General features: G+C 35.7%; 8 protein-coding genes, 2 long non-coding RNA genes and 2 other non-coding genes across 18 annotated transcripts; 7 read left to right on the top strand and 5 right to left on the bottom strand.

Annotated features, from left to right (window-relative positions):
* Positions 1–14,834: 14,834 nt before the first annotated feature.
* LOC132628390 (uncharacterized) lies at positions 14,835–16,002 on the bottom strand. The gene is made up of 2 exons (XM_060344173.1): positions 15,778–16,002; positions 14,835–15,275 (listed from the first exon to the last, which is right to left on the bottom strand). Exons 1-2 carry the CDS (start codon positions 16,000–16,002, stop codon positions 14,835–14,837), a joined length of 666 nt encoding a protein of 221 aa, XP_060200156.1.
* A 12,580-nt stretch (positions 16,003–28,582) lies between these two features.
* Positions 28,583–28,689, top strand: LOC132629541 (small nucleolar RNA R71). The gene has a single exon (XR_009578312.1). It is a non-coding gene; the product is annotated as a small nucleolar RNA R71 (small nucleolar RNA).
* Positions 28,690–33,137: 4,448 nt separating this feature from the next.
* TRNAL-AAG (transfer RNA leucine (anticodon AAG)) lies at positions 33,138–33,218 on the top strand. Its single transcript has one exon. It is a non-coding gene; the product is annotated as a tRNA-Leu (tRNA).
* A 5,476-nt stretch (positions 33,219–38,694) lies between these two features.
* LOC132629357 (dehydration-responsive element-binding protein 1B-like) lies at positions 38,695–39,622 on the top strand. The gene has a single exon (XM_060345031.1). It carries the CDS (start codon positions 38,795–38,797, stop codon positions 39,467–39,469), a length of 675 nt encoding a protein of 224 aa, XP_060201014.1. The 5' UTR covers positions 38,695–38,794; the 3' UTR covers positions 39,470–39,622.
* Positions 39,623–45,037: 5,415 nt separating this feature from the next.
* Positions 45,038–45,795, top strand: LOC132628389 (uncharacterized). The gene is made up of 2 exons (XM_060344172.1): positions 45,038–45,427; positions 45,565–45,795. Exons 1-2 carry the CDS (start codon positions 45,038–45,040, stop codon positions 45,793–45,795), a joined length of 621 nt encoding a protein of 206 aa, XP_060200155.1.
* Positions 45,796–58,593: 12,798 nt separating this feature from the next.
* On the top strand, positions 58,594–59,932 carry LOC132628388 (uncharacterized mitochondrial protein AtMg00810-like). The gene is made up of 2 exons (XM_060344171.1): positions 58,594–58,979; positions 59,266–59,932. The coding sequence occupies exons 1-2, from the start codon at positions 58,594–58,596 to the stop codon at positions 59,930–59,932; spliced, it is 1,053 nt and encodes a 350-aa protein (XP_060200154.1).
* Positions 59,933–67,787: 7,855 nt separating this feature from the next.
* LOC132626258 (uncharacterized) lies at positions 67,788–69,619 on the top strand. The gene is made up of 2 exons (XR_009577217.1): positions 67,788–68,724; positions 68,980–69,619. It is a non-coding gene; the product is annotated as an uncharacterized LOC132626258 (long non-coding RNA).
* A 2,222-nt stretch (positions 69,620–71,841) lies between these two features.
* LOC132626257 (mitochondrial inner membrane protease ATP23) lies at positions 71,842–82,554 on the bottom strand. The gene is made up of 6 exons (XM_060341065.1): positions 82,371–82,554; positions 75,899–76,002; positions 75,512–75,633; positions 74,697–74,834; positions 74,518–74,601; positions 71,842–72,289 (listed from the first exon to the last, which is right to left on the bottom strand). The coding sequence occupies exons 2-6, from the start codon at positions 75,972–75,974 to the stop codon at positions 72,155–72,157; spliced, it is 555 nt and encodes a 184-aa protein (XP_060197048.1). The 5' UTR covers positions 75,975–76,002; positions 82,371–82,554; the 3' UTR covers positions 71,842–72,154.
* Positions 82,555–86,295: 3,741 nt separating this feature from the next.
* LOC132626256 (large ribosomal subunit protein P2-like) lies at positions 86,296–88,679 on the bottom strand. The gene is made up of 4 exons (XM_060341064.1): positions 88,527–88,679; positions 88,320–88,426; positions 86,615–86,838; positions 86,296–86,517 (listed from the first exon to the last, which is right to left on the bottom strand). Exons 2-4 carry the CDS (start codon positions 88,405–88,407, stop codon positions 86,491–86,493), a joined length of 339 nt encoding a protein of 112 aa, XP_060197047.1. The 5' UTR covers positions 88,408–88,426; positions 88,527–88,679; the 3' UTR covers positions 86,296–86,490.
* A 19,906-nt stretch (positions 88,680–108,585) lies between these two features.
* Positions 108,586–115,636, bottom strand: LOC132626255 (protein ADP-ribosyltransferase PARP3-like). 3 transcript variants are annotated; one of them, XM_060341063.1, is made up of 19 exons: positions 115,449–115,636; positions 113,672–113,955; positions 112,795–112,956; positions 112,731–112,764; positions 112,538–112,654; positions 112,401–112,458; positions 112,253–112,322; positions 111,613–111,787; positions 111,402–111,535; positions 111,082–111,319; positions 110,870–110,997; positions 110,711–110,787; positions 110,472–110,632; positions 110,180–110,389; positions 109,997–110,099; positions 109,821–109,903; positions 109,606–109,749; positions 109,334–109,519; positions 108,586–108,949 (listed from the first exon to the last, which is right to left on the bottom strand). In XM_060341063.1, exons 1-19 carry the CDS (start codon positions 115,452–115,454, stop codon positions 108,872–108,874), a joined length of 2,448 nt encoding a protein of 815 aa, XP_060197046.1. In that variant the 5' UTR covers positions 115,455–115,636; the 3' UTR covers positions 108,586–108,871. The 3 variants fall into 3 exon arrangements, with proteins under 3 accessions (XP_060197046.1, XP_060197044.1, XP_060197045.1); XM_060341061.1 differs by having other exon boundaries at positions 112,731–112,956; positions 115,449–115,635; XM_060341062.1 differs by having other exon boundaries at positions 109,334–109,516; positions 112,731–112,956; positions 115,449–115,632.
* Positions 115,637–122,611: 6,975 nt separating this feature from the next.
* Positions 122,612–127,646, top strand: LOC132626253 (uncharacterized). Of its 5 annotated transcripts, none has more exons than XR_009577213.1 (4): positions 122,612–122,844; positions 124,896–125,093; positions 125,563–126,955; positions 127,049–127,646. It is a non-coding gene; the product is annotated as an uncharacterized LOC132626253 (long non-coding RNA). The 5 variants fall into 5 exon arrangements; XR_009577214.1 differs by having other exon boundaries at positions 122,612–122,848; XR_009577215.1 differs by lacking the exon at positions 122,612–122,844 and adding an exon at positions 122,855–123,333.
* On the bottom strand, positions 126,822–129,532 carry LOC132626252 (uncharacterized). Its single transcript, XM_060341060.1, has 4 exons — positions 129,244–129,532; positions 128,247–128,458; positions 127,325–127,586; positions 126,822–127,151 (listed from the first exon to the last, which is right to left on the bottom strand). The coding sequence occupies exons 1-4, from the start codon at positions 129,412–129,414 to the stop codon at positions 126,822–126,824; spliced, it is 975 nt and encodes a 324-aa protein (XP_060197043.1). The 5' UTR covers positions 129,415–129,532.
* Positions 129,533–144,179: the final 14,647 nt, after the last annotated feature.

Here is a 144,179-nt window from a genome sequence, read left to right as displayed (position 1 = left end):
GGGGAGAATCATAGCGCAAATTATTTTCCTCGAATATAATTTGTCCGTCCCAGAATAAGAAAAATCTAATTTTTGGAACATCTTCCAATTTTTGACTAATTTAGGAGGAATACAAAATGCAAAAGCTGGATGAAACTATTGGATGAAACTTAGAATTTTTTCTCTCATTCGAAATCTGTATTAATAAGATTTGAAGTTTGAATATTGAACCAACGCATGCATGCTATTAGTGTGTCTTGCAGTGTTACGTCAAATCAAATTAAGTACGGAGTGTTGCATAACACATGAATTAACTGCGCTATATCAAACCCTGGCAGAATAGCGCAGTAAGATACTGCGTTATGTCAGAATAACGCAGTAAATTACTGTGTTATATATGTATAACGCAGTAAATTACTGCGTTATTCTGTCATAACGCAGTATTTTACTATGCTATACCGCTGCAATATGTTCTCACCTCAACTGTCATATAGAAAAACGTCATAATTCAAATCAAACTTTAAGTGTTATATAACGTAATTTGACGAATAGTTACCAACCACACAAAATTTCACACAAAATTGAGTTACTATGTCATTTTTGACCAATTTAGAGATATTAGTCGTGTTATATCGTTCACTCCAGAAAACATATTTGACGCAATGGGTAGGACATAGGAATTGGGTGAATATTTTGAATACTCAAACAACCCGAACGAGAGATACAACCAACGTTACAACAAAATGATGATAGAGGAGTGGAATTGGCGTGTTAGGGTGGCTGCAGCACTGGAGAAAAAGTTAGCGTCAGTGGGGCTTAAATGCCCCAAAAAACGTGCTATGTCAATGCCTCGTGGAACTCCACAAGAGTATAATTTTGCTCTTAACCGTTTTCGCGAAGAGAACAATCGGATGCAAATATGTTACCTTAGGGTAGAATATGGTGTACATGGTAGCACAAGATTTAGATCTAAGTGGGATTCAGACTGTGATGTCCGATGCAGATTAATATTTTTTTATATAAAGTAAGTAGGTAGGGTCATAAAGACCACTACCCCCCCCCCCCCCCCCCCCCCCCGAACTAGGAATACATGAGGCTTTGCAACTATATAAGTAGCACTTTCTTTTGTTATTAGACTACAATGTATTCAATATCGAGTAGAAACTTAGCTTGGTCTTTACTCCTTCCAAAAGAACCAAATAGCAGTGATGATGAGAGTTAAAATCATAGCAGTTTTTCGAGCGATACCAGTGATTTCAAACTAGATGAGCTAAATCCCCACCTTCTTATAGAGCGTAATGATGATTTATGCAGTGTGAAATATTCAGATCCGCGAGAATATTATTGTGGTTTACACCGAGAATGGTCACATCGACTTGCCGATCAGAAAGTCTTGTTCGTGACTTGGAAAATCTCAATGCTCCAATCCCAATAAGGTACTCGATAACCATGCCTTAAGTAGGTCCAGAAACTTGCGAGCTTGCCGTGCAAAGGATTAGAAAAGAAAACAACAGAATGCTGGCAAGACGATGTAGATTTTACATGCTAAAGTTGGCCGAAGAACAAGCATTATCAACCGGTAGAGAACTACATCTACTGAAAAAAGATGTGTCTTAAGAAACCGTCAATATTTTTCTGAGGACGATATTGACGACTTGTATTCTGATGATGATTAAGAATGTTGTGATTTTAGTTTTAAGTTTAATTTATGATGATGTTGTTATTTTGAAGAATATTAGTATGTTTAGTTTTTCATCAACTCAAGGGCATGAATTGATGAATGTATTTTAAGTTTTTTTTTTTGATGATTGTATTTTTACTACTTTTGATTTATTATTAATGAACAAGTTTAAGTATTCGTAAAGAATTTAAAGCTAATGACACCAAACCTTCAAACAAAAATGGCGTTCGAGCACTTTTTTTAACCACTAAAACGGCAATCCGAAGATTTTTTTATCCTTGATGTATTGAGCCTACCTTATTAGTCGCACAAAAATAAGTAGGGTTCTATATAAAATATTGAAGTTTCGGGGTCCCGAAACATGATTAATCTATGATCAAAGTACGTTAAAAAATATAATGAAAGAGGGGTTAACTAAAAGGGGGAAAAAAAAAATAGGGAACCTTTAGCGCAATAAATTACTGCGCTAAAAGCAGTTTTATAACTTTTTTTTGTTGGGATCATTTGGTTCAAGAACTTTTTTCTGAGGTTGTTTTGGTTCCGGACCCGCACCGAAACATCTCACATTGCCATCTCTTATTATTCTTGTGGCTATAAGAAAACATTCACATACATTTAAACAGCCGCCCCCACTTGCAAATTGCAATGATATGAGAATAAGTACTGGTGTCATCATGAGTACTATAGTTTATGTGACTATGGATAAAGGGGGAATTAGAGGCTCTATCAATGTAGACAAGACTACAACTTCAGCTGAGCCACTTGCATTTTAACTTCTTGCCTTTCTTCAGTTTCATTTGTTTTTTCTAGCATTTAAGTTATATACACTTACAACTAAGAAAGGTTTTACAATAGTAATACAATTTAATTAACTATAGCAACTTATTATTTCACTTTTTAGGTTACTCTATGATGCAAAATTATCTGTTGTTATAGGTCAATTTAATCTAATAGTAAAAAAAATTACTCCTTCCGTCCCAATAAGATTGTCATGTGTCGAATTACCAGGGTCAAACTAACTATGTTCGGTGTGAATTTGGTCATAGAGTATTTATTTTATTATTTTTTGTAAAATAAAAATTACATATTTAGAAACTATATAAAAAGTACTATAAGTCATAGTAGTTAATAATTCAAAATATTTAAAAAATATTTATACAAATTATAATCAAAGAAAATATCATTTAACTTTCCAAATAGTAGCTGTGATAATTTTTTGGTACAGAGGATTATATACTATCACTGAACAAGCTAATTTTTCTGCTTGAAGTTTGGTGGGGTGGGTCATGGGAAGAGAGGATTTTGAAGAAGTGCGTGTGGACCTTCAACAATAATTTGAAGAAAATAGTGATGTTGGCCACTTAAACCTCGTGGGGCTTTTCATTTAGGTCCTCCAAAATTAATGGGGAAAACATCACTAATTGCTTGTCCAATCCAAATTAATTATCCGACCATGCCTCCTTTCATACTATTTTCATTTCTATCCAGTCCAGTCCAAACTAATTACCTTACCCATCCTTCACCCAAACCCCTTCCTCCATGATATCATCGCAGTATATTTATATAGCATGATGGTATCATGGAGGATTAAGAGAAGGACTGAAGCAGTCTTACATGATACCATCTTAGTATATTTATATATCACGATGGTACCATGGTCCAGAGGAGTGTGTCATTGAAGGACTGAAATAGCTCTTCATGATACTATCATTGTATATGTATATAAGACGATGATATCATAGAGGTTTTTTTCAAGAAAAGTTTGTCATTTTTAATAAATGAATATGATCCCAAATACCGTCTCAGTATATCTATATACCATGATGGTATCACGAAGGACTAAGAGAAGGACTGAAGCATCTTTCATGATACCATCTCCGTATATTTATATATCATGTTAGTATCATAATTGGGAACATCTCGGATAAATACTTTTGATTTTTTCTAAGGGTACGAAAGTAATAGGGATATGGGCGGATAATTATTTTAATTTGAAGGGACATGCGTGATCTTTCCCAAAATTAATGAGCTGCTTGCTGTGTGACTGTCTCATTTTTTTATTTTTTTTTCAGAAACGAGTCCAATTATAATAGTAGTCGAAACTATTAATTGGCATTGGTCTTTTTGACTTGTTCTAGTCTGGGCCTCCATTGTTGGCACTTGCAAGTGGAGCATAATTGTTGGCATTTAACAAACTTATGTTCTTCTGACACGGGCGAATTCACTGTTCAAATTAGGGCAATTTGCAGGACTTCCTTCGCTGGGGGTAGTCTTATATTTTTAGCCCTCAAAATGGTGGTCTTTAAATTTTTTCTTTCAGACATTCTGTCTTAAGGCCCAAATTCGGTCAGATTTGTAAAAATTTCTGCCTGAGGGAGGCAGAATTTGGGGATTTTTATTTTTACTGAACCGGGGTTTGAATCCTCAACCTCGGGGTGTTAGGCGAAGGGCAAAACTTAAAGACTACCAATTTGAAGGGAAAAAAATTAAAGACCAGCCCAAATGAAGGGCAATCCGCGAAAAAAGTTCAAATTATAGTGGATGTGAATCCATAATTTTTCCGCAAAATTTGCTTTATTATGTACATATTTGCTAGAATTAATACAATATTATCCCTTAATTCCTGCGCTCCAAAAGAGTTGAATGATTCACTTCATTGAATGCTGAGTTATTTACCTAGAGTAATAGGAATTTACTCTCACTTAATACTTTTTTTTTTTTTAAATTGTGCACTCATATTTTAGAAATTCTTAATCCGTCTAACCTGTTCTGACAGGAGTACAAGAAATTGCATCCCCTTACCGTGTTGAAATTTTAGATCTATAGGCAATGTAATATAAAATTTAGCAACTTACTCTCGATTGTCTTCTATGCTTCCACCATAATTATAGTTGGTTGGTGTCAAAAATGAAAAGGGAACATGATTCTTGTAGCATGATTAAGAACAATATGATTATTCTTAGTGCGATATTAAGGAAATTAGATTCCATCATTTGATGATACAATTATTTTCCCCTCATTTTTTACCTGATTTTGATAGAAATGCTGTAATATTTTTTTTTTTATAGTCTCACTAGTTCGAACTTCCGATCCTACATCATTAAATAAAATTATCGTGAAAGTTCCCGAATTTTTGAATAGTGTAATAACTCGAACCCCATTTTGCATATTTGTGTCACACAGTGTAATTCTACATATACTATTACATTACTAGTGCTAAATTATGATGGTTAATCACAATTTTGAGTTAAGTTGGTGATTCTAAACGGGATTGAACAACCCATTGATGGGATTGTTAAGAACTTGGGGACAAAGATGAATATTTTTGATTGGGTATTGAATATCTCATTGACCATGGTTTTAACCCATGGCATTTGATCAATTTTATAATCTAATGTTATAAATCTATAAATTTTAATTAGTTATCACATGTCACATGCTAAAAAGGTCTATTAATTAATAGCTTACAAGTTTTTCCACATGATGTATTTGATTTCAATTATAGTTTGAAATGAAAGACAAAACATGATTACGAGTCTCAATCAAAATAATTCCAAGTCAAGTTGTGCATTTTGGAGAAGGAAAATACAAATGATGAAATGGATTACATGAGGCCCTGACCAGTGGCGGATTCAGAATTTTTACATAGGGTGTTCAAAAATCATTGAGCTAGCCTTTTCTATGTTGTAGAGGGTGTTCAAAATATATATATCTACATAAACTCAGAAAATTTATCCTATATATACAGTGAATTTTTTTATCAAAGATGTTCGGTGAACACCTTAGCCTACCTTTAAATCCGCCCTCGGCCCTTACGGGTTTAATTATTTTTATTATTATTATTTGGGTGGTCCCAAATGCTTATTATGCATTTATGGGACATCAATAATATATTAATATGCCAAACTGATGGGACAACATCAAAAGATATTTCGTCGACGCATATAAGGTAAAAAACTTACCTTCACCAAACCATGAAGGTAAAATATGTGTTTTTTTTATACACATATAAGAAAACGTATTGCAAACATTCAAGATATAAGTAGGCTGTAGGTGATTGCATATCTTGTTTTATGCTTACAGATAAAATCAAATATATACAAAGAGCAAGATTATTTTGGCATTTTGAGATGAGTAATAGGCTACGATACAGTTGTTCGACAATCGATAGTGGAGAGTTTTAGAGAAGTCTCAATTATTTATTTGTATAAAAACTTAAAAAGCAGGTAGTAAAGAATTTTTAGACTTTTTAGCTAATTAGCTTGCGTTCTATTAATAACAACATATCCAGTGTAATTTCATGAGTGAGATTTGAGGAGGGTGGTATGTACGCAGCCTTACCACTCTTGTGAAGGTAGAGGTTGTTTCGATAGACCCTGGATCGGCTCAAGTAAAGCATGTCCAACCAGTACGAAAAAGAATACAATAGTGAAGAAGTCATGTAGAAAATAATGGAGAAAAGAATAATAGCTACAACAAATAATACGATAACTGAAATAAAGGAAATAATAGTTAGTACTAATAAAATCAAAGACTAAGATAATATAAGGGAAAGAATACTAATACTGCTTAGGAAAGTTAGACAACACTCAACTACCTAATCTTCTAGCCTAATCCTCAACCTCCATACCCTCCCCTATTAGCTTGCATTCTATTAGTTTATATTTTTATTGATTAAATAATTATTATCCATATAATAAATGAGCATTTGTTCATATAATTAACTATATATTTTGATATGATATTCGAAAAATCGATATTTTAAAAGAATGAATACCGCGTGGAGAACCAAAAATTTTAAAAAATAATATTGAATACCATACCAAATATCAGAAAATGAAAACAAAATACAGATATTTTTATTTCTATTCATTATTTGATTACTACCCAATTATACACCCCCTAATTTTGATGAGCCCCTTTGAGAAAAAGAGTTTGACCTTGAGGAATGCTTATTCATATTACAGTATATGCAGTAATTGAAATCGTATGTAATAATTGAAAAACAATGAGGTGGGAGGGGTTCTTGCGCTCCTAATTATAAATTTCGAGTTCAATCTTTTAAAATGAAAAACTTTTGAAAAGGATTATTTTCTCCTTTAATAGACTTTACACAATACAAAAGTACATTTCATACTCCATTGCAAGTTCATATTTTACTTTTAGGGGAACTATTTTTTTTTTCCCAACTATTGCAAGGTGCACAAAGGTTTGAAGAAATTGCCCCATTTTCCCTTCAAATGGGCTGGTCTTTAATTTTTGCCCTTCAGCAATTGAACAAATGTTTAGCAGGGGATAAGTTCTTTAAGAGAAAACGTCATGCGGGACATAATTTGTGCAATATTATGATGCGAAAATTATAAACTTATGCCCCGTAAAATAGTTATTGTTACAAGGGACAAAAATTAAATTTCAGCACAAAATAGGGTCATGTCCTTGTGCTTTACTGTATTAGAAAAATCACACCAATACAACTTTTAAAAATGATAATTAAAAAGATTACAACTACTTTCTAAAAATTACATAGATACAACTTATTCAAAATTTTAACTTTTTAATTACAAAAATACAAGTTTTACATTCCTAAAATATCTATAACACTTAACTTTAGGAGTTACTACCATTAATGCATATCCACTTTTTACTTTCTTTTGCTTTCAAAATCATCCCCCCCCCCCCCCCCCCCCCCCCCCACAAAAAAAAAACTATGAAAAGGGCATGAGCGGATGTAATTTTCCAAATAAACAAAACAAAATCAACTTCACAACCCATACTCCATCTACCATTTTTAAAAGATTTTTTTTCCTTCCGTTCCTCCTCTTGATTTTATTTTATTTTATTTTCACTTGATGATTGATGCAATTTTTTTCTTGTGACTAAGAGAAATTATTTGAATTTATTAATATAAACAAAAGTACATGAAAAGATATGGTATATGGTATAAGAAAAGTACATGAAAATATACCTAAAAAAGTATAGGTTATATATATATATATAATAGTGCTATACAATAAGTACAATAATATATATATACTTGCTCAAAGAATTGTAGTATAATATATATCATATAAATAATAGTATACTTTTTTATTGATTAGAATGCTAGTTGAGTATGTTGGAGATTATTAGAAAAGTATTTAATGTGTTTTGATATATATTTAATTTCACTATCACTAATTCTTGAAACTCCTTAATTTTAGCCTTTTATTAATAGCAACATTATTGATTAATGGTATAATATCATGAGTTTTGAGATAATGTTTCCTTAATGATAGGTAAGAAAGGAGAACTTGTAGGGACAAATTAAGGAAAAAAGTATAACCTATATAAATTTATTACCATATTTATACAAAGTTGACCATATCTAAAGATTTTTCCTTTTATCATTTATAGGGTATATTTTGTAAATTCTGTAAATTAAAAAATAATTATAAGTTCCGTAAATAATTGTATATTAACTAGTATTTGTGTAAGTTTTCCTACTTTATTTTCGTTCTTAAACACCCTTCGGAACTGGGCCTTGTTCATGGGCTTCTTCGATATGCAGCCTATAGAATTGAGAAATTACACAGATGAATTTACACGTAACACAATTTTTTAAAGGAATTTTTACTGGTCATAGCTTCTTATAAGACATATTTAATGATAATAAGTATCATTTTATTTATTTATATTTAGTAACTAATTTACTTTTTTTATTTACCATCTATAACTACATCAGTAAATTACAGTTATTGATAAATATACACAGTTAAATACACCCAGTAACTGACCGTATTAGACACTACCATATTCCCATATCCCAAGTTTAACAGATACATCATTATTCAACTTGATTTCTCTCTCATTCTTCATTAATTTTCACCTTCACGATCAACATTAGCAAAAGATTCTTCCGTGATTTTTGGGGAATGTATATTTCTTTAGATTTTTTCTTGCTCTAGTAGTGTATTTTCATATTTTAGTCTTTTTCTTTCCACCAAATTCAAGTCAATTGAAGTATTAAATTGCTAGGGTTTCAAGCAATTGGAAGTTAAATGCTTATAAATTAATGGTAGACGGAACAAAATCAAACATGGTTACTCGAGGTATACATTCTACTCTTCAAAATTTTGGTTATCCTTCTTTTGATTTGGGGATTTCTCAACAACAACATGATGTTGTTGCAGGTTCGGCTGAGAGAATCATTGCTAAAAGAAGGACAAAAAATAAGCATGATCCTTCCCACATGCAAAGGCCTAAAAAATCGGTAGTCACAAAATCAACAAAGAAAATAGATATCGAAAAAGAGATGAAGAGGAAAAAAGTCGTACAACACGAAGCAGGAGAAGAGGAAGAGTTTGACCCAGCGATGAAGCAGGTATTTTTGAACTTGCGAATATTTTGATGTATGTTATGTATTAATGTATGATATGTAATGATGTATGTTATGTAATGATGTATGTTATGTATTGATGAATGTATTTGATATATGTTATGTATTGATGAAGAGGGTTTTTTTTCGTATTTTTTGAATGTATGTTATGTATTTGGAAAATTGATGAACTGAGAATCATATTTTTTTTCTGTGTATCTTATGTTATGTATTTGGAAAATTGGAAAATTGATGAACTGGGAATCATATATTTGGAAATTTGCTGAGTATTTGAAAAGGTTGATGAACTGAGAATCATGTATTTGAATTTGGAAAATTGAAGAACCGGGAATCATCTTCAATGTATGTGATGTATTTAGAAAATTGATGAATTGAGAACCACATATTATTGGAATTTTACTGTGTATCTAAAAAGGGTGATGAACTGAGAATCATATATTTTTGAATGTACACATGGTTATTTAATCATTTGTGTACGTATTTGTTGTAGTTATGTATGGTTCACTCTAATTTTCTTCATCAGTTTCATATGATATTCGTATATATATATTTGTTGTGTCTTCTTTTTAATTAACTACTTGTATTTATACAGGATGATAAATTCTTTGTCCAATATCCTCCCAGTCATGCAATACGATATACTTCTTACATGAACCCGAAAGTTAAAAAAGAATTGAAGGACAAGCTTACGGATAGACAGTTTGAACTCTTTTCCGAGACTATATTTGGGAAATACCTCGACATGCAGCATTGTGAAGTTTAACCACAGATGTTCAGGTGTTTTATGGTTAGAGAGCTGGAAAAAAAATACCCCTACTGCCTTTGTTATTGATGTTAATGGTTTCGAATTGATGTTCAAGCTTTTCGATTTTACTGGGTTGAAGTGTTCTGGGGAAGAAATTGTTGTTAACTCTAAGAAAAACAGACTGTTGGATACATATTTTGGGGGTTCCAACAAAACTGTGAAAAGGGTGAATTGCTTGAATGCTTTGAGGATCAGAATTGGGGCGTTGACGATGATGCAGACGGAGATGCTGTAAAGATTGCATTACTGTATTTTATCCATACATAGATCCTATCCGGTGAGAACAACAATGTAGTCATTCCAAGGCTCCATTTTGACTTGGTAGAGAGTGGGCGGTACATAGACTATACATGGGGAAAGGAAGCGTTTGATGGTTTGGTCAGAAGTATTCACCATAAGATGGATAAGACAAAATAGTATTATTGCCTTCGTGGTTTTCCGTTTGTTATGCAAGCATGGCTATACGAGTGCTGCTCCAATGTTTACCCAAATTTGGCAGTAAAAAATGGAGATCGTATTCCTAGAATGTTCAACTGGAAAACTATAGACGGGACTCCACACTTTAAAGATCTCATGACTGGCATGTTCAATGATGACGAGTCAGAGGTAATTTGCACTCATTATTTTTAATGCAAAATTACATGGATGTTCAAATTAAGACAATGTAGTTTTCAACATGTATTTGAATCATAATTATTGATTTTGATAAAAAACACTGAACTGTCAATCAGATTATGAGTTTTTTTTTCAAATGTATATCCATATGTATCTGAAGCATAATTATGTATTTGAACCTATGTATATGAAATTATGTATTTGAACCTATGTATATGAAATTATTTATAGGCTCAAAATACTTGAGAATAAGTGTATATCCACATGTATCTGAACATATGTCAATCAGATACATGTATATGAACCTATGTCAATCATATTACTAGTCTTTTACAAATGTATAACCACATGTATCTGAACATAATTATGTATTTTGAACCTATGTATTTTAAAATAAACATAAGTTTAAATACATGAAAAAAATTCTGAAATATTTGGTATTTTTGTATCTGACTTATTTAAGTACGATATTTTTGCAGGATCGTCTTACTTATAGGAATATTGTGCCGACCATCAGTGAGATTGAGGAACTTGGATTGCGTCCATATCTCTCCGGTAATTCTGCATCGACAGGTCAACAACAAGTGGCGGATGACTATGATGATTTTAGTTCGACACCACCACATGTGTCTGCGGCCAAGCAGCCTCAAAATAAAGGTGTATCACAATCTCCACCTCACAAGAAGCCTAGACAGATGCCAATGGTACCATCACCATTGAAGAATACCGCATCTCCAATTACACGTGTTGGTAGTCATCCGAGTGGTGGACGATTGACCAGACGTCATGGGTTGGCATCAACTGGGCATGCTTCAGCAGTGGAAAAGGAATCAACTCCAATACCCAACCCCCCGTCTGCTATTCCTGTTGACGTCCCATCCACCAGCAAATCCGAGGATATCTCTGGTCTGAGGGAGGAACTCAATGAGTTTAAGTATAAAGTAAGACTTATTATTTCTTCTTTATCATATTTTTTTTGTTTGTATTATATTAATTTTTAATAAGGTATGCAGTTTTATGTTTATATTGTTTGAAATTTTAGGTTTACGCCGAATTCAAGGATCTTCACAAAGCCATCAACAAAAACTTTTCCAAGGTTTTTTAATATATGAAAGTGAATCACACTACAAAAAAGGTATTAAAGATCCATACATGTATTGAAACTGTACTTGCATTTTCGGATTGACATAATTGGATTTTTTTTTAAATGTTTTTGGTGTGTTTTGAATGTATTTGTTTTCCATCAAAATACTTTGTTGTATATCAGAGTGTATTTTATGTATCTGTAAAACTATCCAGTGTATTTGGTTCAAGTTTCTTTTGACATATTTTGAATTTACATTCCATGTATCTGGTTGCCTTTTTCCAAATACAACACAGTTTTCACTGTGTCATGTGTTTATTGGGTATCTTGAATTACGCTTTGATGTACATGGATGTACCTTGAAAATACTTATATTTTATTGATGTATTTGCCTTATTTATTTATTTATTTATTTATTTATTTAATTTCGCTTTTTTTTTTTTTGCAAAGGGAGTTGGCATGCAACAGTTTGATGTGCCTGGTATTGGAATGGATCACCGCAACGAAAGTGGGGAAACATTAAAGGCATCTACTGAAGAACTTCAAGAAGGTGGTGATAATTCTGGAGAACAAAAAGAATCGACGGTATGCATAGATCAAATACATCTGACTATTTCATAATATATATTGTGTACCTAATGTATTCCATTTCTTGAATAGGAATACATGGTTGAGTTTCCCGACGACACCGTATCTGTCAAATCGCCAGTCGTATCAGCAAACTCTGCTGACATAGCAGAGGTCCTAGCTGATATTTCTCGCACAGGCTAGTCTTCGGGTCCCTCTCATGACAAGAGTGTTGTATTGCAGGAAGATCGTCCTATTTTCGAGACGTCGCCCAAAGTTAGTGAGAATGTGATTCCCTTATCTCAGTTTCTTTTGCCTGACGAGCTGTTTCCAAGCCAAACTCCCGAAAGAAGAATGGTTTTGCATCCATCAGTAGCCCGGAATAGGCATCCTATTAAATACCAAGTTTCCCCTTTCATGGAGGATTACGACTCTGCTTCAGGAAAGTATATATAAAAAGCATTAATGCATTTAATTTTTTGTATTGCAAAGCATTTTATATTGATCATATGTATTTTGAATATTTTCAGCTGGTTCAAAACACATCACTGTCCGCACTTTTAAGAAGAAGCATCCATTCGCGGAAGATCCTATCACTGTCCCAGTCGACACAGAGCTTTTTGATAAATACTTAGAGTGGATTCGCAAAGGACTGCTTGTCCGACATGAAAATAAGTATGTTCTGCATGTAAAATTTGTAGATACATTTACTGTTTAATGTAAATATCAATCATTTATTTTCATTTCAACTAACTGTATGTATTTTGCATAATTCTTTCGTAGAAAGAACAATGAAGACCGTTACAAAAAGAAGATGACAGCTTTGGAGAATGATGCAGATTATACTTATAATTTTGGCATCACAGTAGTAGAGAACAAAAACTGGTTCTACCAATTATCAATGAGTGGCCAGCTGTGGAATGATGAGGTTCAATAAAGATATAGATACATAAAATACAATATTCCATTTTTTTTAAGATTTATGTTTTTGATGTTTTTAATGTTTATGTGTTATGATTTTCAGCACATTGACGTGATTTTCTACTACTTGCGAAAGAAAGGAAAGTATGACAGAAGGTGCACTTTCAAATACACAACAGTTGACTGTCTCTTCATGCGAAAAGTTGATCAAACATATCTTACCTACAAAAACCCAAAAACTGGACCCAATGTAGCCAACGAAGAAGACGATATATGTCAATATGTTAAGGACTACAGATTGCATGCAAATGTCCCGTGGCATTCAATTGACAATATTTTTATACCTGTCAACATCAAAGAGGATAATCATTGGATTTTGGTCGTACTCTCATTCAATGACAGGTATTTTATGTATATATATTTTATTAGTTAAGTATTTTAAGTTTCAACTGTGTTTTAATGAATCATATATTTATGTATACTCTTTTCGAATAATCATTGTTGGCATTCAGAGTATACTTTATGTATCTTTAAAACTATCCAGTGTATTTGGTTCAAGTTTATTGAAATTTTTTGAATTTACATTCCACGTATCTGGTTGCCTTTTTTTTCAAATACAACACAGTTTTTAATGTGTCATGTGTTTCTTTTCGGTACGACAGGCGACTTTATGTGTACAACTCATACTGAGGCAGCGCAGGCCACAATGCGGTTGTTAGAAAGGAAGTACAAAAGCTTGTTGCCCTCCTGCCACATTATCTACACATAAGTGGATTCTACACTAAAAAAACTGCATAAATTGGCAGAATCACCCAGCATATACGGACATGACACAGAATGAGAACATTCAAGTGGAGTATGTAGAAAATCTGTCGCAGCAAGACACTACCAGCTTGTACGTATATTTTAATGTATTGCAATTTTTCATATACGGGGTTGATTCTAATAATTCTACTTCTTTTATACCTTTCCAGGGATTGTGGTATGTACGTAGCAGCGTTCGCTGAATATCTAAGCACTGGTGAAGGTATCCCAGCACAAATCGATGCAACAATGCTCCGCAATAGGTACGGCGCACTCCTTTGGGAATATGCTGCACGGAAGATCGATGAACATGCTATGAGCGGCATTGAGGCGCCACCAAAACCAGTTAGGCCAGCAGTGGATTATGGCAAAGCTGACAGAATTGATGTTACTTAGGATTGATGTAGGAATATTTAATTGTAATTTCAGACTATGGCTATTTTGATAGCAAATATTTTAGATTTAGTTAGTTTAAGACTATTTTATCATTTTCCTTAAGTTTTAACTGGAACATTTAAGCTTATTCTAATTTCTCAAAGTTGTGTGATTTTATTTTGGGAATTTAGATGGATGTGTATATCTGGCTATATCTTGGATGTGACAAAGTGAGGTACACTATAAATACGTACGCGTATTTAGATCTTGAAACAAGGGGGTTATATGTATTTGAAATCGCCAAACCCATAATCAACATATTTCAAATACATCTGCTACTTATTAAGATGGCAGAATCAGATACACTTTTTAAATTATATATATTTGATGTATTTTGGCATCAATAGTACATATTAAAATATAGTAACTATTTTTTTTTTAAAGAACTGATGCTGCCTTTTATATTCATTTGTGAATGAATATAAAGATAACTATTCAATACAGTTCCAAATGAAGATATCACACAAGTAGTATGTGAAACAGATTTCGTTTTTCAGTCAAAAAAAAAAAATGCAAACCAACAGTGTATCTAGTGTAACAAATCTAAACTTCTACAAACAAAAAACAACTACTTCCTTCTTGGAGCATTACTACAAGATCGTCTATTGTGTCTAGTCTGTCCACAAGTACTGCAAGCATGTCTTTTTTTTTCAAGAAGCAATTCAAATAACGGCTTATCACGCTTTTTCTTCGGCCTACCAGGAGGTCTCTTGTATCTTGGTGGAAAAACCACATCCTTTGATATGTATGTTGGAATCTTCCATTCCCGCTCGTCAGGGAGAGGATCCACGGCGGCATCATACGTCTTCACCACGGTGTGCGGTTTGAACAATTCGGAACAGTAATCATCAGCCATTAGATTTTTCTTCTTAATGACAGCCCATGCATGTGGGCATGGAATTTTGTCTATTTGAAATATCCGACAACTGGAAGTTTTGTTGTCCAAGTTAACGATGAAACGTCTTCCTGCATCATATACTGTGTACAAGTATTCGGTTGATGGTTCGACCTACAACAGATCAGTCAAATACAACTAAAACATACATCACGTACATTCAAATACACATAAGTTCATGATTGCAAAGATTAAACCATTATAGTCATAAACATGTCGCTAATTATTTTTCATAGCTGATTAATTGTATTTGATCAATCTAGTCACATACACCAAATTTGTGAAAATATTTGACACATATATCCAGATTGCATATAATTAAATACAACAAATACAATAATGTAATAGAATCAAAATACTTATTCAACTAATAAATACATGTTATCATTTTCACATAGATCTCACAGATTCCATATGATAAATATATCAAATACAACGAACATAACTGAATCTCAATCGAACATACTTAAGCAATTTGAAAAGAAACATACCGCCATACGTAAACATAGATACTCATTTATTGACAACATCTCCTGAAACTTTTTACTAAGTGTTGTGACGTGTATATACCATTTTTCCGGTTATTATAATTCCATCTTCCAAACATCTTCCTCACTTCTTCTAGAAAATCAAATATAGGAAGCTCTCCTGCTGCTACAAGGTGACTATTAATACACTCTTCTATGTTTGAAGTCGTTGTCCACCCTCGGTTAGCAGTTGCATACACTCTAGCCCACTTCTCTCTTCCATCCAATTCCAAATACTCTGCCACCCGAAAATCTGCCTTCTCAACTTTCCCCATAAGCTCATCAAAATCTTCCTGTGTGTACACTTTTGCCATTGCATAAAACATGGGACTCAACACATCATGGCTCTTCTTATACTTCTTACATACGTTACCCCAAAGATGCCATATGCATGCATAATATGGCACATTCGGATAGATTCTAGAAACAACTTTGTTTATGCCTTCATGCCTATCGGAAACAATACACATGTTCTCTCTCACACCATACGCTTCCCTGAATCGCTCAAAGAACAACGTCCAAGACCTGTCATTTTCTGAATCTATCACACCATATGCTAAAGGAAGTATATTACCTGCACATACCGCGACAATTAAAAAAAATCAGTTTTACATATTCATTCTTTAGTATAATCAAGCTGATACGTGTATTTGACTTACGTGCACCGTCTAACGTGCTTGCTGAAATGAACGTTCCGTTGTATGCTGTTTTGAGGTGGCTCCCGTCAACTGATACGCTCAAATTACACCTCTTAATGATGTAAAGCGGACGTTGTCAAATATAGTAACCCAACAAGGTTGGGGTCGAATCCCACAGGGAATATGGAGAGAAAAAAGTACTAATCGTATGCGATACTAGTCTTTAAAAGCTTTAATCCTATTCCTGATAGTTTGAAATAGTTGTTGAATAATGTAATTAAGTATTTTGACTAAAATTGTATATAATGCGAAATAGAGACTAAGGTTGTGTTCCCCAATTTGATTAGATATTATGCTTCAGGTTTCAATGTGATATACTTCTAATGGTTGTTCTATGAATATGCACTTGGTCTCTTAAGAACTTCTTAATGTTTTCCAACAGTTAAGTCGTATTTCCTCTTTATGATTCTTCCGAATGTAAAAGAGTTGCAATCGAAGAATGACAAAAAATGCCAATTTAGACTTGTTCTCATCCCTAAGTTAGTCTATTAAACGAGGGTTAACGCCTCGAGTCATTGTCATTCAATCTTACCAATACTAACTTTCTTTCCCAAGAAAAGTTAATATAATGGCTTCGGCTAATGCTTGCAATCATTACCCAACGCTAACGCACAAAGATAGAATAAATAATAACAACCATTATGCATATATCAATATTAGAAACCCATTCACATAATATCCATCATGGGATCCAGCACCTTAGCTTTAAAATTAGCTACTCATAGTTTTGTCTAACAAAGAAAGCTTACAAGTTAACATAATACACTTACAATGCAAATACAAGATGGAATGAGAGTGAAGTTGTTGCTTTAAATGCTCCAACCACTTCTAATATTAAAACCCTAGAGTTAATGCTCCCAAAGAAAATATGAATAATGAAATAAAAGCCCTAATTTAAGTATTTATAGGGACAAAAATCGCGCCAAGTTTCTGGACAAAAATGCCTTTACGCCGCATCGTTACGGACCGTAACTCAGGTTACGGTCCGTCCTTCATTTCGTCATTTGTCCACTTGTTGTTACGGCCACCATGCGACGGACCGTAACCTGTGTTACGGTCCGTCCTTCTGAAGCGTAACTTGTGACAATTACTTGGCAACTCTCTGGAATTTTGGCTGATGTTACGGTGAGATGTTACGGACCGTAACATGAGTTACAGACCGTAACACGACATCGTAACACTGATGTTTCCATGAAAACTTTCTGGAAATTTGGCTCCTGTTACGGTTCAATGTTACGGATCGTAACAGGAGTTACAGATCCAGTTACGGTCCGTAACATGAGTTACAGACCGTCATTTAGCTCAAATTTGTCCGTTTTTCAGCATTTCATCTCATTTCCGATTCTTAGTTAACCAACCCTATAAAACACAAAAATAACACAAGAAACAATGTAAAAACACTTAAAAACAAACAACACTTCTAGTTACAAAGGCATAAAATGTGCCGAAATTCACGGCACATCAACACCCCCAACTTAAGCTTTTGCTTGTCCTCATGCAACTACAATAAGATTCACTACTAACACACGACATTTTAGCAAAATAAGAATGACTACGGTGGTTTTAGCATGTGTTTCTAGCACGGACTCTTCAATCCAAGAAAAATATTAAAGCTCTTATCCATCTCCTATTTGTGACACAAGACGCACATTTCAGAAAAATTTCAACTCACTATGCAACTTCAATTAATGACACAATCATAGTACGGGGGTCTCTATGCACATGAATTTCAACTTCCGGAAAGCCAGTTACTTTGAAACCTACAATCCTTACGCCCTCACATAGACGAATGTCCCAACACACATTTTCAACATAAATGGGACAGAAGACTAAAGAGACAGCAGAACACTCACACTTACAAAGAAATTTGCATACCATGCGTGCACATACCATAGGCTTGCCTTTATTTTCCATGCCTTCAACTTTGAACAATTTGATTGTGATCACATTAGGACTTTTTGGGCTTGTAACATTGGCTTAGGGACGGGTAGGATGAATATTTGGATATCGGTGACTCACCCTCCTCGACACTTCTTTTTGACTTCATTCACCATTCTTCCTATCATTTCCGACCCTCAATCTTCAACGTGGATTTATTTAGAGCTTATATACCTATATATCTATAATTTTTTTTGTATATATATATATATATATATATATATATATATATATATATATATATATATATATATATATATCCACGCTGAATTATGCCCCTTAATATTCGCGATCACCCCCAACAGGCCTTTGACCTCATTTTCCGCATCTTTTACTTATTACCCCCAACTTAGGCTTTTAGCTTCATTTTCCACATTTTTCACTTGTCACCCCCAACTTAGGCTTTTAGCCTCATTTGCCATTCTTCAGTATTAAGAAGGGACTTGGTGTCAAATGGGTTTATTCACAGAAGGGAAAGAGGTTAGTTCACGGTTAATCGAAGAAAAAGTCTATAGGCTCAAAATGGGAGACTAGGGATCATTTTCTGTACGGGCTAGGCTCATTTAAGATAAAGAGGCTTTGGGGTTAATACAAAGAAAGCCTAAGATCACTTCACAATCAAACTCTCCTTAGAATTCACGCATGACTAACCGGGCAAGTTCTAGATTACAAACATCATATGCAAATAGAAACTAAGAACTCACAACACAATGGCATAAGGATTGTTTAAATACTCTGACTTCATTTCCGTTTGAAGATTTAGCATGCATGAACACCCTTTCTTTGCAATGTCATTAAAAGAACTATACATGTCAATATCAACAACTCATCCTTGATGTACATCACAAATTAATTTTCGGAGGGATATCATTGAACTGTAAAAACCACTTTTATCTATGCTAGAAACACGGACCACCACCACTTAAGTCATTATTACTTCACTTCTATATTAAACATCCTAAACATGCCAGGTTCAACATACACATAGCATTCTTCGGGAATAGAACACATAGCAAAGAATAGCCGAAGAAGGTCCTAACACATACTTAATAATAAAAACACTATCAACAAAAACACAAACAATAACAGTTGTCCGAAACACATGCTTACTATCACAAATATCCACCAAAAACAAAAAAAATAAAAACAATATCCAGTATACTAAAACAACAATCCCAATCAAACAATAGCAATTACCCACACCCCCAACTCAAAATCATGCATTGCCCTCAAGGCATCAATATAATGCATCGAAAGAACGGAGGGCCTCCTTAGAGCGCACTAGGCGCTCGGATCTGCAGCAGCATCACGAGGTGGAGCAGTGGTGGTGTCAGGCTGGCCAACACTGGAAGTCCCAGCCACAGTGGGTGGGGGAGAAGCATGGTGAGCTGACTCAATGGGATGGGTTGAACTAGAAGTAGTTCCTGTGGTGTCAAAACTCAGCCAGGACTCTTGGCGGATCTTCTTCAAAGTACGCCGCTCCTCCTCCTCATTCTGTGGGCGCAAATCAGCAAATGGATCAAGGCTTTGGAGAATGGGGTCGAGGTTTTCATCATCTGGCGAGGCTCTCCTGCGCTTCCCTGTGGCCAAAGAGAGGATATCTTCTTCCAACTCCTCGTCGTGCTCTTCCTCAACCGTGTCCTCGATGTCATCATCCCCTAGTAGGCTCTGAACCGGCTGGTATAGGCTCTGTACCAACTCCGTGTGTACTTTAGGAAGCTAGTCTGTCGCCACAGCCACTTCCTGGGCCTTCAATTTCTGCACATCATCCTTGACAGACCGCAACTCACTTCGAATAGCGCCCAACTCCATAGCAGGGTGTGTCCTGGTAAGCCCAGTCATTCTGTTCTCAATACCATCTATCCGAGAGTGGATCCGTAGGTGGTCATCAGCCAGCTGTTCTTTGATTGGCCGCAACGCAGCATCAATGGCTCTTTTAGTGTACAATTTCAGCTCAGTCATCAGCTGTTTAACCAGCCTATCTGTGCGATCTGCTTGCAGGACCACTGCCCCAAAATTCTCCCTATTGAACATCATTTTTCTCGCAAGCTCGGGTGGGACTCCCGGTATTGGCTGAGCCGGTGCTGGGGTCGCTCCAGTCGACGAGGTAGGACCACCCGAAATAGGTGCGGCTGGAGCTGGCATGGGCTGTGTAGCATGAGCAGCCGGTGGAGCCTCAGAATTTGTGGGCTGACCCGCAGCAGCTTCCTCAGCACCCATGATAGACAAGGGGATAACATCTGATCCCGCTGGCCCCTCCGGGACCTCAGAAGACGATGCAGATGGCATTGAACCCTGGCTCAACACATCATCCTTCCCCTTTGTGATGTCATAAATACTTCTGGCGATCACACTGTGATCGATATGGGGTAGTGGTTCTGGTTCTGCACGCAAGCATAATAGCGTAAGCAGACATGGATGAATGAGGGAAGTGGCCGGCTGAGATCTGCTGCTATCAGTCGTCCGAAGTTGATCGTATACCTCGACATAATGGAAGCTACAAGAACAGCCCTGTTCGGAGTCAAAACATTATCTGTCTGGGTAGGGCGGATGCGAAATAGAACAATCTGCCACCAAAACTTTGCCTCTGGCGTGAGGGTGTTTTTCCAAATTCGCGCGGTGGCTGTCAACTTTGGCACCATGGCCCATTCGGGATCTGCTATTCGTGCAATAACTGAAGCCACCCATTTTTGGACGGAGATTGTATCTTTCTGTTCAATTTTGTATACAAACTCCCATTCTTCCGCTGCTGTAGGCTCTATATAATCCTCCCCGAATAGTATTCTATTGATAGCCGTCGGAGAGATGTCTATCTTCTTTTTCTGCATTATTACCTCGGTCATTGCCGGTACTTGACTTGTGCGCTGCCCCTTTTTTAGTGCTTTGAATACAGCAGCCCCGTACGAAGCGTAGAATTCCCGAACAAAAATCGGGATGTAAGACCCCACAGAGTATTTCAGAAACTCTAACTTATGGAAGCGGATAGTGTCACGAATGCCTGGATAACCATCGAGACCGTCGAAACTGACGGTCCTCTCCTCGAAAATACTCCGCCTTGGGTCCTGCCCCTCATTCTTTACCAGCTCACACCCCTTGTTGTACAAATCTTCAGATCCCTCCACAGAAAACCGAAGGATCTTCTCATTCATAGCTTGCATCCGAATGTCAAGTTCTCTCCTATCCTGCTCGCGCTCTTTTTCGCGCTCCTCCGCAGTAGGCTGTCTAATGGATGGTTGAGGTTGGTGTGGTGGGGTGACAGCCTGCCTGGGTTCACTCTGGCTCGACGAACTCGACTCCTCAGCCGAGGAGGAACTTCCTGATGGTGCGTCTGGCCAGCTGGGTGCGACTGGCCTGCTAGGTACGACTGGCCGCTTTGTAGTCCTGGCTTCCTTGATTAGATCATCGTCGCGCAGCCTTGAGGTTACTTTGCTTGCAGCACGACCTTTTCCTTTTTCCGCAACCTTAGGTGAAGCCTTCTTTGCTTGCCGTGGTTTACCCATACCTGTGTAAGGTAAAGTTAGATATAATACAGTAGAAACTATTCAATTACACAGTGTATTGGTTCAAATTATGGCTTCAATTATCTCAGGCACCGTAACACAGTCGACGGACCGTCATACACGTTACGGTCCGTATCTTCAAACGTAACTTAGTTTGTTCATTTCTAACACAGGGACCGTAACACAGTCGACGGACCGTCATTCGCGTTACGGTCTGTAACATGGTACCGTAACGTAACCAAAATTTCCAGAAGGTTTTCTGAAAAATCATAGGAGTTACGGTACAAGGTTACGGACCATCGCACGTGTTACGGTCCGTAACACCTCACCGTAACATCCTTCAAATTTCCAGAAAGTTTTCATGGAAATTCTTGTTGTTACGATGTGGTGTTACAGTCCGTAACATCTCACCGTAACATCGTTCAAATTTCCAGAAAGTTTTCATGGAAATTCTCGGTGTTACGGTGTGATGTTACGGTCCGTAACACACGTTACAGCCCTTAACATTGAACGACGGGCATTAAACCAACACAAAAATTGCTTGGCCAATTATCTCATTTAAGCACGAGGCCTAGATTTTCGACTTTATGCTTCTTGGTTATGGTGTAAAACAACATTGTATCCGCTCACATACCACGGGTTACTCAGACTTCACCCGGTTTTACAAAAATTTTCATTGAGAACTTTTATCGAACAGTTTGTGGGCAAACCAATTTAGGAATTTCACGAATGAAACTTTCAATCGGAATGCCCTCCGACTCAGTGGGAAACAATGAGCTTGTGCCCACGAGTCTCTCAAACAGCACACATACCAATCCCAACCCCCAACCATTGTCAAATCCCGCACAATTTATCAATGGGAATTTAAATTCATTGAAACCCAATCAATACACAAAGTTCAACGCAAATCATACAGATCTACTCATGAAGACCATAGCAATCGCTTCAATAGTTAAAAGAAGTGAGTCAAGACATGTAATACCTGATCGTTGGCGATTAGTAGACGAAACTCGAAATGCAAATACGGGATTTTGAACGATAACAAAGCAACTAGGTTGAGAAAGATATTAAGGAGAATGGGAGATGTAGAGAGGGGAAGATTAAGAGAAGAAGAAAGGATTTAATGAGAGAAAGGGAGTTAAGAGGGAGAGGGGAAAAAAATATGAAGGAGGCGGTTCGTTTGGTTTTTTTAAAAAAAATTGTAACCGGTGGGTTATGTATTTAAACATAACCGACGGTTACGTTCCTTGTTACGGACCGTAACACGAGATACGCACCGTATCACGTGTTACGGTCAACCAAACGACCCCGTTTTATTTATTCATTAATGACCTGGCACTACAGCCGACGGACCGTAACTGGTGTTACGGTCCGTATCACCTGGCGTAACATGTTCAAAATTTCCAGTGAATGCCCAGATTTTTTATCAAAGTTACGATCTGGTGTTACGGTCCGTAACACGTACGACGGACCGTAACTCATACCGTAACACTCTTCCTCATCCTTCAATGATTTTTGATTTTTCTTTTTGCTTGTTACGCTCCATGATACGGATCGTAACATGAGTTACGGGCCGTAACCTGAAGCGTCTCGCCTTGGATCAATCAGCAGTTATTTGGCCTCTTCAGTTCTCAAAATCCTACCACATTAGCACATCAACAACATCAAAGAACACAAAGGAAATACAAAATTTAAACTACTTACAAAGCGGTAAATGTGGGTTGCCTCCCACACAACGCTTGGTTTAACGTCACAGCTCGACGTGATACCTCATTTTTGAGTTCAGGAACCGTATTTCAACCGATACCTATCAACGACCTTACCATCATCAATACACCAATGGTAATGCTTCACTCTTTGTGCATTCACCTTGAAAGTTCGAGTGCCATCCTCAGATTTCACCTCAATGACGCTTCCATTTGGGGAAACATTTACAATTTCAAAAGGACCAGACCACCGAGATTTCAACTTGCCTGGAAAGAACTTAAGGCGTGAATTGAACAAGACCAAGTCCTTTGGCTGAAAATCCCTTTTTAGGATCTTTAAGTCATGATAGTATTTCATCTTCTCCTTGTACAGTGTTGCACTTTCATAGGCATTGTACCTAAATTCATCCATCTCGCTGATTTGAAACAATCGCAGCTTTTTTGCTTCATGCCAATCCATATTTAGCTTTTTCAATGCCCAAAGGGCTTTATGCTCAAGCTCAATAGGCAATTGACATGCCTTCCCAAATACCAGCTTATACGGTGAAGTCCCAATAGGCATTTTGAACGCCGTGCGATATGCCCATAAAGCATCATCCAACTTTTTGGACCAGTCAGTGCGATTCACATTGACCGTCTTCGCCAAGATGATTTTTATCTCTCTGTTTGAGACCTCAACCTGACCACTCGTCTGAGGATGATATGGAGTGGCAACCCTGTGATGCACACCATATTTTTCAAGAAGATCGGCAAATGGTTTGTTGCAGAAATGAGAGCCACCATCACTAATAATAGCTGTAGGAGTGCCAAATCTAGTAAAGATGTTCTTTTTTAGAAAGGCATTGACTCTCCTACCATCGTTGTTAGGCAAGGCCACCGCCTCCACCCATTTGGAGACATAATCCACTGCGACAAGAATGTATTTCAGGCCGTAGGAGCTCACGAAGGGCCCCATAAAATCAATTCCCCATACATTAAAGAGCTCCACCTCAAGAACAAAATTCATCGGAGTTTCATGCCTCCTACCTATCGTGCCCTGGCGTTGGCATTTATCACAAGAGCGTGCCAACATATTTGCATCACGATAAATGGCTGGCCAGTAGTAGCCACACTCTAGCACCTTGGCTGCGGTTTGATTTCCACTGTGATGTCCACCAACCGGAGAATCATGGCACGCCTTCAAAATATCCATCACCTCAGATTCCGCCACACATCTTCGGATCATATTGTCAACATACGTCCTGAATAAGTAAGGCTCATCCCAATAAAACTGTCGGCAATCTCTCAAGAATTTCTTCTTTTGATATGCCTTCAACTCGTCAGGAACGATGCCAGTTACCAAATAATTGGCAATATTGGCATACCATGGTGCTACATCATTGGAGATGACCAAGACTTTTTCATCCGGAAAAGTGTCATCAATATCCAGCACATCAATCGGTCTCCCTGGTGCTTCAAGTCTGGAGAGATGGTCAGCTACTTGAATTTCTGACCCTTTTCGGTCTTTGACTTCAAAGTCAAATTCCTGTAGCAACAACACCCATCTTATCAACCGAGGCTTAGCATCCTTTTTAGCCATCAAGCAACGCAAGGCAGCATGGTCAGTGTGAACCACTACTTTAGCACCCAACAAATAAGCTCGGAACTTTTCAAAGGCATAAACAATAGCAAGTAGTTCCTGCTCCGTTACTGTGTAGTTCAATTGAGCTTCATTCAGTGTTTTGCTGGCGTAGTAAATTGGGTGCAGGATTTTGTTTAACTGCTGACCAAGCACAACGCCAATTGCAAGACCACTGGCGTCACACATTAATTCAAAGGGCAACGACCAATCCGGGGACACAACAATAGGTGCGGAGGTTAACTTCAGCTTTAACTCCTCGAAAGCCTTGATGCACTTCTCGTCAAAATTGAATTTGGACTCTTTTTCCAAGTCTTTGCACATTGGGTTTGCAATTTTGGAGAAGTCTTTGATAAACCTCCTATAGAATCCGGCGTGTCCCAAGAAACTCCGAACTCCTTTTACTGAAATGGGCGGAGGGAGTTGTGAAATCACATCGATTTTGGCTTGATCAACCTCAATCCCTCTTTCTGAAATCTTATGGCCAAGGACAATTCCCTCTTTTACCATAAAATGACACTTCTCCCAGTTGAGGACGAGGTTTGTCTCCTCACATCTTTGCAACACCCGATCGAGATGGTCTAAACATTCATCGAATGAATCTTCCACCACAGAGAAGTCATCTATGAATACTACGAGAAAGTTTTCAACCATGTCCGAAAATATGGACATCATGCATCGTTGGAAAGTAGCCGGGGCATTGCAAAGACCAAATGGCATCCGACTGAAAGCGAATGTCCCATAGGGACAAGTGAAAGTAGTCTTTTCTTGGTCTTCCAATGCAATGTTGATCTGGTTGTATCCTGAGTACCCATCCAAAAAACAATAATAAGACCTTCCAGCTAGCCGATCAAGCATTTGATCAATAAAAGGCATAGGGAAATGATCTTTGCAAGATGCCGTGTTCAGCTTCCGGTAATCCATACACACTCTCCAACCGGTGACAGTTCTTGTCGGAATCAACTCATTTTTTGAGTTAGGGACAACAGGGATGCCCTCTTTCTTTGGCACACATTGGACTGGACTTACCCATGGACTGTTGGCAATCGGGTAAACCACCCCAGCATCTAGCCACTTAATAATGTATTTCTTTACCACCTCTTGCATCGGTGGATTCAATCTTCGCTGATGCTCAACACTTGGTGAACTTTCCTCCTCCAACTGAATTCGGTGCTCATAAATTCTGGAGGGAATCCCCCAGATGTCTGCAATAGTCCAACCCAAAGCTCTTAAATGCTTTCTCAAGACTGTGATGAGTCTTTGAATTTGGCCCTCATTCAGAAGTGATGACACAATAACTGGAAGAGTAGCATTTGCTCCAAGAAACACATATTTAAGATGGGATGGAAATTGCTTGAGGTCCAACTTCGGTGGCTCAATGATTGATGGTTTTGCTGGAGGAGTTGTTCGCTTCTCTAAATCAAGAGACAGTTTCTTGGGCTCATAAGAGTAAGACCCCAAACCGGTGAGTGAATTCACTGTCTCAATATATCCCTCCATTTGTTCGACATCAAAATTCACCAAGACGGCCAATAATGCTTCACTCAAGCATTCTTCCTCCATTTTAAATTCCACTTCTTCATCCACCTTATCAACAGAGTTTATGACTGAAATACTTTGATAAGGACTAGGTAATTTCATGCCTTTGCTAGCATGAAAAGTCACCTCCTCATCGTTCACCCGGAACTTGATCTCGTGCTTCTCGGAATACATAAGAGCCCCTGTTGCAAGGAAAGGCCTTCCCAAAATGATAGGAATTTCCTGATCAATAGCACAATCAAGAATCACGAAATCTACCGGCAGTAGGAATTCCCCGATTTGAACCAGCACATCATCAACTACCCCCACTGGCCTTTTTATCGATCTGTCAGCCATCTGCAACCTCATGGTAGTTGGCCTTGGCATCGCTAGCCCCGATCTCTTAAAAATTTCCAGGGGCATAAGATTTATGCTCGCCCCGTTATCACACAAAGCCCTGGCGAAATCCTGCTACCCTATGGTGCATGAAATTGTGAATGCTCCAGGATCTTCCCTCTTTTGGACTGTGGTCTTAGAAAGAATAGCACTAACGCGGTGAGTGATACCCACAGTGTCGTGTTTCAATGGCTGTTTTTTTTTTCGTTAAAAGATCCTTCAAATATTTAGCAAAGCCAGGCATTTCTTGGACAGCGTCCATGAAAGGAATGTTCATCGTCAACTGCTTGAGTTGATCATAAAATCGCAAGCACTTCTCATCTTCTGTTTTTCTCACTAGCCTTTGAGGAAAAGGCGGTGAAGATTTAAACAATTGGCTCAAAGGGCGAAGAGCGCCGGAAAGTTTTGCCTTTCCCCCTTCCTGTTTTTCTCCTTGTGCCTTGAAATTTTCAAGATTCTGCTCCTCTTCAGCCACAATAGGGACTTCCTCCTCTGCTTCTTCCTCTACAATAGCATCAGGTACATCAGGCTGCGCTTCTTCTTTTCCAACAATTGGTTCCAGATCAATCACCTTTTTATTAGCACCTTGAAGTATTTTTCCACTTCTGGTGCTAATAGCAAGTACATTCTCCACAGAGTTTACTCCACTACCGTTTGGATTTGGAACTGTATCACTCGGTAGTTGTCCCCGTTGAGGAGTATGCACTTCTTGGGAAAGGTCTCTGAATTGTGCTTCAAGCTTCTGAATGGAAGCTGAATGAGATAGTTGGACCTGAGACATTCCCTTGATTGTGCTCTCTGTTCTGTCTTGATTCATTAGCATTTTCTGCATCATAATTTTCAGTTCCGCAGAATCATTAGGCGTGTTGCCAGTAGAGTTGCTAGCTGAATTATCTCTCCACTGTTGGGAATTAGATGCTTGCCCCCTAGGTGGGATGTAGGGGTTCGAGCTCTTGTTGCCATAATTATAGTTGTTGTAATTCCCTTGATTTGGATTGCCCTGATCATTTCTTCCATAATTGTTTCCTTGAAATTGTTGTTGAGGCTTTTGCCATGGGTGATTACCGGGACCTTGATAATTTTGCCTTTGATAGCCCCCTTGCGAGTTTTTGGCATAATTCGCATCTTCATATTGTGGCTGCCTCTCTAGATAAGCTTCTTCAGAGACTTGGTACATTCCGGGAGCATGAGGTGGCATCTCCTCGACAACATTCACACCTTTGGCTTCTTTCTCCATAAGCCTCTTCGATAATAAATCCAAGGTGGTTTGCAATTGAGCAAAATCATGATCTCGTTCATGATTTTCTTTGGCCACCGCGGCAGCAGAGGGACTACCATATGACAGGGTTTCACTATCACTAGAATGCCAAGCTTGGTTGTGGGTAGTAAGCTTGTCGAGCAACCTGGTAATGTTGACAAATGATTTGTCCATTAAGCATCCCCCAGCTGCAGTGTTGACAACAATTTGATTCACGGTATCTAAACCCTTGTAGAATTTCTCGGTGAGGATAGCATCCGGAAATCCATGGGTCGGAGATTGAGCTAGATAATATTTGAAACGCTCCCATGCTGCATATAGTTGTTCCCCCGGAAGTTGTTTGAACTCAAAGATCTTGTCCCTAAGCTCAGCCTTTTTGCTTGGTGGAAATCACTTTTTCAAGAATATATTGGCTAACTCATTCCAGGTATGAATGGTATTGCTGGGGAGCTTTTCATACCATTCCCTTGCTTGGCCAGCCAAGGAATATTTGAAGACTCGTAACCGCAGTGCATCAACAGGAACAACACCTTGGGATTGTTGAGAACATACATGCAGGAAATTCTTCAGGTGTCGGAGTGGACAATCCTCCGAAGAATTTCGGAAATAGCCTTCAAGTTTCAATAGCTGATAGATAGAGCTATCAATTTTGAAATTAGCATTTCCCGTTCTAGGAGGAACTACAGCAGAAGCATAATCAACTTCGTCGATGAATTCCGCAAATACATTCTCATCCTCCTCTTCTTCTGGTGCAGGATGGTTCACTTGGATTCCCCCTTGGTTTCCTTGATTGTGATTGTGTCTTCTTGCCATGTTCACTTGGTTCGCTACAACAGCAAACAAGGTGTGATGGAATAGAAATAGTTTTAAAGAAGAGTACACAACAATTAGTAATTTCTAAACCGTATTCCCCGGTAGCGGCCCCAAAATTTGATACGCTCAAATTACACCTCTTAATGATGTAAAGCGGACGTTGTCAAATATAGTAACCCAACAAGGTTGAGGTCGAATCCCACAGGGAATATGGAGAGAAAAGAGTACTAATCGTATGCGATACTAGTCTTTAAAAGCTTTAATCCTATTCCTGATAGTTTGAAATAGTTGTTGAATAATGTAATTAAGTATTTTGACTGAAATTGTATATAATGCGAAATAGAGACTAAGGTTGTGTTCCCCAATTTGATTAGATATTATGCTTCAGGTTTCAATGTGATATACTTCTAATGGTTGTTCTATGAATATGCACTTGGTCTCTTAAGAACTTCTTAATGTTTTCCAACAGTTAAGTCGTATTTCCTCTTTATGATTCTTCCGAATGTAAAAGAGTTGCAATCGAAGAATGACCAAAAATGCCAATTTAGACTTGTTCTCATCCCTAAGTTAGTCTATTAAACGAGGGTTAACGCCTCGAGTCATTGTCATTCAATCTTATCAATACTAACTTTCTTTCCCAAGAAACGTTAATATAATGGCTTCGGCTAATGCTTGCAATCATTACCCAACGCTAACGCACAAAGATAGAATAAATAATAACAACCATTATGCATATATCAATATTAGAAACCCATTCACATAATATCCATCATGGGATCCACCACCTTAGCTTTAAAATTAGCTACTCATAGTTTTGGCTAACAAAGAAAGCTTACAAGTTAACATAATACACTTACAATGCAAATACAAGATGGAATGAGAGTGAAGTTGTTGCTTTAAATGCTCCAACCACTTCTAATATTAAAACCCTAGAGTTAATGCTCCCAAAGAAAATCTGAATAATGAAATAAAAACCCTAATTTAAGTATTTATAGGGACAAAAATCGCACCAAGTTTCTGGACAAAAATGCCCTTACGCCGCATCGTTACGGACCGTAACTCAGGTTACGGTCCGTCCTTCATTTCGTCATTTGTTCACTTGTTGTTACGGCCACCATGCGACGGACCGTAACCTGTGTTACGGTCCGTCCTTCTGAAGCGTAACTTGTGACAATTACTTGGCAACTCTCTGGAATTTTGGCTGATGTTACGGTGAGATGTTACGGACCGTAACACGACATCGTAACACTGATGTTTCCATGAAAACTTTCTGGAAATTTGGCTCCTGTTACGGTTCAATGTTACGGACCGTAACATGAGTTACGGATCCAGTTACGGTCCGTAACATGAGTTACAGACCGTCATTTAGCTCAAATTTGTCTGTTTTTCAGCATTTCAAATACACCAGTACATATGATAATGAACACATGAAACAGTCTCCCAAATACATAAATACCTATAGATTTATATATACAGCAATCCATTCTATACAGTATGCCAAATACATTAACACTCGTGACAAACATAAGAGATATACAATACACTGTCTCAAATACAAAAATACATACAGAGATACCGTATGTATTTATGTATTTGGGAGGGAAAACAACAACACAGCAAAAAAACCAAGATTTGTGTATTCACAAATTGAAACAAACTATATAAATACGAAAACTGAATGTACATGTTTTCAACACACAATTCATCACTGCTCAAATACCCAACCAACATACAACACAAAAATACTACATTCAGTTTTTTTCCCGAACATATAACACATTCATTTGAAGCTCGTCACTGAAGAGGAATTCAAAGACGAAGGTACTTAGGACAGTTTGACAAATAAGAAGTAAAAAAAACTACAAAAATCAATGGCAATCTGAAATACATTTTGAGTGTTTTTATTAAAAAAAAAAACATGAACTTTTCGAATTACCATTAGAATGATCGTATTTGCTGTGTTGCTGTTTTCCCTCTGCAGTTGATTGGTTTGAATTTTTGAATTTTACGTTGCATTTGAAAAAGAAGGGTGGAGAGAAGGAGAATCGTGAAGAATATGGAAATGGAAGCTAAATTTATGGAGCAGATTATGAAAGATATTATTATGAATTATATTTTCCCATTTAAGATCAAATTAAATGCCTATTTCTAAGGGATCTGTTTTTAAAGATACAGCTTCTGAGTCTATTTATTATACCATAAATACACATAATACATATGGTTATTAACTAAAAAGGTAGATACGAAATGTAATAAATAAAATGATAGTTGCTAATGGTAAGAACCTATAATAAGGTAGTCATTCCTGTAAGTTTGCCTTTTTTAAAACTAATTTAAAAGAATTATAACTACTCTCAAAAATTCTCGTAATAAAATTTATTTCAATTTTAAATTTTAATAAATTCTATACAATGTTCCATAATCTTAGAATACCTCTGTTAAAGGCGCTAAAATAGGGGGAATTAACTCACCTGAGCATCTTAAATAAAAAATAATAACTAAAATTTTCTCACGTAACCGTGTCTATATTTATTAACTTTCCCCTAATTTTTCAAACTTCTTTTATCGTTTATGTTCATGTCCCTCCATTAAAAGTATCGTGTATATCATCTCTTGATTTCTTAAGCTTTTCCCTCATTCTCATATATGAGACCCAATTTCCTTAGTCTGTTTCGCGTATACATAATATACATTTGATATAAAAATTTGCTTATTTAGTATCTAAGGTATACTTAGAGTCAAATAATTAATCTTGATAATACTATACTGCAAGGTTGTATATACTATATCTTGCTATGACGTGTATTATACAGGTGCAGTTACTTTGAACAGTATATAAAATTGGTGATATACTGTATACCTTGTATAAAATAATTTGTTCAATAATACAGTATATTATATATTTTAAATAATATTTGAATGATTTATAATTTACATACAATATATAATGACATAGTTTATAATCTACATTCATAGTGATAATCTGATGAAGATAATAATGAAATTGATTAGGATGGGATCCAAATGAATTGGATGTTTTTAGGTAAATAGTGATGGTTATATTGATACCCTCTAAATTCATTTAGTTACAAATATAGTGATTTTTCCTCTTTTCAGTTTTTTATTGAGTGTATGAGTGTATCTTGATTGAGAGTAATGTGTAGATTTTTAATGAAATATTTTTTAATATTTTATTGGTTGTTTTTAAAAACATACGAACAACACAACACATTGCACTCACGTAGTCATATTTTCAATTTAAACCTATATTTTTTTTGCAGCAGTGTTTATACACCTGATATACAATGTTATATGATATTTATACACAACTGTAACATATCAACCTTGGATAAAGTGTATAAGAGGAGTTTTGTACTCACTTTTACACTACAACAACAACATACCCAGTTGAATCCCACAATGTGGGGTCTGGGAAGGATAAAGTGTTTGCAGACCTTACCCCCACCTTGGAAGGTAGGGAGGTTGTTTCCGAAAGACCCTCGGCTCAAAAGAAAACAAGGAAAATAAGGGAAAAGAATCAGATACGGACAAGCAAATCAAAACAATGCGAAAATGAGAAATAGCAAGAGCAACGGAGTCAGTTTTACACTATTATATAAATTTATACAAACTCATATAAAAATTGGGTTTCGTTTCCTATGAACTTCAATCCCCAAAACTCCATTCATATTGGGTAAAAATATCACCAAATAACTCAAATTTTCATCTAATAGCTTTAAATTTAATCATAACTACATCTCATGCCAAACAAATGTACATTATGGATAAGGAAAAAATCTAAAAGGATAAATTATCAGAATTTTCACCGGGCAAATCATAATTCCTTTTTTCACCTAATCAGGTTTAAAACAATGAGTTCTTTTCATTCTGACCTGTGTTTCTTAAAAACAACAGACATGCCATTTCTCATACCATCTACACCTTTAGATGAGATAACAGACAATATCTAAGAAATTTAAGGCCCAAGAATTATGCACATAATAGTTGAGATGGCCGAGTTGGTCTAAGGCGCCAGATTAAGGTTCTGGTCCGAAAGGGCGTGGGTTCAAATCCCACTCTCAACATATAATTTTTTTTCAGTAGGCAATTTTCCCTTCGTTAATATTTGATATTTTTCCTGTTTCATTTATCTGTATTCTTTTTAAAACTTCAATCAGTCCTCACAAATTTCCACTTCGTTAGTATTTAATAATTTTTCTGTTTCGTTTATCTATGTTCTTTTTAAAACTTCAATCAGTCCTCACAAATTTAAACTTTTACTTCCTGATGTTTTGTTATCCCTTTCTTTAATCATTCCCCATAATCGAAGTAATCAGTAAGCTTAAACTTTTTCCTTCAAAGTGTGAGGTCGTGTATTCAATTGTGCTCTTTGCGATACTTAATACTACTATATAAATTATAATTTAGAGATGCTGATTTATAATATGAGAGAGTTCGAGTTTGAAATTCTACGATGGTAGTCCAACACCACGACTCGTTTGGTACAAGGGATAAGTATAAATAATCTCGAGACTATCTTTGAGATGAATTTATCCCACATTTAGTTGGGATAAAATGGTGGTATAACTAACTTCGGGATTAGTTATCCTAAAATTGTAGTGTTATTTTATCTCTGTGGAAGGGTGGAATAACTAATCCTGGGATAAGCAGGAGCGGATTTACCTTATGCCGAGGGATGTCACGTGACACTGCTTCATTGAAATTTTTTACTAAATAGGTATATGTATAAACCAAAACGCATAACCAAAATAAAGTAAATAGCATAAATGACACTGCTTAAACCAAAGAGCTACGCAGCTCACTTGGTCAAGCGCATGAGTATTCAGCTAAAGGGGTGCGAGTTTGAAACTTTGTGGCCTCATTTTGCGTTTTAAATTTTCTGCTCCTCATCTACAAACAATTATATATGGAGCAGTTTGAAAATAAAGTATTTGGACAAAGGAGCTGTGCTATTTGTTTTCTTTTCTGTTTTTCCTTTCACGTATAATGAATTATTTAGTTATCGTTTAATGCGCTATATATAAAAGGTGTTACTATTTAATATTATTACTAATATGGTTATTTTTAATACATTTTAAAAAAAAATGGTCGAGAAAAGTTGTAGTAATATACATGAAATGTTTTATTTAAATTTCTTTTTCATATGATGTTTTAGTGTTTTATTTATTTGTTCTCACTATAAAATGTGACACCGCTAACGAAAAATTCTACGTACGCCACTGAGGAATGTAGACATGATTTGACAATAATCATTTTCTTGATACTTACTAGATGAAGTCTGTCATGTGTATCACGTGTGGTGGATTGTTGCAAAATATAATCATTATACATTTAGGGTGTGTTTGGTATGGAGGAAAAGATCTTCCAGAAAATATTTTTTAATTTTTTTATGTTCGGTTGGTCTAAATTTTCGAAAAATATCGTTTTTAGAAAAACAAGTTCATAAAAAATGAGAAAAATAAGTTCGCTAATGGAATTAAAGTATGAAATTCAAGTTTTATAAGTGACCTCATTTCACATTGATTTTGTGTCCCTTCACCCGTCCAACACACCTAATCTTCATGGAGTGGCTGGCCCAGGATTCAATGGTCCTCGGTGCTCACTTTAAAATCATCAAAAACACATATTGCTTTGAGTGGGATTCAAATTCCACTCCTCCATGGCTTATCCTAAAGCCTACAACCTTTTAACCAAAGCACCAAGATCTTTTATTGCTTCCCGGTGCTATTTAATATTTATACCAAAATTTTAATATTTTCTATATGTCTACATAAAGTATCTGCCGCGGTTAATGGGTGCTCGAACACTAAATATTAATACATGAATCCGCCCCTGTCTTCTTCCCCATCCCACACGTATCCCAGCACCACCTCATTTTCCTTCATAACAAACACGCCCTTAGTATGGTCCATGAATCAACATAATAGGAGAAGTTTACAGAAATAGTAAGAAAAAGAAAAAAAACAATTCTGCAACATATGGCTGGTATGGTAAATAATAATACCATTAATTGACAAGAAAACCTCATTAAGCTTAAGTATTTTATATATAAATACGCCCCTCGCGGGTTTGATTCCTCAGTCAAGAATGTGGAATATTTTTTATAATGGGTGGCGGTGAACTCGAACTCAGGGCCTATGTCTGGAGCTAATATTTTGTTGAAGTGTGTAACTATCTTATCTAAAGTTAAAGTTGTTAGAACTTTGAAAGAGCACTATCTTATCTAAAGTTAAAGTTGTTAGAACTTAGAAAGAGCACGCGTTTATTTACTTAATTATGTACCTTACACATCAACGACTAGTATAATACTCCTCATAAAACTAGTTTAACATTATATACTCCTTGTTTTTATTGTGTAAATCTTATACCGTTTCACATGTGACAATGATATAAATTCTTGTTCTATCGTTTCACATTTAACAAAATAGTGCTCTTTTTCTTCTATATAGATAGATACATCATATCCCTTTTGGTAAGATGGTTAAAGTCTTGTGTTCTCATTCTCAGTATCATTTACAAGGACAAAAAAAACATACGACAAGCATGGAGTCAGTTCGTGGTCTGTATAGGTTCTCATGTCATATAAAAGCTCAATCACCTTCACGTTAGTTCGCCTTTGTTGCCTAATAAAAGCAAAAACACGTGTGCCCTCGTTTACCACCACCTAAATATCTTTATTAAGAAAATCATTTCGTGTCCCGTATCATTAAGTGTGTGTTTTAGCTAAATTTTAATAAATAGACATAAGTTAGGAGCAAACATGAAGGATTATTAGTACACCATGTGAAAGAACAAGGATGGCTTTAAGTTTAAACACAACGATAAGAGACTATTTGAGTTTTTTCTCTATATTACGATTAAAAAAAGGGGTAATTTGTGGAGATTGAAAGCTGCAATTCGCGGAGATTTTAGCCTCCACTAGTTGCTAGAGGCTAAAACCTCCGCAAATTGCAGCTTTCAACCTCCACAAATTACCTATGTTTTTGTAGTATGAACTGCCTTTTTCGCATTACAAAAATGCATGCAATGCGAAAAATTATTGATACTAAACAGATTTTAAAAAATCATTTACACTCGCTTTACGTTAGGGATCATTTTAACTACTTGAAGCATGCACTGTTTGACCAACTAAACAAGATTCCCATCTTTTTCTACTTTAAGAAACGTGAAAAACTCTAGTAATATGAAAATAATATATATTAACAGTTTGAAACGATTATTTATGTATTTTACATATAAATATTTTATTGTCATAATCACGTACCTTGATAGGAGTAAGGTCTGCGTACACTCTACCCTCCTCAGACCCCTGGGATATCCATGGTTGTTGTTGTATTGTCATAATCACGACTTGACTAGTTTCAAAGCATGTGGTTGTTAAACAGGAAGGAATCTCTCTTGATAATGATTCCATGGAATAAAACGAAATCAAAGTTGGAACTTAGTCAGAGAATATTTAGTGAGCTTAGGCAAATAAAATGTCTGAACTGTTGGAAGGAGAAAAAACTTTCTGTTAAAAAAATATTTTATAGAAACAACTAACGGAACAGAAAAGTAAGTCAAAACTTTATAGTATAGATGGAATATTATAACTAATTTATCATATAGTAGTAACCATTGGTATTGGACGCCTAAAATAGCTGCTTTCGATTCTTCTCTGGCGTGTGTGGGAATTAAAATTACTAAAAAGAAAAAATAAAAATATATGAATTGCGCTAGTGCCAATTTTTTTTTTTTCCGTTTAGTTAATTTACATCAATGACGCCACATATTGTTCCCGAAATTTCAATAATTGAAACATATATCTTTGGATTTGCTTTCGATGTCTTCACAGATTTTTCTCTTTTTCAGTTAATGTTAAACAAGCCAATTTTAGTTTAAAATGACATAAAAAAAATATTACAAGAAATGAATCAAAAAATTTAATAAGTAGCCACAAAAAACTGCCCTCTTTTAACAACAGCAGCCTGCTATTTGGTATTTCCTTTGAAGAAGTAATTTTCAATTGCTGATGTTATTATCTATATTTTAATAATAGCAAAAAAGTTTCTAAAAAATAACCAACGTCCGAACACTAAAAATTAAGTGAGAAACCACTTAACTGATTTTTCTTCAACAAAAGCATCAACATATTGGTAACCTATTGCATCATTGGTGTAGGTTAACGTCTACTAAAGAATGTGATGTAGCGGATGGGGCTACTTCTTTCCTTAACTAGAGATTTCGGGTTCGAATTCTAAGTATGAAAAAAATTCTTGGTAGGAACGCTCTCCCAGAATAGACCCTCGACAGCATGAATCCACATTAGTCGGGCTCCAACATGGATAATGAATCTAGATATGCCGTTGTGTGTATAGTGTTTCTGTTTTCATGATAGAAAAAGTAGGGACCACATCCACATGTGAGGATGGTTGTTACATAATGTATCGTGTCTATTATATTGTATTGCATGTGTTATATACTGTATTGTATTGTTTTGTTTTGATGAATACGATAATATCATTTTTCATCGTTACTTAATGTCAATCATTTATAATCCAAAAGATAAACCTGTAAAAAGAGTAGAATTCGGTATATAGCTATCATAAAAAGGTACGATAAAGGATAAAATATGATTAATTAATTATTAACCAAAGACAATATGAGGAAAAAAAATAACGACATGATCACACCAAATCGATCGTTCCATCATAAGTTGAGACTTTTCGTCATTGCGTAACGATGGATTTAACGATATGACCAAGGGTCAGGGGCGGAGCCACCTGACCGGAGCCACCTTGGCTTGAGCGGTGTCAAGCAACACCCCTTCGCTAGAAAATTACATTGTATATATAAGTGAAATTTTGATTTTATAGGTATGTATACTAGTGTTGACCCCCCTTAACACAAGTAGAAGACTTAGCGTAGTGTTTAAGGGGTTGCAAAAAGTCTCTAAGATCACAGGTTCAAAGCTAGGTCACGACATTTTTATATTTTTTGACACCCCTTTATATGAATCCTAGCTCCGCTACTAGGTTAGGCCAAGGGGGTTCATCTGAACCATTCGGCAAAAAATTATACTGTATATACAATAATTTCTTCGTGTATTTACTTCTTCATATATATTTTTCTTGAATTCTTTGTGTGTTTACTTCTTTATATTTTTGAACCCCCTTAATAAATATCTTGACTCCTCCACGGGATACTGCACAATAATATCTAAGTAACAATCAAAACAAAGACTATATTTAAATTAAAAACACAATACAACACGATAGATAACAACCAACCAAACAAGCTGTAAGGCCACATTGGTAATTTGACGTCTGAATTGGAAATGGGCGTGATATCTACTCCATTACCATGTCCCAGGCACAGTTTCCACGTGCCTTTATTATTGCAAATAATTTTTTTCAAAAAGAATCACCCAACGTGTGGATTGAATTTAATAAAATAATCATCCTATCCTACGTGTTTAGTCACCCTACCTTCCCACGTGTTTCTTGCAACTCCTCCCCATAGTAGCCCATACCATATTTATCTCTCACCACCTTTGTTTGCATTAGCTTCATGTCATAGTACCATCACTACTATACTACTACATCATCTCTTTTCTTGAACAAAAAAAAAAAATTAAACCACTTTGGTCTCTTAGCTTCATATGGATTTTGAAGACGACCAAACTTCTTCTTCATCATCTTCCTCCGATCATGATATTCTTGATAATAAAGATAAGAATGTAAACCTTTCTTCATGTTCCATGAATAATAATGTACATTTCAAGAAGAGGGCAGGGAGGAAAAAATTCAAGGAGTCGCGACATCCGTTTTATAGAGGAGTTAGGAAGAGGAATGGAGAGAAATGGGTGTGTGAAATACGCGAGCCCAATAAAAAGTCAAGAATTTGGCTAGGTACCTTCTCCACTCCTGAAATAGCAGCTAGGGCGCACGATGTTGCTGCCCTAGCCCTTCGGGGAAGTAAAGCCCTCCTTAACTTCCCCGACTCTGCTTGGTCTCTCCCTAAAGCTAATTCTTCTTCCCCTCGCGACATCCAAATTGCAGCTTTTCAAGTTTCCAAAGAAGTAATTGTGTCCTCTCCCTTGAAACAACCTATGGCATATCTGGAGTTAGAAGAAGAAACGACTTGTTTTCAAATCCCAAAAAAAGATCAAGAGAATTCTTCAATGGAGTTTATGGATGAGGAGGCCATGTTTAATATGCCAGTGTTGATTGATAGCATGGCAGAGGGGATGCTTCTAACTCCACCAGCTATGAAAAGAGGTTTCAATTGGGATGATGTTAGGGAAGACATTGAGTTCACTCTGTGGAAAGATTGATTCTGTATGTCTGTTTGTTTTGAGACATAACAGAAGTAATTAATTAAAAGTGATTATATCTAACAGTTTAAGATTTTAGATAAGACGGTCACACAATCTCAACAACAATTGTGCATGCAAAATACGATATGTTTCATAACGAATGAGTGTCAACTGCCTGGCTATTAATTTGGCGTTTATACATACTACAATTCTTATGCTTGTTATCTGCAGCAATGTAAAACCTACTGTATTTCATCTGTAGTTCTTAATTTGAAAGAAACTACGGTAAGGTATAACTATATATAGTGTTTGATACAGGAGAATAGATAGAATATGCAGAAAGTTGCTCATTATTGAAACCCCTTTTGCAGTTTTTTTATTTATTTATAAGATTTCTCAGGTTAGATAAGATGTTGTATTCAATGAGATAAAGTACAAAGAGGAGGGATATAACCTTTCCTCTATATCAGTCTACATTATTAGAAAAGCATGAATATAAATGTCGGTTGATCAAAATATTCTTCAAATTTTGAACGACTTTTATACTATTTAAGAACTAAAATACCTTTAAAGAAGCAATTCAATATTGGATATAATTATAATATTAAATATTCTAGGACCTCAAATTTAACTAAAAGGTTGTTATTTGACTACTGTTGACACCCAATTTTGTCCCGCCTCTCCTCCGAAATACCTATTTACGCTTCTAATATTTGTGAAAAAATGAAAATAATTATTAGTTTTTATTAATACCGGCATTGCATTATCCTATCATCATCTTATTACCGTTTCTACTACCACTATTATTATCATTATTATTATTATTATTATCATTATTATTATTATTATTATTGTTATTATTATTATTATTATTCCCAATTTTTATCATTTCGGCATTTTACCGGCTTATGCACACGCATCGCATTTATCTTCGTGTAATTTAATAATAGCATTTATTTATTGTTAAATTTCAAATATATTATCGCCCGACTATTACGACGTCATTTTATTTTCAGCTAAATATTAATAAACACATACCTTTATTAGGGGGTATTTTTAGCACACTCGGTATATGATTAATTTAAAATGGGTCTCTTATGCAAATTTAGAACACATACCATTTTCGGATCAATTCATAAAATTCAGCCCAAATAATTATCCAACTAGCCCATTATTTTAACCCAATACCCAGCCCAACCTAAACACTATCCGAATTCACCCGACCCGGCCCAATTCTCGTCCAAAATAAGGGAATCACTAGGCTTCCCTTCCCATTTTCCCTCTTGGATCCGCCTCCCTTCCTCCCTTTCTCTCTTCTCTCCCTTGCTCTCTCCTTCGTCTCTCATCTCCCCCACGTTGCCTCTGCCACTCCCATTTCCCCTTGTCCCCCCACGCCTCTGCCACCTCCACTTCCCTCTGTCCCCGCTCCTCTCAAACGAAAACCCTAGTTCACCCTATAAATAATCGTTTCTAGGTTGGTTTAGGGACAAGTTTTCAGCCGCATAAAACCCTCCCTGAAAAACAGTTCTTCAGCTTTGAATACCTCTGAAAATACCAGTTTCCAATCGCACGAGTTTCACTTTAAAATATTAGTTTTGATTTTCTAAATATCGTCTCAAGCATTAAATTCTTTTCTGTTTTGCCCTTGATATTTGTTTGAATCCGAGCGCGCGCAAATTCGGATTTAGAGGTGTTCGAGGGTAAATCGAGACTCCGCACCCCCATTTCGCTACACCCGAAGAAGGTAATTCTCTAGTCTTTATTTTTCTTGCATTCTCTGTTTGCTCTGTGTTGTTTTAGTTTGTCATTCTGTGATTACAATATGTTAGTTTAGTTAAATTAGTTTGGTTGATAGATAAGTCTGTTCACATGTTTCTGTGTTAATCTGTTTGAGTTGTTAACTATGTTTATGTATGATGATTAGTTCAGGTTTAAGCTAATAAGGTTTGTTTGTGGTCGTTTACATTGTTTAGTTTCAATCTGGATGATTTAAGTTGGTTTAGGAAGTTGTAATTTGAATTTCAGACTTTATAATAATACAAGGTCTTTAGGGACAACCGACAGAAGTGACCTAACGATAATCTCTTTCATGTGATCCTTAATCTGAGATAGAGTATGTGTTAGCTTTGACGAATCTGTTTCAATATGATTAAGATGTTGTTTTAAACATCGACAGTCATCAAGATTTTCCTTCTAAAATGCTTGAGTGCTTGACAGCCTTGATGATACATATATGTTTAGTTCAAATTTGTTGAGTATAATCTAGTAACTAATCCTTGCACACTGTTAGTAGGCCTTAGTTGTTGTAGTTAATGGTTTTGTTGGTTTGATATAATGTACTATGGGCTTATTTGTTGTTTTAGCTGGGACATGTTGCTAGCCTGATAAGAGGTGTGCTATTTAAATCATGTTGTTAATAAATACTAAGCCCAATATAGTATGTGCAGCTATTTAAATCATATTATCAGTTTGGCATGCTAGTTCATAAGATTTGGTATATTTTAAATCAGATTAGTTGCACCTAGACATGTATCATGCCCAGTTTGCTAGCATATTTGATATTAACCTGCCTTCCATCATGTTTAGCTCACTGCTTGACTCAATCATCAGATTAGTATTGTGTCACTTTCCAATGTAATTTCAGCCTTGCTTTAAGATTTGCTGTCTTGTGTTTAAATAATCTCACACTCTTGGCATGGTTTGTTTTAATTTAAACTTGCCCATGACTGCTTTCAAGTTTTGGGTTTAGCTTGTTTGAATATGGTTGGATATGATTTAATCAAAGAAATATGAATCAGTAGGCTAACTATGTGGTCAGGCATAGGATGATTTGCTTATTAATCATGTGTGTTGGTTAACTCCATGAACCTAAAAAGATAAATCTGCCTGCTATATATTTGAAAAGACTAATGTTAAAGGCTTGTTTTACTACTGGACCAGTTGGCTGGTCGAAATGTGTTATATCTCTGCATAATTTGAGTTTTAAAACTGAAAGTTATCAAGTGGTAGTGGCATATGATATGCTAAACTATAATCTGATCCTTCTTTTCTTTCTCTCCCATGTTTAAGTCACTATCCTTCAGGTAGTTTAAAGGATTCGTTTCTGTTACATTACTTTGTCAAATTCATGTCTGTGCTTCCTGCTTTAGTATTCAGCCACGAGTGAATTGTTAGTTTGACAAAGATCAAATGATGCTGTCTGTTTGGTTGCTAACTACGAATAGCTGCCTACCTATGTTGTTGTGTGATGTTGTGCCAGATCTGCTGAACTTAATTTTTTAGCTATGATTTTCTGGTTGCCCATCTAATGGAACTCTAAAACATGTCTAATATGGTGAATATCAAAATTGTGTGTCTCTGCCATCACAATGGATACCTGTTGTGCTAGTTTGTTTTAATGTTACCATATTGTCAATTTGCTGAGCACTGAATCTATGTCCTACCTGGAGTCTATTAAATTCACCTATTGCAAATGTATTTTAACTAAGCCTTAATTGTGCAATAAGATTATCAAGAAATATTTATTTGAGGTCCTCCGTATATGTGTAAAGCCCAATAGGAAGTCTATAGATCCCTACACATGCCTGTTTCCTCTCATTGTGATTCTGTGCAAAGGTGGTTGGTATAAGTCGTTATGTGCTAGAGTCCTTGTGCCTCTATGTGCAGTCATTCCTTTTCTGTCCAAGTTTAAAGGGTATATGCTTATATATTGTATGTATACATGAGATATATTTAAAACATACACAATATATATAATCTAATGATCTGTTTTAAGTTTACATTATATATGTTTAGTCTTATTCGTTGATTATATACTAATCCTTTTCCTTTCGTTTTATGCATGACCATCGCATACGAGTCTGAGGGACTCGTTCTTCTCCTGCATTCTGTGTTAGGCTAAAAGCCCAACGACGTCTCCTCCGTGTCCAGTTCTGTCCGCAGCCAAGGGAATAAAAATGGAGTTCTGGGTTAAAGCCCAAATAAAAAGAAAAACAGCATCAGCAATCCTTAAAATGGGCTGAGCCCATTTAGCTTATTTCCTCTTCTATTTTATTTTTTGCGCACTTAGTTTTGTATTGCATGATTAGCTCTTTATTTATCTTCTTAATTTAGATGAACCATAGCTGAATTCGTAGGTTTAGTTTTAGTAATGGGTAGTTAAACTGATAATTAATGCCATAAGCTTCTCTCTCTTTCATTTTACGTTAAAATTATTTATAATACTTGTAGTATTTGTCTTCATTAGAATAATTGATTTTCAAAAGAGCATGACTACATTTTTGAGCTAAAAGGATTTATCCTTACTACTTTAAAATTTCAAACGTCATTAATATGCAAATATAAACTCTAGTATATTTTATAAATAACTCTTCAAGTTTGAATCAATCACACATATTTTTAGCTAAGCATATTTAATAAGAAATAATAAAAGGGATAGAGAAAACTCACATTAGCTATTTTTATATACTCCTAAAACGCAAAAAATCAATTAATATCTCATCGTTTGGGTTGTTTCAGATATTTATTAAAATATTGCACAAACTTGCATTTTTTTTTCATGCTTATATACAAATTATCATATTTTGCAAATCTCATTTTATATAGTATTATTATATATTCTCATTTAAAGCCTTAACAACCTTTCTAAATCTTATTTTAAATAGTATTTAAAGACATCTTTTATGAAAACTATTATCTTCTGTTAGTCCTGTTTTTAAACAACATTATTACATTTTCTTTCAAAACTTTTCATATTTACAAGCCATTTTCTTAAATTTTAAATATTATATTTGCGTCTTTAATCTTAATTAATTAACCTAAGTTTGGCCGGATAACCGTAAGTTAACGGATCTTAAAGGATGCCTAACCCCTTCCCTTTAGGATAATATAGAACCCTTATCTAGAATCACACTGGTTAAGCAGACCATTAACGGAGGTTTAGTTAGCTTTACCTTAGTTAATATTTAGGTGCCCTAATTCACCTTAAAATCAATTAGGTGGCGACTCCTTAAAAACAAAATAGAAATCACCAATATGTTGTACTCCTACTATAACCCGGTTAAAAAGGGGTATGACAACTACAATTGAAATTAGAATCCTAAATCTTTTTGGTGATTGGGGAATTGTCTCTAACTTTGCAATAATTCCCACGTTGATCAAAATCATAGTATTAACTGTTAGACTATTATGTAAATATTTAGTTACCATCTTTTTTTATGTAAATATATTAGAAGAATATTCTAGGCCACCATGCAAATATGTTAGAAGAATATTTAATTACCATTATGGTTAGGTGTATATTTAGTTACCTTCATTATAGCCTAGGATCTTTGTATATATACACATGTTGACAAAGATTAAGGCAAGCAGATTATTACCTTCTTACATGGTATCATACTAGGGCACGATTCTGCTCCTCTCTCTTCCTCCATCTCTGCGTCAACATCATCATATTTCTCATACAATCAGCCACCATGACTGATTCCTCCTCATCTGACTCCACCGAGTCCTTCTTCCACCCAGCTTTGGCTGTCTCCAACATCAAAAATCACATCTCCATTACTCTTGAGATGGAAAACGTCCAATATGGGACATGGGCGGAACTCTTCAAAATCCACGCCAAGTCCCACATTGGAGTCCGGGAAAGAAAAGGTGTCCAAAACAGATGCTGAAAAAGAGTTATGGTCGACTCTTGATGCCACGGTTCTTCAATGGATTTATGCTACCATCTCTACCGACCTATTGCATACTATCCTTGAACCCGACTCCACGGCCATGGAAGCTTGGAATAGGCTGCGTGACATATTCCAAGACAACAAAAATTCTCGAGCTGTCACTCTTGAGCATGAATTTTCTCACACTAATATGGAGGATTTTCCTAATACTTCCGCGTATTGCCAACGACTCAAGATTCTATCTGATCAACTCAAGAACGTCGGTGCTCCAGTCTCCAATAACCGCCTCGTCCTTCAAATGGTAGCCGGACTCACTAACACCTATTAGGGGGGGGGGGGGGGGGTAGGGGTACACTCAAGCGTCAAAGCAATCCTCTTCCTCTTTTCTATCAAGCCCGTTCCATGCTCATTCTTGAAGAAACAGGCTTCACCGAACAGCTTTCCACTGGATCCACTAATGACATGATTGCTTGGGATTCCGACGATAATCCTTCTTCTGGAAATAACCACCCAAACCGTCAGAATAACAGTGGTAAAAAACATCAAAACCGCAGCAACAATGGTGGAAAGAACAGTGGCAGAGGCGGTGGCAATAGGGGCAACAACAACCGAAACAGTGGTGGTTTCGGTGGTGGACGCGGCAGCTGGCAGCAGCACCACAACCAGTAGCAACAGTGGCAGCAGCCTTGGATGGGGAATGCATAGCAATAGCAGTGGCCCTACATGCTGTGGCCTGTGTCTCCTTGTCCGTATCCAACTACTCCACGACCACGGACCAACACTCAACAGAGGCAGGCTGGCATACTTGGTCCACGTCCACTACAAGCTTACTCTACCGACGTTCAGCCCACTTCAACCGATATCAAGGCAGCTATGCACACACTTGGGCTCACTCCTCCGGATGTAAATTGGTACATGGATACCGCAGCCACTTCTCATATGACATCCGCGCAAGGTAACCTCTCTTCTTATTTTAATTTGAGCAATAATCGTGGTATAATTGTTGGAAATGGTCATTGAATTCCAATTCGTGGTTATGGTCATACCAATTTAGCTCCCCTCACCCCACCTTTTGCCTTAAAAATGTTCTCCATGCTCCTAATCTTATCAAGAACCTAGTCTCAGTTCAAAATTTCACCATAGATAACTCTATTTCTGTTGAATTTGATCCTTTTAGTTTTTCTGTGAAGGATTACCGGACGGGGATGCGTCTAATGAGATGTGATAGTCGGGGCGAGCTTTATCCTATCACCACCACACCACCATCGCCTTTTGCAGCTTTAATTTCATCTATGTGGTATGATCGCTTAGGTCATCCGGGAGCACCTGTTTTAGACTCCCTTAGGCAAAATAAATTTATTAACTGTAATGGACCGATTATGTCTCATGTTTGTCATTCCTGCACTCTTGGAAAACAGATTAAATTGCCATTTGTTGCATCTCATTCACAAACATTTATGCCATTTGATATTATCCATAGTGATCTTTGGAAATCTCCTGTTTGAGCTCTTCGGGCCACAAATATTATGTTTTGTTATTGGATGATTACTCTAATTTTTTGTGGACATTTCCCTTATCAACTAAGTCTCAAACGTTACCCACTTTCTTAGTCTTTCGAAATTTCATTCGCACTCAATTTGAACGAGAAATAAAGAACATTCAATGTGATAATGGTAGGGAATTTGATAACGGTCCATTCTGGGAGTTTTGTAAATCTAATGGCTTGTCTTTTCGCCTCTCTTGTCCTCATACCTCATCACAAAATGGAAAGGCCAAAAGAAAAATTTGAACAATAAACAACATGGTTCGTACTTTATCACTCATGCGTTTTTACCTCCTTCTTTTTGGCATCATGCATTACAAATGGCCAACTACCTCCTCAACATTCTTCCTCATAAAGGATTAGCCTATCAATCTCCTCTCAAAGTACTCTATCACAAAGACCCATCCTATTCTCATCTTCGGGTGTTTGGTGTTATATCCCATAATTTTGTACATTCGGATAAATTGAAATAATTGTGACTAATAAGAGATAAGGCAACATTTTGATCTTATTCAATATATATGTCGTTTATGAAAAATATTGATGCGGAAATATCGAGGAAGGCTAAGGGCAAAATTGGAATTTTGGAAATTAGTTTCGTAAATTACAAAATATGAACCATAAGTAATTGGGCTAAAAAAAAAAAGAAATGGCCCAATAAGTGGCCGGCCATGGGGAAAGAAAAAGGGGCCCAAGCCCATGACAAATTAAACCCAAGCCAAATAAAAGGAAGGGGCCACAAGTCTGCAACACACTAGAACATTCAAGAAAACAAAACAAAGTGAGAGCAAGAGCAAGGGGAATTCGGCCAACATAGAGAAAGAGAGAAAAAATTTAAGCCTTTCAACTTTGATCCAAAAATTATAATTTTCTAGTATTCTTACTAAGTTCAAGACCCTCTTCAACGTGGTATAATTATTTGAGCGAGAAAACTACTTTAGTGGCAAGTGAAAAATTGAAGAAAAGGTAAAAATTCTATCCTCTTTTATGTTATGAAGGGTTTATATATATGTTGTAGTGAGTATAGTTGAATGAAAATCATGGAAATGTCGTGTGTTGTGTGTGGGCCGTGTGGGTGTGTTGTGTGTGTGTGGCCGTGTGGTTCATATTGGTGAAGGAAGATGAATTAAATTTATTTAGTATGTTAATTGTGTTGTTGTGGACTTTGTGATGTAAATGGAAGACTAATGGTTCAAGTTGGCATGGAAATTGGTTGTAGGTTGTTGTAGGAAATTATGTGATTTTAATATGGTTTTTATGTAATTATGGAAGTGGAGTTGCTAAAGTGTGAATTGTTGTTGTTGTTGATGAATTTGAAAGAAGAAAATGCGTCGTCGTAGTTTCGTTGCATTTGTAGAAGCTTCGGGTGGAATATGGTGTTAGTGGGATTGTTTGAATATTTCACAAATTGTTTAAAGCGTTCTTGAATTGTGTTTGAATGATCTTGGATTAGTAATGAATATGTGAGCGTTGATATTGGCTTGAAAATACGTAGTTGAATTGAATGTGATAAGCTACGTAGAGATAGAAGGTTACTAATATTAGAATGCGCTTTAAATTGATTCTTGATGTTATTGGTATGGTTGTTGGTATTGTTGGTATGGTTGTTGATGAATTTGGCCGAGTTAAATTCTCGGGGATGTTGAATTTACAGGGGAGATGCTGCCGAAATTTCTGTAGACAAGTACTAGTTAGAATTGAATTTCTAAGTACTTGTAGCTATTGTTTGGTAATTGATAACGTTATTGTAGATATTGGAGAGCCCGAGACTTGAGTCGGGATTTGGTTAGTGCGCGATCGAGGTATGTAAAGCCTACCTTTCCTTCTTTTGGCATGATCCTTTTGAAATGAACAAAAGTGTATATGTATGCTTATAAAGAAAATCCTACTCTTAGAGCCACTAGGATGGCTAACATCTTTGACTTCCATAAGCTATTTCATATGGCTTGATACATATTTGTGATATTCGAAGACTCTAGTGGTTATGTTTCTGAATGTTGTTCGAAAGAAAAATCGAGAGGACTAAATCTTTGATGAATATTTTGGTACATAAATATGGTCCAAAAGTCTCCATTTGATTTGATCCATAATGTTATTCGAAAGTTTCCTAATATGAATATTTGATCCATAATGATGTTCGAAAGTTTTCTAATATGAGTGATACTAGAATTTCCAAGTATGGCTTATGAAATATTTTTAGAAGGTTCTGTACTTCAAAAGCTCGTAACTTTCTTATACTAATTCCGATTGACCCGAATCTTATTTTTGAGCCTTCAGATGTCGGTAAATATGTTTATCCATCGAGTTTTGAAATTTATTTATGTACTTATATGCATATGGTTTCCTCACTACTCCGCTCGTGCATACTACTATGATATCGTTCGCCAGATCCCGGGCCGGTTTTGTGATCGTGCGCACTATGTTATATTCGGCAGTATGATGTGTTACGGTTCCCGAGACCTCGCCATAGGGCCGGGTACCGCATATATATGGCGTTATGATGTGATATGGCATATGATATGTTCTGATGTTGTGATATGTTATGATGATACGATATGTTCGGGGATTGTACGGAGATTTGAAACCTTCTGGAGTATGATGTGTTGTGGCGCCAGCGTCGGAGTGGCGATCACGTTCCTGAGCCCTATGCATGATTTTTATTTGCATTATTTATATTTTCAGCACAGGTTTTGATATACTAATTCTATATCCATTTTTTGTACTCCTCACTTCAATTATGATTCGGATTACTGTGCTTCATGCTTTACATACTCAGTACATATTTCGTACTGACCCCCCTTTCTTCGGGGGCTGCGTTTCATGCCCGCAGGTACAGACGTTCGTTCTGGTGACCCGCCAGTGTAGGACACTTATTCTGCTATTTGGAGTACGCCTTTGATCCGGAGCTCATATTTTGGTACATATCTTTTGTCATACACATTTTTGTATATATGACTATTTGAGGGTACGGCGGGGCCCTGTCCCGTCATATGTTTCTGTTATGGTTTGTAGAGGCCTGTAGACATATATGTGGGTCATGGGTCATGTTTGTTCGATGATGTTTGTGATTTGTGCCTTAAGCGGTCCCGCTTGCTATTACGGCCAAAACGGCCCACATGTTTGTATATGTATGTATATTCGGGCGATGTGTATTCCGCCAGCCTGCCGGCTTTTGGTATGATATTTCTGTCACAGGTGACCGCTTAAGATGACGTCTGTTTCTTAGTATCCGTATAAATAACGTATGTTAAATTTGAATAAGTCTTTGATATGTCGATCTGGTAAGCAAGTCTGTATGGGTGTCCAGTTAGGGCACTAGTCACGGCCCACGGGGCTGGGTCGTGACAAAAGTGGTATCAGAGTGGTTTTTCCTCGGAATGTCTACAGGCCGTGTCTAGTAGAGTCTTGTTTATCGGTGTGTTGTGCACCACATCTATAAACAGGAGGCTACAGGACATTTTGGGTGTTACCTTTCTTTGGATCTTAGATTGTGCGATAGAGCCATGCTATTAGGATGATTTCTTTCTAACCGATTGTTATGTTTACAGTGATGCCTCCGAAGAAGGCGACGGCTTCCCAGAAGGGCAACGTAGTGGCAGGAGAGACCAGCCAGATACAGAGGGTCACTCGGGCTCGTGCTCAGATTATGCCCGATATTGCACCCCAGTCAGAAGGTTCTGCTACACCTCCACTAGAGGAGCCTGGAGCTGCTCCACCATTAGCCCCAGAGGCTCCAGTGCCCGAGCCTCTAGCTCTTCAGCCAGGGGCGGAGGATAGAGCGATGAGGGACGCTGTGCAGTTATTGACGACATTAGTCGCAGGACAGGCTCGCAGACGTGGGCTAGGGGGTGATGATGGTGACAGACGTGACAGTTTGAGGGTCCGTGATTTATTGAACTGTAATCCCCCCGAGTTCTATGGATCTAAGCCCGAAGAGGACCCCCAGGATTTCATTCGACAGATGCAGCGCACACTGAGACTGGTCAGGGCTTCTGAGATTGAGTCTGTCGAGCTGGCCTCACATAGATTGCGGGACGTAGCGATTAATTGGTACGAGTCTTGGGAGTTGTCCAGAGGCGAGGATGCTCCCCCAGCCGTGTGGGATGAGTTTACAGCAGCTTTTCTCAACAACTTTTTGCCCCCAGAGTTGCAGCGGGCGAGAGTTGACAGATTTCTACAACTAACGCAGAGAGCAGGAGTGTCCGAGAGTACAGCTTGGAGTTTGATTCTCTGGCCAGATATGAACCTACCATAGTAGATGATATGGCTGACTGGATGCATCGGTACGTGATAGGGCTGGATCATTATTTGGTGGATAGCTGTATGACGATAGCGTCACAGATTGGGATGGACATTGCCCGGTTACAGGCCTACGCGCAGGGTATGGAGGACCGGCACAGAGGGCGCCAGGCTGATAGAGATCGTGACAGGAGGCAGCCCAAGAGGGCTAGATCAGCCAGTTATTCAGAGGAGTCTTGAGGTGGGCAGCCTCAGCAGCAGTATAGCAGGTATCCCCCTCAGTCAGGCCGGAGTACACGTCCACAGTCTACAGGCAGACGATTTGACGGTGCAGGGCACTCAGGAGCGGGCCAGAGCTCTAGGGCTTCAGGTTCGCAGGTGAGCCGAGGTTCCAGTCAGGCGAGGCCACCTATGCCTCGGTGTTCTTATTGTGGGAGGTCTCATCCAGGAGAGTGCTACCGAGCTACAGGAGCCTGTTTTTCTTGTGGCCGCCAGGGCCATGTTATGAGAGATTGTCCGTTGGCGGGTGGTTTTGGTGGTGCAGCTCAGCCGACGGGATCAGCTGTTGGTTCGTCTTCCACTCCTTCAGCTATGCGCCCTGCGGGGCGGGGTATGCCAGCACCAGCGGGCTGCGGTAGAGGCCGTGGCGGGGTTTCTGATTCTAGCGGTCCCTCGAACTGCATATATGCATTGGCTAGCCGACAGGATCAGGAGGCGTCGCCAAATGTAGTCACAGGTACATTATTGGTCTTTTCGCGAGCTGTATATGCATTGATCGATCCAGGTTCTACTTTATCATATATTTCTCCCCTCGTTGCTAGTAAAATTGGGATAACACCTGAACCTATAGAGCTGTTTGTGGTAGCTACACCGGTCGGGGATTTTATTATAGCGAGGCAGGTATATAAGGATTGTTCTGTGATTATATGTGGTCGTTGCACTAAGGCCGATTTGGTAGAATTAGATATGGTGGAATTCGATGTTATCATGGGTATGAATTGGTTAGCCTCCTGTTATGCTAATGTTGACTGCCAGAAAAGTGTAGTTCGTTTCCAGTTTCCGGGGGAACCAGTTATAGAATGGGCAGGAAATACAGCATCGGCGAGAGGTAAGTTTATTTCATACCTCAAGGCCAGGAATATGATTCAGAAAGGGTATATTTATCATTTGGTCCGTGTGCATGATACTAAAGCAGAAACACCTACTCTCCAGTCAGTTCCGGTTGTTAATGAATTTCCAGATGTGTTTCCAGATGAGCTTCCAGGTCTCCCACCTGAACGGAAGATAGAATTTACGATAGATGTGTTGCCAGATACTCAGCCTATATCTATTCCTCCTTACAGAATGGCACCTGCAGAATTGAAAGAATTGAAGGAGCAGCTGAAATACTTATTAGAAAAAGGCTTCATCAGACCCAGTACGTCACCCTGGGGAGCATCGGTATTGTTTGTAAGAAAGAAAGATGGGTCGCTGCGGATGTGCATTGATTACAGACAGCTGAATAAGGTGACTATAAAGAATAAATATCCCCTCCCCCGGATTGATGATTTATTTGACCAATTGTAGGGTGCTAAATATTTTTCAAAGATAGATTTACGCTCGGGTTATTATCAGGTGCGGGTACGAGAGGCAGATATTCCAAAGACTGCCTTCAGGACCCGATACGGGCATTATGAGTTCAGGGTGATGTCTTTTGGGCTAACTAATGCTCCAACAGTGTTTATGGATTTGATGAATCGGGTATTCAGGCCGTTTCTAGACATGTTCGTGATTGTATTTATTGATGACATTCTGGTTTATTCACGATCAGCAGAGGAGCATTCAGATCATCTGAGGACAGTACTTGGCACACTTCGGCAACAGAAATTATATGCTAAGTTCTCCAAGTGTGAATTCTGGTTAACCTCAGTGGCATTCTTGGGGCATATCGTCGGAGCAGATGGTATTCGGGTCGATACACAGAAGATCGAGGCTGTACAGAATTGGCCTAGGCCTACGACACCGACTGAGATACGCAGTTTTCTGGGATTGGCCGGATATTACAAGAGATTTGTGGAGAATTTTGCTTCTATTGCAGCACCATTGACGAAACTAACTCAGAAGGCAGCAAAATTTCAGTGGACCGATGCTTGTGAACGCAGCTTCCAGTTGCTGAAGGAAAAATTGATTACAGCTCCAGTTCTAACTCTTCCAGAGGGGTCAGATGGGTATGTTATCTATTGTGATGCTTCCGGTATTGGGATAGGTTGTGTACTAATGCAACATGGTCGAGTTATAGCCTATGCTTCCCGGCAGCTCAGACCGCACGAGAGAAATTATCCTACTCATGATTTGGAACTAGCCGCGGTAATTCATGCTTTGAAGATATAGCGACATTACTTATATGGGGTTCATGTTGATATCTATACAGACCACAAAAGCCTTCAGTATATTTTTAAGCAAAAAGAACTGAATTTGCGGCAGAGAAGATGGCTCGAATTATTGAAAGACTATGACGTCGACATTTTGTATCATCCTGTAAAAGCCAATGTTGTAGCAGGTGCACTTAGCCGCAAGTCTATGGGCAGTTTGACCGACGTGCAGCCAGAAAGAAAAGAGTTAGTTCGTGAGATTCATCAGCTAGCCAGTCTTGGAGTCCGTTTGGCCGACTCTGGAAATGTTGGGGTTTCTGTTCAAGAAGTTGCAGAATCATCTATTATGGAAGAAGCAAAACGACGTCAGTTCGAGGATCCTATTCTGGTACAGTACAAAGATGCGGCCCTTGGTAAGGGAGAGACTCCATTCGAGATTTCACCTGACGGAGTATTATTATATAGAGGCAGGTTATGTGTACCTAACGTTGCAGGGCTGCGGCGGCAGATTATGGGAGAGGCACATTATGCTCGGTATTCTGTTCATCCTGGATCCACAAAAATGTACCATGACCTCAGATGTTTATATTGGTGGGATGGTATGAAAAGAGACATTGCAGAGTTCGTTGCTCAGTGTCCAAATTGCCAACAGGTTAAAATCGAGCATCAGAAGCCCGGTGGATTGTTACAGGAAATGGAAATTCCAGCTTGGAAATGGGAAATAATTAATATGGATTTCATTACAGGTTTGTCGCGCACTTCTCGGAATTATGATTCTATGTGGGTTATTGTTGATAGGCTGAGAGGATTATGCCCGGTTGTACATTAGAGAGATAGTAAGACTTCACAGAGTTTCTATATCTATTATAACCAACAGGGGTGCCCAGTTTACGGCTAACTTCTGGAGGTCGTTTCAGGATGGGTTAGGGACTCAGGTGAGTCTTAGTACATCATTCCATCCTCAGTCCGACGGGCAGGCCGAGCGTACTATTCAGACGCTGGAAGATATGCTACGGGCCTGTGTTATTGATTTCAAAGGTAGTTGGGATGATCATTTGCCGCTTATTGAATTTCCTTATAATAATAGTTATCATTCCAGCATTCAGATGGCGCCGTATGAAGCCCTACATGGTAGAAAATGCAGGTCTCCAATTGGTTGGTTCGATGTGGGTGAAACTAAATTGATTGTTCCAGATATGATCCAGCAAGCAGTCGATAAGGTGAAACTCATCCGAGAACGGTTATTAGCAGCCCAGAGTCGACAGAAATCATATGCAGATAAACGACGTCGACCTTTAGAGTTCCAGATTGGAGACTGGGTATTTCTAAAAGTGTCACCTATGAAAGGTGTAATGAGATTCGGCAAAAAAGGGAATCTCAGTCCGTGATATATTGGGCCTTATCAGATTATTCGAAAGATAGGCAAGGTCGCCTACGAGTTAGACTTACCATCTGATCTGGAAGCAGTGCATCCGGTATTTCATGTATCAATGCTCTGTAAGTGTATTGGTGATCCTTCTAGAATATTTCCTATAGAGGATATCCAGGTAACAGAGGAACTGTCCTATGAAGAACAGCCTGTAGCTATTTTGGATCGCCAGGTGAGGAGATTGCGCACCAAAGATGTGCCTTCTGTTAAGGTCTTGTGGCGAAACAATAACCGAGAAGAAATGACCTGGGAAGCGAAGGACGAGATGAAGAAGAAGTACCCTCACTTGTTTCCTATGCCCACAGGTAATCTAAATTCCTTAAACTGGTTATATTGATCGGTGAATAAATTATATGTGCTGTCCATAAAAAGAAACTCCCCCGAAATGCTTGCAAGACGCTATAAGGCTAGTTTAACATTAGAGGACGAATGTTCTAAAGGGGGGGAGGATGTTATATCCCGTAATTTTGCACATTGGGATAAATTGAAATAATTGTGACTAATAAGAGATAAGGCAACATTTTGATGTTATTCAATATATATGTCGTTTATGAAAAATATTGATGCCGAAATATCGAGGAAGGCTAAGGGCAAAATTGGAATTTTGGAAATTAGTTTCGTGAATTACAAAATATGAACCATAAGTAATTGGGCTAAAAAAAATGGCCCAATAAGTGGCCGGCCATGGGGAAATAAAAAGGGGCCCAAGCCCATGACAAATTAAACCCAAGCCAAATAAAAGGAAGGGGCCACAAGTCTTCAACACACTAGAACATTCAAGAAAACAAAACAAAGTGAGAGCAAGAGCAAGGGGAATTCGGCCAACATAGAGAAAGAGAGAAAAAAATTTAAGCCTTTCAACTTTGATCAAAAAATTATAATTTTCTAGTATTCTTACTAAGTTCAAGACCCTCTTCAACGTGGTATAATTATTTGAGCGAGAAAACTACTCTAGTGGCAAGTGAAAAATTGAAGAAAAGGTAAACATTCTATCCTCTTTTATGTTATGAAGGGTTTATATATATGTTGTAGTGAGTATAGTTGAATGAAAATCATGAAAATGTTGTGTGTTGTGTGTGGGCCGTGTGGGTGTGTTGTGTGTGTGTGGCCGTGTGGTTCATATTGGTGAAGGAAGATGAATTAAATTTATTTAGTATGTTAATTGTGTTGTTGTGGCCTTTGTGATGTAAATGGAAGACTAATGGTTCAAGTTGGCATGGAAATTGGTTGGAGGTTGTTGTAGGAAATTATGTGATTTTAATATGGTTTTTATGTAATTATGGAAGTGGAGTTGCTAAAGTGTGAATTGTTGTTGTTGTTGATGAATTTGAAAGAAGAAAATGCGTCGTCGTAGTTTCGTTGCATTTGTAGAAGCTTCGGGTGGAATATGGTGTTAGTGAGATTGTTTGAATATTGCACAAATTGTTTAAAGCGTTCTTGAATTGTGTTTGAATGATCTTGGATTAGTAATGAATATGTGAGCGTTGATATTGGCTTGAAAATACGTAGTTGAATTGAATGTGATAAGCTACGTAGAGATAGAAGGTTACTAATATTAGAATGCGCTTTAAATTGATTCTTGATGTTATTGGTATGGTTGTTGGTATTGTTGGTATGGTTGTTGATGAATTTGGCCGAGTTAAATTCTCCGGGATGTTGAATTTACAGGGGAGATGCTGCCGAAATTTCTGTAGACAAGTATTAGTTAGAATTGAATTTCTAAGTACTTGTAGCTAATGTTTGGTAATTGATAACGTTATTGTAGATATTGGAGAGCCCGAGACTTGAGTCGGGATTTGGTTAGTGAGCGATCGAGGTATGTAAAGCCTACCTTTCCTTCTTTTGGCATGATCCTTTTGAAATGAACAAAAGTGTATATGTATGCTTATAAAGAAAATCTTACTCTTAGAGCCACTAGGATGGATAACATCTTTGACTTCCATAAGCTATTTCATATGGCTTGATACATATTTGTGATATTCGAAGACTCTAGTGGTTATGTTTCCGAATGTTGTTCGAAAGAAAAATCGAGAGGACTAAATCTTTGATGAATATTTTGGTACGTAAATATGGTCCAAAAGTCTCCATTTGATTTGATCCATAATGTTATTCGAAAGTTTCCTAATATGAATATTTGATCCATAATGATGTTCGAAATTTTTCTAATATGAGTGATACTTGAATTTCCAAGTATGGCTTATGAAATATTTTTAGAAGGTTCTGTACTTCAAAAGCTCGTAACTTTCTTATACTAATTCCGATTGACCCGAATCTTATTTTTGAGCCTTCAGATGTCGGTAAATATGTTTATCCATCGAGTTTTGAAATTTATTTATGTAGTTATATGCATATGGTTTCCTCACTACTCCGCTCGTGCATACTACTATGATATCGTTCGCCGAATCCCGGGCCAGTTTTGTGATCGTGCGCACTATGTTATATTCGGCAGTATGATGTGTTACGGTTCCCGAGACCTCGCCATAGGCCGGGTACCGCATATATATGGCGTTATGATGTGATATGGCATATGATATGTTCTGATGTTGTGATATGTTATGATGATACGATATGTTCGGGGATTGTACGGAGATTTGAAACCTTCTGGAGTATGATGTGTTGTGGCGCCAGCGTCGGAGTGGCGATCACGTTCCTGAGCCCTATGCATGATTTTTATTTGCATTATTTATATTTTCAGCACAGGTTTTGATATACTAATTCTATATCCATTTTCTGTACTCCTCACTTCAATTATGATTCGGATTACTGTGCTTCATGCTTTACATACTCAGTACATATTTCGTACTGACCCCCATTTCTTCGGGGGCTGCGTTTCATGCCCGCAGGTACAGACGTTCGTTCTGGTGACCCGCCAGTGTAGGACACTTATTCTGCTATTTGGAGTACTCCTTTGATCCGGAGCTCATATTTTGGTACATATCTTTTGTCATACACATTTTTGTATATATGACTATTTGAGGGTACGGCGGGGCCCTGTCCCGTCATATGTTTCTGTTATGGTTTGTAGAGGCCTGTAGACATATATGTGGGTCATGGGTCATGTTTGTTCGATTATGTTTGTGATTTGTGCCTTAAGCGGTCCCGCTTGCTATTACGGCCAAAACGGCCCACATGTTTGTATATGTATGTATATTCGGGCGATGTGTATTCCGCCAGCCTGCCGGCTTTTGGTATGATATTTCTGTTACAAGTGACCGCTTAAGATGACGTCTGTTTCTCAGTATCCGTATAAATAACGTATGTTAAATTTGAATAAGTCTTTGATATGTCGATCTGGTAAGCAAGTCTGTATGGGTGTCCGGTTAGGGCACTAGTCACGGCCCACGGGGCTGGGTCGTGACATTTGGTTTCCTATGTTACCCCCTATTCCCATCTAATACCATTAACAAGCTTCAAGCCCATTCCACCCCATGTGTGTTCTTAGGCTATCCATCCCATCATCGTGATTACAAATTTTATGATTTATCATCCAAGAAAATCATAAGTCGTCATGTCGTGCTCGATGAAACCCAATTTCCTTTTGCTAAGCTACATACTCCCTTAGATCGTCACCATTATGATTTTCTGGATGATGGACCCTCTCCTTATGTAATTCACCATTTAGCCTCGCAAAACAATCCACCTTCCAGCGACCATACTCCGCTGCCCACTGGTCCTAGCAGCCCACCACCCACGGCCACATCTGCCTCACCCTCAGCTACTACCGCCAGCCCCACTGTCCAGCCCCATCCGCCACAGTCCACTGTCCTCTTCCAGTCCAAAAACCGATCACTAAGAGTCAACATGGTATTGTCAAGCCTAACCCAAAATACAGCTTCATTAGTCATGCGTCCGAATCTCCCATTTCTCGTAACCCCGTGTCTGCCTTACGTGACCCGAATTGGAAAATGGCTATGGAAGATGAATATAAGACTCTTATTAAAAATAAGATGTGGGAGTTAGTGCCTCGCCCACCTAATGTGCATGTTATTCGGTATATGTGGATTTTTAGACATAAAGAACACTCTGACGGTTCCTTTGAGAGGCATCAAGCCCGACTTGTAGGTGATGGCAAAACTCAACAAGTTGGCGTGGATTGTGGTGATACTTTTAGCCCAGTGATGAAACCGGCGACCATCCGCACTGTTCTCAGTCTAGCTCTCTCTAATGCTTGGCCTATTCACCAACTTGATGTGAAAAATGCATTCTTACATGATGAACTCGAGGAAACTATCTACATGCATCAACCCGTGGATTTCCGAGACCCTACACATCCTGACCAGTGGCGAACCTTGTAAGAGCCCCGGGGGTTCATCCGAACCCCCTTCGGCGAAATATTGCACTGTATATACAAGGTGAAAAATATTTTTTATGTATATATAGTAGACGTTGAACCCCCTTAGCTTCTTCATTTATGGCTTCTTTATATTTTTGAACCCTCTTGGCTTAAATCCTGGCTCCGCCACTGATCCTGACTATGTCTGCTTACTAAAGAAGTCCTTATATGGCCTCAAGCAAGCTTCCCGGGCCTGGTACAAATGATTTGCTGACTATGTTTCTAGTATTGGTTTCACCCACAGCAAGTCTGATCATTCTCTGTTCATCCACCGAAAAGGTATTGATATGGCGTATCTTCTTTTGTATGTGGATGATATCATCTTAACCACCTCTTCTGATGATCTTCGCCAGTCTATCATGACACTTCTCAACTCTGAATTTGCTATGAAGGATTTGGGACCACTCAGTTATTTCTTGGGAATAGAAATTACTCGTTATGCAGGTGGTTTGTTTTTATCTCAAAAGAAGTACGTCGAAGAGATCATAGAACGAGCTAGCATGTCGTCTTGTAGGCCAAGTGCCATGCCAGTTGACACCAAACCGAAGTTAAGTGCCACCTCTACCTCACCATTTAAGGATCCTTCACTTTATCGCAGCCTGGCAGGTGCACTGCAATATCTCACGTTCACGAGACCAGACATTTCGTATGCTGTGCAACAGATTTTTCTATTCATGCATAACCCGATGGAGGTCCACATGAATGCTCTCAAACGTATTGTGTGCTATATTAAGGGCACCCTTGATCATGGCTTTCATCTTTATCCATCTAAACCCACCACTTTCATTTCGTATACGGATGCAGATTGGGGTGGTTGTCCGGATACCAGGCGTTCGACTTCTGGTTATTGTGTCTTTCTTGGTGATAATCTCATTTCTTGGTCCGCCAAGCGGCAGGCCACCATGTCTTGATCTAGTGCGGAGGCCGAATATCGAGGGGTAGCCAATGTTGTTGCTGAGTCTTGTTGGCTACGCAATCTGCTTCTAGAACTTCATTGTCCAATACGAAAGGCTACGTTGGTGTACTGTGATAATGTTAGTGCCATATATCTATCTGGTAATCCTGTTCAACATCAATGCACTAAGCATATCGAGATGGATATTCACTTCGTCCATGAACAAGTTGCTCGTGGTCATGTACGTGTCCTACATGTCCCATCGCGCTATCAGATTGCGGACATATTTACTAAAGGTCTTCCCTTGGTTCTATTTGAAGATTTTCGCGACAGCCTAAGCGTCTGCAAACCTCCCGCTTGGACTGCGTGGGTGCGTTAGAATATTATGTAAATATTTAGTTACCATATTTATTGATGTAAATGTATTAGAAGAATATTCTAGGCCACCATGTAAATATATTAGAAGAATATTTAGTTACCATTATGGTTAGGTGTATATTTAGTTACCTTCATTATAGCTTAGGATCTTTGTATATATACACATGTTGACAAAGATTAAGGCAAGCATATTATTACCTTCTTACATTAACTTAAGTTGATTTCTAAAAGGACTCCTACTTACTCATTAAGTATCATGTAACTTTTCAACCAAAATAATTATTTCTTTGAATTTTAAGAAATTAACTAAGACAAAAGTTGTTCCCTAGCTATATTCACAATATCTTTAAATCATATATTTTGCATTAACTGTTAAGACTATTTGTGCGAGGCACATATAATAGAGACTAGTATGTTGCAATATACGAATAAGCGCTTATCCCTTAAAAATAGGCATAGCTAACAAAAAAAATATTTTATCATATCTTATTCTAATACATGCAGTTGTAAAAGGAGCCATCTTGGCTGGATGCAGCAAGTTTATTTGCCAGATGATCTGCTACTTGATTAACTTCCCTGAAGGCAGTGTGTAATATTATTAATTACCATTAGCTTGTAATAGATTATTGAAATCTGTCTCGGAATATGCTAATCATTAATAGATATACTATATTTAACACACCCCCACAGTCGAAGTGGGAGGTTTATGAACGTGAAGACTGTCCCGAAATTCTTCAAATAAAACCCGCGGGAGACCTTTTGTAAAGATATCCGCAATCTGATAACGGGAAGGTACATGAAGAACACGGACCTGCCCACGGGCAACCTTCTCTCTGACAAAATGAATATCCATTTCAATATGTTTCGTACGTTGATGTTGAACTGGATTTTCGGATAAATAAATAGCACTTACATTGTCACAATAAACAAGAGTAGCCGTTTTAATCGGACAATGCAACTCTAAGAGAAGGTTTCGAATCCAACATGATTCGGAGACAACATTCGCCACCCCACGATACTCGGCTTCGGCACTTGACCGAGACAAAGTGGGTTGTCGTTTAGACGACCAAGAAATCAGATTGTCACCCAAAAATACACAATAACCAGATGTAGACCGTCTAGTGTCAGGGCACCCACCCCAATCTGCATCAGTATACGAGACAAGAGTAGAAAAAGAAGACGGGTATAAATGAAGCCTGTGATCCAAAGTACCCTTAACATACCGAATGACACGTTTAACAGCAGACATATGATCAACTCTCGGATCATGCATATGTAGGCAAACCTGTTGTACGGCATAAGAGATATCCGGTCGTGTAAAAGTGAGATATTGTAGGGCCCCTGCAAGACTCCGATAAAGGGAAGGATCATCAAAAGTAGTACTAGATGTAGCACTGACCTTTGATTTAGTGTCAACCGGAGTAAGGGATGGTTTACAAGAAGACATCCCTGCACGCTCAATTATTGCTTCGGCATACTGGCGCTGTGAGGGAAACATACCACCCTTATGTCGAGTCACAGCAATACCCAAAAAATAATTTAGAGGACCAAGATCCTTCATAGCAAACTCAGAACTAAGAAGATACATGATTGAACATCGGAGAGCATCAGAAGAAGCAGTGAGGATAATACCATCAACATATAATAATATGTAAGCCATTTCAGACCCTTTGCTGAAAATGAACAAAGAGTTGTCACACCTGCTATTTGTGAACCCAATAGATAGAACAAAATCAGCAAACCGCTTATACCAAGCCCGGGGCGCCTGCTTTAGTCCATACAATGACTTACGCAGGAGACATACATAATCAAGATGAACACGATCCCTGTAACCCAGAGGTTGGTGCATGTAAACTGTTTCTTGAAGCTCACCATGTAGGAAGGCATTTTTAACATCCAGCTGATGGATCGGCCATGCCTTCGAAAGAGAAAGACTAAGAACCGTGCGGATTGTAGCAGGCTTCACCACCGGACTAAAAGTCTCGCCACAATCAATGCCAACATGCTGGGTTTTACCATCACCTACAAGACGGGCTTTATGCCTCTCAAAAACACCATTAGATTTGACCTTATGAGTAAAAATCCACATAGACCGAATCACATTAACATCCGGGGGACGGGGCACCAACTCCCACGTCTTATTTTTAATAAGAGCATTATATTCATCATCCATGGCCATTTTCCAATTCGGGTCACGAAGAGCCGCTATCGGATTTCGAGGCAAAGGTGACCTCTCAACCGTAGTGTGCATAGAATATTTTGTGTTAGGTTTGAAAATTCCATTTTGGCTACGGGTCACTACCTTTGGCTGATGGAGTTGAGCATTTTGTGGAGTTGGAGTTGAGATATCGGCTTGTGTTTGGGCTGGGAAATTTTGAGAGCAAGGAGGAGGACTTGGGCCCAAAGGAGAGGGAATGGGCCTTGCTGGCGAGTTGGGTGAAGAAGGAGACAAGTACTGGGCCGGTTGTGAGGGAGAAGAAGTTGGGCCAGTTTGTTGCATATGATGAATCACGTAAGGTGATAAATCATTATCAAGGAAGTCATAAGTGTGGGATTGCGGGGAATGTAATTTTGCAAAAGGGAAATTATTTTCATCAAAAATGACATGGCGACAAATAATAATTTTATGTGAGGACATATCATAACACTTGTAGCCACGATGGTTGGTTGGATACCCCAAAAAAACACAAGGGGTATATCGAGGTTGCAACTTATTAATAGTTGTTGATGGAAATAAAGGATAACACAAACAACCAAAAACCCGAAGATGAGAATAAGACGGAACCCTTTTGTAAAGAATTTCAAGAGGAGACTTGTTTCCCAATAGTTTACTTGGAAGGACATTAAGAAGATAAGTTGCCATTTGGAGAGAATGATGCCAAAAGGAGGGTGGAAGAGAGGCATGAGCGAGAAGAGTACGAGAGATATTATTTATAGTCCGAATTTTACGTTCGGCTTTCCCATTTTGAGAGGAAGTATGTGGACAAGAAAGGCGAAAAGACATGCCATGAGTCTTACAAAAATCCCAAAAAGGACCATTATCAAACTCTCTTCCATTATCACATTGTACATTTTTGATATGACGTTCAAATTGAGTGGAAATATGGGCTTTAAAGATTAAGAAAATATCATAAACATCAGATTTTCGTGCCAAAGGAAAATTCCATAAATACTTAGAATAATCATCCAAAAATAAAACGTAATATCTATGTCCGGAAGAACTCAAAACAGGAGAGGACCAAAGATCACTATGTAAAATATCAAACGGCATAGTCGTACTCGAAGAAGAAGAAACAAATGGTAACTTAATATGTTTTCCAAGTACACAAGACCCACAAATACTAGAACTAGAAATTTTAGAACAATCAATGTTTTTATTTTTTCTAAGCACATCTAAGACAGGAGTTCCCGGATGACCCAAACGATCATGCCAGAGCTTAGGAGAGATGGCTGCAAAAGTAGATGAGGAAGGTTGATTGTTGATAGAAGAAATGGGATAAAGGTCGCCTCGACTATCACATCTCATTATTGGCATCCCCGTCCGATAATCCTTCACAAAAAACCCAAAAGGATTAAACTCAACTGACACAGAATTATCAGTGGTAAACTTTCTAACATAAATGAAATTTTTAATCAATTTAGGTGCATGAAGAACATTCTGAAGGGAAAGGGATTGACTCGGGGAAGATAATTTAGTGTGACCATAGCCAAGAATCGGAATAGTATGACCATTACCAACCACAATTTTATTATTAGGATGATTGCCCAAATTAAAATAAGACGAAAGAGTACCTGTAGAGGAGGTCATGTGAGATGTAGCCCCGGTGTCCATGTACCATGACGGATCGGGTTGGTGAAGAGACATAGTGTGCATTGATGTCTCGATATCCGTAGAAGCATACGACATGGGCTGCCCAAAATTAGGTGATGCGTGTTGTTGAACATAGGCTTGCTGAGGTCTTGGGCCCAAGATACTGGGTTGGCGCTGCTGAGGAACCGGAGGTCTGGCCCAACCTTGAGTTGGGAATGGGCAAGGTGGAATGGGCCAACCTTGACCATACCAACCCCAAGGATAAGGTTGATGCTGTTGCTGTTGCGGGAATGACGAGCTCCCACCTTGGCCACCGGAGTTCTGTCCCCTGCCACCACCTTTGCCGCTGCCGGAGGAGCGTCCGCCACCACCGGAATTGTTGTTCTTCCGGCCACTGTTGTTGCGGCGACCACCAGAGTGCTGCACACCTTGCTTCCCCTTAAAACGACCCGATTTTTCAGAAGTAATCGGACCGTCATCATTTGAAGTGACCACCATAGCTGATTCGGTGGCTGCTTCCTTAGACATCCTGGCCTCTTCAAGAACAAGCATAGACCGATCTTTATAGAAAGGAGGAAGAGGATTGCTTTGCCGGATTACCGTACCCACACCACGGTATGGTTTTGTAAGATCACCTACCAATTGTAAAACCAGACGATTGTCCGACACCGGTGCGCCAACGTTCTTCAATTGATCCGCAAGGGACTTGAGATGTTGACAATAAGCAGAGACATTAGGAAAATGCTCCATAGAGACAGTGGTGAAATCTTGTTCAAGGGCAACGGCACGGGAATGTTGATTATCTTGGAATATATCACGCAATCTATCCCAAGCTTCCATAGCCGTTGAATCGGGCTCGATAATGGTGTGCAATAGGTCGTTAGAAATGGTAGAATAAATCCACGAAAGAACCGTGGCATCCAAGGTTGACCATAGTTCCTTTTCTGCATCAGTAGAAGGAATCGTCCTCTGACTGGCTTTCGGAGGAATGATATGATTAAGAACCTTGTGAGATCGTGCGTGAATCTTGAAAAGTTCTGCCCACGTAGAGTATTGAACGTTTTCCATTTCAAGCATAATGGGAACGTGGTTTTTGATATTTGAGACGGCAAGAGCCGAGTGAAAAGAGGACTTGTTGTCCGACATTTAGAATGGCTGAAAAAGGAGAAGACAGAAGAGATAGACGATGGTGGGCAAGGAAAGTCGAGCTAGGGCGAGCGGAAGACAGAGAAAAAAATCTCTAAGCAACTGATACCATAATAGATTATTGAAATCTGTCTCGGAATATGCTAATCATTAATAGATATACTATATTTAACAGCTTGTAATGGTTGGCCTTCTCTATAAGCGCATCTGATTGACAAAAAGAGAATTAAATTTTCGTCATATCAATACGTTTTATTAGGTCGACAAAAAGAGAATTAAGTTTTAATCATGTCAATACGTTTTATTTTAGGCCGACAAAGTAGAGTTAAATTTTAGTCATGTCAATACATTTTATTTTAGGCTTAAGAGTCTTCTAGTCCTATACTCCTATTAAGAATTATATGACAGTAGAAAATATAGATGATGTCTGGTCGTTTTATTTTGAATGGAGTAACATGAATATTAAACATTCATGAGATTGTGGCGTTGTAATAGTTACAGTATTATAGTTACAAGGTGAAGTTGTAGACATATTTCAAGAACTTTCTAATTAAAAACGAAGTTGTTCCCAAAAGAATATACACAAACCTTATCCAAACACAATTCTCTCCAAAAATTATGCTTTCCTCCACCATGGTATGTGTATTGTATATTTGAAGCGATTAGCTTATTATATGGTTCGCGAATTAATGTTGGTAGGTAATTAGGTGAACGGCAAGGCTTTTACTCTTTCCATTCACTTTTACTTGTCCACAATGGACTTTACACGTCCCTTAAGAAATAATAAATGAAGTGCATATTTAATAATAACACCCATATTAATAGCGTATATAGTTTCAATGGACTTGAGAAATGATTAGGGGAATGAGTAATTAATGTTAAGGGTAAAACAGGAAAAATAAAATTGTCTTTCCCTTGTATGCGAAAGTAGATAAGTAAAAGTAACGATTTATTTTTAGTATAGCAGACAAGTAAAAGTGAACGGTAGGAGTATTTTAATGATAATTTGATCCAGCCCAAAGGTCTAACTTGGCCTTTTCCTTTGTCTTGGCCAGGACACGTGATTTTTGATATTATAAAAATATATATATAAGAAATAAAAAAGAGAGAACAAAATGTGTGTTAGTTGGTAATTTAGTATCCACAAATCTCACTAGTCGATATTTTATTTTTCAATCGAAACACGTGTACTTGAGGCCTAGTACTGTAACTGATCAGAGACTCTGTAGAATATATATATATATATATATATATATATATATATATATATATATTATGATTTGTCATGAAAGTATCATTAGTTCACATTCTTGAGATCGAAAAGTGCCTGTAACAAATCAACGTATGTTTCATGACAAAATAATAGCTTTATTATTATATTAAAAATATCAAGTGGAACACATGAAATGTCTGTTACGTACGGAAAAATATGAAGTTTAAGGAATCTTGAACTAGGTTCTTTTTTAAAGAACGTGCTAATAGAAGGATTCAACAAGCAAGTGTAGCACTTTTAAAGAGATTCGATACTAGTACAATAAAAAAATCTTGGCCCATGAGTAGTATTACTTTGACTTGTCTCCTTTGATAAAATAACATGACGACATCATCATATTACTTTACTATTCTTCTTTCCTATATAAGAAGTGGGAGTGTGCTGCTGAAGCACATACACACCACTTTGTTAGTTGACATCCCTGCTTAACAGGGCATTGTGGGTATCCAGGAATATTGGGTGTGAACATTTTAATGAAATAGTGGGCTCACTTCAATTTGCCATTTTACACGTCTATTTGCATGTTTGAACTTTGAAATCCATCATTCATATGAGCCCTGCGGAAAATTCAACCCTATCTTTCTACAAGCAGCATCAGGATAGCAACCTGTTATTGGCCAAATAAGCTAATCCATGCCTGAGATATTTGTAAATTCTTTTTTCTATTTGTGGTACACTATTTTAAAATTTCACACAGGTTACTTAATTTCTCTAGACCAATTAGGATAGTGTTCTGGATATTTTAAATAACATATTGATAAAGTAATTGTATCCAAATTGAGTACAATCATTAAAATAGTTGAAAATATAAATTGAGTAAAAATGTGTTGTCCAATGTAAAAAACAACTCAAATTTGCATATCTAATATTTTGAGGGACAAGCAAATCACTTTTAGTATCAATAGATACAAAAAAATGAATTGCTAGCTAGATTAACAAATCTGAAATTTGCTTTAATAATTTTTGTATACATAATTATAAATAACATGCTCCGGTTTGCAAAGTGGATCCCATTTGACAATTGCACATTCTTGTTTGTCTCCATGCTCCGCTAATTGCGGCTTATAACGTTCTTTCTCTAATCAACTCCCCTGTCTAAACTTGGTAAGTTGTTTCTTGCGTAACGAAGTGTTCGGTATTCCCTTTGAAACTTCGATTAATCTAGACTTGCGTCACATATGGCGTATTAAACGAGAAAGCGCTTCCTACTTCTATTTGTTTCTATTCACTATGTATTTCTGTGGCATTTATAACATGGTACAAGATACTTATATCCATTGTATTTTGAAATTTAAGGTTCTTTCTCACCAACCTGCGCGATGAAAAATATTACCTCAAATGATTCTAAATGGTTAATATAGTAGTTCAAGATATTCCCTGCGCAGTTTCTCATTTCATTATTGTCTGAGTTTTAATTCAACTAGAGCCTACGAAGAATCAAATGCACTGACTTTTGTCGTGCATACTTGCTAGGTTATAGTTATCATAGCAATTGAGAAAACCCAAAGAAGATGTTTTACATGTGAAATGACATGCTTCCATAAACAACCAATAAGATTATTAAGATCTGGGCATTGTTTATATAGATTGTTCTATTTTGTTAAATTTGAATTTTGAGTAGATTTTACAAAAGTGAAATAAAGAGGTCTCCATAAAGTTTATGTTAGGACTTTCTGTGGGGATGTATCTCTTCTCATATCATCGCGACTTTCACATTGATAGCATTATGTGTTCCTTTCACTTTGAACAAATTTATATGATTTTCATTTGGTGAATCTTCTCTTTTTCCTTGTAATGATTGAATTTACATTTCCCTTTCTGCCAATGCAATTGTTCGCAATGTCTTTTATACAATGGAAAACAAGCTTCTTATGGGTTTTATCACATCTCAGGCATTATAGAACTTGGGAGCCAAATAAGATTAAATAGAAGAATTCTCAAGTACGCCACAAACTGGAAGAACTGATTGTTGGATCCAAAATTGTAAGTGTAATAGCTATTCTGATTGTTGGATCCAAAATTGTAAGTATAATAGCTATTCTTACTGGTAAAAGAAAGAGTGAGAAACTTGGTATCATTTGGTTCAGCTAGAGATAGTTGGTCTGGATAATTCAAGCATAGCTGCTACAAGGGTTGCTCTTGCTTGGAATGCTTCAGTTTGGTAAATGGTTAACATGAAAATTTGGGACCAATACTAGAGGTATAATTTATGATGGTCGCTAAATGTTATTCGTTATAGATTTACAATACACACATAGACAATCGGTCAATAGCTGATAACAATATTCTTAATTGCATTAATTGTTTGTCATCAAAAAGAATATTTTTAGTTGTTGAACTTCCTTTTCAGTCTAACTTTGTTTTCGGTTTTGCTCATAATTTCTATTGTTGTTTAATACATGTAGCCCATTGCTAGACTTTTAATTTCCCTACATTTCCTGGTTCTTTTAAGTAGTTGTTTGCATGTTATGGAGATTTTCAAAGCTGAAGAGAGGAGATTGAGTTTTTCAACTTTCCATGCAAGTTTAGAGTTAGTCTTTAGCTGGAATTCATCCCCCAGGCAGTGCGGTAATGGTTACAACCCAGGCGAGTAGCTGTGGTCGCGAAACAAGTTGCAGCTTTTATAAAAGAATTTTTATCAGAGCCAGCCGTGGGAGTGCTCGAGTTACGGAGTTAGATTGTCCTGGTGTCTGTCCTGTGGCCAATATCAAAGCGATCAAAAGAATAAAGATCATTTCTATTCCAAGGTGGGGAGTTTGATTTTCCCCATCGACCTATTGATGGGCAAGCAAAATTTCTGGATTGCAATCATTGTAAGAAAAATACATTTCCTTAAGCTTTGAATTGGTTGACTAGGTCACCAGAATATGTTATTTTAGACATTTTCTTGCCAGATGATGAAGTGGCTGTAACATGGACAAGGCAAACACGTGTCTCCAAGTAGTTGGGCATATAATGGCCACAAATCGATTTAGTAGTATTGATTCTTATGGAGGTAGAATATTGTTCTTTGGATTGCAGTGATGTTGACATAATTTAGTCCTGATATATTCTGTAACAATTCAGTCGTTTATTCACACTTGGTTCCCTAGGCACTCATATGCCCCCCATCTTTTCCAACATCTTAGAAGACGAAGTTAAGAGGCATATCAAAAGTTACTTAGGTGTGAGACAACTCTTATGCTTGGGACAACTATACAGTGCAGAAGTTTATATCAGGACACCAACAGACATTTAAAATGTGACTTATATAATTTGCTTTAGTCTTACCAAGTTTTATTATACATCCAAGAACTCCAAACGCGTGCAGATTTTCGTGTTTGGCCCCCTGCACACCATGGGTAACTACGACTAGTAACTCAAATAAAACCTGAAAAAGTTACAGTCTAAAAATTTCCTTACAAAAATTCGTTCGCTTAACGAGTACAACAACAACATACCCAGTGAAATTTCACAATGCAGGGTCTGAGGAGGGTAAAATGCACACAAATCTTACCTCTAACTTGGAAGATAAAAGGCTGTTTCCGAAAGACCCTCGGCTCAAGAGAAAGCTTAACAAAAAAGGTTAGATAAGGACAATGTCGGATAACAAGTAAAACTCTTTGAGTATATGTTCAACCACTTTTTCTATACACAATTAAACCGCTCTTCGTAGGACATTACAAGGAATTAAGGAGGTTTTAAAGGGTTTTTGGTCTAGTAGTAACAACGCAACATGTAATATGATATCAAAAAAGAAAGATTAAAAATGTGATTTGCAGATTCCCCTTCTCCAAATAGCACGCCTATACGATTTTCTTTGTGCTGCTTCTTAGTTTCTAATTTAACTAAAGTAAAGCGATTTGCATATTCTCCTTAGTTTCTACGTCTAACAAAAGATATTAGGAAATCAAAAGCGTTAAGCTGATTTCTTATAAAATAGGTGATAATAAGAAAAGAGTTGTTCTGAAAACTAGCCATCATCTGTTTGTAGACTGTCCATGGATTACTGAAATTAGAACCGAGATGGCTGCTATGGGGAGCAATGGTATATCAAACATGGAGAGCCAGAAACAGTAAGATTTTCAGAGGAAAAACAACAAAAAGATCAGTGATAAATACACGGATTAAAGAGGAAATTGTATAGAGAATAGAGTTGTTAAATACATCAAAGAAGGCATACAGGAGTAGAACGTTCATATATAGGCTTACTATGATTTAGATTGGATTTTCAATTTTGCACAGATTGTAACTAGTTTGTTTTTTCTGCGGGAGGCTCATTCTGCACAACACCCTTCCTGGAAGGTGGTTGCGGAGCGAAGAAAGTGGGCTTTGCCCCAGCTACCGCTATCCTTGGGAAACCAAAAGAGCTACCGAAGGAAAGGGATGCAGTCTCTCCCTTGGCCTTTGGAGAGGAGAGGGCAGAGAAGAAAACGTCCTTCGCGCAAGTTTTTTTGCTTCCTGCGTCCTTACTAGTCAAAAAGTGGCTCTCGGACCAAGAAGGCATTCTGGTAGGAAGGTCGACCACTACATAAGTCGCCATAAAGGATTTGTGCTCTTTAGGTGTACTGATTTTGTTTGTTAATGATACTGTTTACATGATTACCAACATCAAAAGAATTAATTCATTGGATGGTCATCAGCAAGACTGTATATCAACCAAGCCTTGTGTGTTGGTATCATATAATCTTTTTCGGGTCTTCAAATTGGGATTGTCATAGGGTCATCACCCCGCTCAAGGACAACTCAATTATACGATAACAAAGTAGTGACCAGCAGGAAAAATTAATTGTATGTTATCTCACAAGTTGGTGGACCCAAATCTTACACTTTTAGGTTCACAAACATTACGTCTACTATGTTATGAGACAAAAAGAAACACCACACAACTAATATCAAGCTGACCAGCAAGAACCGGCAATGCCAACATCCCAACTGATTTGGTTAATCACATATGTCAGGACAATAAGGCATCTTTTCCAGAATCGAAAGGTAAATGGCAAGGCATTATATTCAGTAATATCACGATGATATACGTAGAAGCATCGGGCAACAATGTACTGTTTCCAGGCAAACGCATACCAACACGAGTTACATGTCAGCCAGACCAGTTCACCAGCAATCATCACCATGCAATATCTTTCTATCTTAACCCACAATGTTAAGCTGATGATGGAAGATGCTAAATTAAATCAAATTTGACAAAAAGATTCTTCTTCCAGTATCTAAAATTTCCACTAGACAATCCAGATAAAACAGAATAATCGTATGTTCTGATGATAAATAAGTAAAGGATGTAAATAACTTGGATAATACATGTTGATTGACAGAAGAATAATGGATATTGCAAAACAAGAAATAAAAAACCACTTATTATGAAAAATTCCTAGAATAGGAGAAAAACCCTGTAAATTTTACAAAATCTGATACAGTATAAGAATATTTTACTTGATACGTCATAATTGGCGAAGACTAAGTGCTTTTATGGCCGTTACATCACGAGGCAGTCAATAAGCCTCAAAAAATGCTATGATGTCTGATAAATATGCACCTCCGTTTATGGTATCAACCGAAATTAAAATAACACAGCAAAATCTTCAGGTGATAATCCAGTTATCACCATATCCGGGTCTCCCGGTTATCATTATGTTTCAAGGGGCTCTGTCAAAGGGCTTAGTATCATTGTAACAAACATCCCAGACAGCTTCCATGGCATCTTTACTGGCCGACTCTGAACAATATGGGTTACCCGCCATTGATTTCATAACTCTTCGCCTCACACACTCCTTCATAGGGCCAAGTACAGAAGGGAAAAAGTCAGAAACTAATCAACCATTAAACTAACTTCTTGTCATACATGCACAGAAGGATCTATATAAAGTGGTATACAGAGTCCATGCCCTGAAGGATCAATATGAAGTGATATATGGAGGCAAACCTAACAATGCCTCTTCCCAATTCGTTTTTTCTTCCAATGAAGCTCGTTAATAGCTTCAGAGTTCAGAAAACTGTTCGTTTACCTTTTCGTCACATACAATGACCTTAAGGTTAGGGCTGGCAAAATGGTTTAAAAAAGCAAGTAACCATCCAATCTGACTCATTAGACATGAGTGGGATACCTGACTTTTTAAAAGTGGATCAAAAAAATGGATATTCAGATGGATAATATGGACCCATTTGTCTGCTTGTTATTTTTCATGAGGTCTTACTTTCTGGGAGTCTAAGCTTATTTTACCTTTTAGCTTGTGTTCTCACCTAACTATTCCTGAAAGGCTGAAACCATGGATAATATGAACATCCATATTATCCGTTGGTTAACCCTTTTTTATTTGTGTTAAGTATGGGTGGGTCGGATATTTTATCCTTTTTGTTTAACTCTTTTTCCACCCGCCCATATCCGACCCGCCCGTTTGCCCCCTCCTAGGTGGTACATGGATGGTCAAAGGCTGAGGTAGATGGGTGCTATCTCCTGTGTCGTGAATCTTTCCTAAAGGTGAATCCCATACAAGTATTGTAGCCTCTGTTACTTTTGTAAAAAGGTCCTGCAAAAATTGGTTTTAGGTTTGGTTTTCGCCTTTTCGGGAAATTTGTGTGTTTAGGAAATCCAACTTTTGGATAACTATCAATATAGCCTTCAAACAAGGAAGATGCTTTTATATGATTAAAATTTATGAGAAATTGACTAGAACCTTTTTTCCACCGTACTAATTATATTTAGGAACCGCCAAGTGAAAAAAAAAAAAAACAGCTCTAGTCATATCAAACAAAAATATTAGTTAGGAAAAGGAGGAGAAGGGCAAGGGGGAGTCTGATTGTAAAGCACCTATGTTGCTCGGACACCCCAAAAATGTTGCCGCACCCGTGTCGGATTATCCAACAATGCAGTACTTTTGGAGAATTCACATGCACCCGTCGATGTTTCTAAAGAGTCCGAGCAACATAGTAAAGTACAATCCCCAAAAAAGAAATAAAAATTGAAGGATGGAGATGCCATGTAAGTCGAAACTCTAGAGGGGGGGCGGGGGGGCAGAATTTGTAAAAGTGCACTCAATGATGTGTTAGCTTCAGCAATTAAAGACAACGAAAGTAACTTTGAGGCATATGTATAAAAAGAATGACAAGTTGGATTACTGAGAAAAGAACTTAGAACTTGCAGTAAAAGGAGTTGTCAAGAAGTAACCATGATGTTAAAAATAAGCCCAGACACACGAACTATTATGAGAGATTACTGTTACACACGTCTGGTGTAGACAAAATGTTAACAATGCCGTTAGTACCATAGCGGCAACTTTAAAAAGGAGATAAACTATAAATTAGTTCGAAGAGTTAGTGTCTTTCAATTCTATTGGTGGAAATCAATGGCTGTACTAATTAAGGCCTGTATCCCTTTGTCTATAGCTGTCCATCCATATTAGGATAGGTAACCCAGAATTAGGTACAAGTACTACAGGATCACGTTCGAGAACAAATAACAGCAGCCAATGTTGCCCACAAGCAGGGCATTTGACTTTTTCGTTTCATCAATCTTAAGCAAGAAACTGCGTCTATTCAAACTTCAGACCACCGGAATGTTTTCATGAACATGGAGCTTCAATTAAATAATCAAAAATTTAAGATTGACAATTTAAGTTATACACATTTCTTATAAGTCCTAAATTTAACAGGACAATAAGAAAGACCAAACTACTTTTTATCAAGCTTATGCCCCAAAGTGAAGAAGACAAGTTCAAAGCTGCTACATATTCACTTGAGCACACTAAACAATTCAACAAGGGGCAGGGGGTTTCTAATGGCCTAGCAGATGCAACTCCTGGTTCAAACTCTCAAGCCTTTTTTTTTTTTTTTTTGCCTCCAGGATAATTGTTCCCACATGTTTATATAATCAGCTGAACTGGTGCCTTTTTATGTTATTTCCTTCTATGAACTACTAAATAGTAAATGTGTTGTCTGTGATGTACACAACTGCAGCTAGTTAAGGAAGGAAAGGAGAACACGAAGGATCAATAAAACTCACTTGCTCATGGCCTCGTATCTTAAGATAACCTCTCAGTAATTCCCGTTTGTAATGGCAATCACCACTAAGATGGCCAGCTCTAATCTGTAAAAACAGTTGTAAAGAATTCACGTTCAATAGGCGCGAAGACAATCAAAAATACGAGAATTAGCATAAAAGCGAGACTTGAGAGAACTAACTTCACTACAAGCATGATGAGCACAATTAGCCCAGTCCAAATTTGCAGCACGGCAGTCATCATATGCATGAATTAACTCATGTATGACAACTTGATTCACCTCATCTTGAATGTTCATATAATTACTGCACACAATTATCTTAATAGCCAAAAAGAAACAAGGTCAGTAAATACTTGAGGATGTAAGACAACCAACACAATGAAGATAATCCCACGTACATAAACACTTGCAAAAAACAGAGAGAAAGAAGGAAAGGCAACAAAACTATTAGGAGGGAAAAATATTAGTGCTGAAAATGGCATTCAAGAGTGCAATGTTAACTATTCTTGACATAAAAAAGGGTGACAATTTTTTTTTTTTCTTTTTCAGAAAAGGAAAATAAAAAGATTAAGCAACAAAGCACATCAAAAAGCTAGCATTACTTTACTGGGTGATCAAACTATTCGCACTCTGCATGGGCACATGCAGCTCACAAGCTGCGGGGCGTACCCTCTAAGTTTGGACAAACTATATATATAGTTTAAATATTTTAAATATTATCACAAAGGAGAAGTTAGCGTAGAGGTGTCTGCACCCACTAACTTCAATCCTGAATTCATCCTTGACACTATCTACTTAAAAAGGTGTCTGTCCTCCACTGACCCGCAGGGTTTAAATTTAATTTGCCATCTTCAAGACACAAATTTAGCATAACTGCGTTTATAACACTACACGAAATGTTCTTCAAATCCACAATTGGCAGAAACTTAAATTTGACCACCTGAACCTCTAAAAGGTTTCGAACAGTCAAGGAATAAGAAATTATGGTTGATTACCCCATGTCCGCGAACATAGCCGCCGCTGACCTTCTTGTCACAATGGATAGCTTTTATGAAATTATCACCAATTCGACAACCAGATTTCTCCAAATGCTCCTTTAGGAACTTCACCATCGGAGCTGCAATAAAAATGCATATAAATTAAGTAAATCCATTCTATTCTATTTAAGTCCATTTATTTCAATACCAAATGAATTTATCTTATAAAGCTTTTGTTTTTATAACAATGCAGTCTGGATCAGCTTGCGGTATCTGTTTCTTCTCATAAGTTGTCATAGTCTATCTTTTGAGGTAAATTTAAACTAGTAGAGTGTAAAACCAAAAGTATGAGTTAAAATTGGAAAAACCATTAGAGAAAGAGATATGGAGATGTGAAGAACATACTTCTAAGACTTCTTCGGATCATGTCTTGGCATTCCTCCACCGTACTTCCGCCATTGACGGTGGATGACTCTGCCATTTGGTTGGTCGCTTTTGCTGGCTAATCTCTGCACAAGAGACGGTAACAAGTTCACGGGTCAACTGAGAGTGTTTTGGTGAATGGCTCAATGAATTGAGAGCCAGAGTAACATCTATTTATAATGAGAAGTATACATGCATAGGTAAGTATATGTCCTAACACGTAAGTGTATCCCTATGATGAAAAGTTAAGCAACATACATGAGATAAGAATGTTATCCACTCTAGGGCTTACTTTTTTATGGACCTCTATTTGATAGGCCTTTTTCATGTTGACTTCATTTGAGCATTTTCAAGTCTAGTTTGGGTTTCACTCTCACATTGTTCTCCAAGTAGTGCTAGCAAATGCGCATTTTTTGCTATGGATAAATTATGGGTTAATTGACTTATCCAGGGCTTCTTGAATATTGTTATTGTTAGGAGATTTCCTAGCCTCAACATCTGTCAAATCTTCATCCTTGCTTTGTTTATTATTCTTTTTAGTTGTAGTGTTCATATAGATTTATTATCCTTTTTAGTTGTAGTTTTCATATAGATCTCACACAACACATATTTGTCCGACTACAGTACATCATTTAAGGGGAAAACCCAAATGCAAAACTCACTTCTCTTTTTTACCATCAAGAAATAATACAAAGTAATAATCATAGATAGAGGAAAAGCCAAAAAAGGTAGAACACTAAAACACTTAAAAACTGAAATTTTTCAACTATGTACTCCTTCAAATTATAGAAAAGAAAATTTGAAACAAGAACCAAAGCAAATCTTCGAAACATTCTTGGTATATTTGCTCCAAAAGGATTCTTCATCAGTTTTGTGTTACAAATTCCAAAGAATCAGGTTTGCAATTACAGAGATGAGAAGATAGAACAAGCAGAGAAAATACTTGAAACTTTCTGTGAGGTAACAACAACAACCCAGTGAAATCCCACCACGTGGGGTCTGGGGAGGGTAGAGTGTACGCAGACCTTACTCCTACCAAGGTAGGACGGCTGTTTCCGAAAGACCCTCGGCTCAATAAAAAACATAAAAAGAGGTCAGATAATGCTAAGAGATTCAAAGTGATATGGAAATGAGATTCTGTGAGGTTGTGTATCCAAAATGAAGAGAGGAAAATTAATCTGTACAATTTTTTATTTTTTTTCTGATTTTTTGATAAAGGTAACATCTTGTATTCATGTCCAAAAGTAGCACCTGGAAGTGCTGAAGGGGTACTTACAAGCTCATAAAAAGAGCCATGGTGAAGCTGTCAAAAGCTAGTCTAAAACTAGTCTGCTATATCTAAAATCTATCAAATCCCCTATATCCCCCAATTAATTCTATTTGCACCAAAAATATAAGACACTAAGATAATTCATCCTAATTTTATTTATGGAGTTGCTTTTGTCTTCAGAAAGTCTTAAATTTCTCTCCTTCCAAGCTATCCGCCAAATGTAAGAAGGGATTAGCTGCCACCAGTTCTCTTCTCCATTTCTGTTGCCAATCCCTTGCCAACTGTTGAGTAGTTCAAAAGTAGTTTTAGGCATGACCCAACTAACACCAAGAATACAAAAGAACATGTACCACAGATTTGCAGTTGTCTTGCAATGAATGAAAAGGTGGTCGTTTGTTTCCGCATCTAATCCACAAAGTAGATATCTTGAGCAAATCTGAAAACCTCTTCTTTCTAGCCTTTCATGTGTTAGGCATGCTTTCCTAACCACTAACCAAGCAAAGCAAGAGACCTTTAGGGGGGTCTTGATTTTCCAAATGCGTTCCCAAGGCCACACCACCGTGATGGAGGTTCTATGATTATAATTTCAGTAGGCAGACTTGACATTGAAAAACCCCTTAATATTCAACATCCATTGGGGTTTGTCTGGTATATCTGGAGTGATCTTGAAGGTTCCAAAGTTTGTAAAAGCTCGGCTACTTCTATCAATCTCCCAATCGTTTAGTGCTCTCCTGAAAGCAGATTCCATCCTTGATGGTCCCATACCTCGTTGATCTTGGTTAAAATTAATCTGTACAATTAAAGCGAGAAGGGTCAAAACCATCCTCTAAATTTGGGCTTTCACTCAAAATAGTCCTCTCACTTTGAGGTGGTGCACCAATAGTCCTCTAACTTACCGAAAGTGGTGCACTATTAGTACTAAGTAAACAAAATAAAAACATTGATCTGCTCCTGTACATTAGTCTATCCTTCTCTGCTCTCTGTTAGGCATAACCAAGAACTGATACCACCAGATCATTAAAGGCTAAGAGCTCTAAAGAAGAATGGATGGACAAAATAGTAGATGCACATTTCTGCTAAGCTGTACATCCATTAAGGGTTCCATCATGTTGCTCCAGCAAGAAACGTTTCTACGGTTCATCATTCCGGCAACAGATAACGCCGCTAACCGGCTCTTCCCTTAAACTTTTACGAGCCACTTTTGTAAAGCTCTTGCTGATAAACACTTCATCAACTTCAAGTACATAAGTGCATCAGCTCTTACAAATGGATTTGGGTTCTAAGTTAACTATTGAGTGATTCCCAAAATTAGTCCTCCTTTCGTGGTGCTTTGCCATTTAGATGAAGAAACATAAAGTCAGCATAATTTAACAATTTGGACGAGTTGCCAACTGAAAAGTTTCTCCTCATCCCCTTTTAAATTTGTTGCTTTCCTTTTCATCATCCTCATTTGCTGGTGTTTGATTCTTAAAGAGTATCTAGATGTATCTGAGATGATTATTAGAACGATGTAGGAGATAAAACAATAATGGGATCTCTCTTATGGGTTGATCCAAAGTTAGAACACAAACTTAGGGCAAGAATGAAACACCATGAGGGTTGCAAGGACAGATTTGTGCCTCGCGCAATGGTGATCTCCACTAGGATGGATTTATCATATTGTTCCACACGAAAGTGGCTGAAAACTCTAACTTGCCTTTCACCGTACAAGCACTAAAGCAGCACCTACATTTCTCATAACTTTCAATGCTCAAAGGAGTATCGCTGTGTCCTTGAAGGAAAATAGCAAAGCTTATAGAGGTATCTCTTGTTCCTTTTTTTCTCCATTTCAGTTTTCTCGCAAAAGTGGCAAAGAATAAACATTACGTTCGAAAATACAACAACAACAACAACAACAACCCAGTGAAATCCCACATCGTGGGGTCTGGGGAGGGTAGAGTGTACGCAGACCTTACTCCTACCAAGGTAGGACGGCTGTTTCCAAAAGACCCTCGGCTCAATAAAAGCATAAAAAGAAGTCAGATAAGGTTAAGAGAATCAAAGCGATATGAAATGAAATAATGCAAGCGACACAGATAACACATGATAATCAAAACACAGGAAATAACAGATAATAGCAGAAATCTGAGCAGAAGAAATTATATTGCGATAATGCGACTACTAATAAGAACGGAAAACGAGACTATCTACTAGCCTTCTACCCTAATTTGGGTCCTCCAAACCCTCCTATCTAAGGTCATGTCCTCGGTAAGCTGTAGTTGCGCCATGTCGTGTCTAATTACCTCTCCCCAATACTTCTTCGGTCTACCCCTACCTCGTCTGAAACCATCCATGGCCAACCTCTCACACCTCCGCACTGGGGCATCTGTGTCTCTCCTCTTCACATGCCCAAACCATCTCAATCTCGCTTCTCGCATCTTATCTTCCACCGAGGCCACCCCCACCTTATCCCGAATATGCTCATTCCTAATCTTGTCACTCGTGGTGTGGCCACACATCCATCTTAATATTCTCATCTTGGCAACTTTCATCTTTTGAACGTGAGAGATCTTAACCGGCCAACACTCTGCCCCATACAACATAGTCGGTCTAACCACCACTTTGTAGAACTTGCCCTTAAGTTTTGGTGGCACCTTCTTGTCACATAGCACTCCGGAAGCAAGCCTCCATTTCATCCACCCTGCCCTAATACGATGTGTGACATCATCGTCAATCTCCCCGCAGCTTTGCAGAATAGACCCAAGGTACTTGAAACTACTTTTCTTCTGGATGGCCTGGGTACCAAGTCTCACTTCCAAGCCAGCCTCCTGAGGTGTTTCACTGAACTTACACTCCAAGTACTCTGTCTTGGTCCTACTCAGCTTAAACCCTTTAGACTCCAGAGTATGTCTCCAACTCTCTAGCTTAGCGTTAACTCCGCTACGAGTCTCATCGATCAGGACTATGTCGTCCGCGAACAACATACACCATGGCACCTCACCTTGAATTTGTCGTGTCAATTCATCCATCACCAAAGCAAATAAAAACGGACTAAGAGTTGATCCTTGATGCAACCCCATCACAACTGGAAAGTGCTCTGAGTCTCCTCCTACTGTCCTTACCCTGGTTTTGGCTCCCTCATATATGTCCTTGATCACCCTAATGTACGCCACAGGTACACTTTTAGCCTCCAAGCATTTCCATAGGATCTGTCTTGGAACTTTGTCATAAGCCTTTTCTAGGTCGATGAATACCATGTGTAAGTCCTTCTTCCTCTCCCTATACTGCTCCACCAACCTTCTCACAAGATGGATGGCTTCTGTAGTTGAGCGTCCCGACATGAATCCGAACTGGTTCTCTGAATTACGTTCGAAAATAAATACATAAAAATAAGAAAAATGAATTTATGTATTTGTTGCTACACGATTTTACGAGACTATGACAATGACCATGAATGTGCTACCAACTTCACCAATTACAATTTGCCTCCATTAAACTTGAAGCTAGCTTCTTAGCCAATCTTATACTCTTCCTCTCAAGTATCAAACCCCGTGCATAAAAACTTCCTTTGAGCTCAAACTAATCTTGCGGGACGAATTTGAAAACTGATGCCCTTTTACTGAAAGGTTATCTAAAACTGCTTGCTTGATTTAGAAGAAGAAACACATGCTGGTATAATTAGTTTTTTGGGCAAGTACAGGAAGGGAGATTGTAAAAGATACCTGAAGCATTTCTTTTCTATACGAGTTGGAGTATTCCATTAGTTACAGGCAGAATCAGTTCTCTAAAAGAGTAAAACTAAAAGTGCACCAATTTTGGAAAGATAAAGGACTATTAATGCTCTACCTCAGAACAAGGACTACCTTGAGCTTAAAACCCAAATTTAGAGGAGGATTTTGGCCCTTTTCTCCAATTAGCAATACCCCTACTCCTATTTATAGCTGTATCTAATTCAGACTGCCAATCTAACCACTAAAGATATTGTAATAACAAACATAATAAACTAACTATAACTAACTAATGGACTAACAGCTAACTATAGTTAATTTAACTTAAGGTACAGCTGTACATTTCACCATGTTCTCTACATTATGGCACTGGCTTTCAGAAGGAAAAGAGAAGTTTATGGGTGTGTTCGGTATAGAGGAAAATGTTTTCCAATTTTCTCGTGTTCGGTCAAAATTTCTGGAAAACATTTTCTCTAGGAAAACAAGTTATCTTAAAAATGAGGAAAATGACTTCCCTAATCAAAGTAAGGAAAACAAATTCCACACTGGCATTTTACATCGATTGTCTCCTCCCCACCCTCGAACGCACCTCATCTTCACCCCCACCCCACCTACCGCCACCCCCCATAGTATTTGTCTAGATTATATACAAATGCTTTTATAGTATGAATCTTCATTGCTGTTGTATGAACATATCATTTCGCACAAACAAAAAATGATTCCGAAAAAAAAAAAATAGGATTTCAGGAAGATAATAATTATATTGCCGGTCTATCTCGTGAATGTCTTACCCTTTTCTATTGAACCGTAACTGATAAATCTTCCTTTTTTCCAGAGGTTTCACTACAGCTCTTCGATACTATAAGGCCCGTTTGGCCATAAAAAAAAATATTTACTTTTTTTCCGGAATAACTTTCACTTAATTTGAAAATCAGTATTTGGCCATGAAAATTGCAAATTCAACTTGAAGTTAAATTTGAAAACAGGCTAATTTTCCCTTTTTCACTTTTGAAGTTGCATTTCAATACATTCAAGCATAAACATAATTCCAAAATATTCTCTGCAAACAACGAATCTTTCAACTCCATAAATTCCAAATAATGTGAAAAACATTTGGAATCTATGGCCAATGGCCTACTAAATAATATAAGTTCTGTTTTTATACCGAAAAAAAACAGTAACTGCAATCCAATTGTGGAAATAATCATACCAAACAAAAAAGAGAACCCACATGTTAAAATCCAAAAATAGCCTCTCTTTTATCAAAAACAGTGGATAATGGGCCAAAAAATCCAAAATTTTAGTGCAAAATTTAGAGTCAGAGACGACTCAGAAAGCAAAGATATGTGCTTTCTACCAACGTTAGCTTCTCTTAAGACTTTCATCAAACAGGAAGCCTTCAACAAATGTATGTCAACATGTAATGGCTAGCAAATGAGACAAAACCGACCACAATAAATAGAACTTGAAAATTTACCTCTTCTACGAGCTGTCACTTAAGAGTGCCAAGCTTTCTGGGTAAGAGAGAGAGTCAACTCACTGGAAAATTTGCGTTGCTTTGATCGCTGAACAAGGCTACAAGCTTGAGGGGTTTTTTTGCCTGCAAGTTAAGGGACTAGCAACGGGTTAGTGTAAAAGTTAACCCCATTTTTTTGGCCCATCATTTTTAGTGGCTAATATGGATACTAAGGCTCGTTTGATACTATGGATAAGCAAAAATAATTCTGCAGTAAAAATCTAGTGTCGTCTTATTCTATATTTGATTGAAATAAAATCTCGAGATAACTAATTCCGGGATTAGTTATCCCAGCATTATAGTGTTATTTTATCCCACATTGAGGGTGGAATAACAATTTCGATATAACTTGTTTTCTAACCAAACGAGCCTTAATAGGGTTCATTTGGTTTGAAGACTTTAAGTTATGCTGGGATTAAGTTATATTGGATCATATTTATTAACTATTTGGTTTGTTGTATTAAGAATAACATATATTGTATAATATCTAAGAAAAAATTGTTCCTTTTAAAAATATCAAACAACTTATTTAGTAGAAAAAAGGTTTAAAGGACTTCAGGAATATTTATTTTTATTATTTTCATTGTTTTACCCATGGATAACATATCTCCCTACTATTATTCACCATTTGGAAGAGATTTCTAACCTTGGTATAACTTATTTCAGGACAAAACAGTACTCATTAATTACTAACTTGATTCATTTTGAAAAAGAAAAAAAAAATCCAAATTAATTGGGTGTTTCTTGTTCTTATTTTACCAGACAGTGTTAAAAACCTTACTATGAGCCTAATAGCCTGTTTGGCCAAGCTTTTAAAATTTGCTTATTTTAAAAAGTACTTTTCAAAAAAGCATTTTTAGCGAAAAGCAGTTTGTGTTTGGCCAAGCTTTTAAAAAGTGCTTCTATTTGTATTTTTCTCAAAAGTACTTTTCAAAAATGTGTTTTCGGGCAAAAGCTGTTTTTTTTAGCTTCTGAAAAACTGTTTCTGCTACTCCCCAAAAGCACTTATTTTCTCCCAAAAGCTTGGCCAAACACCTCATTTTTTTTCAAATAAGCACTTATTGAAAAAATAAGTACTTTGGGGGGGAAAATAAGCTTGGCCAAACAGGCTATAATAAAGGAAAAATAACATTTTGTCTATTTCGAGAAAATATGTACTCGAAATGGCCTTTTTATACATTATTATACACTGTTTATAATGTAAAAACTTTACAAAAAAAAAAAAAAATAGGAGTAAGCTTGTGACACGATCACTAAAAAAAAAATCCCTTTGTAGCCAATCATTTATTAAAAAAAATTCGATCCTGGCTCAGGATGAACGCTGGTGGCATTAGTTGGAAATTTTGTGAAAGATTCCTATGAAAAGTTTCATTAACGCGGAATTCGTGAAAAAGTTCTTTCGTTGTTGTGGAATAAGAAGCCTTCGTATCTTAATGCACGTATTTAATTTATTCGGAGCTATTAGAGCGGGATCCACTTTTTGGGGAATATGAGTCGAAGTTTTTATACATTATTATACACTGTTTATACAAGGTTTATACATTATCTATAGTTAGTGTATAATGTTATATATCATGTGGTAAAACTGTTGCAAAAAAAAAAAAGGGGGCTATGTGGATGTAATTTTAAAATATGACTACGTAGATGTAATACTTTAAGAGCTCCAAAACATAGGAAGAATATCACAAGTGAATTGCAACAAAACCTGGCATCATTGAACCTTTAAATGCTTCGGCAAATGTTACGACATATTGAACTTTATGGACATGTAATAGTCAATCTAATACTTGGGAAATATATGTAACACTTGAAAAGTAAATTCCTATATAAAATAGTTTATAGACTTTAGGAGTCTCTCCCATACAAACTCTATATTTTTTGATATCTCAACATTCAATTTGCAACCGGAATTGATGTGTTAATAAACCATGATGAATGAGTTAGTAGAGTAATATGAGAACAGGTGAGTACCATAAAGAAACTACTTAAGCAGGTGAACTAATCATAATATTACAGCAGGAAAAAAGATACTCCACAGGCAAACGAGTTTGAGCACAACTCTACTATAGATCGACGCCAAAGGATTGCTTGACTTAGGTATGGACAATTTTCAAGTCAAGCGATCTAACCAAGAAGTCAACACCTACCTGACTATCCAAAACTCACTCCTAATTGCAATCGTTTTCTCAAACTTCACCGGCGAATGAATTCGTCTCTTAGAAAATTTGTCGAACAGGTTGTGTGCATCACACGTTCTATGTAACAACAATAAAATAATTGAATTGCCCTCCCGAAAGTGGGAATTATAGTTCAATGAATCATACTGTTAATTGGGTGTTTCTTTTTCTTATTTTAATTGATTAATGAAAGAAGAAGGGGAATTTAATTGAACTGTATTATTGGCTCATTGCATTCGAACTCGTAAATAGTACTCCTAGTAATTATGCTATTTGGGGTTGTAGCCTCTTAGTCATCGAGCTGTCCTAGCATGGTCTTTTTCTTCAAGTCTACTGATCCTTTTTTGTCCTGCTTTGAATGAGTTGTAAAACCAAAGTAATTATTTTAGTGGTGGAAAGTTTATTGATAAAAAAAAATAATGCAGTATATTCAGGTTCATGTGCGATTTCACTATCGAAATGTGGTTTCATGATAATTGGTAGAACGTCTAGTTAATGCAGTCTGATTTCATTCAATTACCTTCTATGTTTAATTATAGGAAAAATTACGCGATGTGACAAATATTTAGATTGTATTTACGATACATACTTATAATTTCAAAAAATAACGAATCGTACTTCCATTTTGGGTTTTTTAGGAAATACACATACATGCGCGTAACAATATGCGTTGATACAATACAATTCTTTCGCGTGATTATAACTGATACAGTTGTATACCTGCTAGATCCAGCTCTTTCATTGATACAGTTGATACAGCTCTTCCACCTAATACAATAACTATAGCTATGTCTCGTAAATACCCAAAGTGTAAGCTGCATTTCGTAGTGACGCTCTAAACTATAGCAATCTATGAATTTTTCTCATTATTATATAGTTTCATGACTTTCATCCATTCAAGCTCCTTTTTCCATTTTCAGTTTATTACTTCTGTTCATGATTCTGTAATCAAATACTATATCATAAGGGTTATCCATCTTCCAGTTACTGTGACCATCTTCATCTTCCCCTGCATACTAAGGTGTTGCTCAAAAAGTCATCTTCATAATTAAACTACTTGGCTTGCAATGACTACCAAAAATTTCACCTTGGTCACTCCAAGTGGTGGCTCTACTTGTGGTCTTTGATAAAATCATCCGTCCTACTCTTTTCATCACGCCTGATCATCGACGAATAACAAGGGCTATGAGTATAAAGTTTGGTTTTCAATATTTTCCACTAGATCGGAAGTAAATACATACTATATTTGCTAAGTAGCAGTAATACTCCCCTCTTGTATATGATGTGCTGATGCGCATAGTATATATCAAACAAGTAAAAATTGACCCACCTTAAGTACCTATAAGGAAGAAGTGTACTTGCAGGAAGAGACCGAGTGGAAAGGGAGTAAATGTGCCAGAGAAATCAAATAAAAGTTCTTCAATGCACAAAACACATGTGCCCTACCAATGTTCATTAACATGCTAAATCAAACTTATTGGAGCGTGAAGATCACCACAAAACCCAACTACCGATTCAACTATACACCATGGACACACGTCGTCCAACATATATCCTGTTGCATTTGCAGTCGTATAAACCAATGGCTATACCCAGTTTCTATATGCCCTTATAATGGAATGTAAACACCACGACTAGATTGTCGAGATCAGCCACTAGCACACCTCACTCTCGAAAATGATAACAAGTTGAAATCAAAAATGACAAGCTGAAAATTAAAATCAACATCATTATAAATTTCCAATATCTGCCTCAAACAAGTTTCCCAAAAGCAAAATTAAGGTTCTTCAACTAGATGACTAATAACAAAACCCATTACTAGACAAGAAACTTCCTAAAATAAGCTCAAGGGAGAAACAGAGAAGGAATGCTGCATCATACGGAAAGAACTACATCGTATTCTTCTAATCAAATAGACTGAAGCCCATATCCTGCAAAAGAAATGCCAGAAAACAACGTTAACGGATGCAAAGGACATTAAAGAAGATATAGTCAATTAAAGGTATAGCTAGAAGTTGGGAGACATACATCATCCGACTCCTCTTTCGCCTCCTCTTTCGCCTCTTCCTTCTTCTCCTCAGCAGGGGCTGCAGCAGCAGCTCCACCACCAGGGGCAGCAACTGCAACAGCACCACCACCAGAAGGTACTGAAGCCAATTTTTCTCTGCCAGCAGCAATCAGCTCAGTGATATCTTTGCCCTCAACTTGAGACAAGAGCAATTGAATTCTGTCATCATCAGCATCAGCACCAACTGCAGAGCACGTGAACCACAAATGTGAGTGTGAAACAAACAACCAGCCACAAGAAACACGTGCATGAGCATATAATAGTTATTAATAGTGAGATTACATAATTAGTTGTAGAAGCAGCTGAATTACAAATTATCTGCTTAAGACACCTCCAAGAATTAACGCGCTGTAAAACAATTATTGTGCATTCCCTTGTACAAGAAACTAAGATTAAACACTATTCCAACCCCATGTATACTTATGAGATGTACACTATAATACTATAATCTCATTATTGTGAGGGTTATTAGCAGTCAAAACACTATTCACTTCTCACCAAATTTAACAAGAAAGGAGAAAAATCAAAAACAATACAGGGATTAGCAAAACAATTTCTCATAAATAAACGTAGTCTACCTCATAGATTAACAGCCTAGAAAACATGGAGCAAATGTCAACTTCATAAACTCCATAGCACCAGCCACACCCCAAGAGTAGGAATATTGTCATTATTATTTGAAAAGTTGTATCATTTTTTAACTACATTTTAAAATATTCTCAACTACCAAAATATATTGTGAATCTAACTTATTCTGCAATTCTTAACAAGGTTAGTTTTATTTCAAGAAGATTAAGAAACTAATATCACTGACTATTAGATGTATCAGGATTTGTACTTGTAAAACCCCTCCCCCTTTCTTTTGAGATGGAGGGCATACTTCTTCCATTAAGCTTCAAATTTTATCGGCCCCACTATGTTACTTCATTAACCATGTTAGATGATTGTAGGCACCTAAATATATAAAACAAACAGCATACACATATACTTTCCAAGGACCCAGTGGCTAAAAAGAACAACTAGTTCATATTCCAAATGTCAAATCTGTTCATTCTCAGTATACATATGGACATTTATTCATTTAAGAAAAAATTTATATGCTAAACCCCATGCCCCAACCCCCCGACCCATGTGTCACACAGTGGCTTTCAACAGTTTGCTGCCTCAAACATACAACAAAGACGAGAAACCAATTTTTGTGGGTTCCGCTATATCGATCATCAATACATATTCCTTTTTAGTTTGTCCCAAAAAGAATGTCACTTCTCTATAATTAAAAACAACTTAAACATCAAAATTCCTCATTTTCCCTAACTGATTTATAGCCAGACAAAAGTCTTAAGTTTTGTTTTAGACCGCAAATTCCAAAAGTCCTTTTTACTTTCTTAAACTTGGTGTCAAGTCAAACAGTGACACATAAATTGGAACGGATGAAGTAATACTCAATAATCTGTCGTTTTAGTGCTCTTTTCTCCCTTTATAACATGCCCTGAAATAGTATATACTAGCAATTTATGTCCCCTGTCACACTTCACTACATTTGTTATTGAATTAATGTCCCGAGGGAACGAAGTAATTAAAAAAAAAAAAAAAAAAGTTGGACACTAGAAATAATGAAAATGTTGTACAGTATCCAATGAAATCGAAGTAGTGTAAAGTATTTACCACATCCAAGGATGTTCTTCAAGTCTTTAGCTGAAGGTGATGTGTTGCCACCCAAAACAGCCAACAAGTAAGCTGCAATTACCTTCATTTCTTCTTAATAATAATATCTAACACAACCAAAACATAAATCTTAGATACAAAAATTCGAATAACCTAAAACAAAATTGAAACACGTAAAAGAATGTTGGAATAGTTAGGGTTTCATACGAGAGAGCCTTGTTTAATGGTTGATTTGGGACTGCTGCTTCTTGGGTATCATGTAATGGTGAATGAATGCGTATTTATATATACTTAGGGTTTTTGGGAGGTGATTGTAGATATTAGATCCGAACCCGTAATGTTGTGTAACTTTACATTAATACCCTTGCCTTTTCTTCTGAATTCTATATTGACCTCTTCTTTTTTTCTTTTGGTTTTGTTTCCTCTTTTCCTTTTCTTATTAAACGATTAAAATTTTTGGGAAATTTTCAACAATATACAGTATTTTTTAAAATATTTATGCATAACCCATCATACAGTATTATACAACAATATATCTATTATACATATGGTATAACTTTACATTTCTAGCCCTTGCTTTTTCTTCTGATATCAAGATTTGACCTCTTCTTTTCTTTCTTTCTTTTGTTTTTTTTTTCCTCACTGTATCTAGTTTATCATAAATAATTTCTTCAAAACGATTAAAATTTTGGGAAAATTTCAAAAAATATACAGTTTTTTGAAAATATTAACGTCATGTAGCCCAATATACAATATTATACAGCATTATACCGAGGGGAAAGCATTATAAATATGGTGTAACTTTACATTGCTAGCCCTTGCTTTTTCTTCTGATTTCTAGATTGACCTCTTGATTTTTTATTTTATTTTTGGTTTGTTAACAATTTTTTCTTCTTTTCTTTTTCTCATTAAACAATTAAAATTTTGGGAAATTTTTAAAAATATACAATTTTTTGAAAATATTTACACCACGTAAATATAATATTATACTACATTACATCTGAGGGGAAAGCATTATACATAATGTTTCAATCTTGTATAACGTGTATAATAGTGTATCAAAGGTGTTTATATATAAATATGAGCTAAATCGGGTGTTTATACCTAAAATATGGACACTAAGTGGCGTAAATATTTTGTTATTTTCTTTTTTCCTCTTTTCTTTAAGTGCCTAAAAAGTTTAGCCGTAAATGGGAGCCAATTAATACCAGATTTTTTTTATCAACAGTATCAAGGTTTATTTTTTAGATTTATCGTGTTTCGACTTTTCGGCATAGTCACTAACTCTTTTTTTTAAAAAAAATGCAGATAGATGAGCTTCTTTATTATGATATCACAAATTGGACCTTATTATATTTCAATTAACTATATGTTTTGAAAAAGGTACGACTATTTACATCTTATTTGGATGGGCTTATGACTTATAAGTCAAAAGTATAAGTTAGGAGTTCTAACTTATGACTTTTGATTTGTTTTTATTATTTTTGACTTAAAAATAAATGTTCAAAACAACATTTTACTTTACACAATATTACAAAAAGTCATTTTAGCTTAAAAGCACCTAAAATAAGCCAATCCAAATGCGCTCTTACTCCTTTGGGCACAAAATGAATATGTATTATGTTTATTTCAGCGGTGGAAAGTGTTAAATTTATTTTTGAACTTTGCAAAACTAATTTAAATTTCTTTTTCGTTAATGATTAGGGTATCGTGAAGAAAAGGGCTAGACGAATTAAATTTATCTTTATTAACTAATGACATAAGCTTTTCAACACCTTGACTTTTTATAAGGAAAAAAAATTAACTTTCCTTTGGACTATGCAAAATGATCCAAGTTTCCTTCAACAAATTAAGTCACTATTTTCAGCAGTGGCACCATTTTGTTCATTCAAAAGCTTCAACTGTCAAGTCCCTACACCAATCTCAAATAAGGTGAATTTTTTAAAAATCCGTCAAAACTCTATCAATCAACTCCATAATCGAACCTTTTTAGATTACCTATAGTGATGTTAGAGCTCCATATCATCCTAATGTTAAAGTAAACTTAGGAACACCAAGGTGAAATTATAGTAGTTGAGGGTTGTTATCTTCTGAAAATGTAAAATAGTGACATGAAAAAGTGGTAAAGATGAAGGTGTACGAGAGATTTGTATTTTTTTTCAGAAGTGTTGTGGGAATGAGAAGCTATGATGGAGTAGAGTAATATTCAAATGGTGTTTGAGTAGAGAAAATCAATTATTATGATAGTAATTGATTAGAAAAATGGCGGCTTAGCAAAAATACTGATTGAGTTTGTGAACTATTCAACAAAGTTATCAGAGACAGATTTAAACTATCTTGTGTAGTTAAAAAATATTTAACTCTTCTTCATGGTAAAAGAAACCTAACGTATTTAAAATACTAATGCAGTTAGTCAATAAGGGTAATTTAAACCATTTTTATAACGATAAAAACAAATCATGACCTCAATTATTAACGACGAAGAAATTTTAAATTATTTTGCAAAACTTAGAAACAATTTACACCTCTTCCCTTTCGGCACAAACTAACAGGCCGAATCTGAGGCAAAAATCACGATTTTCCTCTTCTTCATAATTAATCGCACTTTGCGCATCTCAATTGAAAAAAATAAGAAAAATATAGAAAAGAAGAATTTTTACTCTACTTATCCTTGCAAACAAAATGGTGATCAACAGAACCTATAATTTCTGTTGTCTGACTCGTAGGTATATCTATTAAAAAATCAATTATCACACTTCCTAATAAATAAGTTAATTACAAATCAAATCAACAGATAAGAAGGTTGGATATTCACTCCAACTCTAGAATCCCTTAAAAAAAATAACAATGAGGAAACTATTATTAGCACTAAAAACAACCAAATCCCTTATTCAGTACAGCTCAGTTGGTAAGTACAAGTTAGAGTCGCATGCTAAAAACATTTTGATGAAGACAACTCACCGTTCAAAAATAAGTGTCATCTTAGCAACAAATCATGCTCATTAAGAAATCAATAAATATAATATGGAATTTAGTAACACACTTGTATTTAGTAGATGGTTTTTGAGAATTGAGCAATATTAAAGAGGACTATTTCGTTAATGCTGAGGGAGTAGTTGGAAACACTTGTTAATTTTTATCTTAAATTCCTAAGATGACATTTGTTTTGCGACAAACATTTTTTCTAAGGTGGGACTTATTTTGGGAGGAAGGGAGAACTTGCAAGATAATTTAGATTGATTCCTGCATTAACATAAAGTCTCTTTCTGTGTACTAATTGCATGACAATGAACAAGATTTGGTAAATACTCATGACAATGAACAAGATTTTAAATATTAAATATTTAAAATTAATTTAATATTGTAAATAATTTTAAGAATTAACAAATTAAAGTGAATATATATATATATATATATATATTTAGAATTAACAAATTAAAGTGCATATATATATATATAAAACATGATTAAGAATTAAAAGTGTATATGCAAGATCTCTATTTTACATTCATTGTTTTGCTCTAAACACCCGATCCATGATAAATGCTTACTATAAAAGTATAAATTTAAATTGATATTGAGGATTTAGAGGTAGATAACTAATAATACTCTTATTACATATTTCACCTTTTTTGGCAACTTATCTTTAACTATGCACACATGCACCCATCCTACTCACTTATCTCACTTGGAGCATTATCTATCTATATCTATATTATATTAAAAGCATGAAACCTCTAACTTAAAAGTTAAATAATTTAAATGCCCTCTTAAAACCTATTTACTTATTAAAATAAAACTAAAAGAAAAGTCCTACCGCAGAATAGCCCCAAACCACACTTTCATTCGAACTGGTGTTTTCTTCCAGAGAAGTTCTTAATACTTATTTTAATATTTGATTTTTGCTCATTTTTTTACCTCAATATAATAAGTAAGTATATGTGTGTTTTATTCATATAATTGTCCATGTTAATAAAAATATTGTAGTTAAATAATAAATTCTTCAATTTTTAATGCTATTGATAAACCATGTAGTACTTATTCCTTTTTCATACATCCAAGTGGTATCCTTAAAAACACTAGGGTGGACGTAAGACTGTTAGTTTAATCATGAATTTTTGGAGTCAATAGGATATTTGTCATGATTGTTTATGAATGCATTAAGATTGATAATTTTCTAAGTCGAAGAGATCTATGTGTCACATGCATTTAGGGATAACTTCACCTAAAAATCATCAAGATGCAGGCAACCATGACTTTATGGAGATTGAAGCTGAGGTAATGGAGGCTGAAGCTGAGGTATTATCACTCTTCCTTTCCAGATTTTTTTCTTCCTGAAATCCTGGCTTGATACTTATTGTTTATGGTTTTTTGATGGTGGAGGAGTTGTCAATTGAAGATGTAAACGTCTCACATTGTCATCTTTACAGCGTTGATGGGCATGATGCCACAATGCAACCACTAACTAATTTTGGTCGGTAGAACAAGCCAATACTTCATTTCTAAATCCTTGGCTGATAAGTAGGGTGTGAAACAACTGATCTCAATCCACGTTTGGATGTTCAAACGAAAGCGGGGAAGAGGGGGAGGGGGGGGGGGGGGGGGGGGGGAGGGATGTGAAGATTATCTCAAAAACTTGCCACAACAGTCAGTTCCATTTGCAAGGCTCTCTTTTCACTACATTTTCCATGTCATACGGTTGAAACGTGGGGACATCGACGTAAGATTGTTAATTGTAATTTTGATTTTTTGGAGTCAAGTTGACAGGATAATTGTCATGATTTTTATGGTAACTTGTATGCAAGACTATTCGTATAATATTTGTCACGATTTTTGAATGATAACTTATATGCAATACTCTTCAGTCACGCATTAAGATTGATAGTTTTCTATGTCGAAGAGATCCATATGTCACATGCATTTAGGGATCATTCCACCAAAATTACTTCTATGAGGTTAGAGTTTTTTTTCCCACTTCCTATGGTCTAAATGAGATTTGAGAGTTAGCACAGTAAAATTAAGTCGCAAATAAGACGAATATATTAAACACATCTCAGGAGTAAGATAAGAAATATTCTTAGAAAGTTACAGAGTAAAAATCTTTGAAGAATGTTATGTTATAAGTCAGTTTCTAAATTATTTCTCTTTATTGACTTCACACTCCTTCTAAGATAGACTCAAGTATGTAATTGATGTTTTTGTTTATAAATGTGATTTTTGAAAAATATTTCACTATTACGTTATTTCATTTTGTCAAAGTTAATACAATGTATTTATGCAGGTAGTTTTTTTTTTTTAATATAACCTTTATGTGCTTGTCCACTAAGATATTCAGGTTCTGATTTGGGAAACTACAGTTTCTTAAAAATAAGGCAGAAACTTTGAGATGTGAACATTTGCAGCGATAATTGATGTTACTCATATTCATATTTAAAATGTACATATTGTAAAATAAAGGAAACAATCAAGCTCAATATTTAATATATTAGAATTGTTGTCATTCAAGCATTACTTTGTCGCATTGAGTTTCACATTAATTATTCACACACAGTTGTGCTATATTCTTTATGTATAATTTTTTTATTCAAAGCTTCTATTTAGTACTATTGATATTATTTTACAAAATCATATATTACATGATTAACATACACGTCCAACGCACGTGACGAGAAACTAGTATATCTATACATGTCGATCTTCTTCTCTTCACATTTAGCTAAAAAATGAAAATGTATTATGTATAAACTTCGGACAACTAAAGATGAGACTTTTACTAGAGATCACATTTGATTTGCATAACATTCTCGGCATGGTTCCATTGGACGGAGTTAATGATCCAAACATGCCTTACTTTTTAAGATTTGATTTTAATTAAGTATTGTAGATTCTCATTTGTTTATAAGGATTAATTAGTAGATCAAACATTTTTTCTTTCTCGCTACTAAACACATGGCCAAAACTGGAAAAAATGACCAACAAAAAAAGACTGCGACTGATCGGGTCAATTCTAATTGAGCCAACCAAGAAACCTTGTTGATCTAGGAAGGCAGCCAAACACCGAGCTTGATACTTTGGTGATGTCTTGAACTCAGCCTGGGGATGTTTCACATTAAGTGCATAGCAGCGTTCAGGACGTTGTTGCACATTTACTGGATTTTACTGCATCAAATTCCAGCACTTTAGAGTCTTATTCCAGTTTTCTGTGACCAGCATATTCCACTTTGGGATCCAAGCCAATTCCTTGACTGGAAGGTCATGCATTCCTGCTATTACGGGTTGACTACCAGATTGGGGCAACACTTGCGCTTGCTTCTCATAACCTCCAGAATGACAGTTATCCCATCACCATTCCAAACCTGTGATACATGATGGGGTAAATCTAGTTGATAGCAAGGCTGCTCTGTATGAGTTGTTGGATATGCACGGAATGATTGTGTTTGATAGCGAGGCTGCTCTGTAGTTGTTGGATAGTCACAGAATGATTGTGCTTGATAGCTAGGTTACTCTATATGGAAAGCAGCTGGTCGATAGACATAAGGTTGTTGCAGCATATTGATAGTGTTCCCACATTACTAGGTATATTAGGGCCTCTCCAAAAGCAGACCAGATAACCCTCCCCGTTCACACAATAATGTGAGGGCTTTTTCAACCTTTTTTTGCTGGTGTTTGTGCCCCCAGAAATTCTTGGATTTCTTATACATGATACAAAAGATGTTTTTTAGTTGTTGCAAATTAATGAAGATTGATCATTAATTACCAAAATTATTTTACATGAAAGAGAGATCAAAGATATATCTTTTTAAATTTATTAAGAAAAATAAGTATCATAAATTTTAATATGCATGTATTCTGTTTCATTAACCTTTTTTTTTTTTAATGTAAATTGACATAAGATATAACAAAAAATTGAATGAATTTGTTATGTCGAGAGATAGAAAACCAAGCCTAATGGGTACAAACTCCATGTTTGCGAATTTCTTAAAGAGTATGCAATAAATATAAAATGCATTACTTAACATGAATAAGAAATAGATAAACAATTGTGTGCTGCAATATATTATAGCCAAAAGTTTATTCAATTTTTCTTATTTTTGATCTTGTTTAATTTTGTCATAGTTAAAGCTTACTTTAGAAAAAAACAATTTATCGCTAATGTAAATTATATGGTGAAATGATTGTGTTTGAAGTATAACTGTCTAAGGGGTCGGACCGGTCTGATCGCGAACGTTGTAATCGGTGCTAGGAGGGGATTAGGTAGTCAGATCGGGTTCAGAGAATCAAATCGATTAAGGAGTAATATGTTAGGGAGCCAAATCGGGTCTGAGATTTCATAAATTGAACTCAAACTTAACATATATAAGTTATAAAAGTTGGAAAAAAACAACTTTTAACACAATTGTTTAAAACATAATCAACAATTATAAAGTATTTAAAATATAGCAACTTCTAATTTGAACGCACTTGACCACTTCTTCTTTAACTAAATTCTGGTTGACTTTTGACTTAAAGAAGAACACAAAAGCAAAAAAAAACTTACAGGCACTATTGGGACCTCATTGGTCAATAGTACAATAACGATCTCTATTAAACTTGACTTGTTTATCTGACATGCAAGGAACAACTTATTGTAGCGCCGCGTACCTTTCTTCCGCTCTCTTTGGTTTTTCTCCATGAAAACAGTTCAGGAAAAATAAATAATAGGTTTAAAAGCTAGATAAAAATTACATAAAGAAGTCTTGATTCGTCTTGATTTTACTATTCATACTCGTTAAATGTTATTACTCAACTGTATACTACAAGTTTACTTGTGCTGATTCATTTTTGCTACTACTTACTGGTCTTGTTATTTGTTTCTCCTAAGATGAGCTTTTATTGTTTGAGAAAATATCAATAATTTCATGTATAGTACAAAAAAAAATATCAAAGATAATTTTAAAAAGAAGCAATACATATATAAGTCTTATCTCTCTGGTAGTGTTTAAAGACAGTGCCACATAAATAGTAACACACATAATGATGTAGCAAAATCATGAACGTCATCGACTGTGACTATGTTTCTAGTCTCCTTGAGGAATTCTACCCACTTACTATCTCTTGCATAATTTCATATTCTCTCATCCCAGTAAAGTCTACCATAGATTTACAAATTATCTAGAAGCTATCATATAAAACAATTTCTCTTCACTAGCTTTTGGTTACATCGCCCACTTTTTATGGTATTTGTATAATTTTGGCCCATATACTTCACAATGGTAGAAAAGGTATTATTAGTGTTGAGGCACGGATGCATCAGCATTACCTCTTTCATAGAACTACAAAATAAGAAAAAAATAGTAAGTTACTCTTAAGAAGATATGTTTCATGGAAGTAAAATAGCACAATTCTTTTTTATAGATCGTTACTCTGCAATCTTAGCTTTATCAAGACAGTCTAATAGATGTTCCATATCTTTGGGTAAATCTATCACTGCGTCTCTATTAGTCGGGTACAACATGATTGGGCTCTCATGACGGTCATGGTTGAGCTGTGGAGGCCAGAGACACACCTTTCATCTCCACACTGGTGAGGCCACGATCACGCTCCAGGATGTTGAGATCATATTTGGATTACGGGTATATGGAGAGCCATTAAACAATCGGGTTGAGCCTCCTCCTGGTAGGACATAGACGACGGAGTTGACTAGGCTCACCTGGTTCGTGCCTGTGGACCCTGCTATTATCTCGGGATAGAGTTGAGTGAGGATTAGTGTCCTCTGCCAGTATTTGTGTGACTTGCCTCCTGCTCACGACGACACTGATCAAGTGGTTGTTGATCGTCATGTCCGTTTGTACTTGCTCATTATATTCGGGGGCATCATGTTCCCGAACACATCAAGTGTCTTTGTCAGCTTACGGTATTTGATCTTCTTGGAGGGTCTAGACCGCTTGGGAGAGTACAGCTGGAGCAATGCTATTTTGGTGTACCTCTACCGATGTCTATGCCGAGTATCCATTGACCGTAGCAGTGATATGTGTGATTTTTTGCTCAATTCCAGGTAAAATATTTAAATATGTGTTCCTTTATTCTAATCTAAATACCCTCTTGAAACAATGACTAAAAGTCACATGTTTTAATATCATTTCAGTTATGGGTGTGGGATAGGATGCTGCCTTTCCAGCCCGTACCTAGGCATGACCTCCCGGATGAGATGCCCTATGCGGGGAGGTAGATGGCAGGTATTGACCGGGATATGAATATTCACCACAATTTTCTTCCATTTCGAGACCAGCTTGATCACTAAGTTGTAGCTATATCTTATACAACTATTTCTATGGACCCCGCACGCTGGATTTTTGGATTGATTGCCGGCCTTTTGCAAGACTAGTCAGGCCGTGTAGATGTCGCGGTATCTATTGATACACCTGGACATCGTTGAGGATCTCATGCCCGATCGCATCTTACGATAGTTTGGGCATCAATAGAATATACCCCCTCCTCCTCCCCCCCCCCCCCCCCCCCCCCCCCCCACGTTCAGTATGAGCACTGCCACAGGTGTTTTCTCATGAGCCTGCTGAGCCGCAGATGTCTTCTCATGAGCCTGTCGAGCCACAGGTGTCTTCTCATGAGCCTGCCTAGCCACAAGTAAGATTTTTATTCAATATTAGTTTAATATTACTTTAATTTTTTAACATTTATTTGGACCTCGAACAGCACACCGCTCCAGCTTCAGCCTCTCAGCATCCCATCCATGAGACTACTTCAGATTCTGCACCAGACCCACCTCAGGAGCCCTCTCAAGAGCTTACTCAGGCACCCGTCGATACACAAGTTTGATTTTTTAACAAACATTAATGTATTAAATATAAATAATGATTGATACTAATTTTTATATATTTTTCAGGTTCATTCTTAGGCGTCTGCGGTCCCATCTCCTGACGAGGATGATTAAAAATCATAGAGATGCAGGCAACCATGGACTTTATGGAGGCTGAAGTTGAAGCTATGGAGGCTAAAGCTGAGGTATTATCACTCTTCCTTTCCAGATTTTTTTCTTCCTGTGATTTTTTGAAGGTGGAGGAGTTTCCAATTGAAGATGTAGAACTCTCAGACTGCCATCTTTACAATGTTGACGGGCATGATGTCACAATGCAACCGCTAACTATTTTGGTCAGTACAACAAGCCAAAACTTCATTTCTAAATCCTTGATTGATAAGTTAGGGTGTGAAACAATTGATCTCAATCCCTGTTTGACTGTTCGAACGATAGCGGCGGGGGGATGTGAAGATTATCTCAAAACATTGCCACGACAGTCAATTCTGTTTGCAAGGCTCCCTTTTCACTACATTTTCCATGTCATACGGTTGAAACGTAGGGCCATCGACGTAAGATTGTTAGTTGTAATCCTGATTTTTTGGACTCATGTTGATAGGTAATTTGTCATGATTTTTTATGGTAACTTGTATGCAATACTGTTGATAGAATATTTGTCATGATTTTTTATGATAACGTATATGCAAGACTCTTCAGTGCACGCATTAAGATTAATAATTTTCTAAGTCGAAGAGATCCATGTGTCATATGCATTTAGGGATCATTCCACCAGAATTACTTCTATGAGGTTAGAGTTGCCTTTTTTTTTTCTTTTTTTTTTTTTTTTTCATTTCCTATGGTCTAAATGAGATTTGAGCGTTAGCACAGTGAAATTAAGTCGCAAATAAGCCGAATGTATTAAACATATCTTAAGGGTAAGATAAGAAATATTCTTAGAAAGTTAGAGAGTAAAAACCTTTGAAGAATGTTATGTTATAAGTGAGATTCTAAATTATTTCTCTTTATTGACTTCACACTCCTTCTAAGATTGACTCAAGTATGTAATTGATGTTTTCGTTTATAAATGTGATTTTTGAAAAATATTTCACTATGATGTTATTTCATTTGTCAAAGTAAATACAATGCATTTATGCGGGTAGTTTTTTTTATTTTTTTTTATTTTTATTTAATATAACCTTTATGTGCTTGTCCACTAAGATATTCTGGTTCTGATTTGGGAAACTACGGGTTCTTAAAAATAAGGCAGAAACTTTGAGATGTGAACATTTACAACCATAATTGATGTTACTCATATTCATATTTAAAATGTACATATCGTAAAGAATTTTTGTCATTCGACCATGTTGACACCCAATTTTGTCCCTCCTTTATTTCAATTTATTTCTTTGAGCTTCTAAATTTATTGACGAGTTGAACATTTTATTTTCACTATCACTAATTTTCACTACTTTACTATCAACATTACGAGCATTACTTTATCACAATGGCTCGTCATCATTTTATCTTCGAATTTTTGTGTTCGTTAAATTAATTATACTTTATCAAGTCTTTTTTTTCTTTTATATTTATCATGGTAAATAAGTGTACTAGTTATTAAATTAGAAGCCCAAAAATAATTAAATAGAAAGGATCAATAATTCAGCCAAATTATTAGCCCATACTCTAATTAATTCACCCCAATATTTCAGACCAGCCCATATGTTTGATTCACCCAGCCCACCTTTTAAACCTAAATATCCAGCCCAACACCTCAACCCGACCCAATTTTATTTTCCTAAAAACCTAACCCTTCAGCCGACACCCCCATTCCTCTTCAGCTCTCTATCTCTCCTCTATCTTCATCTCCTTACCACCACGCTCCCCTCCACTCATCTCTCTCTCTCTCCACGCTCTCTTCCACCTCTCCTTGTCCCCCACGCCTATCTCTCCACTTCCCCTTGTCTCCCACGCTCCTATCCACTCATCCTTTTCCTCCGCTCCCTTACGCTCTTCCATCTTTCTCTCTTCTTAAACCCAAACTCTATAAAAGGATGGTGAGTTGAATCGAGGAGGGGGAGACCGAAAAATCCCAAGGATCTGGAACCACAAAATCCCCTACAAAACACAAGTTTTAATCATCAAAGATAGCCTTACTCGAAAAAAGAACAGCCAACAATTACTCTATTTGTTTTTGGTTGGAAACTTTTGTTACTTTAATCGGGTTCTTCGAGTTCGAGCATAAATCCGAGACGTCGACACCCCAGTTCATTGCACACAAAAAAGGTAAACCTTGATACACTCATTGTTTTTAATCTTTAGTTTCTGCTTAAATCAAAATTCTAGCTTATTTCTGCTTTTCGTAGTCGTTATGCAGTTTCTTTGTTGTCCTTTATTTGTTTGATGTTTGGGAGCTGTTAGGATAGGTTGATAACTGCTAAAATGAATTTAAAAGACGTATACTGTATTTTTGGATATCTAGACTGAATTTCCAGGACTCATAACCTATTTAAAGTCGAATATACATAGGATATACAGTGGGTTATCAAGGTAAGAAGGAGATATACATTCGATATACATCTGATATACACACCGTGGTGCGTATATCTTAGGTATATTGTGTATGTGATTAAGACAGATCGGCACTGAATCATCTCCATAATTGTCTTGCATTTGTAAGTTTAAGTTTCCTGTTTTGGTTGGTTTAATATGATGTCTAGTGCCACTTTACTGACTTCGGATAGATTAGTCTATTAATGGGCCCTTTATATATTTGTCTGATATGTTTCTCCTCTTAATCTATAATTTAGTCAATTCATGAGTTTTTCTAACATTAGTTTTTTTTGGTAGCTTAGTTTAGGAATCATACATGCTATGATGTTATCTGGTTTGTATGCATTGGTTGGTTTAGCCTGGTTTAGTTACTGCTTTAACCTCACCTGAGTTAAGATAAATTTACCTAATCATTGGCATTCCTATAAATTCTGTTTAAAGTGGAAATTGTCCAGTTAGGTATTCATTAGAAGCTGTTTAGTCCATACCCTATTTGAACCTGATCCTTGCCTAGTCTGGTCAGTCACATACCTTAATAACTCTGTGCTTGATTCATGTTTGTGTTTTGGCCTGTTGATTCAAAGTAAGATATTTGCTCGACTACTTTGACTATCTCTAATATGTATTTAATTATGAGAAGGTTCATGTGCTAGTGGTTTGTATATGTTATTATTTAGCTTTAGCCTGTGTTGAAATACTGTTTGGTAGTGTTAGTGATAGGTGTCATTCTTATCTAATATAGATAAGTGAGATTAGACATTGGCATGTTTGTATCTATTTACTTAGTATAGTCTCATGATATGAATGGTAACCTTGTTTGGGTTTCAATTTGAATCTTGTACATGTCCATATGCTGTTTGGTCTTAGTCCTTGCATTAACCCTTCATAATGTGATCTCTTAAGGTCATTAGATGTTTCTTTTCGAAATTTGTGATTGATTGGTTTAGAATAAAGTATAATCCTTTCTTCCTACTTTATAGCCTGAATGTATTCTCAGATATGCTCAGATGTGCTCAATGATGAATTTTGTTTAAGCCTGCCTCGTTTCCTACTTATAGTTTGATTCAAAATCTTATTCTCTTTGTTCTGTTGTGAAGCTAACGTGATACGATAGCATACTTAAGGCTTATTTATGTTAGTTTCCATAGGGGCCAGTAGGAGCTATCTGTAGTTTTGTTGCTTGATTGTTACAGTTTAACCTTTAAACTTAAGATCATATTGTACTCTCAAATTTCTGTCAACTTAAGTGATACAATTGTTACTTGTGCCTTGCCCTGTTAACAACCCAAATTAATTAATTCCCTGTACTAATTCTGCTGTTACTGTTTGCATATTTGTGTATATGGAAGAATGATATTGCCCTCTGTCCCCCCCCCCCCCCCCCCCCCCCCCCCCCCCCCCCCCTCCCTGTCGTTTGATATTTTGGGAATTTAGCTTAGTGAAAATGTGATGACAGTTGCTGTTGGGCAGAAGCAAGCATTGGTGTCTCTTCTTTTATCTGAAAGTTGTATGATTAGTATCGTGGTCAATTTTGTGAAGTTCAGTGTCACTGCTAATAGCTGCTGTCGCCTAGGCATGTTTGTAGTTAATGTTGTTCACTGACACTGCTGTGCAGATGCAGTTTGCCGAGGCATATTGTGCAGTTTTCCCTGCATTGTTCATTGCCACTTCTTTTTCTGTGCATTAGTATGGGATGCAGCCAGTTAGTTTTGTGGAGTACACTGCCACTACTGTGCAAGTTTGCCTATTTTCTAGTGTTTGTGTTGCATCTTATTTTGTGGTTATCCCATCCTGCGATTTAAGGGATTGGAGAGTCATTTCCCTCTTGGATAGTTTAGACTACAATTTATCCATGCTTAAACATCTTCATGACTAAAACAAGACAAATGGTTCATCGCATGTCATTTTTATACTGGTCATGAGTTTTCCACCGTCGATAAATGTTTGTATTATGTCAAAGTGCACCATTATATATGTGCGTACTGATATTGAACTAATGCGAAACCCTTCTACTCTCCTTCTTCCTCTTTGCTATTATGCTACTGCTATGCGATATACATGGCATATACACCATATACACAAGCTACTGATTTTTTTTAGTTTACATTGTATATGCTTAACCTTATTCATTGATAATATACTAATCATTTTCTTTTGTTCTTATGCATGAACATCACATATGAGTCCGAGGGGACTCGCCTTCTCCCGTATCCGGTGTTGGGCTAAAAGCCCAACGTAACAGCATGACCTCTTTCCTATCCAGCCTCTGTCCATAGCACAAATAGAAAACAAGAATCTGGGCCAAAGCCAATAAACAGGGACAACCCACAGCAGCAATGTAAAGAAAATTATTGGGCTTAAGCCCAATAATGTGAACAGTTTGCAGCAGTTGGGCCTTAACAAATGGGCCAGATCCATTTAACCTTTTCCTCTCTTCCTTATTTTTATTGTTGTGTATTTTTTTCTGCTTTGTATGACTAACATCTCATCTTATTTTGTTTTCCTAATTTAGGTGAATTCTAGTGAATTAGTGGGACCTCACAAATTTTACACTAACGTTAGCTTATTCTAAGAAATAAAAAGGCAAATTAGTTCAGCGGATAATTCTTCCACTTTAGCTTCTTTCCAACACTTGAAATACATATTTGTTTTAAAACAACCTTCGCACAGTTTACATTGCTAATAGTCTTTCTATAAAACATTTGGAATTTTATTAAATAACTCTTTTTAATTTGTTAGTTGACATAACTCATTTTCTCCAAATACATATAAACGTTACACATCCCGTTTTTAGTTGTTTGTAACTAAACTCTTTTAAGCAACTATTACTTTTCTACAAGTTTTATTTTAAATGACATACTATTTCTATCTACAACTTTAGCAATACTTACAAGATATTCTCTTAAATATTTAAATATTACATCTACATTTTAGCCTTAATTAATTAACATAAGTCCGGTCGGTTAACCATTGTTAATGGGTCTTAAAGGGTGCCTAATACCTTCTCTTTAGACTAATTGAACTCTTACCTAGAATCATTTGGTTTCGTAGACTTTAAAATCAACTTTAGATAAATAATAAACTTTAGGTGTCCTAATTTACCATAAATAATTAGGTGGCGACTCCTGTACTTTAATTAACTCCTTAAAATGAACAGAAATAGGAATCACCAATATGTTGTACTCTACTTTAACCCGGTTAAAATGGGGTATAACAGACCATTTATCGCATTGAGCTTCACATTGATTATTCACAGACATTTGTGCTATATTCTTTATGTATAATTATTTTATTCAAAGCTTATAGTTAGTAATGTCGATATTGTTATACAAAATCATGTACTACATGATTGACATACACGTGCAACGCACGTAGTGAGAAACTAGTATAAGTATACATGCTGATCTTATTCTCTTCACTTAGCTAAAAGAAGAAAATGCGTTATTTATAAACTGCAGACAACTAAAGAAGAGACTTTTACCAGAGATCACATTTGAGTTGCATAAAGTTCTCGGCATGGTTCCTTTGGATGGAGTTAATGATCCGGACATGCCTTACTTTTTTAAGATTTGATTTTAATTAAGTTTTGTAGATTCACATTTGTTTATAAGGATTAATTAGTAGATCAAATGTTCTTATTTTCTCGCTACTAAACACATGGCCAAAATTGGAAAAAATTGACTGCGACCGATCGGTTCAATTCTAACATTTGTTTTAATATAATCAACTGTGCTAGGTTGGTTTTGTTAGCACCAGAAACTGAGAAAATGAGAAACTGACTGAGCTCAATCGTTAACAAATACCATAAAATTAGTTTTACAAAAATTGATAGATGTTGTTCGGTTTTTTTTACATTAAAAAAAAAAATCAAAAAACGGTCGAGGCAAATTAGTATATGCCTAGGACGCCATTTAATTAGGACTTTAAGCGGCTTTACTAGCAACTTGTATATTGCTTGTGTATGTTTCATATATAGTCACATTTTTTTTTTGAGTATTCAAAGCTTAAACTCCTACTCCCATGAATTAACTGCATGACTGCATATAGAGAAATCAAAAGATAGAACACAAATGTGTCGCATGTACAGAACAACAAAAGACATTTTCTCTGAGGATGTTTGATACTTTGGTGATGTCTTTAACTCAGTCTGAGGATGTTTCACATTAAGTGCATAGCAGCATTCAGGAAGTTGTTGCAAATCTACTGGATTTTGCTGCCTCAAACCTCAGTACCTCAGAGTCTTATTCCAACTTCCTGTGACCAGCATATTCCTCTTTGGAATCCAAGCCAATTCATTGACTGGAAAGTCATGTTGACTACCAGATTGGGGCAACATTTTCGCTTGCTTCTCATAGTCTCCAGAGAGGACAGTTGTCCCATCACTATTCCAAACCTGTGATACAACATGGATTAAATCTAGTTAATAGCGAGGCTGCTCTGTATGAGTTGTTGGATAGGCACGGAATGATTGTGTCTGATAGCGAGGCTGCTCTGTATGGAAAGCAGATGGTCCATAGACATAGGGTTGTTGCAGCGAAAATGGTAGTGTTCCCACAATACACGGTATTTTAGGCCCTCTCCAAAAGTAGACCAGATAACCCTCTCCGTTCACACAATAATGTGGGCGCCTTTTCAACCATTTTTGCTCGTGCTATTGCCCCCAGAAATTCTTGAATTTCTTATACTTGCTACAAAAGATGGTTTTTTAGTTGTTGCAAATTAATGAGATTGATCATTACTTACCAAAATTATTTTACATGAAAGAGAGATCAGAGATATATCTTTTCAAATTTATTAAGAAAAATAAGTATCATAAATTTAAATATGCATGTATTTTGTCGCATTGAGATTCACATTGATTATTCACACACATTTGTGCTATATTCTTTATGTATAATTATTTTATTCAAAGCTTCTATTTATTTTGTTATATCGATAGTATTTTACAAAATCATGTACTACATGATTGGCATACACATGCAGCACACGTGACGAGAAACTAATATAAGTATACCTGCCTAGCTTCTTCTCTTCACACTTAGCTTCAAAGAAGAAAAATGCATAATTTATAAACTGCACGCAACTAAAGATGAGGCTTTTACTAGAGATCACATCTGAGTTGCATAACGATCTCGGCATGGTTCCATTGGACGGAGTTAATGATCCAGACATGCCTTACTTTTTTAAGATTTGTAATTTTGTAGATTCTCATTTTGTTTATAAGGATTATTTAGTAGATCAACTTTTCTTACTTTCTCACAATTAAACATAGGGCCAAAATCGAAAAACATGACCGACAAAAAAATCGACTGCCGTCAATCGTTAACAAATACCATAAAATTAGCTTTATAGAAATCGATCGATGTCGTTCGATTTTTTAAAAAAAATTAAAAAAGATTTCAAAAAAGGGTCAAGCGACAAATTAGGATATGCCTAGGATTTTAAAAAATCAAACGACATCGATCGATTTCTATAAAACTAATTTTATGGTATTTGTTAACGATTGACGGCAGTCGATTTTTTTGTCGATCATGTTTTTCGATTTTGGCCCTATGTTTAATAGTGAGAAAGTAAGAAAAGTTGATCTAATAAATAATCCTTATAAACAAAATGAGAATCTACAAAATTACAAATCTTAAAAAAGTAAGGCATGTCTGGATCATTAACTCCATCCAATGGAACCATGCCGAGATCGTTATGCAACTCAGATGTGATCTCTAGTAAAAGCCTCATCTTTAGTTGCGTGCAGTTTATAAATTATGCATTTTTCTTCTTTGAAGCTAAGTGTGAAGAGAAGAAGCTAGGCAGGTATACTTATATTAGTTTCTCGTCACGTGTGCTGCATGTGTATGCCAATCATGTAGTACATGATTTTGTAAAATACTATCGATATAACAAAATAAATAGAAGCTTTGAATAAAATAATTATACATAAAGAATATAGCACACGTGTGTGAATAATCAATGTGAATCTCAAAGCGACAAAATACATGCACATTTAAATTTATGATACTTATTTTTCTTAATAAATTTGAAAAGATATATCTCTGATCTCTCTTTCATGTAAAATAATTTTGTTTAGTAATGATCAATCTCATTAATTTGCAACAGCTAAAAAACCATCTTTTGTAGCAAGTATAAGAAATTCAAGAATTTCTGGGGGCAATAGCACGAGCAAAAATGGTTGAAAAGGCGCCCACATTATTGTGTGAACGGAGAGGGTTATCTGGTCTGCTTTTGGAGAGGGCCTAAAATACCGTGTACTGTGGGAACACTACCATTTTCGCTGCAACAACCCTATGTCTATCGACCATCTACTTTCCATACAGAGCAGCCTCGCTATCAGACACAATCATTCCGTGCCTATCCAACAACTCATACAGAGTAGCCTTGCTATCAAACACAATCATTCTGTGGCTATCCAACAACTCATAGAGAGCAGCCTCGCTATAAACTAGATTTAATCCATGTTGTATCACAGGTTTGGAATGGTGATGGAACAACTGTCCTCTCTGAAGATTATGAGAAGCAAGCGAAAATGTTTCCCCAATCTGGTAGTCTAACATGACCTTCCAGTCAATGAATTGGCTTGGATTCCAAAGAGGAATATGCTGGTCACAGGAAGTTGGAATAAGACTCTTGAGGTACTGGGGTTTGAGGCAGCAAAATCCAGTAGATTTGCAACAACTTCCTGAATGCTGCTATTATTTGTCAGATTTCTCAAAAATAGAAATTCGAAATCAAGCAAAAATGTCATTTCAAGCCAACCATCGAAGATGCACACGAAAAGAAACTATTTGGAATAGATAGTAGAGAAAATATGTACCTTGACAACGTGAATAAGAATCGCCATCGGCGGTCGCTAGTTGCTGATGTTGCTCGCACAATCTCTCTCAGACGCTCACTAACTGCCCTCTGACCTATGAGTTTATTTTGATTAGGGCTAGAATTAGGACTTAGGAAATACTAATATAGGCCTTGCGTGTTACTGCCATTCATAACTTTTTGGCTTAAATGTGTCGTGTGTGGTACCTAGGGCTTTTTATATGGTCATGCTATAATAGATTAATATTTACCATTTATAGCGATATAACCTTTTGTCATCAAACATAGCAATACATATTAGATCTAACTCCCCGCCGCCATCTCTCCCACCATAGGCCGCTTTGTTGCATCACTATACTTGGCTGACCCAAGGCTACAGTCAAACGCTTCTACACCCCTCTGATGGTGTGCCGACGGATTATGCTGCTCCACAAGGCTTCACTCAGTTGCCTTTCATACCTCAGCGATTGCCATCTAGTGGAACTCCGACAACTACTCCTAGCCCGATTAGATCACATGCTACTTCGGAGAATACCCCATTCCTAGCCCGATTAGATCACATGCTACTTCGGAGAATACCCCATTAGTTTGGTCTATTAGATCTTTACCTTTGAGATAGTAGCTCTGAGCCCGACACTCTTACCACGAATCACTCAGCTACACATGGTCATGATGCTCCACAACCTGGCGTGAGAGCATGTATAACAGACTCCTCATCGAGCCTGAGGGAATCAGGTATGACTTATCCTTTTGGAAAACCTCTTTTGTTTATGTTTAGCTCCTAATTTTCTTTATTTAACCTCTAAATATTTTAATATTACAATTTCGATCCGGACGATGCTACGTCGATCATTTCTCATGTCTTAAGAGATTTTTAGAGGGGTGCGCACTCAACTTGAAGCAAGATGCCACCAGGGCTTCGAGACAGATCTTTTAATTCGAATACTATACTTATCTTGATTGATTCCTTATTAATAAACTCATTTACTTTTCATTTTAGAAATAGTGTGCCTGGCTCCTAGAATATGAGGAACAGATAGCCGAAAGCTTCGACAATAAATAATGTCAAATGGGCCAGAAAATGAGAAATATTTCAGGACAAAGAAAGAGCGTGTGGTCATACATGGACCAACACAAAGTAGTTGCAGCAATAAGTAAAAGAAAAGGGAACAGCTTAACATCTACAACATAAGAGAACTATGTACATCATACACAAAACGAGGTTAACATCTACCACATAAGGGAACTACGTACATCATCCACAAAACAAAGTCATTTTCCTTCCTTGCCAAAAACAAAAACCACTAAAGTCCCTTGTGGTAAGCATAGGAGAAGAAGCAAAATATGGCATGCAGTCATGCACAACACTTGTCTGGTCCATTTTCCACTATTGCTCGGGCTCAGTTGTATCACATACTACACCTTGCTCGTCAAACTTCACTGCCACCAAGTACCTTATGCTCACCTTGAGAAAAAGAACAATAGTAAAATGTCAATAAAACAAGAGCGTAAGCTAAAGGGTTTTTCATTTTTGGGCCGTCAGCCGAAATTATTTACGAGCGTTAGCCAAAACATACAAACATATACACTGATTATGTATATTTATGTATAAAATATGTATATTACATGTATATTTATACTCTATACACAAAACATATACATTTGTCAGCTATTATTTTTTTAGATGGTCCAAAAAGGTAATTTTCCCTATATTAATTAAACTTCTAACCACAAACAAGCAATAGCCTCCATGATTTGGATCCAACTTGCATACACTTTACGACGTTAAAAAATAAAATTCATCCATGTTACTAATCTCATATATTGACAATGGTATAATGTCTTTTACCTGTTTTGGGTCATAGACAGCATATTCATTGTACTCGAGGACGCTATCCTTGTGCTCCGACGGAATCAGCTTACCACAAGGTACTTTAATATCATCCTTCCAGACAAAATGCTCGTTCTCATCGGTCTTCTTCCTTCCAAGTCCTTTTACTCCAATTTTCTTCTCTTCCAAGTCTCCAGTATCCTGCTCGCAAATATAAAAAATAAGACGATCAGATCGAACAACAAACTAATATTTGAGTACGTATTTTTCTTCAATAACCTCTTTACTACCTCAGGAGGACTCGAAAACTCTTTAACTGCTTCTCCTAGCGAAGCAACTGCTAATACCAAGAAACCTTCCGGCCTGTCTATAGCTGTGAAACCAAATCTTGCTGCTTCTGCTGCAGCATCCGAGCAAACGATGGCTCTTCCAAACTGCTCACATATATTAACCGTGAGTGAATATGTAAAACTAAAAATATTTCGTAGTAGATGAATTTCTCTACCATGTATCCCGACACGGGAAGTGAACAAACTGAAGGCAAGAAACCTTTCTGCAAGTGCCTCAAAAGATTTGAACTCCTTGTACCTGACGTCAATATCATTTGATCAACAATAGCATTCATCGTCATGAAACAATCATCAGCCCAGATGTATATGCCAATTTTTAGAGATTACTTACCACACCAAAGAAGAGCTTTGTTTGGCAATTTCTTGATCTCATCAAGGGAAGGGCAAGCGCTAAGTTCAACAGCAAATATATTCTCAACTGATGCCCCATAGCTCTGGTGAAACATGCATTTTAGACCATACATACGGCTCAAAAATTTGAAAGAGACAAGTTGGAAAGGAAAATAAATCTTACCATATCTCCAACTCTAACCGGCTCGTAAGTTTTCTCCAAGTAGTTCGATATCATTTTGTAGTCATCTGATTCTTTCTCCAAGGGAGAAACAGAACAGCCTAGTTTCTTGTAACGCTCAAAGAGAGGATCATCAAGCGTAGAGCCAGACATGTCTTCTATAATACGCGAGGCAACATTGATGTCCCGAACAGTTTCATAGGCAGATGCAGCCTTGATAATTTGCAAACAGTAAGATAAATACCTAAATATATAATGCTAAAGATTTGGGGAAAAACACAGAAATGGATTTTACATGCTCAGCAAGATCAGCATAGTCCCTAAAAGTAAAAGGCCTTGTAGACGGCAAGAGCGTGAACCATCTTTGACTGAACTCATACCAAACACCCTCTGCTGCCTGTCCTGTCTCCTTCATTGTTTTTACTTTCTCCACGAAATGCAGGATAATTTCTTCACCTGTAGACGCAAGGTATATGAATTCTTGGAAGGTTCATTACCTCGAATAACAAACGCATGAAGTCCAGAAAGCCTTACATCTTCTCAAATGAAGATCTGTAAGCATCCCTGTAGGAATTTCCGGTGAATCATGTCCCAGCTCCATTAAAGCATACCTTCATCCAGCATACGAGACTTAAGTTTGTTTCAGGTGCAAGAAAATGATAGAAACCGCATGCAATTTGAACGGAGTAATACCTGTAGATCTCCTGACTACAAAGGACTTTCATGAAATTTGCTACCGCGGGATCAAGCTTACTATGTGCAGCGGCAGAACCAAGTTGCCTTAGTCCGAGCGCTCCATGCCTAACCTCTACTCCATCATCCTACACAGTTGAATCATGCTATAATGTTTAGCAAATGCTACATAAGTGTTTTCAAAGAACAAAATTATTTAAGAAGGGACATACGATATCGATAGGGAAAAACTTGTGATGTTTCTTCTGAATCTTCTTTTCCCTTTCCCAGGATTCAAACTCATTTCCGGTCAGCTCTTCAAAGAGCCTAGCAAACTCCTTAATTGCATCATCAACATTTTCCCACTCCTCTAGCTTGTCGTCCGCTCTTATGCTATCACCGATTTTTCCCTTTCTATAGTACATATGCAAACGATTCTCCGGTGACATGATGAGTTGCATAATACAGAAGCTGCACCAATTCGAAAAATCACTTTCCGTAGCAGTAGAGACTATTTAAGAACTAAAAAAACTGCAGAACTTGCGGGCATTACTTGTTGAGTTTGTTCTTTTGGTTGCAAACAGACAATGCACAATTATACAATAGCCCATCTTTCTCCAATATTCTTGCGCCTTCATCCTGCATCTTCGTGTCTTTGTGGACCCCTCTTTTTCCAAACACTTTAAGCTGCAACAAACAAAAGACAATATTTGAAGCAACCCTCAAAGTTAAGTAGCAAAAATGAGTAAAAGGGTCAAGCATACCTCAGATGTTATGGTTTCGAGTGCCTCCGCACTCGGATCCATCTTATCAAGGGGAATACCTCTACCTTCTACCGCAATGTCACTGGCAATGTCGTATGCATCTAAAGGCTGGGCTTGTTCCTTTTCAATACTATCACTCAACCAAGCCTCCCTCACCACGGGTATACCCTTCTCCCTGAGAAACAATAATACTTCATATCGGAGGCGAATGCAACACACCCAGTTCAGCTGAACCCAATAAATTTTTGGGAAAGTTACACATTTGACCCGTTGGCAAAAAATAATTACATTCTTTAGCCAAACATACAATAAATACACACTATTATGTATCAAAATGTACATTTTATGTATATTATGCATTAATGTACATAAATATACAGTTGTTGGCTATTATTTTGGTAGGTGGTCATTTATGTCAATTTCTCTAATTTTTAGAGTGCATATTATGCATCAATTTCTCTCTATCTATAAAATTAAGTTCAAAGCCCATAATTGCAAAAGTGCAATAGGTTCAATGGTAAGAACATAAAAATTAAATTTAGCAAGATCAAATACTGGATCCACCTCTGGCACCTATCGTTACAATATGAAAGGCCCAATAATTAATCCAACTAATGAAGTGTCAATTAAATATACATACACAGCTTCAGCTACTTTAGATGAGCCACCGCGATCTCGCTCAGCTGGAGAAACTACTAGGCAAGACACCCCTGCCAGAGGGAACACTTTTAGTTTCCAAGCAACTTAGGAAAGTCAAAATACATAACAAAATTAAACTGAACAGTTACCAGTGATAGCGTTGTTCACTTTTCCACCATATTTCTCAATTTTCGATTTCCAGTATTGCTGTGCAGAGAGAACAAACTCTTATCAACATGAACATACATGAAAATGAGGCCAAATTGACATAAACTGAAGTACATACATGGGTTCGAGTGAGACGACCAGCTAGAGATATCATCATTCCATCAAATGGCTTTCTTGGGGCAGATATTTCCCTTCGGGGACGGCTCTTTTTGGGGTCTCCACATTTCTTGATCAGCTACGAGAACATACAGAAATGGTCAAATTTTTCCATCTCACAACAAGAGATGTAAAGAGAAGTTTTACGACATTACATCGGAGATCGGAGTACTTTCAACAGATTTAGGGGAGATCGGAGTACTTTCAACAGATTTAGGGAGTTTGAGAGACTCGTCTCTTCTTGGTGGTTCCCTAGTGCTGTAAATACAACTCGACCACTCGCTATAATCTCCAACACAATGATAACTGTCGCCATCACATTCCAACTTGCCACCACAAATGGGACAATTGTCCAGCGGCCCAAAGAACATTATGTCTTGACTGTGCAAGAGAAGGTTGAGTAAGGAAGAATCACAATAAACCGCGCATGAAACAACAATAACTATGCCTCAATTTTAAGATCAGCTATATGAATAATTGAATTCACATAGGTCCGGTCACTCAACTTTAGTCTAAAATTCAGCTATATGAATAATTGAATTCACATAGGTCCGGTCACTCAACTTTAGTCTATCTCGGTCCAATATTATTATAGATTATATACACTACCTCCGTTCCATTTTTATGTAGCGGGATTTGGAGTCGTTCTGGTTTCAAATATAAAATTTTTGAAAGGGAAAGTTACACATTTGGCCGCTTGTCAAAATAACTACAACTGCTAGCCATATGTACAAAAAATATACTCTAGTTATGTATAAAATATGTATATGTATACATACATTAATATACAAAAAATATACATTTAGGGGCTATTATTTTGGTGGACGGCTATACAGTGCAAATATATATATATATATTAAACTAAATTTACATATTTAGAAACTATACAATAGTTAAAGATTCAAAATATTAAAAATACTCGGAAAGAACAATTGTTAAAAAGAAGAACCACTTTTTTGACACCATAAATTGTACTAATGCCACAGAAAATGAATCAGAGTGAATAATATTCATCACCTTTATGATGCAGAAGTTCATCTCAATTATACAGTCATTATGGTGCAACATTTTTTTTTAACACACTGTATTTACTTACCATCTAGGAACAACAGCATCATCGTCACCAGCGGAATGCTGGCCATTTGCTTCAAGGATTTCACGCATTTGCTTGACTGAGAGATGCTCGATTATAGTCTTACAGAACTTCTCAAACTCGGCTTTAATATCGGCCATCGATTTTCCATCTTCCGGGCCAGCATCTTCTTCAGTTTTTGCCTTTTTGGGTGAGGCAGAGTCTTGGCTCTTGCTCTCTGCCTTTTGTTTCCTCGTCACCTTTTTCTCTTCACTTGCTGCATGCGCTTGAGATCGAGTCTCGTGAACCTTCACATGCATAAAGTACAATACTACTTTTGTTAGCACATTTTCGAGTTCACTACTGTTTTTAGCCGACCCCAACTTTTTTGAGACAAAAACGTACTCCCTTCGACCCAAAATACTTGTGACATTTCGCTTCTCAAGAGTCTAACTACTTGAACTTTGACCAACATTTTAAGATGTATTTTTTGTCATATTGATATGAAAATAATTGCAACTTATAGTACTTTTTTGTATAATTTCTGCATATCTAAATTTTAATTTTAAAACAATGAATTAAACTAATCTAATTTAGCTCCGAAAATTAGTCTAATTGACTCTCGAGAACCGAAACGTGACTAGTATCTTGGGAGGAGGGAGTACTATTAGTTGTTGTAACTTCAACACACTCAGAATTAGCTAAAAGATAATTACAGGTAGCATCCGTAAAAAGTGAAATTACTAACAGACTAGGTGCTACATCATGTTAAATTACAGAGCTGGTGTGTAAAATTACTGTTAGCATATATAAGTTAAAACCCTCCAAGACAATGTTCCAAAAGTTCTTACTCGAATTATACATTTAGAGCAAAGAAACGTTTGCTGCAATCTTCTCACACATAAACCAAATACTCCCTCTGTCCCAAATTATGTGTCAAATTTCTTAATGTTGATCGTGAATACGGACATAAGATCTTTAAGTAGGCGTTTGGCCATGAAGATCAAATATTTTTCACTTCATTTGGAATTTTGACTTGAAGTTGGAGTTGGCGATGGAGTTGTGTTTGTTTATAGTTTTTTCAAAGAATATTTGGTTGTTTGAATATTCAAACAAAGATTTTAGGTATTTTTCAAATCTCAAATAGAACTTCAGGTTGTATTTGAAATTTCCACGGAGAAACACTGATTTTCAAATAAAGTAAACTTTTTTTCCAAAAAGGTGAAAAAAGCCAAATAGATAAATGTTTTTAAAATAAAATTTACATATTTGAAAATTATTACATAAAAAAAATGTTATAAATCACAATAATTAATAATATAAAATATGAAAAGAATATTATTTATATTTTAGAAAAGAAAAACTGTCCGCCACATAAATTGGGACGGAATACTACAGCATATGTCAATATATATTTAAAGGCGTCAAAGTTATCTAATTAACTCAACCACTAACAGGATGCATTAACACCATCAGTAGCATGATTTATGAGGCGTTATTTCCCATATCTAGTATGAACTAGTAACTTAAACCAAAAAATTTACTGACTTACAATCCACTAAATATGCACTACATCCACAAACTTACAAAAATAAACACATGCATAGTATTTTGCTACTACAATTTCAAGAATTCTCCTTAGTTGTACTACTACCAATTTGGGTAAAATCCAAAATTTCTCTGAGAAAAGTGAGAGTGACTAATTGAAAACTAACACCAAAGGTACAAAAATCAAACTTCTATTTTGAAGATTCAGTGAAAATAAAGTGAAAAGTAGTAAAATCAGAAGTATAGAACGAACCTTCATTTTTATATTCCCCTTTTGGTCACCACTTGAATCAGCAGGAGTCAAATTAAAACAAGTACTTTGCCTCTTATAAATATTCTAGGGACTTAATCAGAACAAAAGTTGAAGCTATTTTTCTCGAAATTCTTTACACTCCACGTGGTATATAGAACAAGAAGTACAGAAGTGAAGTGAAAGTTTAAACTCATTTTACAGTTGCCAACAAAGAGAGTGAGACGTGCTATGTGTCTCGTGAAAATAAGTTGACAAGTGTACAAACTAGCTGTTACATGCAAGGACATTTGTTCCTTACATTGTTTACTTCGTAATTAAGAAATGCTTTTTTGTTGTCTTCCATAAAACAAATATTTAATCACATTATATTCAAAATTTGTTCCCTTTAATTCATATTTATATTGTGTAGAGCTATTTAACCTCTGTTGCTTTGTTATAACCTGATGTTCCTCGCTCTAATTACGTACCTTAGTTTAGTTAGTATACTAGACACTTACTTAAGCGTGAATCTTAAAAATTGTATTTCTTTTGCAATTAACTGATGTTCTATTACAAGATTCAGTAACTCAATTCGAGATACTGGTACCTATTTTTTGTCAGCAATAAAGCGCACAATTACTATTCAAAGTCACTTGCAATTAAAGGACTCAAGTTCATACATTATAGCTAGATAATTGATGACACTATATCTTGATATTGTCAAAGACTAACGAAACTTATCAGAAGTTAAGTATAAAAAAATAAACATTAGGAAAATATCTATAAAGCGAAATAGACTTCTTATCTAGAATTATTTAGACGAAATTAAATTTTGAGAATTCTGATTTTAAATTTTAAATTAATTTCTAATTAAGAATGGATGAGTTTTACACATGACATCGGTTAATGGCATGCCTTCCATAAATTACATGCGCAATGGGTCATTACATTGCTAAAAAATTATTTGTTGCATACTAATTAGATGTGCTGTCTATACCGTTGAGGTGGAGATGGCATTAATGTGATGAGCAATGATCAAAATTATTGAGGTAGCGAAATATTGTGATTTATGTGCACATCTGCAAAGAGAAAAGTTATAGAGCCCGTTTGGATTGACTTATAAGTTGGTCAAATCAGCTTATAAGTCATTTTTAACTTATTTGAGTATTTAATAAAAATAGAAAATAGCTTAAATTAAGTTAAAAAGTGCTTAAAAGAAATCAAAACCAAGAAGTTGCTCAACCCCAAATTTTTTTTTTTTTTGCTTAAAAGTCATTTTGATTTGACCAACAACTTTACTTTTTTATTCCTTATATTTTCTGTTAATTCCAATACTACCTTTACTTCTAAAACCCTTTAAGCACTTTTATTTAAACACATAACTGTTTATTTATAAAATAACTTTAACACTTAAAAGTACTTTAAACATTTATGCTTAAAAGTCATTTTTTTGGGCTAATCCAAACAGGCTCATAGTGTGCTAGTCGTTTTCTTTTTTAATTATTATTATGTTAGCTGAGGAATGAAGTTGCTTTTTGTCGAAGAGTGAAAAGTCACGTCCGTGGTCAGTGGAATAGATGGTTTTCTTACGTAATCTTGGACAATCAAAATAATCTGCTTATTTGAAAAGTGCTTTTATCAGTATTTTCGACAAAAATATTTTTAGAGATCAACTTTTTTTTTTTTGCTAATTAATTTGAAAAAAAACATGTTTACCAATATTAGAACTATATTTGTGCTTGACTAATGTTTCAAAAGTGCTTCAAAAATAAACATACATTTTTTATTTTCAAAAAGATCAGTTTACGCTCTTATTCAAAAATACTTATTTTTTTCCCGAAAGCTTGATCATACATCTCAACTTTCTCTTTAAAAACATATATTTTTAACTTTCTAAAAACTTGGCCTGCTATTAATTTACCATCAACTTGGTTGGAGGGTGTATTAAATAACATGAAAATAAGTGAAAGCACTACTGATTTTTCAAAAATCAAGTTAGACAGTACTACTGATCCAACTCCAAGATCGAGTGAAGTGGAGTAAAATAAGTAAAGGGTTGAAGAGGATAAGTTAGTGGATGTTTATTCTAAACAGTAAACAATATGGTTTAGTGATTCTCCTAGATCATGCTGGACATGGAGATAGTGCTTCAAGTTAGTGGGCTAAGTATTGAATTGAAGCCTATACACATAAATAGCAACATTTTGGCTGAGTATGGAGTATGAACACAGCATAATTTTCAAATTTTTGCTCTTTTTATTGTCCAAATCCTATCCAATCTTAATATTTTATTCACAAGTTGCACTTTTTTTTTTTTGTTGGCTTTAACACAAGTGGCACTAAATCACTATTTTTGTAGACAACAACTAATTAACAGAGTAGATTGCACTGATGGTATTTCAATGTACTAGTAACTTCTTTGAATTTCAAAAACTGACATGCCCTATACATGAAGAGCTTCAGGATACTTCTGCCATAAGCATACTCCATTTATCTTCACTGATGAATCACAGCTGCTACAACATCATAAAGTAGTACTAATACTCTAGAAGTTGTTCTAATTTGCAGCACGGGAACTTGTGACTTGTGAGGTGGTCGTGCCATGCTCAATTACTTTGGAAGTTTCAAAAGCACACAGAAATGATAATTACAATTTTGTTGCTTCCAAAGTCTTGAGGTTTCTTCTGCAGAGATCCCAGTTTCTGTTTCCAAGATATTGCAAATTGTTGGTTTTTGCGTAGGTTAGTGTTAAATGACACAGCTCGTTTTGACACAAATTCCACTTTATTCTTAATGAAAAGTGGCTCAAACATCTGACATTTTTTTTTTCAAATTTTTTCTCTCCGAGACAAAGCAATTATTACACTTAAATATGTTTAAGTTTTTCATTCTTCCAATACCTAGAACTCATAAATTGATCTTGTGTAATGATTCAGTTCATGTTTTCCCTCTAATTTGTTTTATACATACACCTAGTTTAGGTATACGTCGACCTAGTTATGCGGCCTACCAATAAAACCTGAGTACATGTTAATATACCCTATGAATATTTTATAAACACCAGGAAAAAAAATCAAAATTACATACAAAAGTTGCGTATTTTTAATTTTATTTTTATTTTTTGAAGAAATCCCGTTTATTTTGTTTAAAAAATGATTGAATTGAATCAAAACTTAGTAATTTTTTTACTTAATCCTATATAATATTTAGCTAAATTGAAATAATTCAATGTTATTACAGTCGATCGTAGCGTTGAATGCTTGTTTCATTCATTGTTTGTCTTTTTTTTTTTTAAAATTGATTGAATGAAATCAAAATTTGCTAATTGTTCCTCAATCATATCTAGTACTTATCTAAATTTTTACTAAATTAAATCTTTCATTCAAAGTCAATCATAGTGTTGATTGTTTGTTACCTTTTCTGTTTTTTTTTTTAAAAGAAATTGATTGAAATAAATCAATGCCTTCTAATTGCTACTCAATTATATCTAATACTTAGCTAATTTGAGATAATTTAATATTCCAATTAGAGTCAAACATAGTGTTGACTACTGGCTACTTCATTTTTTAAATTTAATACTTAACTAAATTGAGATAATTTAATGTTTCAATCAAAGTCAACCATACTGTAGGTCGTATAAGATATTTATAGGCTACATTAACATGTAGTTTGTATTGGTAGGTCTTATAAATAAGTTGACCGAATAGTTAACTAGATGTATGTAGAATTGAGATAATTCAATGTTTTAATCAAAGTCACCCATATTGTAGGTCGCATTAGATATTTTTAGGGTACATTAACATGTAGTTTGTATTGGTAGGTCGTATAAATCTGTTGACCGTATAGCTAAATTAGGTGTATGTATAAATATATAAAAATTTGAGCCAGAAAAATTAAAGTGAATCTTTACACAAGACTATTTATAAGTTTTAGGTGTTGAAAAACGAAAAGTTTAAACTTACTTAAGTATAATAATTGTTTTGTTTTAGATGGAATTTTTTTGAAAGGAAATACCAACTGTTGAAGTCATTCTTCATTAAGATTAATGTAAACTTTATACACGTACTGTGCCAATTTGTGTCAAAAACAAGTTAGGTCATTTAGCAATACCCCTTTGCATACTTTGGAGTGGAGTAGCTCTTTTAATAGGATAGATGGTGTATGCCCGTGCGCAACACTTTGGATTATAGTGTATCTATGTGTATGTAGTTGTGTTTGGGTAGTGATAATATATATATATATATATATATATATATTTTATATTGCTAACAAACATACATAAATTTACACTGTTTTTATGCATATATATGTATATTATGTTCAAAACTCGATTAATATAACATTGTAGTTTGTGCTCCGTATCCAAAACTTTATTATATTAGTGTTTGCTACGAATACAAAGTTTGCAAAAATTTATTAATACTTTTTAAAAGAAAAGTCTTGTTTGAAAGGAAATTATTTTCCTATCTTTGAGACAAAATAATATCAATATTTAAACAACAGTTGATACTTTGAATTTTAATTGGATTAATTTAATGGTGTAAAACATGCTATTGTTAATATATGTAGATTGGAATTAAACAATACTTATTATTTTTTATCAAATTTTGATTTGGATAATTCTAGTTCAAATTATTAAATTAATTTGACACGTTTCAAACGAAACAAAGTAAAAATTTGATTTTCTATTTAAACGAAGAATTACTATTTTTTAATTTTTGGTGAATATTCTTGGTTTAGCTCATTTTACTTGTCATATTGTCTTTTACACATTTTTTTAAGGAAACGTCAATTAGCATTATAGTTTGAGTAATTTACCTTATTTGTTAGTTGATATCCATTTAATATTATTTTTTCTTTTACGATATTAATCTCTTTTCACATTTATTAGAGTAAGAATAAAAATGAAAAAGTAATTAAGTTCTATCTTATTTTAAAATATAAATATTTTAATTATATTTATTTTAGTAAACATAACAGATAAATGACATGGCGGAATAGCAAATACAACAGTTAAATATCTAGATTAGATCTCAGGCTAATATAAGAAAAGAAAGGAAATTGTATGGTTTGACTACTTAATCTTTTGAAGAAAAGCACTAATATGGGGTCCACGTTTTTTGCTGCACAATAATTTCATTTGCTCCCACTAATGGGTTGATACGCATATGACAATGAATCCACCATTATTGACTTAATGGGATACTTTGAAAATTATATGAATATTGTTTGATTTTTAATATAGGGTGAACTTTTTTTTTTTTATATTGATTTTTTTAATATGAGGTCCACTTTTTTTTTTTTTTTTTTTTTTTTTTTTTTAACATGAATTTGGAGGTGATGCGGTCCATTTTTTTTTCTTTACACATGAGTTGAAGGTGAACGACGAAACCATCCCCAATTCATGCTCTTAATAAAGTAAGTAATAATAATACTCACGAATGACTTATTGGGTATGTCTTAGAAGAGATAGGGCTTTATATTATATTTTAGTTTATTATTTTATTTTTTTCGCTACAATATTTAAGTTTGGGAAAAGGGCCTTCGAAGCCATTATTTGAACTTCAAAACATGTGTTTGTATAAAATAATACTCCCTCTGTTTCAATTTATGTGAACCTATTTTTCTTTTAGTCCGTATCAAAATGAATGACCTCTTTTCTAACTAGGAAACAAATTCACTTTATGAAATGATTTACAGCCACACAAATATTCAAGACTTATTTTGAACCACAAGTTTAAAAAATCTTCACTCTTTCTTAAATATCGTGCCCAGTCAAATGGGTTCACATAAATTGGAACGAAGGGAGTATAAAAGTACAAGTGAAGAGATGTAGACAAAGAAATTAGAGAATTTTATTTTTTCTGAAATTAAAATTAATGTACAAAATGAATTTTGTAGGAAAAAGATTGTTGCAAGTCTTTTTGTAAGAAAATTTGTATCGCAATTTTAATAAATTTACAATAACAACAGCAAACATACCCAGTGAAATCCCATAAATAAATATGAGGAAGGTAGAGTGTATGCAGACCTTTAATCTACTTTATGTTAAAGCAGTGTCAAACCCGGGATTTAAGAATTTTGCGTGCTTCATGTTCTTTTATATAAGTTGCTACCGATAACATATACTTACGGACAAGGAAAAGATGGACCCAGAATTTAAGGATTGTGGGTGCTTCATGTTCTTTCATATAAGTTGCTACCGATAGCATATACTTATGGACAAGAAAAAGATGCGACCAAAAGCTGTACTTTGAGCATCATTAAAATTGAAAAAAATAAATGAAATGTTGGGCAAGAGGTTCGAAAACAGGTCCCCCAAGCTTCCAAACACTTAAAGTTCCGCCTGAAAATTAAAGCACTCAACTGTCTTTTTTGTTTCTAGAGTGCTTTTTAACTTTTATATTCAAATTTTATTTCATATATAACTATACCTAATCTGCGTCGAAGTTTAGGGGTGCTAGAGCACCGCTAAATTGTACATAGATAAGTTAAAGTCGAGGGGCCAATCTATTTGTTTCCACAAATTCGTTATTTTGAAATATGAAGTTACTAGTAAAGGCACTTTGTACTTGGCACATGTATTCTGATTTGTTTGATGCTGAATCAACATCATTGAATGTTAGTCACTGACTTCTCTTTTGGGGTGTGACAAGATTAATAAGAGAACGAGGAAGGTATCCAACACTCCATACACAATGTCAAAGGGACTAATGGTAATGCTAAGTCACGATTTCTAAGTTTTGTCTCCAACAATACATTTAAACAAACCATCTAAACTTCTATTAATCCAGAGTGGATCCAATGTTACCGTATGAGGTTTATTTGAATTTAGTTCTTTTAGAGGCGAGCATAAATTTATGTGTACAAAAACACTTCAATTGTAACAAATAATAGATATGAAATCATAACTATTTTCGTTAAATCTAACAAATATATTAAAATATTTGATGAAAATTAAAAATGTTAACTTTAGACAAACGTATAAGATCAAAAACTGTACAGTATATACTTAAAAGACTATTTTGAGCTTACTCTCAGACCTAAGGGACCATTTATATCATTTTCTCTATAATTTCACTCAATTTTCTTTTTATATTCTTACCCCTCCCAATATTTACCAACTGAAAAACCAAAGCCTGTTTGGCTTAGCTTAAAAAAATCAGCTGAAAACAGCTTATGAGTCAAAAAAAATAAGTTAGGATAACTTATTTTTTTAAGCTTATTTTAAGTACAAAATGACTTATAAGCTGATCAGCCAAACAATCAAATAAGCTATTTTCGGCAACTTATAACTCGGCAAACGGGCTCTAAACCGTTTTAACAATAAACAAGAAAAACTGAACTTAAGATAAAACACAAAGCTGTATTTTGTAAAGAGTTTGAATTCTCCTTATGGTTCTGCCCTTTTCTTCAAGTGGGTTTGTTCTTTTTCCCGTTGTACTTATTCTTTCAGTTTCTGCTGTTTTTTTTTTTTCACTAATTAAAAATGATTCTGCTTATCACTTTTCTTTATTTGGAATGGATTTCTTCTACTGGTTTTCTGTCTTATATTGGAAATAACAAATATGTATAATATTGATTAATTGTAGTAATTATTAGTATTGTTATAAAATGTTGTTCACTAATTTGCTGTCATTCTTGTGCTTCAAAATTTTCTTGTACAATATTTCTGGCTTCTGCATATCTGAAATACTAATTTAATTTCTAAGTTTTTTTTTTTTTTGAGAAAATAATAATAGGGAATATATTTTCTTGAAGGTTAATTTTCACGATTGGGACTTGCTCAGTTGATAGAATAACTTCATATTGATCTCTCGATGAAAATGGGGCTCAGAGAAACTTAGATGATCTAGTTATAGCTAAGCTTCAAAGGTCCGTGTTTGTGTAGATGATGAGTCTATGAGTGAGTTCCTTGGTTGGGTAATAATAAAGCCCTTCCTTTCTTGCTAATTTATTATAACAAGTCACACACTCATACTCTGCAAATACAGAAACAAAGAAATTCCAGGATCGACTACCAAAAGAAAATAGAATGGACTAATTTATGAGTTAAGAATTGTGATTGTCATTCAATATTTTGTGTTCTTGATATAGTGGTAGAACAATCAACCTTATATTAGCGAAAGGGGTAGATTAATTGGTATTTGTTCGAGAGAACTATAATACTAAGCTCAAGTTTCTGTCATGCTTCGTCGATGAAGAAAAATTCTTGCTTATGTCATTCAATTCTTAATTGATGCCGTTTACATAGTTGTTGTAGATTTAGGATCCGTTTGGCCATAAGGATTATTCACTTTTTTCCGGAATTTTTTTTCACTTTTTTCAGAAATTACTGTTTGGCCATGAAAATTTCAAATACAACTTGGGATTTGGAAAATAAGAAAAAACTTTTTTTCACTTTTTTCACAATCAAAACAAGTACATTTCAACCAAAAAATACTATTTGCAAAAACTATGACCAAACACAACTCCAACTCCAACTCTAAAATTTCCAAAAAAGTGAAAAAGTTTTTGGTTTTTATGGCCAAATGCCTACTTAGTTCCAACGTTCCAGACAATAGTGTTCGGCATCTAGCAGTATGAAATGAAAAAATTGAGGTATGTTAACTTAAGGTGTCTGCAATTGGAGATGAAGAACAACAGACGTTAGTCACTGAAATTGGATGTGACTATGTGAACATTTGATGCCATGTGAACTTCTTCTTTGTTCTTATTGTGCAATTTCCTACAACGAGTATGTTCTTGGCCTCGGAAGCAGGTTATTCTTACTCGTCATCCATATCCAAGATATGGCATTGTTATTCCGTTTCCGGACAATTTCTAGTCTTTTGCAGTATTCTTGAGTTTTGAATTGTGACGTCGTATCTAATATCTCTACAAAGGAGGATTGCATGTAACGGTTAAGTAGTTAACAAAGTGACCCTTAGATTGTTTATCTTTTGCAGTGATACAAACGATCATTCAATCTAATTATATTTATTATTTACCATATAGGAAAGTAAAGGGATCAAGACTGAAAATTACAAGTTTATATATTATTTCTTAGACATGCGACTGAGAAGATGAGTTCTAAAAATTTGTATTGGCTTTAAACGAACATCATTTCAGTTATTCTATCTTTAAAGCTGGCTTTCATTTTCTTTGGATCTTTGGTACTTGAAAGTTGTATTTTCTTGTATTTACTCTGTTTTAAGTTCCCAAGACATCCTAGAGGAGCTCTAAATATATCTCCTCTCGTCCAAAATGCTCAGCGATATGTGAAGCATTGGATATTATGGAGCTCGCAACAATTGGATTCAATGGCACCTAAATTACTTGCCATACATGTATATTTTTTATTCATTTTCCTTTTGAGAGAAATGAGTTTATCCATTTTTATATTGTTTAACATAGAATAGAAACCTCGATAATTCTGTATTGTCATGTATCATGGATTTATGACTAACGCACTGAGTATTTATACAGGTCGGCTGGGCTTGAGACGAGGCGTTCGCTAGACCAGCGGACATCTCGAATTGAAAACTACGCCTCATGGGTGGTTAATTGGTGTATGAATCAGAAGTTATTCCATCATATACATGATACTGAAGTAAATATGGCCTTCTTAACCAGCCCGGATTTGAAAGTTGTGAAACCATTATCAGAGCACGGGATCCTGGTCAGGTAAATGATTTTCTCATTTTGTTGATTAATTCATCCAATGAACTAGTAGATATTTACCCAAATTTTCTTTTCTAATCTATGGTATCAGATCAAAATGGATCTTTGGTTGCCTGCATTTCCATAATATTAAATGTTAAGTGTACTCTTCCATAGAAAATAGAAATTTAGGAACTGGTAAATTTTGGTCACTTTGAACTAACTGCTATAATACAACTCTACCCCTCCCCCCCTTAAGTTTTTGGCAATGGAAATCACACCCCTCAGTTTCATTGGGATGAAGAACCCTACTTAAGCTATCATTGTTTGATTGTTTTGTCCAAATATCCGGTTTCTAAAAATGCTGCAGGTCATTTTTAAAGTCGCCATTTACAAGCTGCAAAGGCCAAAGTTTTTGCTTCCAGCTTGTTCTTCCCTTCTAGTAATTGCCACTGGCACAAAAACACTATCATGCTTAACCTTTTCCATACAGGTGCAAGACATGAATGTTCTGATAGACCAACAACAACAACATACCCAATCTATTCCCACAAGTGGGGTCTGGGCTGTGTGTAGTGTACACAGACCTTACCCGTACCTTGTGGAGATAGAGAGGCTGTTTCAGGAATTCCCTCGGCTCGAGTAACACATAATGTTCTGATAGATCCCAGAAAAAAAAAATCCTTATATCCTAATTCTGCAAGTACAAGAATATTGGAAAGTTTGTATCTGAGGCTATGACTTAGTGGTCAATGAAGTGGAATGAAAATCATGAAAGACGTCACACTTTGGTAGAGACAACATTTTTCAGGAGAATTTTGTTAATCTACCTTAGCCTTGATCCGCAGAGTTATAATTGGTGCTTGACGAATTGGGAATCTGATTCTATCACCTAGAAGCTGATTTGAAACTTGTGGTTGGTTGTGATATTTTCAGACCATTTATTTTAGCCCGTCCTGCATTTTTTCATTTCTGGTGCCAAATCAACTCTTTGAGTGTTGGTTATTTAGTCTAAATTGGCAAGATAATCTGCGTTAGGTAGCCAACGTTTGCTAGCCGTTGCTAGACTAACAATTAAGTGCCTAATTCTTGACTTTTGATGAAGTTTTTGCCCCACAAGTACTGTGGAATGCAAAAGTTAGAAAATTGTGAGTTTTTATATAGCATATAGCAGCTTGTACACTGCCTCGTTGATTCTTCCCCTTGTTCCTTTTATCTTGGACATTGAGATGCTTCGTAGTTATTAAATCAAGATTATAATAAGAATTATGAGTATGCAATAATCAATAATTGTTTGGTGGGCTGCACAACATACTCAGATTACTATATAAATCTCTACCAATATACTTCTCTTTCACCATGTCAACTTCTTCTCTCAATTACAAACTTCAGCTCTGCTACTTATAGTTGCAGGTATGCAACAAAAAATTAGCTGTCCAAGCTTTGACACTGATTGTGTCTGCAATTTCTACAGAACACAAGACGAATTGCCAGCCACAATATATATAGATAGTGATGCAAAACTTCCAGCTGTTGAGTCCTAATGCTGGTGGGGTAAAAGATTTTTCGGCCGTTAACATAAAATAAAGAGATGGAGAATTTAATATAGCAGTGTCACCCCCTTTTTCACCAAATTCCTTTGGGATGAGAAACGAGAAGTGGCTTGAAAAATCAAAGTGACGTTTACGAAAAAGGTTATTTCTCCCATTGTTCCAAAGACCTAAAATTTTTGGAGAAAAAGGGATGTGACAGTTAGGAAGAAAATTTTGGTGTATAGAGTGGTGTCTCCTCTCCAAGCAAAAGAGACTTTAAGATGGCTTCACAGACAATGGTATCATAGATCAACAAATGTCCGCCATCACGAACTTCATGATATTGAATCCAAGGTAACCTTTCTGAGACATGTCTTTGTAGTTTCAAATTGATAAATCTGTCTTCACAGCCATGCCAGATGTGAACAAAACTTTGGTCGTTTTCAGGAAAAGGATCGCTAAGCTCCAAAGGATCAAAATCCCATTTACTAAATGCCACAAGGAAGTCGCTTCGGAGGTTGTTGAAAACACTCCTGCTCTTTAGCTTATCCTGAAGATGGAAAGTACAAGTTAAAACAATATGATGTATCAGCTAGTTTAGTATGGAAAGAAAAGTTGCATTATCTAAGCTAAAGCTTAAATGGACGACAAGGTCAGTGAGGATCCATATAGCCGACCTCTACTTGTTTGGGATTAAGGCGTAGTTACTGTTATTGACCTTACCGCGGTAAGAAATTGAAATCCAGGTGCCTTCTTTAAAAGCTCCAAGTCCTTGTCAGTAAAATATGTAGGTCTTGTATTATCAGCAGAGGGGGAGGAAGACGTTTTTCGGATCAACCACCAATGCAATAATCTAGGAGCATATCTTGCAACCCAAGTCATCCTTTTGTACCACCTCTTCCGGTTGTCGTCCTTTGTTATAGAGTCCGGGAGAGAGGGCCATTGGTAATTGACAATGGGAACCACAAATGCCACCCCGGCTAACCTAGCAAGTTGAGAAACAAGATCTGAATTTACGTGGATATAAACGTACGATTCAATTTGACATTTTGTTCATTCGGGTTTCATGTTCTCTCTAATCTGTACAATTCAGATTAATAGTCTGTTTGGCCAAGCTTCTGGGAAGCTAGAAGTGCTTATTTTTTCAACTTGAGCTTAACTTGTTGGAACTAAACAAGTGTTTTTGAGTAGTAACAGAAGTTGTTTTAACCAGGAGTACTTCTGAAAACTTGATCAAGCACAACTTACTGTTCTGATATTAACAGAAGTGCTTGACATGAATTAGCTAAACACAAACTGCTATTTTCCAAAAGTACTTTTTTGAAAAGTATAGTTCAAAATAAGCAGATTTTAGAAGTTTGGCCAAATAGGCTACGAGTTTATTGCTCAATGAACTGTATTGCTAATATTGATCAAAATAAAGAGGGCATTAGGAAAGCAAAGCAAGACCTGAATTCACAGTATATAAATGCTGACCACAATAGAGACCTGTAAATTTCTATTCAACATTTTGTTCATTCGGGTTTCATTGTGTTTCTTAGCTTATATCATTCACATTAAGTTTATCGTTGAATGAACTGCATTGCTGATATTGATCAGAATAAAATGACGATTCGACGAAAGAAAGCAAGAAATTTAATGTTACCTATGTGAGAGGTGTTTGATACAACTCCAGGTTGGATAAGATCCCATTGAGAAACCAATTATGTAGAATTTGGATCCTAATTCCAAGTGATTAGCTAATTCCTCAATATCAGATGCTTCACTCCTTAGTGATCTTTTTGGATTTGGATCACTTTCTCCATATCCAGCTCTATCAAATTGAACCATATATATTCCCAATGTGTTCATAAGTTCCTGTCACAAATTATTAAACAAAAAAAAAAAAAAAATTAACAAGTTATGTCTAACTGGTCCTTCAAGAAATGACTCCATTTTTTAGTAACCTGCCCAAAATTAAACAGGTTGGGTATGACCATTTTATTGACATCACCAAATGGGTTGAATTAGATATGACCCATCAAACTATTGTATTAAAACAGATCATAATGTAACTCAAACATGAACATTAAAAAAAAAAAAATCAAATTTGAGAATTGATGATCATGTAAATTTGGACATACTTAAAAGTTAAAACTAATATTAAGAAAAAACAAACTGTCAACATTCACATTTCTTTTCATAAAAAAGAAGGGAAAACTGGGTAAGAATCATGACCCATAGTTCGATGCATTTTTTACCCAAACAAGTTTTATTCAATCCGCACATTTGACACTTCTCATTATAAAACAGAAAGGGAAATTGGGTCACGTGGGACGGGTTAAATTATGACCCATAATTCATACATTTTGAGCTAGTTGGTTCATAACTCATTTTGACCCGCCCAAATTTAATCCAACCTACCCATTTGCCAACTCTTTTTTATGTGGTGTTTCATACCCGCATTGGAAACCAACCAACCTGAATTTCCGCCGGAAAATCTCATATTGGGGTAAAACACTCCCTAACAAGACAACTCTTTAACTAGGAGACTCAAACCCAAGACCTCAGGAGTGCTTACCACCCCCACGACAATGTTGGTTGGTATTTGCCAACTTTATTCAAGAACATATAATGTAATTTGTGTCTAGATTGTTAGTTACCTGGGGTGCAAGAAAATCTCTTTCTTTGGAGCTATCAAATCCATGAACCATAATAATTCTGTAATTGGATTTGTCTTTGGGAACACCTCTTTCTTTGTAAGCCAATTTTCTTCCATCAATTAGTTTGATTCTTTCTGGTCTATTATTAGCCTTGGTTTCTGCAGAAACCATTATGAAAGAGAAAGAAGAAAAATGATATATAAAGATATTAATGAGAGTAGTTTTTTTTCTTGAGATCTGTTCAACATCTTATACGAGAAAAAACAACATTTTTGGTCAACCATTTGGCCCTTAAACAAGAAAGTTCCTTTGTAAAACTCCATAATAGTTGTACTCCCTCCGTCATAATTTATGTAATACTAGAATTTTTGTTTTATAAGGCAGATAATTTATGTGAAAAAGGAAAATAAATTTTGCCACGATTTTTTCATATGCTTTTAAAGATTTTAATTATTAATTATTGTAATTTATACTATTTTTTTATATAGTTTTTAAATATATATTCAAAAATTTAAAATTTCATGTTTGAATCTACCGTCAAAATCTAAAAAATTGACTTTCAAAATCCGAATCAGTACCACATAAATTAGGATAGAGGAAGTACCAACTAGTTATAAATAGGAAAGAAAATATTTTGGGGCCAGCTTTAAAATGTACTATAAATCATTTGTAGTCTAAAACAAACTTTAGAAACTTATGTGGCTATAAATCGTTTGATAAAATAAAAAGTTTAAAATTAAATTGTTACTACATATAGCAAAATAGGGTGAAAATCATTTTACACGCTTCAACTTTGCTTTGAAAATCAAACTCAACCCTCAACTTTGAACAATAGACATTCTCCCCCCTTTATCCTATACAATGACTATTTCACCCTTATTTTTTTCAATCCTCCATTCATGTAATACATTTTTATATTATATATAATATTTATTTATTTAATGTAGGTATTTATAGATTCTTATTTAAGTTTATTAACATTAAGTAGAATAATACTTTTATGAAGTTAGAACAAAAATATAATGCTAATTTTTATGATTGTTATTTCAATATTATATGCAGTAAGTATGTATGTATATGTACGTGTGTATATTTAAGTTTCAATTCTCTGTTATTCTCTATTGTTATAAACAAGTTTTAGTTGTCTCTAATGAAATATTTCTTAATTTATAATAAAATTCATTTACAGTATAAATATATAAATTTTAAAAATTGCCTCTATTTTTTAAATTGTTTTTGAATTACTTTCATAGAAATGTATTTATAAAGTTATTATGACCAGTTATTTTTCACTTGTATAAACAAATATTAAAGTTTTGATTATTTTTAATAAAATTATTTTTTTGCTTATTGTGCTAATTTATTCTATTATTGAACGTCATTAACTAACATACTCAATTAGTATTTCTCACTTTTTACTTCTCCTAGAAGATAATATTAATTTTTTACATAAATTAAAAAATGGAAAATAAAGTAATTTTAAAGAAGTAAAAAAAAAAGTTAATAATGTAAGAATAAAGTAAGCATTTTAAAATGTCATTAGGATAAAGGAGAGAGACTGTCTATGAATGAAAATTGAGGGAGGAGTTTGATTTTTTGGACTGATTGAGAAGAAAGAAGTGTCACGTAATAAATACTAGGAAAGAAGATATTTTGGGGCCGACGTTAAAATGTGCTGAAAAATGCTTTGCTAGTTGTATTTTTTTGATTTTTTTTTTGTGGGGGTCGCGGGGGGGGGGGGGGGGGGGGGTTGGATTTGTTGAAAAAGGAAATTTCATATTGTTTTCTTTTTTGATTTTCGGAGTAGGGTGGGTAAGAGGATTTTTTGGGCCACCACTAATTCAGTAATTTTGCTGAAAAATTGTTGGAGAAAATTTCGGCGCAGAATTGCTCGCCCATGTAATTTAGGATTATATATGACATATATGAACAAATTAAATAGTACTATATTAAAATATAATAATAACTAAGAAATTTATAAGTAAAAAAAATAGAAGTTTCTATTAAAGAGCATAAACATGTTTGAAGATTTTTATTCACTCTTTTGATAAAAAAGAGAATAATATTTTCTAAAATATGTATCTTTCAAAATTCTCAAATAGAAAATGACCACAAGAGTTACCAAAAAAAAGACCACAATTTATCTAATAAATACACTATTACTTGTAATTTTTTTTTGCATTTTGAACATATAATTATTTGTAGTTTTTCAAAATAAATTATATAATATATAGGATTGCCTCAATTTTATTTAATTTTAATATTTTGTTGTTCTACTGCAATATTTTAAAGTTAAAAGTTAGTTGGATGCAGAGGCGAAATCAGGATTTTCACTTTGGAGGTTAAAAAATATGAAGAAGTAAATACATGACGAAGGCAAGGGGGTTTAACATCTACTACATATACATAAGAAAATAATTTTAACCTTATATATACACTGTAATTTTTCTTCAAGGGGGTTCGGAACCCCCTGGAGCCTAGCTAGCTCCGCCTCTGGACTTGGATGAATGTACCTTTGTGTAAGTTTTTTATTGCGACCAAATCTCTCTATAATAGCAATGTTGGTCCAAAATTTTTTGGCTGTTATAATGAATGGTTGTTATACATGTATAACAACATTGACTTTTAAAAAATATTTCGCTGTTATAATTTTTCATTTTTAAATGTCAAATTCTAAGCTTAATTACACTTTGAATAAACTTAATATAAGTATACATATTTATATAACGTTCTCTGTCATAAATAGTGTATTAAAGTATCAAAATATTTGATCAAAATCTCTACACTTATTATTGATAATCATAGATATATTTATTTTTTTATATAAAGATGGTTAATTATTATATTATCAAAAAAAATAAAAGATAATTGTTATAAGAGAGTAATTTTACAAAGAGTATACTGTTATAAAGTTAGTTGTTGCTGGTATACGTAAAAGACTGTTATAGAGAGGTACACTATAACATAAAAAAACCGATTTTGAAAAAACTTGATTGTTATGGTGAAGCGTTGTTATATGAGGATGTTATGAGTTTAGTATTTAATTTTAAAAGTAGGAATAACAACGTTATACTCCCTCCATCTCCTATTACTTGGTCACTTTCCCTTTTGTACGTCCCTTAATAAATCATAAATAAAAGATGTATTTTACTACTTTACCCTTATCTCTATCCAATAAATACATTTGAATTAATATTGACTATTTTCAAGAACATTTAATACTACGGGTAAGATGAAAAGAATTTAATTAATTTTATCTTGATTTTGTAAATGAACAAGCAATTTGGGACATATTTTTAGTAACATGGTCAAGTAATATGGGAGGGAGGGTGTATATGTATATAAGATTTTTATAATTTAAAAGGGGCAAGTGTTTGACTTAAAATTACTGAAAGTATATCTACATTTAAGTCGTATAACAACAGTGTTTACCATAACTTACCGAAAACAAACATGTGGTAATGGTTACTGGTTAGAATATTATATGGCCACGTTCGAGTGCAAACCACTTTCATTATTCCTGAGCTTTGTGCACATGAGATGTGGTGGACGATATTACAATATATATATTGCAATTGATTGTGCAGAATATTTATTTTTAGGTCAATGAAAACATATGCTTTGATTCTTTTTTTCTGTTTTTTCCCTAACGTGCTTGTTTTCTTAAAGTTAATAAGTACATTAGTACTTAAATCTCAATCTTCAAAGAGACAAAAGGTACTGTACGATATAAATATTCTTTCATCTTTAATTAAAGGTTTTGAGCTTGAGTTTTAACTTTTAAGAATGAAATCATCTTTAATAAGAAATGCTTTATAAAGTGAAACTTTCTAGTGTGAGTTTGGTTAGTTGTGTTACAAATCAGATACCAAACAACAGATAGAGAAAAAAATCTTCTAGGCAGATGTGGATGTAGAGTATTAGCATCGAGTTCATCCGAATTCAGTAATTTTAAGATCGAGCATATATTTATGTATAAAAATTCATAAAAATTACAATAAATAGTAAATATAAACCTATAACTTAAAATATATAATAAATTCAATGCCAAAAATTATAAATATTAAATTCATAAAACTTAAATCTTGGATCCTCTCCCTCTTCCTGATCCACACGAAATAAGAGAAAAGGAAACAAGGCAAATAATAGCAACCTCAGCTTTCAGGGCAGGTTAGACTTTTCAGAGCTCTCTAACCAACCCACTCCACAAATAGAAAAAAGCGAGAGACAAAAAGTGGAGGCAAACCAAAATAAATAATGGGCAAAATCTATATTTTATATTAAAAGACCAACCAAAAAGTAGAAATACTATTTCCTTTACATCCTTTTCAAAATTACGAATTGTTGACATATTATTACTCTATTTTTCTATAAGTATACTTTATAAATAATTATACACCTCATTTTAGACGCTTTGAGTAGAACTGCCACTCTGCCAGGCACGTTGTCATTAGAATAGTTGGACAGGTGCACCAAATTAATTGGACTTCTGACTATGACTGCAGCACGTCACTGTCTTCTTTGTCGCAAAAATATCAAGGGCTGACCATTTTTAGTTTGAAATATATGTTCAACTAGTGGCTTTTGGCCCGTGTAAAGCTTGGACTCAAAATTAAGATTGAAAGTTAAATTTGTAATTATTTTTTATTTTTTGTTTTCTTCTTTATGACATTAAGTTATTGAAATATTAATTTGATATGTTCTCTAAACTCTAAACGGGCTCAAAACCAAAATTAAAAGTTAAATTTGTAATTTTTTTTTAAAAAAAATCCCGCTCTTTGTCACATTAACTTATTTAAAGATTAGTTTGATATTTTCTGCAAACTCTTAAAAATTAAAGGCTTCTCATATATTTAAACTGCACCAAAATATTTGAAAATTGAACAAAATTTCTTTTTTCCCCCTTACTTTAGACCTTTTTTTTTTTACGTTCAAACAAATACATGACATAAAGTCCCTTAATTGTTTTTAATAACATCCAATATGAACTATAACATTTTCTTCCAAAACAAAGAAAAATAGTTTGGTTCTAGAGACATCAAATAGATATGCTATATTTATTCTTTTGTTGAGATTTTAATGAGGTTACATATAAACAAAGATAACTTTCAAACAAATAAAAATAAAATTTCATACTTTGCAAATGTTAATTCAATTATATACAAAGTATATTGAAAAGATGAAGAAAATTAATTACTTTTCTTATATAATAATTAGACTTTCCTTTAACTTTCTAAAAATTTACGTGATGAGAAAATGACATTTTTTTCCTTTTGTTAGTTTAAATGGTACATTATTTTATAAAATATACATTTTAATTATTTTCTCTAACACAAATGAAGCTTCAATGCCTCATGATTAGTTTAATCATGTTTCCCTATACTAACAAACAACGTCTAATAGATTTTTTACCCACATAAAAAATGAGACTCAAAAAACATAGAAAGTTTACTCCCTTTTGTCACAAGATGTTTGATATTACTACTACTGGAAAAATATAAATTATCCCATTAACTACATATTTTTCAAAGTTGTTCTCAACATTAAAGCTAGTCCGTCAAGTTCATATTATAATTTATTTTTATGTAATTTTCAAGTGTAAATATATATTAAAAAATATATTTATGAATTGATACCAAAAATTGTACTGACTGACCGCGTAATACGCCTTGCAATTTTTTTAGATGAATGTTGTATAAACTACAACTTACATTGTTCGTTATGCATAGAAATATAATTAAGTATCAAATTTTAAAAAATAAGAAATCATATGATTCTTTTTTGCTAACAGCACAAGTACGATTTTGAAAAAAAAAACCTTTCTGGTTTGCTGTAGCTTTTCCAGCATTCGCCGCCCCTTCAATAGCCTTTCGCGCAGATCCTGCACCTGACATATAAAAAAGGTAGATACTATTCTCAGATGTGTGATGAATGAATAAAGAGGTATCACAGGTACTTCCACGGAATCCCTTTAGAGCACAATATAGTGCTGCAACAAGTGGAAAAAGCTCTGGGACCTTGCTTCAGTCCATAAAGAGCTTTGTGAAGTGGGCAGACATATCCTGGATGAGTGGTATCCAGAAAACCGGGAGGTTGAGACATATAGACCTCCTTAAGATTTTTTCGCTTCTTTGTCAAGCTTTGGAGCAACTCTTTCAACTGCCGCCTAATCCCCTAACATGCTCAAGAACCGAGAGCCGAGCAGCTCCCGCTGAAGCAATTTGTAGCAGCTCCTGCACCTATTGATTTTGCACCTTCTAATATTTCGAGTTTCGAATTCTAATTCTCCTCACGCTTTCATCATCATCATCATCATGATTTTCTCTTCGAGAACACTCGCCTCATCGATAGCGCCCGGCAAAGGAATCATTTTTTCCTAAAGCCGACTTCCTTTATCGAGCTGCTCTCTCTGTTGACAATAAAAGCGATGGTCCGGGCTGGGCTGTATGAAATAAGCAGTCATTTTTCTCAGTCCTAATTCTAATAAATATCACGTGAAGCGCGTGATCACCTACACCAAATAATATATATAAAAAAAGAAGTTAATTTCTTAAGCATGAACGATATGGGTAATCAACGTACAAACAAACAAAACATGCCGATGAAAAGATTCAAATTTCAATATTTTTAACAAATGATTAGATAAAAATAAATATTTTAGGTAACAATATCTAATCCAAATAAAGACGAATTTTATCTATTAAATTTTCAAAGTTTCACACTGAACAATTAACGAACTGTTAATTAGAGAAATTTCAATTTTGTGCGCAATACATGTTTTACTTAAGGTAACTGCAAATATGGTGTATTCTCTCATTCAAATTATGCATAGTGACGTATTTTTTTAATTGACATCATCACAATTCACAATTTCTTAAGCGTTTTAAGAGAATCTTAAAATTTTCTAAATTTCCCAAAATTGGTGTGGCACCTTAAGTAATAAATAAATAAAGTAGGAGTAAAAATAAGGCATATGAAGAAGTTATAGTACATGTCACAAACTTCAAACAAGTTAGTCAAAGGGATTTTCTATAATAAAAAAAGGCTTGAAAGTGCCTTAATATTCCTAAAACACCCTATAGTAGAGGAAACAATAAAAGACAAATATAGGGGTAAATTCGGAAGAGGAAATTTTTAGTTGGCAACCCTTAGTTGTAATATAACCAAGGACTCTAACTAAGTACTACAAGAAAGTTAGATTGACCCTTATTAGATATAGTAATATTCAACGATTGAAATATATTTGAGAAATAATCACTTTTAATATAAAAATAAAATTTTGATAATATAACCTTCGCTAATACATGAAAATTTTTCACCACAGTTCACTTTTTGTTTCACTTTTAAATAATCAGCCACCGTTTAAAATATAATTGAGAAATAATCACTTTCAATAAGAAAAGTATGCCAAAGTTTGGACTTTCTATAAGTGAAATTCCGGCACACTGTGTTTTATGAAGGAGTTTCATAAACTCCCTACATGTGGAGTTTTAAATTTTTACACGTGAAACTCTTTAACATATTGTGAGTTTGAAAACTTCCTACATGTAAAATTCCAGCGCAGAGTTCAAACTCTCTAAACCTTCGGAATACTATGACCTTCAAAAGACTCTTCAGATGTGAAACTCAAGCATTGAAGTTCAAATTTTTACAAGTGAATCTCTATACATTATCAAATTATACTCGGAAGTGGAGGTGTTCACGATTTGGTTAAAAACCGATTCAAAGTCGATTGAAAACCGATTAAATAAACTGATTTTTTTTTTTGATTTGGTTTAAAATTTTAAACAACCAACAATATTTGATTTGGTTTTATTAAAAACAAACAAAGAAAAAATTGAACCAAACTGACAAATTATATACATAACTTTTGTATCCAAAGTGATTGCCACAAGGCTACAAAGGGTGATGAGTTCTCTGGTTAATGCTAACCAATCTACATTTGTTCCTGGAAGAGCTATAAATGATAATATAATCCTAATCCATGAATTGGTTAAGGGATATAGGAGGAAGGGCATCTCACCAAGATGAAATATAAAAGTGGATATGAAAAAAGCTTATGATTTTACAGGAAATGTATTTCCCTGCTTTGTTTGTTAAATGGATAATGCAGTGTGTTACCACTGTTGCCTAATCAATTATGATCAATGGGAAGGCTTCTACTCCATTCCAAGCAAAAAAGGGGGTGAGACAAGGGGATCCTCTATCTCCTTTTTTTATTTGTCCTTATCATGAAGTACCTCACAAGATTACTGAAGAAACTACATGTGCATCCTGGTTTCCATTACCATCCTAAGTGCAAGAAAAAAAAAAGATCATTCAGTTAAGTTTTGCTAATGATCTCCTGATGTTTTACAGGGGTGATGTTGAATCCATTAGGCAACTATATAATTGTTTTCAATTATTTTCTAAGGCCTCAGGTTTGATTGCAAATGACGACATTGCATATATTTCGGAAGGGCCAGGCCGGAAATTCGGGATCAAATACTGCAGGATCATAATTTTGTCAAGGGATAACTTCCTTTTAGGTACTTGGGAGTATTGTTGAGTACTAAAAGGATTTCCATAGCACAATGTAAAGCACTTATTGATAGGATGTAGGGTAAGATAACAAGCTGGACATCCAGGTTTCTCTCATATGCTGGTAGAACTCAACTCATCAAGAGTGTCCTATTTGCAATACACATGTTTTGTTCACAAATCTTTGCATTGCCCAAAAAGATTATTCAGGTGATTGAGCCTATCTGTAAAAAATTCTGTGGACTGGAACTGCTGAAGTGTCTAAGAAAACACTTGCGGGAGAAATTGTGTTGCCCTAAATCTGCTGAGGGTTTGAATATTCTGGATGTGTGCACTTGGAACAAGGCAGCAATTGGAAAACTCCTATGGAACCTATGTAAAAAGAAAGACGAGATGTGGGTGGTGTGGATACATACGTAGTATGGGATAAATCGCAATGGGTGGGGTGCTCAGCCTAAACAAGCTTCTTGGATAGTTCAAAGGATCTTGTAAGCTCATCACTATCTCCTTGAGGCTGGTTATCAGGAGGCAGATATTCTTAATATGGAAACATACTCAATTAGAGCAGTGTATAAGAAGATGAAAGATGGTATGCCTAAAGTGGATTGGAGAAGATTAGTATGGACAAACAATGATGCTCCTAAATGGCAATTTATTTTGTATATAGCTGCGAACAGAAGATTACTCACAAGAGTCAGGCTAGCTAAGTGGGGTTGTGGGGATTCTCTGCTATGTCCACTTTGCAAACAAGAAGATGAAGATGTTGATCACTCATTCTTTGAATGCACATATGCTGCTATAATTTGGACTACATTACTATCTTGGCAGGGGTTCAGTAGACCATGCATGAACTGGCAGGGTGAAGTTGCCTGGCCACAGAGAAACATGAAAGGTAAGAATAGTGTTGATCGGGTGTACAAAATAACTTTAGCTAGGGTTGTTTATAGGTCTGGGCATAAAATACCGAAAACCGAATTACCGAACCGAACCGGCTATTTCGGTATTCGGGAATTCGGGAATTCGGTTCGGTATTCGGTACTGAACTATAAAATTTAATATTTCGGGATCGGTATTCGGTATTTTCAAATATACCGTTCGGTAATTCGGTAAATACCGAATACCGAAATTAAGTCCACTAGTGAGTAGTCCAGCCCAAATCCGAAATAAAGGCCCATTGTAAAAAAAATTCAAGTGCAGTAGTCCAGCCCAAATCTAATAAAAGTCCCTTTGCTAACACTGTAAATCCCTAATCCATCAGTTTACTACTTCACTTCACAGCTTCACCTTCATTCCTTCAGTGCTTCAAATCTCCCCAAGTCTGATATTTTCCCTTATAAAAAAAGGTATCCTAGTTTGTCAAGCACAACCATTGAGAAAAGAATTTTTTTTATTATACAAGATTCATTTGAGTTTGAGTTTATTGCTGTTAATCTCTATTTATCGGACTGCATCTGTGTTTTACAGATACGGTAATGCCAACGTGTGGAAGATTTTCATAGATCTGTTCGATTACTTTCCTCTCACAGCTTTGGTTAGTATGCGTTTTTTATTTTAGCGTATATTATGGATTTGTGTTTTTCTATATATATGTATATATTTAAAATACTCGTAAGTATTTAGCTGGTGTTAGTGCTTTAACCCCTTGGCTTCAGATATTTAAGTATCATCTCAGCTCCAACTGCGAAGTGTGAAGTCTCTTTTCTCACATTAGGTTTTTCTCATTCCTTCCTCAAGGAGAAAACAATGGTGAGATTCACTAATTTAAGCTTCTTTAATAGCTTCCGTATTGTATTTTTTGGTTTTGTTTTACCCTTCCAATGCTTCGTTGTTGTTGTTTTTGGGAGAGAAATATATGAATGGATAGTATCCATAGCAGTAGTATTTGGGAGAGAAAGAAAGATATTTGTTAAATTTATCTCTTTCGTTTCTGGGAAATTAAATGGGTTGAAGATTTTTTTTTTGTCTATGATGATTGTTAGATTTGATTTACTGGACTTGAAATTGTAAAGAACTGTGAACTTCATTTGATTTAACATTAGTTAATTTGACCTTCATACTCCGAATCAAGCCGCATAAATTAAAATAGAGGGAGTATTTTGTTTCTTGTTTACTGTATTGCTTCTGGATTAATCATTCTCTTTCTTTATGAAGTTCTGGTTACTTCCTTTGTTTGATGGTCCAACTTCACTGCTGGTTCATTTTGGGTAAATTTATTGAACGGTTGTGTCATGAGTAGTTGTGTGAAGCCAAAAGAACAGACGGAGGCCAATCCAATTATGCTTCTCCATGGTTTTGATAGGTATGCCTCATATTAAGCTAATGTTTTGACTACATTCTCTTGCTGTGCTATGTGTTTTTCATTATCCCTCATTGTTCAACTCATGTTTAGAGTGGAGGTACACATTTCCGATGCTTGAGGAGGCTGGATTAGAGAATGGGCAGTTGATATCTTAGGATGGGGTTTCTCTGATTTAGGTATTTCTTCTTGATGAGCAAAAAAATGGTATTACCGAATACCGTACCGAACCGAAATTTGATTTACCGATTCCCGAATACCGAACCGAAGTTTGAAAGTTTGGTATTTGGTATATACTTTCAATTACCGAATACCGAATTACCGAACCCGAACTTTAAAAATACCGAACCGAATACCGAGCGCCCAGCCCTAGTTGTTTATCACTTATGGAATTAGAGGAATATAAGAAATTTCCAAGGCAAAGAGATGAATACCGAAGTTATCATTAGACTAGTCATCCAAGAGGACCATGGTCGAGGATCTTGCTTCCCTAGATTGACTAGTGTTGAAACTTAATTTTTAACCTTCCATAATTTTATTTCATTACCCGGAATCCTTGAATATCAAACGGAGCAAAATGTATATTTTCACAGGTCAAAATGATTTTTATAAAATTATTCCGATAATATTTTGCCATTTCATTTGGCAAAATAACTTCAGTAACATTATGAGTCATTTAGAGATTAATCTACAGATTTTGTAGTTGATATAAAATATTTGGTAAATTTAATTATTTATTTGCTAAAATTATCAGAAAATCAGTTAGCAAGCATTTTACTCCGTCTAATTCAAAGAACCTAATCAATTAAATAAATTTATCATTCTTACCCCTCAATTCTTCTTCTTCTTTTTTTCTTTTTGCATACTCTGTGCGCATTAGTATTAATCGTAATTAATTGAGTATTTAATTTTGGTTAAAAATCTATAAGTTGTTTTGCTATATAGCTAATAGCGGCTACAATTGAAATAATCAATTGTCAGTCAATTATGGCCTTAATTGAAATAGACAATTTCATGGCTTAATTCAATTAAGGTCACTTTTGTAAAATTAGTTTTTAATTGTTCAATTAGTTATAACGTGGCCATAATTTAAATGTTCAATTAATGGACATTGTTTAAATTTGGCTATTTTGTTAAACTTTTGCACATTTGTCATTCCATATATGCATATATACACACATATACACATGTGTATACATATACACATATGTATATACGATATACATATGCACAAATTGGACTCCCCCTCTATGTCTTTGTAGTTGGCCGAGTCCAGCTTAAATAGGGTTAGATCCGGCCCAATTGGCTTAAAATATAAAAGCCGAAGTCTCAAGACAAACGACCCCTTTGGGTCATTTGTTCATTTTCAGCCAAGGGTTTCAATTGAAACCTTAGGCGCCGCCCCCGCATTCTCTTCTCTCTCCTCGTCATCGGTCTGAAAATGGCAAAGAGAGAGTTTGCTTTTTTTTGCTTTACGTAGAAGATGCTCGATCAAATGGGGTAGAGCATTGATTGCTTTACCCTCTCTCCACCGTAGAACAACCAAACACGGTAAAATCACCCCCTTTTTTTCTTTTGTTTTTGCTTTGCAACGGTCTTCAAACACTGAAATCCTTAATGGGTTTTGTTTGCATGCGTTTAAAATACTCAATTTTTATTGGTTCATGAAGAACCCCACAGATTGACCGATTTCAAGTCAAATCTGACCCTTTATTTGTTGATTCACTTGATTCTTGGCCGTTGGATGTGGTATTGAGAGATGCAATTGTGAAAATTGCAAAACTCCCACATCGATTGGGGCTAGGGTTTTTGAGGATTGGGGTTTTATATAAAGAACCCCATTTCTACCATTTGACACACACCTTGAACTGAATACTTACAGATATTCACTCAAAAAACTCGATTTCCTTAAGTTTTGGCAAATCATTGTTTTGAAACTTTAATCTTTGAATTGAATTTAAGTTAAATTTTAAAATATTTTCTTTATTTGTGTGGCTGAGTCGTGGGGTTGAGGAGCAAAGGATTTCCAAGTTCAATTTCGACCAAGGCTGCACTCTAAAAAGGTAATTCCCTTTCCTTTAAGTTAATTTTTTTTTCATGCTTTAGTATTCATGCTTTAGGTTACTTTTATGTGAGTTATTTTTCTGTTTTTGTATAGTTAATCTTAGTTTAGTTTTAGTATAGTTCTATGACTGTTTAATCATGTTGCTTAGATAGATTATATTGTTAGGCTAGGCTAGTTGTTTATTAATCCTGTTTATGTGTTTAATTGGGATTAGACATTTATGGCTAATATTAACCCTGTCCATGTGCTTAATTAGGAGTAATGGTTCATAATCTCTACTGGTCATGTCTACTTGTTTAGAATCAATTGACTTACAGTTTGCTAATCATGCCTAAATACTTGCCATGTCCAAGATTAGTGGTTTTCTGTTAATATGTCAAAGTGTTTACTTGCTTGTTTAAGATTAGTTAACTTGTGATTTGTTGGCCATATATGAAAGAGCTTACCTATTTTTTTTTTTTTAGGATCATGGATTTATGACTATTGGTCCTGTCTATTCTTTAAACTGTTTGAGTTCAGTTGGTTCATGGTTTGTTAATCATGTTCATGCACTTAACTGATTATTAAGGGCTATTTGGTCCATGTTTCCAAATTATGGTTGTAGTTAACTAAGTATGGTTTGTATAATAGTTAAACCATGATCATTAGTTTGAGTTTGCAACTTTGTTTAAGAGATGCCATATACATTTCACTTGATTAACTATAAGTTTATAACTCATTTAAAAGGTCCTTCTTATGTGCTATTTGACTGTATTTGCTACAGTGGACATTAGTAAACATTTTGATTACCTTATATGAACCCAAGTATTTCTTCGGAACTTAGTTTGTCTAAAAGTAAATTGATATCTTGTTGGTGTCGAAGCTTTGTTTGCCTTCATTTGTAGTTTGTTAAAAAGGTCTATGCCCCTCTCACTTAAATATGAAGGATTATAGGTGTGACTTACCTAGGACCCAGAAAAAGGGGACAATACTTAGAGTTTCTAGTCAAACTCAGTCAAGTCTCTTTTTATTTTGGTTGCTGGGGTTCCCCTGTATGAAATCATATATTATGGGACCCTCTAGGATAAATAAGAGGGTTAATATAGCCAGGCCATTCAGTGTTGTTGAAGCAGTCCTGTAGAGTTTAAGTTTCATTTCAAAAAGTGTAGAAATCTGTGGCTTTTTTTTTCCTTTTTCAGTAAAAACTGTGTGTTTTAAGTTGTTAAGTGTTGACTTTGCCGAGTTAATTACCATGAAAATCCCACTCTTTTCTCTTGTTTATTGCTGATATATGTGTTGTTTACTGGGTGTACATAGAATATACATGACTTGCATACACCATGGTGTATACAAAGAAGTATATTTTGTATACTTGAGCAAATCCTGAAACCTGTTTTACTATCCAAAGTGTTGGGCTAAATCTTCCCCTTTAAGTGTTTACTATATGGGCCTCTTCTGGATTAGTTATGACCTGTTCTCAATCTATGTGACATTTGAGCCTAGCTACACCTGTTTTTACCCTGGGCTTTGAAGTGTTGTGTCTATTTGTTTAAAGTTTGTTAAGAATATATAAACTGTATATATGTATCTTCCATGTTTGTTGTAATGTTTACTTGATTTTAAATTTCCGTTAGTCTCATAAGGGAGTTTAGATACTTTCTAACCATAGATTTCTTTTCCCTCCTTCGCGTTTGCATATGAAATGTCGTGGGCCATTTGGGCCGCTCCTTTGCATTGAAACCTGTTGGGCCTCACTGTCTTTGATCGAGTCCGTGTGAAAATAGAAAGGAAAGCTAACATATTGAAGGCCCATGGGTGAAAATGTTTATTGGTGGGCTTGGGTAGGCCCACTAGTCCAAATTCTTATTCCTTTCCTCTTCTTTATTTATGTATATCATCATATGTATATGTGTTGTATATGCAAACAATTGTATGGCATATTGAAAACCCTATAGGAGTTAGAACGTAGAAAAACACTTAGTATTATTAGGAAGTCACCAAAATCATTTTTTCAAACCCCTTTAACCTCTAAAAATTGCATGAAATCGATATTTAGTCTTTGATAGATTTTAAAAC

This window comes from Lycium barbarum, chromosome 2 (assembly GCF_019175385.1).
Source record: "Lycium barbarum isolate Lr01 chromosome 2, ASM1917538v2, whole genome shotgun sequence".
In the NCBI taxonomy this organism is placed as follows: Eukaryota; Viridiplantae; Streptophyta; class Magnoliopsida; order Solanales; family Solanaceae; genus Lycium; species Lycium barbarum.
This window is presented reverse-complemented; position numbering and strand designations above follow the sequence as displayed.

What these genes read in the sequence shown, in the direction of transcription:
- LOC132628390 (XM_060344173.1), bottom strand. Translation starts at nt 16,002, where the DNA reads ATGGCAAAAGTGTACACACAGGAAGATTTTGATGAGCTTATGGGGAAA. An exon ending in TATTTGATTTTCTAGAAGAA is followed by an intron (nt 15,276 to 15,777) that starts GTGAGGAAGATG and finishes GATCTGTTGTAG; the next exon opens with GTCGAACCATCAACCGAATA.
- LOC132629357 (XM_060345031.1), top strand. Translation starts at nt 38,795, where the DNA reads ATGGATTTTGAAGACGACCAAACTTCTTCTTCATCATCTTCCTCCGAT.
- LOC132628389 (XM_060344172.1), top strand. Translation starts at nt 45,038, where the DNA reads ATGGGACATGGGCGGAACTCTTCAAAATCCACGCCAAGTCCCACATTG. An exon ending in ACCGCCTCGTCCTTCAAATG is followed by an intron (nt 45,428 to 45,564) that starts GTAGCCGGACTC and finishes TTCACCGAACAG; the next exon opens with CTTTCCACTGGATCCACTAA.
- LOC132628388 (XM_060344171.1), top strand. Translation starts at nt 58,594, where the DNA reads ATGGCTATGGAAGATGAATATAAGACTCTTATTAAAAATAAGATGTGG. An exon ending in CCTGACCAGTGGCGAACCTT is followed by an intron (nt 58,980 to 59,265) that starts GTAAGAGCCCCG and finishes TTTCACCCACAG; the next exon opens with CAAGTCTGATCATTCTCTGT.
- LOC132626257 (XM_060341065.1), bottom strand. Translation starts at nt 75,974, where the DNA reads ATGGCAGAGTCATCCACCGTCAATGGCGGAAGTACGGTGGAGGAATGC. An exon ending in GCTATGTTCGCGGACATGGG is followed by an intron (nt 74,835 to 75,511) that starts GTAATCAACCAT and finishes TTGGCTATTAAG; the next exon opens with ATAATTGTGTGCAGTAATTA. An exon ending in AGATACGAGGCCATGAGCAA is followed by an intron (nt 72,290 to 74,517) that starts GTGAGTTTTATT and finishes GGCCCTATGAAG; the next exon opens with GAGTGTGTGAGGCGAAGAGT.
- LOC132626256 (XM_060341064.1), bottom strand. Translation starts at nt 88,407, where the DNA reads ATGAAGGTAATTGCAGCTTACTTGTTGGCTGTTTTGGGTGGCAACACA. An exon ending in GAAGAACATCCTTGGATGTG is followed by an intron (nt 86,839 to 88,319) that starts GTAAATACTTTA and finishes CGTGCTCTGCAG; the next exon opens with TTGGTGCTGATGCTGATGAT. An exon ending in CGAAAGAGGAGTCGGATGAT is followed by an intron (nt 86,518 to 86,614) that starts GTATGTCTCCCA and finishes TTTCTTTTGCAG; the next exon opens with GATATGGGCTTCAGTCTATT.
- LOC132626255 (XM_060341061.1), bottom strand. An exon ending in AGTTTTCGAGTCCTCCTGAG is followed by an intron (nt 109,520 to 109,605) that starts GTAGTAAAGAGG and finishes TATATTTGCGAG; the next exon opens with CAGGATACTGGAGACTTGGA. An exon ending in CTGTCTATGACCCAAAACAG is followed by an intron (nt 108,950 to 109,333) that starts GTAAAAGACATT and finishes CTTTTTCTCAAG; the next exon opens with GTGAGCATAAGGTACTTGGT.
- LOC132626252 (XM_060341060.1), bottom strand. Translation starts at nt 129,414, where the DNA reads ATGGTTTCTGCAGAAACCAAGGCTAATAATAGACCAGAAAGAATCAAA. An exon ending in ATCAAACACCTCTCACATAG is followed by an intron (nt 127,587 to 128,246) that starts GTAACATTAAAT and finishes TCAACTTGCTAG; the next exon opens with GTTAGCCGGGGTGGCATTTG. An exon ending in GATTTCAATTTCTTACCGCG is followed by an intron (nt 127,152 to 127,324) that starts GTAAGGTCAATA and finishes TTCCATCTTCAG; the next exon opens with GATAAGCTAAAGAGCAGGAG.